The sequence below is a fragment of the Sphaeramia orbicularis genome, chromosome 1 (genome assembly GCF_902148855.1).
Source record: "Sphaeramia orbicularis chromosome 1, fSphaOr1.1, whole genome shotgun sequence".
Taxonomy (NCBI): Eukaryota; Metazoa; Chordata; class Actinopteri; order Kurtiformes; family Apogonidae; genus Sphaeramia; species Sphaeramia orbicularis.
The window spans coordinates 53,160,705-53,271,670 of record NC_043957.1 but is presented as its reverse complement, the minus strand read 5'-3'; the positions used below and the strand labels follow the sequence as shown (position 1 = coordinate 53,271,670).

The following is a 110,966-nucleotide window of genomic DNA, read 5'->3' as shown; positions in this document are numbered from 1 at the left end:
AACAAACAAATCATAACATTTGGTTGATTATTTACTGCTAAATGGATGGTGCTTGTTCAGCGATTGTGTATAGGTGCCTCTATGAAACTGGATTCATTTTGGTACCTGGCACTTTGCCAGCTTTTTAGACCCAATAATAAAAGAGAAATGCAGACAAATCTCCCCCCAGGATCTACCTAATGTTGACCTCAGATAAAAGCAAAAAAAATTATACTCTTGCTCTGAGCCATCCCAAAATTAATGAATTTTTAATAAAATATTGGGGCCAAAAATAGGACCAAAATTTGGACATGAAAAGCGACCTAGGTGTCAGTGCATTTGATCTGAAAACATGTCTGTAAATGGTCTTATAAACCACTATGAATAAAGACACTGTGTTATATTTGTCGATCCTAGTGGTTTTTCTAATCCAGACATGTGGGTTTTTCATGAATCTCAGTCTCATTTCAGGTTTTGTGTGTAACCCGTCGTGTCTACTGGTGTTACATGCGGAACCTGCCCGTTTAAACACATATAAATTATGAGTGATTTTGCAACAACAATCATTTTTTTGAAACACTCTGCCTTCAATTTCCAAAATGTACCTGTAAGAGAATAAAAAGATATTAAAATTAGAAAAGCACTCGGAGAGCGCAGACCTCCACCAAGGCAGATCAGTGCCTCCCCCATCACCAAAATTTAATCATTTGTTCCTTGTGCCAGTATCAACATTTCCTGAAATTTTCATCCAAATCCATTCATAACTTTTTGACTTATCTTGCACATGGACAGACAGACAGACAAACAGATAGACAAACCAACGCCGACGAAAACATAACCTCCTTGGTGGAGGTAAAAAATATTAGTGTGTAATTTTTGAGTCCTTTTTACCATGTTACATGTGGATTTTTGTATAGAAATAATATAAAAATGTGTTTTATCTGAAAAATAGTTTCTCTTTTATCTCAGTAATTATTTATTTTTAAAATAGACCCAAAGTGCTTCCAAACTTGCTTCATAACATTAGTCTACATCTGGTTTGAATTTTTAGCTGCTCTGTCCTGTTTTTAGGACCAGTTTCATAGAAGCACCCATATCACACTTGAAATCATAGTGTACTGAATATCAGCACTGCAGGGAATATCCATGCTGACATTCAATATACAGCACTTCCTCACATGTGATATTGCTTAAATATCACACTCTGAACCTTTAAGTGGAGTTTGGAACCATAGTAATGAAAGAACAGGGGTAACTAATGCATACATTAATGATAATCCCATAATGTTAAGTCAGAATGCAGTCATCATTTTAACCCTTTCATGCATAGTGGTCACTACAGTGGACAGTTATTCTGCAGCTGTTCTCTTGTATATTCACAGGTTTTGTTGTTTTATTTGCATATCAGCCAACACAGTGGACGCCTATGCATCATCCCATACACTGACATCCATATCATTACTGTAACTTTGCTGTTCTTGATAAACCTGATCTGCACTAACATGTTTGAGTGAAAATCAATTGCTTGTTATTGTTATTATACTGTAATTAACTGTTTTTCTTGAACAAAATAGTTTGTTTTTGTTTTTTGCTTTTTTGCATATTATCTCCATAAAATGAGTAATAACTAATATTAGAGTATGCTAAAATGTAACAAAACATCAGATTAGCAGCATTTAAAAAATATATTTTATAGTTTTCACTCAGCATATCAGTAAATACATGTTTCTTTGCTTCAAAAATTAAATGCTTGATGTCCAGCTGAGAGGATATTTTTGCAACTCCATGAAAAATAGGTTCATAAAAAATTCTTCAATTGCATTGTTTTTTTTTTTTTCATGCCTAAAGAGGAATAAAAACACTCAGGAAAAATATCTTGATTAGGGTCAAAAAGGTTCAAAATCTCTCTGACGGGATATTTTAGAGACAATTTGACCCACATTTTTACTTTTAAATTCATTTTTGCTTTAGTTGAACCATAAGGGATTATCCAAAACAAGGAGCTACTTTATAGTGAAATAAATGTTGGAATGGCAATCAATTAAAATTCGCTCTCTGACGAGACATTACTGTGTTTTGACCCATTAAGGTTCTTATAATTCATGCATGAAAGGGTTAATTTGTTACTCGTGCTTTTTCTTCTGTGGTAGCCAATGTAAGATTGTTGCAAAAAAAAAAAAGAATACATTTGATTTTATGTAATAATTAAGGAAAGAAAGTCAACATGTTGTGTTTCTGTGAGTCTTGGGATTGGTTTTAAACATTTCCCAGAATGACAGATGGGCTTGAATTTAATCAATCTACTCTGTTGTACTGCACAAACCCAATCCACCCCTTGTGTGAAAAGAATCTAGTTAACTTTCAGGCCCTTGTGGGAAAAACTCCAAAGAAAGAGAAGTACAAACACTTATACTCATAGAGTCTCTCTCCTTTATTGACCTAAGTTTTTTTTCTAAGAATATCTGTTCCAAAATGCCAGATTCATGCCAAAGATATTTACTAATACTGCTACAGTTTACGGTTCATTCATATAAGTCCCTTTTAAAATTACAGACTCATAACAAGAGGGAAACACGGAACTATTGTTGTTTAAAGTTATCCTGCATCAGCTCAAGTGGTAGAGATGAAGACAGCTAATGACTTAAGGAAAGGATTATAGACCAGTTTCACAGCAGCCAATTGGACTTGTTAAGACAGTAAATACACAGGCTTAATAGTTGTCATTAAAATGGCTGCATCCCATTTAGCCGGATCAATTTGTGGCCTTTGAATCGTGCTAGTTTGTTGACTTGAATAGTCTCCTGGATGGCAAACATGTGCACCTGTATTTCACCTGCTTTAAAGGAGTGATATTCTGCTTTGTTTTAAATGGAATTATACATTTTAAAACATTTCCCTGTGGTCTACATAAACTGTAAATGCTATGCTTGGGTCTGAATTCTTCATTAATTCAACTCCACAGGTCCATTTTCAACCCGATTTCTGACTAATGACACCAGAAAGGTCGTTTTGAGCGCTGGCCCTTTAAATGCACATGAGCCACTTCAGGCCCCACCCCCTCCAGGTTGTTAGCTGTGCTGCTCTGTCCCGCTCAACCAACAACTGAACATTTAAGGCAATCAGCTCGAAGTGTGGACATATTTTCAGTTTTTACTACAACCATTGCTGCTGACAAACAATTATGGCGTACTCTGAGAAATGTTCATCGGAAGTCTGGACCTTATATGTGCAAATGTTGTGACGTAACTAGTTATAGACGCAACAAATTAAAACGGGTTGTAGAAATCCACTTGATTTTTGCCAAAATTAGTGTGAAGATAGCTTTGCAGCACCTGGAGGGTTCAAATTCAAACTTTAAGAACTATTAGGGTCCAAATACACAAATAAATGAACCAAAGACTAATAAAAGTGGGTTTAGCAAAATATGACCCCTTTAAGGTTTAACCCTTTGAACCCTAAGCCTAAAATGCTCCACCTGGACTTTGTTTTATTTTATTTTGACTAACTAAAGGGTGAAAAAATATGCTGTGACTGAGTCCGTTTGCCCATTTTTTCAGAGCACTTTTTTTTTCCCAGATCTTTCAAAAATCATTTACAATTTACTGCATGCTATAATACTGCTAAAACAGCTTCTTCTCCAGCTTGTAGTACAGGTGTGAGTGAAATTACTGTAATGACCCAATAAAACGTAGAAAGCGCAACGTCTCAGGTTTCAGAAACCGCTGGAATTTTTCCAATTGCACAAACAGCGAAAGAGTTATTGCCATCCAAACTGCATATGCACAGGGTGTGTCAGCGATGATACGGCAGGTTTTAAAGAGTTAACATTATTATTGTTTGCATACAGTATGTTCTACACTGTGTAGCCATTGTCATAGCAGATAGTATAAAAAATGTCCAAATGTGTTTATCAACAGTGTTTGCAAAATACAGGGTGTATCCAAAAAAAAAAAAAATTATATATATATATATATATATATATATATATATATATATATATATATATATATATATATATATATATATATATATATATATATATATAGAAAAATTACCCCCAGTTCTGCATTTGATAGTTTTTGGAATTTTCTTTTACGGACGTCAATAGGTAGGGGATTGGTGGATATTTGTCCAAATTTACAGACCAAGGTTTTCATGCATGAGTGAGCAGGGGCAAATTCCGCAACCCTAACCCTAACTTGGCCTGTCCTCAGTGACATTTTCAGGCCTAAACAAGTTGAATTAACTTTGAAAGGCAGGAATAGCTGCCATGGGTAAAGAAATGAAATTGACATGGTGGCCAAAGTGTTACTGCTGTAACCTGGCAGTTTTGTGGAAAACAAGATGGATGCCCATTGTCCCCTCCCATGACCTTTGATTGGATTTAAATCCCACCGCTACTTTGCGCAAACCAGTTTTAACTTTGCACAATTTGCCCCTGCTCACTCATGCATGAAAACCTGGGTCTGTAAATTTGGACAAATATCCACCAATCCCCTACCTACTGACGTCCATAAAAGAAAATTCCAAAAATTATCAAATGCGGAACTGGGGGTAATTTTTCAAAATGTATAGGTTTTGTTTTTTTTATACACCCTATATAAGTAAACAGTCTTTGTAACACTAATTACACTTTATAAGCATGCAACAAAATAACTTTCCAAAGACTAAATTTATTATTTTGTCCTATTGCATATCAATAAGTTTTTATTATTATTATTTTTTCAAAACTTGTTTACATCTTCGAGCAGCATCTTGATTTCTTCTGCATCACACTGTTCAGTAATATTTTCAGTAATGTTCCTGTGATGGTTTTATGCTTGTGTGCAAACTGCCTTTGTTGAATCTAGTTAATACTGTCAGTTGTTCTCCAGTGTGAACGAGCCACATTCCAAGCCCATCTTAGCATGAGTATGTAATGTGAAACTGTAACGCACACTTGGATTAATATCTTCTTAGTAGCTGCCCTCTGAGGACAGTCTGGGAAGCAGCTGCACAGTTGTTGACATCAGGCCCTTAGTCTCAACTCAAGATGTAGAAAATATCTGACCTGCTGCAGAGATAGTTAATGTGTCCTGAATCAGACAATCTGTGAGTCAGCTTCACGTCAGCCTCCTCAGACAAAGGTTGCTTTCAGTTTACTGCGGTCCATCTGCCCCTTGCCCTCACTCTGCTCCAGCTGCCTCTTGGCTTTGACCATGGAAGGCAGTTCAGATGTCTGATACACTGCCGACCTCATCCTGCTTCCACGGCAACGCAGCTCCAAGGCCACACCCTCCCACTTCCTATCCAGCTCTGAATCCTGGGAGATTCGGGATCCCCTGCGGGTTTGTCCATTGTCTTCCGGGTCAGAGCTGGCACCGATTTTGTCCAGATCCAAAGCTCGTTTGGGCGTGATGGTGTGATGGGTGGAACGGGATGAAGGCGACTTGGATTTGCGGCGTGAGCGATGAGGAGGCCGAGGTGGAGGAGCAGGGGGAGGAGAAGGAGTGGGAGGGATGTATTTGGTAGATGTTGTTTTCCTGCCGGGCATTTTGAAACCCCCGACACCTCTTTCACACCCTCTCCACCTGTTTCTGTCTTTACCTGAGGAAAAACAGGCTGCTTTAAAAGAGAGGTGACAAAAGAAGTGGACGAATAAGGAGGGAAAAAGTACTCCCAGCACTCAGTGTCACTGCAAACACAGAAAACACAAAATAGGGATCTGCACTCATCAAGGATAAAGCATAAAAAACAAAAACTCAGAAGCTACAAGATATCTTGGCTGTATATTTGTGTGAAAAGGATGGTGAGAAATGAAGGTAATTCACATTCTGTCAGTTATCACACTGTGACAGCCAGCTGCTGGATACACTAACACACACTAACACACACAACACACACACGAAACACACACTCACAGCTGGATGGCAGCAGTAACCTAAATGGACGTGACAGATGTTTTTTTGCTTGCTCTTTGCTATGGCATCATAGGAAAGCGGGTTAGAAGATGCTCTGTACAGTGTTTGGATGCTTGTCTCTGTCTGTTAGAGTAGAGACAGTAGCGTGTCCTGTCTCAGTACAGACTGCTGCCATCTACTGGCTGACAGAAAGACAGCTGCACACTCCCCTCTCACTTCTGTTTGTCCACAAATCATTGCGTGGCACTAAAATGTAAAACAAATGTATTCTGTTGGTTCCTCTAGCAATATATGTTTGATACACTGATCTCAATTTTATGCACCTATATTATTTATTTATTTATTTTACCTTTATTTAACCAGGAAGTCCCATTGACATTATGAATGTTTTTTGCAAAGGGAGACCTGGCCAAGGTAGCAGCCATATACAAAGATCAAATAACATAAAACACATACATGATACGCAATTAACAATAAAACACAATAACAACTATTTAACCACAATGGCATCAAGAAAAATAGGACCAATGGCCCTGTAGCTTACTGGCCAAATTAAAAACTTTGGGAAATGTATCCAGATGCCATTTATTATCCCCCAGTTCTGTGTATTTATTCTATTACAGAAATAGCCCATGTTTTGGTCATATTCCAATCAGATCTGTAAAAAATTCAAATTCCAACTTGATATCATTGATACTGATTTATTGGATCAATCCACTTCCTATCTGTTATAACAGGAAAATTTGTCAAAGTCGCACCAAATCCAGAATCAGATCCGAATCGAAATAATTTCAATACCTTGTGTTGACATCATCATACAGAAGCTGTATACCAAGTTTGAAGTCAATCAGAACTGGAGTTTGGGAGAAAAAGACGATTGAAATTTTTTCCCCGTAAGAGCCCATGTTAAATTTTCCGTAAGTTCCCGGCTCCAGAAGAAGATCCTGATCAGCATGTGGACATTATTTTTTGGTCAGCTCCCCATCAGGGCTGGACTGTAGAAATTTACACTGGATATCATTTATATTTACTGAGTTATTGCATCGATCCACATTCTATCTCTTATAATGGGGACATTTTTCAAAGTCGCACCAAATCCAGAATGAGATCCGGATCCAAATAATTTCACTAACTTTTGTCAACATCATCATAAAGAAGCTGTATACCAAGTTTGAAGTCAATCAGAATTGTAGTTTCGGAGAAGAAGACGATTGAAATTTTTGTAACGGACGACAGACGACGACGATGCATGACGACAATATCTTACGGCCTGTCATCCGGGAAGCTAAAAACAGTGACATTCCTCCTTCACTGCATTCTCCATGATACTTTTAAAATCCTTAACAGAAATGAATGTACACTACAAACCAAAAGTTAAGGATATTCTTTTTATTTTTGGTCATTTTTTGGTCATTTTTTCCATTTCTAAATAAAACTATGTCTGGTCATTAAAGAAAAATGTGTTTCAATTCAATTCACACACAAAAAAGTAAAAAGCGCTGCACAAGAATCCCAAGTGAAAAAAATAGCCCAAAAATTTAAAATATCCTGAACTTTTTCTTTGTAGTGTATTTAGTTTCACAGCTTTTTGAAGATTATTCCACAACCATGGTACATGAAAGGAAAATACTGTTTTACCAAAGTCTGTCAGAACTCGGACAACAGTCAAAAGCAACCACATGGAGGAACGTAGATGGAAACTAACCAGAGCTAACAGAAAGAAGAGTACTGAGGTGTTTTGGAAGTTTACCCAGCAGAGCTTTATAGATGAACATAAACCAGTGTTTTTTGTCTACGGATGGTGAATGATGTCCAGTCCGTATCTGCATGTCTGTACAACAGATCACCATAATCAATGACAGGCAGAAAAGGTAGCTTCCACAAGTTTTTTCTTTGTGGAAAATGTGAAACAGGATTCATTTCTAAAATAAAAGCCAATCTTTTTATATGTTTGTAAAGACCTCTTATGTAAGATTTACAGGGATATAGAGGGATCTTGTTACAGAAAAGGAATATAAGAGTCACAATTAACCCATAAAGACCCAGTGCTACTTTTGTGGTAAATTTTTCTCTCTATTTAACCTTTCTTATGTGATTTATCACCATTTACTGCAATATTATAACCTGTATTTTGCATTTTTCAGTGTAAATCATGTATTTTCCTATATTTAATTCACTGATCATGTAGATGTTCATTAAAGCTTAGAGCAAATTCAAAGGTTATTATATCAGAAACAGAAAACTGAAGAAAACATGTTTTTTTTTTTTTTCTGCAAAATCTATCATTAACTGAACATAAAAACAAGTGTGTCTATTCACTGTTTCACTGGTGAACTGATGTTGTAGAAGATGACGGTGTTTCCACGCTCACTACAGAGCCTCTGAACGTCCAAATGGGTCATATCTGATGACCATGAGAAGACGACAAACTGCATTTTACACCAGTTATTTACATGTATTGATAGGATTAGTGGATCAACAGGTATTAAACATTTTAGATCAGTAGATGCGTTGGTTGCCAGGGGCTGTTTGGGTCTTTATGGGTTAAGTTATCGCATAAAAATATTATTACTAAGGTGTTTTCATCACCACAGAATGAGCAGTTTATCTACAGGAATGATTCACTGTTCACATCCTCTCTGACAAAACTACTGGTCGGATTCATTTCCAATTCCAATGTCTACAAACTTTTTTCGCATTTTTGAAAAATTAAAATTTTTGACGAATCTTTGAAATATAAAAAAATGTGCCTTGAATGGAAATAGAGATATCAGTATAGTTACTACTGAGCACTGATAGGAAGTGATATATGGACTTTCATTTAATTTGTTGAGTTATCCTCAAGTTAAAGTACCACGTTATTGATTCTTCATAGAACATGCTTGTGAGCTACAGGGCCATTGGTCCTATTTTTCTGTTTTTATAGGAGGTAGCCTCCAGCCTCCAGATGCTTTACTGTCTCTTGCTATATTTGAATGTGGTTCAGAGTTAATATCCCCTTAACTATAAGGCCCAGAGAGGATAGCCCCTCTGTAGGACAAGGCTGAGCTGAGGGTGGAATGGTGCAATAAGCAACTTCACCACTAGATGTCACTAAAGCTTACACACTGAAACCTTAATGCTTTCAGAGGCAGTCAGACTATGTGTTTTTTGGTGGTGAAATTGACAGCCCGGTGCAATGAATATCCTACTATAATGAACGTTCTGTGTCCGACGCGTGTCCAGATGTTTGTCCCGATGTTGCAGCACGGGAGGGCGTACGGGTGCAAGGCCACTGTTGCACCATGGGAGGGCGCTATAGTACAATGGCACCATGGGTACAATGCCGTTAGTAAACATAATTACTGAATTTTATCTTTTATATATGTTTTTTATTTGTTTCATCTGTAGTAACAAAAACATCACTATACAAAGGACTATTACAGCCAGACAGATGAATAAAAACTAAAATGATCTAATTTTAAGGATAAAGTCCTAATTTTATGAGAATAAAGTTAGAATTTTATCCACATGAAAATATTGTTAGTTATTTATCATAGAAATTTAGAAATCATGTAATGTCTGCGAACATTTTACAGCACTGCTTGACTGGTGAATGTAATTTGGTAATATTAGATTTTTTTCTTTGAGTTTTTACGGGAAGGTTGTTTTTTAAAAAAGGGGGGGGGGGTCATCTTATGCAACTTGTTCAGACTGCATACTACATGCTTTATTACATCTCATGTTGCACATGATATTTTTTATTTCATTTTACCACACTAAATTTATGTCTACAAAGACTTGCTGCTACTTTTTTATTTTTATATTTATTTTATTTTAAATAAAAGTGGCTGCTGTAACAGAATAATTATACATCAAGGATCAGTCGAGTACCCAATCTAATGTGTACACACTATAAATATCACAATGTTGTACAATTATGACTCAAAGGAATTTGTACTGAAATGCTCTTCTGTCGAGTTCAGAATGATAAAAAGAAATAACATCAGGTGACATCACTCTACGGAAAAATGTCCTCTTCACTCTGTTATTTTTGTTGTCCTTGAGAGAGTCTTGTAGTAAACACGTGAAAAATCCTAATCATACAATGCCTAAATATAGGGAATGAATCACTATTTTGCAAATAAAACAACATCAAATAAAAATAAAAACCTGTTCAGCTTTCAGGACTCTAGTGGGCTTCATCAAATAAAAAATAAGTAGCAATATAAATTTGGATGACTCAATACCTGAAGATTGAATACTAACCATAGAGCAATTCATCATTTCACGTGGAACTGAATATGAAACTAATGGAGAAAAAGAAATGCAGGAAATTCTGAATTCAATATTTATTTTAGGGCTATTATTTTTGTTCATTATATTAGTCCTTGGTCTCTGCTGTTTGTAAAGCACTGTTCTATCTCTAGCATAAATCTAATGCATGATGTAGTTCATGAACTATTGCAAGTTTATCATAAATTCCTGACTTTTTTCCCTTGAAATATTTTAGTTGTATTCCTGTAACATATTTACTTAACAATATTACAGCTTTATTTTCAGGATATTACAACTTTTTCCTTGGAATATAATCTGGAGGTAACTGTTTTTTAATTCAGTTTAGCTGCAGTACTTGTACCATGTGTATAATATATCACAGAACTACTATTATTATCCACAGTACATCAAGAAAGTGTCCCACCATCATATCTGCAATTCCCACCAGCTACAGAAACACAGCTTTCATTAATTTAAGGGAGCTGATGTGTGCTTTCCATGCTTCTACAAGTCTGCTGAGACTATAAACAAAGACCGTAACAAACAGATACTGATATTCTCATTCCTCTATCACCATTCCCTTTTTACTATTAAGGATGTATATACAGAACTACCAGAGTTGTCTAATACAGTATGTTTTAATAACCAGTTTAAGCTTCAACTTTTCATTAAACCGGTGGTTCCCATCCTTTTTTGGCTCATGACCCCATTTTAAGATCACAAATTTCTGGCGTCCCTGGACATTCAAAACAGAGACTTTTTTTTTTTTTTTGCTCAAATTAATTTATTTTTGATCATGTAATAGTTTGCTATACTTTGTTGCACATAAACATTAATTTTAGACGACATTTAGTCTATATAATGTATATTATTCTGGACGGAGGCAGAAAAGACAGGTTGAGATTACTGCACAAAGTGAGATTTTATTTTCCTTGGTCAGGATATGTACAGTCAGTCCACTGCATTAAATCAATAGGTGATATAATTTAATGTGCATAGTGCATTAATATTTGTTCATTCCTCTCACAGAATACTGAAATATTTTAAGTGTCATCAGAATGGCTAAATAATGCTCTAAAGTGCCTCCATTTGTGTAAAAAAAATGAGTAAGTTTCTACTCAGAGAAACAGTATAATAAAGTGCAGACCTAAAAAGATGATGACTTCCTTTCTGTCCTCTTTCTGTTCATATGCTTCCTCTTTAATTTTTCACCAGCAGATGGTGCCATTTGAAATGTAGGGATAAATTGCTCTGATGTACAAAAGGCAATTATTTAGTTGGCCAGAGTAGATGGGCACTGGTCCCACCAGGAGCAATTGAATTGAGTCAAAAGTGTATTCATGTAAGAGCTCTGGTGACGAGGCTTCCCCACGCATTTATAGCAACAAAAGAAAACTCAGTGTCCTGGCCTACGGAAATAGAATGACACTCAAAGATTAGTTTACTCTGAGGAAATCTTAGCATATTTCCTCATTCAGATGACACATTTGGACTTTTTCCCCTGTGATGTGATGGACCAAATAGTATTTTTTTTCTATGTGGTTAAAGCCCCATATTAAAAAACCTCTCCATTTTAGAGACTCAAATGAATTTTTATTGAAATGCTCTTCTGTCAAGTTCAGAACGATTAAAAGAAACAACCTCGAGGTGACGTCACTCCACAGAAAAATGCCCTCTTCAATTCCATTATTTTTGTTGTCCCTGAGAGAGACTTGTAGTAAACACTTGAAAAATCCCAGGCTCATGCATAACACTCACAGAGGAGAAAAATGAATGCTGGCAAAGACTTTCTTTTATCTGTTCCTGCACAAATCTGCTTTGCTTAATGCTTAATGCTGCAGACTGGCTCAGTACAATCAGTTACTGCTGTTGTCACATTCCAGTCACAAAATAAGATGCAATGCGTACAGATGAAGATGATCTGTGTTTACACGCAAGCACAAGCAGATACAGATTAAGTATGAAGTGGAACTGTGTATATTACTGCGTTTGTTAGAATGTATGTGTGCAAGGATGAGGAAGAAACAGGACCCAGTTTTGTTTGTGGGCTACCAAAAAGGCCTGGCAATCACAAAGCTTGTCTAACAAGGCGTTGAGCAGAGGGGAACCCATGCATAACTAATAGCCCAGTCCCCCCAAAAGCCTTTGTACACTGAAACAAAAGCACTGTCCTGCAGACAAACACACAGACACACAAAAGGATATATGTATAAAAGACAGAAGAAGCAAAAGACAGGGGAGAGGAATATCAAGTAAGAGGAGTGTTTGACAGAATGAGTACAATAACTTGAGATTATCATAAAATAAGCATTAAATAAGTAGTTACTCTAATCTGATTACTCCCATGATTATTATCTGTGCTTGACATTTCCATTGAGGGTATAAAGACACGTATAAATACTTCATTCTTTCATACCTCTGTGTGGAAAACAGCTGAGGGTCGATTGGGAGACATGTACACACATGACAAAGTGAGGAGAATAGAACAAATTGGATATTGTAAGAAAAGAAAGGAGGCCGCTCACATGAGGTTCCATAGAGAGAGTTCAACCTCTAAAACAATTTATTTGATCTATTTACAGACAGTACAGTCAACCAAACAGAACAGAGCAGAACTGAATTCTACCGAGACACAACTGAAAGCAATTCAACAATGACTACAGCAATATGGCGATTTCACAAAGTTGACTATGTACAAATTAATACTTTTGTTTGAGAGAGAGTAAAAATGAAAATGACGTGCATGGGATAAATTAATGTCTTCTTGAGAATATAGTACAGGATAGAGTTAGAGTGAAATCTTTACAAAGTTCTGACTCCAGCTGAGACACTGCACCTCCAAACACTGTTGAATTGCTAAAGTGTGGAAAAAAAGATCCTATTGTGTAATGTAGTGCAAAGAATACTAACAGAGATGAAAAACACAAACTATTCTTGTCTCCTTGGTGCAGAAAGCTTTGATAATGGTGTCAGAGTGGGCTAGTGTGTGTGAACACCCATTACAGTTTGTTTTCATGAGTGACACGAGAAATGCCTGAGGTGAAAACAGTGGTGGAGACACAGGACGTACTGTGCTCAAGTCGAAAAAGTTATGTTCATGGCTGTTGTATATGTCAGTATTTGTGGGGTCAGGCCTGCAGTGTCAGCAAGCAATGTGTTAAATGGAAAATAAGACATGTTTCAGTTGGAAGTGCATTGATGTAGCTTCCATACGACTCTGAATATGGAGCAGCTAGTTACTATTAACTGATACCATGAGCTGTTTTCCAAACCTGTGGTGGCACAACCACTTGTAGCATGAAATAGACATCCTCCATGTTTAAATATAAAAATAAGATGGACTAAAGATGTGTAAAGTCTTGTTTGTCACTGGCTAAAGTGCATTGTGAGATCTGTGCACTGGGGAGATGGTGGTGGTGGTGGTGGCATTGGGGGGGGGGTTGGCACCAATTCATACTGAGCTCGACCTTGAGCTCACACATCCAGAGAAAAAAAAAATCCACAGCAATTCTGCTCAAAGGCCCACACAGATACACACCACACAGGAAAGTTCCGGGAAATTCTGTCTGCTTACACAGACGAAGCCTAATGCATCCATTCTTCGCCTCTTCATGTGCCTGACCTATTTTATTTTAAGTCTCATGTCTGCATACAATAGATACAGATAATCCAAGCATCTACAATGTATGCACTGTGAGGTTGTGCACTCTCATTTCTGTTGCATGTGGTGAAGGTCTCACCTCCATACTTCCAGTAGACACTCTATTCTCCTTCAGTACTTCAGAAAGTAATTTAGAAAAATAGATGGTCTATTACTCATTCAAAGAAGGAAAGGAGAAGATCTGGATGCATTGTGGGCCGTTCAGCCTCAGACCTCTTCAAGGTCTGAACCTGAAAATGAAGCTTGTAACTGACTTCAGTGGGTCCCACTCAGTCAGGTGAAGAGAGAGGTGAAACTCGAACACTTGGAAAAAAGTTCACACGGGGGAAGTACCTGAGCTAGGCCTACCGTCCTGTGCTTGATGTTGGGGTCGAGAGTTGGCTTTGCACGGTAAGGCTGAGGGAGTGACGTAGTTGAGGCTGGGGCTGTTAATGTCCCCCTCTCCTACTAGAGTCAGATCAGACAGGGTGTCCTCCTCCAGCATCTGCACCGATTCCCCCCTGTTAGAGTCCTGAAGAAGACCTCGCTGGGTGCCCTGTGATGGCTGAATTGGAGAGAGGGTACCAGGAAATGGAGGGGGTGGTCTGGCTCTCCTCCCCCCTCCGCTCTCACTGCCCAGTGCAGAGTCCAAGCTCTGGGACTGATGGCTCACGTTGAGCAAGTGGGTTCCACCTCCTCCCTTGTCATTGCTGTTCGCCTTATTGCCCCGGCGACCGCTGCTAGGGAAGCTGCCGTTGTTGGGGTTACGGGAATTAGGGGTTGAGCAACTGGGCTCCGGGTTGTAGGAAGGAGGCACAGCCTGGTTGGTTGCCATTGGCGACAGGCGCAGAAATTCTGGGAGCTGCAGGTCGCTTTTGTTTAGCAGGCCTCGCTGGTCGTCTGCTCGGTTGCTCTGAGCTTTGGATATGAGGTCGAAGAACTCTGCAGGCACACACATACAACACGAAGAAAAACAAAACAGAGTGCACACATACACACACTCACGTGAACAAATGTTTGACACAACTTCTACACAAACAATAAAACACTGTGTTTCAAAAAAACTTGCAATATGGGACATGTATTAATTAGTTAGACAAGTCAAAGCTACATTCAGTGTGAGCTGAGGTGACTGTGCTACATGTAGCTAGCTAGCTCTGAAAGCATTTGGTGCTGCTTCTGCAATACTGCAGACAGGCAAAGGGTTAGTTAGCAACAGCTACAGGAAAAGCGATCACAAAAAAGAGAGAGGTTGTTCAGTCTTTACCTTCAGCTTCGTCTATATTAATCTTTTTCTGCTTTCTTTTCTCCGGAGCCTTATGGACAGAGACAGAGTGGTTGGGGAAAGGCTGGGTGCTTGTGTCAGGGCTGGGTCCAGCCTTGCCATTTTCCCCATGGGGATGGGCTGAACCGGCTTTCCCTGATGACCTGTCCTCCCCCTGGGGGCCACAAGGAGAGCGGAGCGGGGCATTAGAGCCCTGATGAGTCACGATGGTGGAAGGACGGGCACAAATAATGACAGAATGTGGGAGCTGATGCCACCGGTGGTAAGGAGGGTGACAAATGATCAAATGAGAACATCTTGATGTGACACATCTTTCTTTCAGTGATGGGGGCAGAAATGGTATTTAAACAGATGACGTCACCAATAATCAATGACATTGTTTGATCAAGTCTATGTATTGGAAGGCAGGATGTTCCATTAAGACAACCGAATGTCCAACACTGTGCAATCACCAACACACACTGCAACATGACCAACTATCGACTACTCTAGAAAACACTGACACTGAATCAACTAAGAGAGAAATACTACAGGTGGGTCATTCCATAAATTCCTTGAAAAAACAGAAAACTTATTTTCAGTTCATGGGGCCTTGGACTCTAAATTCTATTTTAGTTTATAGATTTTTGTCCCTCAGAGCTAAATGTCAACATTATTATGTGTATTATGAGCTGGAATGGCTTATTCTTCACAGGATTGGATTGAAATGTATTCTTGGCACACAGAAACCTGAAGAATAACTTGAAATTTGTATGATTTTAGATAGTTATTGCAGAGCAAAAAATAAAAAATGATCAGTTATGAAAATATTACATTTGGGTAACAAATGACTTTGTTATCCAAATGTAATATTTTCAAAACTAATCTTCACTAGTTGTCACTTACTTGTAGCAAAAATTGTGTGTGCAATTTTTTTGTTTTTGTTTTTAGCTCACATTATTTACAGCTCCATATTTAAACCAGGTCCTTGATGAAGGGCACTGCCAGGAGGATGAGTCTAGACTAGTAGACATCTTTTTGATGGAAAGAGAAGGTGGAGCACCTGTAGGAAACCCACAACACATGGGAAGAACATGCAAATATCCAACCTGGAACACTGTACCTGTGAGGCAATGGTTAGATTTTTCATATCTATAAATGTCTTGTTTCTGTGTAAAAAAACTGACTACCATAGATTTTGCTGGATATTTGACAGTGTGTGTGTGTGTGTGTGTGTGTGTGTGTGTGTGTGTGTGTTGTTTTTTTGTTTTGTTTTGTTTTTTTTTAGCTCTGTCATTATATATTTTTCTAAGAGGAATTATTTTAAATTCTCTTGACAGTTTTTTATTGTAAAGTGTTAATACTCATTTTGAGATGCCCCCCCAAAAAAAGTTAATTTTCTTTATACTTTTTACTTGATGCAATGTTTGCCTTTTATTCCATAGGCAGGCATCTGGACTATGTTCACTTTAAGGTTTACTATTTCTGTGTGTGATAGTTAGGAGTCCTGTTTTTCACTGGGTTCACATATTACATGATACTCTCTTGTTCTCTTGATTTAGACTGTGTGTGTGTGTGCATATATATAACTTTTTTTTTTTTCCACAAGTCATTGGCATGACATAGCAGGGCTAAAGTTTAGTTGGCATGGAATGACCCAGGTGGCTTTCCACATCAGGTAAAAGCCAAATACTAACAAGCAAACCCAAACAACAGTCTATAAGCTACCAACACCAGCGAGGTCCGCTCCTATCGAGGTGCAGGATTTAGAGGCTCTGAAACCCAGAAACCACTAGAGAACATTTTTTATGAAAGAGAGAGATCCAGCAAACCAGAGAGAGAGAGAACTGATGATGCATTCGGCCAAAGGTGAAACAGCAGAAACCTTTGAGAAGGGTGACAAGGCTTGTGGCTTCATAGCAATAGTGCACATGAATACATTTACACAACCTGAATACTGCCAGACATACAGATCACATTTTAAACTCAGTGCAAACAGACACGGGTGATTGAAGACAGGGAGAAAGACACTTAGTAGCGTGACATCATCAACCAGAAGACATTCGGTGGGTTATGGAACATTCCAGAGCAAGACAAAACAACAGGAAACAGGATATTGGAAGAGTTCTTACTGTTGTTGATTGGTTTCTGCTTGTAGATGCTGGGACATGGCTTTTTGAGAGACCTATTTTCTGTTTGTCTGCAGAGTGGAGGTTGCAAATGTAGAGATACTCAGGTCAAAAAGTGGTGCACAGTGTCCACAAAAACATCTATCATTTATACATGCCTATAAAAAATTGGAGACTACAGAAAATGAATAAGAGACCACTTTTGTTAGATTAAAATACCAAGATTTGTGATTCTTGATCTGAGTCTATTTGTTTAGTTGTCAAGGAAAATCCAGAGCTTACTGACCATTTTAAAATGTGTATTTTTTTGTCAAAAACAAACATACTATCTACAGAAACAAGCTACATAAAAATAATAAGCTCTGCAACTTGAAAAAATGTGGTGACTTTCACCTTGAGTGTATGTCACAGTACCACTCTGCTTAGTGCCACAATCCAGCACAACACGAAACACACACTGAACATTTAAATTTACGACTTTTACAATTATGTATTTGCACAGGCTGATGTTGTGATAAGATTATTTGAACAGCTCTAAAATGACATAGAAAACATTGACAACATTTCTTCTAAATTTCAAATAAACATATTGTCATTTAGGACATATTTTATCTGAGCTGTCTGGAAATTTGGAGTGGTCTCCTAAAATTTTTTAGAGCTATTGACAGAAACTCCATCTACAGTCACGGAAAAAATTATTAGACTAACCCTTGTTTTCAATTTCTTGTTCATTTTAATGGCTGATACAACTAAAGGTACATTTGTTTGGACAAATATAATGACAACAACAAAAATAGCTCAAAAGAGTTTAATTTAAGAGCTGATATCTTGCCATTTTCAATGGTTTTCTTGATAATAACAAAAATGACTGAAGTACTTACATCAATAGCTATGGCATTGTACTGCCAAAAACAGTGCTTTTAGGCATTCCATGTGTTCTATTCTGTTTTAGTCATATGATACACACAGGAGTTAGTACTTGCTTAGATGACCATTGTTTTTGATGACTTTTGATGGTCTAATAATTTTTTCCGTGACTGTATGTGTGTTGTGTTTATTTATTTATTTTTTTTACCTTTTCCAGGAGTGTGCTCAGCTACATCTAATACCACCCGCAGACCGTCCAGATTGGATATAGGAAGCCCTAAATCTAAAGGCTCGGACTCCCCACTCTGCATCACAAAGACACATGAAATGAGAATGACTTCAGTCCCAACGCTGCCTTTCCATTAATGTCATGTCTACAGTCATTCAGACTTACAATACGAGCCACTAAATCAGAGAGGTGCAGGCCATATTTTGCCACCACAGGTCTGAGGACCTCCGTCACTGGCTTGGTGGGTTTCGCTTTTAGCCCCACTGAACGGTTTATAGGGACCAAATCAAGCCTTGAAAATTAAAAGAACAGAATTATTCTTCACTGTGGCAAATAATACATCAATAGCATTGACGCTTAGTTTTTCTACTCTGACAGTTTGAAAGTTTTAAAAACTTGCACTGGAAGCACAAATTACCTGAAAAGAGTGCGTTTTTCTAGCCGGAGATCCCGAGAGCACAATGTCATACAGTCCTGGTCCAAAACAAGTGGCTGTGACAGAAACAGAGGAGTAGAGAAAGCCATTATGAGCAGTGAGTAACTGTCTGTTATCTATTCTCTGTTGCACAAGTTTATCACCATATGGTCCTGGTGACACGGAGCACGTATCCATCCAATACACGTGGCAATGTATAGCTCTTTAATAACAATAATAAGAATAATAATAGATAAGATTCAAATAGCACTTTTCAAAATACTCAAAGGAGAAAAATACAAAAAAAACAACATAGCCACTTTATGAAAAATGCAGCAAATTGCAGTTAATACAATCGGAAAAATTCAATATTTCAAGATCTTCCCAAAAGTTATCAGAAAGTACTTCCCCCAAGGACTTTTGAAGGATAAAATAAGGTCCTTATTACTAAATACAAAAGCGGGTCCCTGAAGTGTAAATGCAAATATTCCCTGATCCTGGGTAAAGTTGTGCAGTGGAAATGCAGCTACACCGTTGTATAAAACAGGACAGGAAATGAACGAATTTAAACTAAATAATAGAATAAATTACACTCTTAATATTAGTGTTTGTTTCTAAGAACTTCTAATTAATGCTTTTTATCATTCATTTTATATCTATTTGTAATATGATTAGTCACTTACAATATGTGCTTTGTTGTGTTTTGTAATATTTGCAGAAAAACGGGTGATGCATCCACTCGTGCTGTTTACCTTCTCCCCTCCAACCAGAAAGAGGTCTATAGCTGCCAGGTTGATGCAAAGCTTCTCACAGAGCCCCAGCAGCAGGTCTCTGATGGACACTCCAGCTCTCAGGGGTACAGAGCAACATGAGCCATCTGGTAAGCTAATGTTACACTGCCTCAAGGGGGCGCTGCCCCCTCCGCGCTCTGCTGACACTGACCCTGCACCACGGGAAACATCACCCTGAAAACAGACATGGACCAAGAAGGAGCAGGACAGATAAGACAAGGAGAAGAGGGTTGAAACATTAAGAGAGACAGTGAACAACAAATCAACTTTTCAGTAGGATTCGATCACATATTTGTGCCTGTTATTACAGTGATTATCCGGTCATTTCTATTTCCAAACTGACCTCATTTCTCCCCGACCCAGACGTCCCCAGCTCCAGACTGGCTCCTGAAGACAGGGAACCCTGGGATTCACGGCGCCCATTACTGCCAGAAAAATCTGACAAATAATAGTGTTATTATTAGTGTCTATGAGAAAGACGTACAGTAAAAAACATATACACTACAAACAAAAAGTTAGGGATATTTTTAATTTTTGGGCTATTTTTGTCAGTTGGGATTCTTGCACAGCGCTTTTTCCTTTTTTGTGTGTGAATTGAAACACATTTTTTTAATGACCAGACATAGTTTTATTTACAAATGGCAAAAATGACCAAAAAAATGACAAAAAAAAGAAATATCCTTAACTTTTTGTTTGTAGTGTAGGTTATAGGGCAAATTATACAGCAGTGCTGTGGCACCTGTTGGCATTTTGATGAATACACCACAACTAAATCACTATGGAGTACATATATTTTTCTTTAAGGACAGTTCTCTCCTATGTTAATAAATTCTGTCAATAATAGAACCGTACCTGGTACCATTATACCTCATTCAAACTCATTGATTTAGTCAAGATTGTATAATGTATAATTTGAAAAAAATGATAGTCCACTATAACTCTATCTTACTTGTTTTTTCTCTATCAATGTATGTATGCACCAAACCACTGAAGCAAATTCCTAGTAATGTAAAACCTGTTTACTTACATGGCAATAAACATGATTCTGATTCTGTATGTCAACAGAAGAAGCCAAAGCTCGTAAAATTAACAAATCTACTCACTGTAGTTGAAATCGGCCAGCTCTCGCTTCTTTGGGCCTTTGCCAAAGCTCCTGTTGCGGGACCAGGAGAAGAACATGCCCTTCTTTCTGTCTCCTGAATCATCCCGACTCTCTTCATATAAAGATCGGCCTGACTTGCTCTTTTTGTCCTCCTTTAAGACATAGGCAGACTGAATTCAGAAAGGCAGAAGCTGTGATGCAACTATATATGCACATACAGATATAAATCATGTTTGTATCACTGCTAATGTCCCAACAGGCAGATAACCATTCAAATGATCACAGTTTTCTTCCTTTAATCTTGAACCTGGACATAAACCACAGCCAAGGGGGAACACTTTGACTGTGTTGTTACCTTCTTCGGCGTAGAGATGTTGGAACGATCGGAGCCTGTGGTGCTGTGTTTGGATGTGGGGCTGCTAGGGATGTGGTAAGGGTCTGGTAAGGGCCTGCCCTCCACCTCTGCCAGCATACACTCTTGGTACAGCAGGGACTTGAGGAACCGTGTGTAGCTGTCAAACTTCATTAAATTAAAGATCTAAAAGGGAAAAGGGATGACAGAAGGAAAGAATGGGAATGAGAACAGAGAGACAGGAGTAAGTGAATTAAAAAAAAAAAAAAAAAAAAAGAACTTAACACAAATAATTAATGAAGGAATGAGACCTGATAAAGAAGACGTTTTCAGATACACATATGGGAAAGGTCAAAGTCAATTGTAGGAGGACAGTGTGTGTGGACAAATGTTCCGATGCACATGCATGTGTAAGCCTGACCTAAAATCCCGAATCAATGGCGCCACAAGATCTAGACAACCTCAGGGATATTTTAGATGTGTGTGTCTGTGTGTGTATGAAGAATATGTGTGCAATTTTGATGTGTAAAAATACAGAGGGCAATGGCAAGAATATCCATCTTGCCTTGTGACTCTTATCAGAGTTTAAATATCTAAAACCAGCTGCTGAAATCAATAGAGCTTTTCAGCAACATTTTCCCTTCCATGACAGAAGAAACCATTCACATCCATGGTGCTCAACAGCAGACACAGACGAATCGTAGACCTTATGTTGCATGAGTGCACATTGCATCCTCAATATCAGTCTGTTTTGATTTACTTTCATTAGAGATAATAAGAATAATCAGACTTCCAGGAAAAGCCTATTTTTACTTCTCCCTCATAAGGAAGGTCAGAGGTCAGTGTCAGCCCTGCACAGCAGCCTCTGGAGTATACACTTCACTTCTTGTTCATTTAAGGTTGCTTATATGAAACATGTGGTTCAGTCTGTATTTGGAATATGTGTGTGTGTTACCTGCAGTTGCTGCTCTTTGAACATGTCAGGCCGGGGTGCATTGAGGATGTCGTCAGCAAGCTGGGCTTGACTATCAATGTTGACTGGTGTTGTGGCTTTACTGGACAGGAAGCTGTTGTAGATCTCTCTGGCACGCTGAGACAGCTGGAGAAGGTGGGAGGTAGAGAAAAAAAAACACAGACACATTTAATAAGTTCCTGCAGCTTAGCTAGAGGGCTGTAAATGGATATGTATAAGTGATTAGATTTTGTGCTTCCATGTGTATTACCTGTTTCTTGTCATTCTCAGGGACGTGACTGAAGTACTCGCAAGCCTGCCAGAACAGGATATTCTCCTCACTAAACTCCTTCTTCAGGAACTCCTGTGGTCCAAACAGTTGCAGATGTTGCAATAGAAAAGTCAGAGTATACACATGTAGACACGTGAATCCTCACAAACTCACCTCAGTAAAAGAGTGAAAACTGTTATACTTTAATGTAACAGGTTGGTTCAGAGTCTTAGTGGTATACAGAGGTATTTCTAATAGATTTGATTTCTTGGTTGAAAGTCCATCGGATAAAAACATGTCTGACTTAGCTTTCATCACTGCAACATTAGGAAGGTTTAATTAAACAATTCTAAAGTCTCTTTCATAGCTGGAAATGGAGCCTATATGTCATGTGCATGCCAACACCAGTCATGTGCTGTTGCAGTACCGAGAAGTAGCGCACTCCCACGGGGTCCTGTAATAGTCTCTCGAAGCAGACGGCCCAGCTGGCCACTCTCCTCTCAGTGTGGCGCCGGTGGCTCTGTACACTGGGCAGGCTGGCATTACTGTTCAGACTGTTGTCACTGCTGCAGCCCTGCAGCTCCACACTGTTCAGTTCTAAACACACACACACAGAATTCATACATTTAAGACCTGATGCATTCTACTGTTTGTTGCTTTTACAACAAATACTTTTACGAATACAACTCCATTATTATTTAATTCAGTTGTAATGGCTCCTCTGCATTTCTGTTGGCGGCTTTTTTTCCCATCTGAGGGGCTTTGCCTGAAGGCAGCGCAGTCAGCATCAATGGAATTGAATTAATCCAATGAATCAAGCTTTTGCTATGTAAAAATTGTAAAACATGCCTAAATCATAGAATCAAGATTAGTGCTTCCTCTGGAAACCTTCCTGACTACAAAATTCTAAATGAAACCTGTTTGTTGTAACATATTTATTTTATTTATTTATTTATTTTTCAAATATATTTCTCCAGTCTTTACCCATCAGTGGTCCTTTACTTAAAACTATTCTATGAAACAATGCATGTGTCTCTATTTGCTGTGTTTTGGTTGTTTTTTTTTGCACATTTATACTTTAGAGCTTTAGTAACAAAAACAAAATCAGAGTTATGCTTTGGTCTTGATTTAAAGGACACAAAGAACCTTAAAACTATTAAAATTATGAATTATCCACAATCATGAAAAAAATGTGATTGAATTTTGTGGCCATGTTGTTCAACTCTACTGTGTACATATCTAGACTAGCAACTAATCTGAGACCTCTTCACCTCACATGCAATGCAGTTCTGTTTGTCTTTTCTGTACAAGACATCATCCCTGCAGCTGGCTTTTACTGCATTCTACACCGTTAACATCATATCTGACTGACCCATTTGCTTGAACATTTCTTAGATATATGATATGCTATGAATATGTGAACTTTACTCAGCGTTATAGACCAAGTAGAGCCGTTCAGAGTTACTACAGTAGACACACACATCTACCCATCTCTGCACAGTAAACAAAAAACTAAAATACGGAATTTTATATAATGTTGTGTGATCATGTTACCATGAAACCATTCTACAATGAGAAGCTAATAAATATTAAACATTTATTGTGCAGTCCTAATATCAATGAGGTAAGACTACTAAAATGTCCTTTTGCTTAGAGCAGACCTGAGCCATTGTCTGGATAAAAGTTATTATGATAGTGAATCACAATTTATTGTCTGAGTAGCTCAACCATGGACAAGTCTCAACAAGTTTTCTTATTAAGTAGTATTTCAATGATACATTTATGATGTGTCATGCATTTGCTTAAGTCAACCATTATCCATCTCTGCATCAATGTTTTTCCCCACCTACGGATCACAGTGTGTCAGCGATCTTAACAGATGAGCAGACTCACACAGCAACAAGATGAGGACACAGAAAGACAGAGGAACAGAGCTGATGCTGAAAATAACCCAAATTATGAGTCTTCAGGCAAGACTAACTGAAAGTGGGCTGCTCAGTTGAGATAAAATAAAATACAAGGACAGCCAGAGGGAATGCATCACCGATCAGGTGCCTGAGACAAAGCACATCCTGTAAATAAACTGAAAGAGCTGAAACTTGCCCTCAGCTAAAATCCTGTGTGATTTAACCTTTAACCCGTGGCCATTAACAGAACATTTCAGTGTCACTTCCGCTACTTCACATAAATTTTTTATCACTGACAGTTCTCAGAAGATCGTTTTGCAAAAAAAATGCTCAACCTGTTCCGTTTCAAACAGCATGGAAAGCAACTACAAACACTTTTAATGAAGTTGTTTTTAGCAATAGTTCCATCACACACTTTAATCGGGCTGTTCAACGGAATCACACCCCACCTCTACAAGCAAAGGAGAAAAGGGGTCATGTTTTTCCAAATGAAAGCGCATACGAGTAAAAGACTTTCTGAGCTGAGAGCAGGGTTGTCTAGCTGTGTTTTGTTACTCTAAATTAAACATTCTCTTCCCCAAAAACATTTAATTAACATCAAATAAGCCAGACTTTGCCTACTTATCTTAATAAACTAACAATCCAAACACAACAAATGTTTATGGCAAGTGCAATGCAGGGAGACTATGAAAATAACAATAAATGCATCATCATTCCTGCCTCATGCATTACTGAAAGATGAAAATGTTATAAATATAATGCTACATAAATACTGCATGCAAAACTACTGATTAAGATCATTTTAAATGATTTCCGAAGCCACACGTAAAAGTAAATAGTCTGATTGAAGAAAGCTCACGAAGGAAAGTTACACAGCCACAATAAAGGGGAATATAATGAAATGGAAAATAATTGCTTTCTTTTTTTAGAAGGTCTATCCAGAGACCACATTACTGCCTCGCTCCTGACTCACTTCACTGATAAGATATTATGGAGTTGACAAACAGCAGAGCGAAGGTACAGGCCTCTGGAAAATGCAAACCACAACACTTTATTATAATCATAAATGAATGTAAAAGGTGCTCGATCACATTTATATTAGTTCATCTGTTCCACACTGTTCCATGACGCAGGAATTACAAAACCGCATCTACACCTTGTGACATATTGAGTCCTCTGTGGCTATAATCTGCGTTTCTTTAGTTGCTGCAGAAGCACCAGTTGTCTTCTCACCTGGATAGAGCTGGTAGGAGCCTGTGTGATGCCAACGGGGCAGGTAACGAATCCTGAGGGGTAACCAAGCCCCTCCATCCATACTCACCCTAACAGGGCCCCCTCATCAACTCTAATGCACTAAGCAGAATACACACACACACACACACATATATATAGAGAGAGATATACAAAACACACACAGGTGTCAGCATCAGAGGGAGAGAGGGGGAAAAGTGGAAGGAAAAGGAGAGAGAGACTGATGGAGCGTCAGTAGAGAGAAACCTGGCTGACAACCGGAGAGTACAGAGAGTCAGGTCGCAACATGCACACGCACCTGCATGTACGTACTATCACACACACACACACACACACACACACACACGAATCTCCAGGAAGGTAAGCGATACAAGCTCACACAGGCTGCGAGATGATGAATTATTCAGAGTTGAAGGAGGAGGGAACTAGAAACGACAGAGCACACACAGATGCACGTGTACACACAAACACACACAAACTGCAGTATTGATGAGGAGCTTGTTAAAAGGTAGGCCAAAACTGACACTAATGAGGCCTGCAGCCCCCCCATCTAGTACACAGACACACAGATAAATGTGTGTGTTTCGTACTCTTATCTTGACTTCCCCGACAGATCAAAATGTGAATTTGGTAGTTAGGTATTTAGTACGGCACAACGCTAAAGATGAAGGAGCCGGGAAAAAGGGCTAGAATTAGAAAACAGATTCATGTGCAATGGTTGGACGTTTTACCAACTTCTGACACAAATTTATAAAGCTATCATTTCTGAGATCAAACATTTTAGGATTTTTTCAGGTAACAATATACTTGATTTCACTTTAGTCAACGTATCAAGATAGAGTTCACTTGAAATTTTGCTCTGATGTTTTTAATGTTTCCCACTTGTCTGCACGCAGCAATGATTCTGGATCGACCAATCTGGGAAATGCATGATTTTAAATCACATTTAGCATCACTTTGGCTTCCTGACCCTCACTGATTATGACATAGTATGTGATAATACCTGCTGGTCTCTGACATCATGCAGAGGAGGCACCAATATCAGTGTTTTCTAAATTGGAAATACTGATGCTGAGTGAAAAAAAATTCATGACATAAAACATTCGTTCCCAGCTTTGTTTGACATCCAGTTCCACCTGCCTAGTTTCTATCATGGTGAAAGATAGTTAATTTGATTTGATAATATCTTTTCAGTGTCAAAATAGGCAGGGACAATAGGCAGTGACATCTAATCCACAGTACAATACAATACAATACGAGAGACAAAATACAAAAATAGATGACTTCATAGTGTTTTATGTCACTATGGAAAAGTGATGCTAAAATATCATGGTTATGATGAGCCCCAGAGTACAGCGTTAGGGCCACATCTGACAAAATCTGAACAGTAAACAAATGTATCAGTCACACATGTAACCCTCCTACAGGTCTGAAAACTGTAGATTTTGTCTACCTTGTAAGCAAAGTCAAGAGAAGGTGCATAAATATATTCTCTGCTCAGTCCAATAAAATTACTATATGCTGAAAAGTAAATGAAAACTGCATTTCCCAAACTTAAGGTCAGGACCCACAATGGATGGCTTACTGGTTTTTATTGGGTCACCATTTAGGAGAGGGAAATACAGTATATAGTAATACTATGACAGGTAAGGTCATGTTCCTAATATAATAGAAGAAAAGTGTTCTCTGGATGACTTTATAAACATTAACCTCAGCAAAGGCATACAAAACAAAGAAGAGAGGCATCACACATCAAGAAAAACTGATGCAACAATACAAAAAGAAAAAAGTCAAAGAACTAATGAGACAAACATGATCAAGAAGACTGAAAAGATTGATATGACCTAAAAGACATAAGACAAAAGGGGTGGAAAAAAAATGTAAGAAGATAAAAATGTAAAAGACATATGATAAAAAATGCAACAAATAAGATGAGAATGGCATAAAAGCTGTAACAGGATAAAAATGATGCCACAATAAATACAAATAATACAAGTCAAACAACAAAAGGGATTAACAAAAACAAGGTAAAAGACTGACAAATCACATAAGGACACTTTTTGACACTGACACACAGTGGAAAAGTCAGTACAAAATTAAATGTATGGGAATTCATGGGTGCTCAAGAAACTCTGCGAGGAGGTATACAGATGTAGATCATCACACTTACATAAGGTAACCATTTTACCAAGTTCACAAAGTTATTATTCACAATATCTCTACACTGAATAAATTAAGTAAATTAAACAGATAATTTGCAGTGTGACATTGACAATATAAAGGGAACAAGTGTAACAAAGCTTATATTTATGATGCCAGTCAGTTTAATGCATTCAATTTAATACAAGCTTACTGAAAGGCAGTTCTGAAACATTGCAGAGGGGGGAATGGGCTTTAAATTTAGGTTCAGCAGTGCCCAGCTGACAGGAGTAAGGTCCTATCTTATGCAGAATCTGACTTGGAAGCACATGACAATACTAAACGGCTTTTGCCAGCACCCCATTATCAGTACCATCTCTTAATGTGTACTTCCAGACTATGAGTTGTGGACAACAGTGGAAAAACTACAGAAACAAACCATTAACATTTGCATAACGAAATTAGATTTACATTCCATGTTATCTCAGAGTGATAGGAGAAATAAACAAAGCAGCTTTACAATTTCTGCCAAAGTAATGCTGATGCAAAGATGCTACCACCATCTGCAAAAAATAAGTTGCTTACTGTGTGTACTGCCATGTACACACAGTAAGCAACTTGAACCCCTACATGACAAGGAAGCAATAAATGAACAAATTCAGTGGCATGCTGTCACACTTCCTTTAACGCATAAACTTAAAGGTGCGAAAGGAGCAAACTGTCCACTGCAATCCTATCCAATAAATACTCTCTCCCAGAGACACGTGGTGTGAAAAAGTATCTATGAACACTTCAGAGCTGAGTGAAAACAGGTTGTTTGTATACTCCTTTTGTCCTGTTTGTCACCTCCTCTTCCACTTTTTACCTTCCATCTGCTGTAAAATGCTCCTGGAGGTGTTAAGAGTATCACTGGGAGCTTTGTTTTTGTCGGCATGTGCTAAAAGACGCATCAATTAACTTCAAAATAAGGCTGATTTCAACACAGCATAAGCTGAATAAAAACACTGCCCAAACAGTTTGCAACAATAAGTCCACCAAACTGACATCTTGTGTATTCAATTGAAGTTAAATCTACGTTTCTCCAAATGCCAGCATTTAAAAACAGGCTATTGTTGTAACATACTGCATCTGATTAGGCTTGGAGTAGCTAAAACACTGTGTATGTTTCATCTCTTTATCAGCAGCTTTTTGAAAATGTAAGTCTTAAACGCCACTCAACTGTAACCAAAGCTCTTTGCCACAATCCCACTAATCACTTAATTATTAAAGTAAATGCAAAAACACAGCCTTGTCAGACTAATAGATCAATGGCCTGCCTCTGTAATTCCCAAATCTACACCTAAAACTGTTTTCACATTTGGGTCTTAATCAGGTTACAGCCTGCTAGCTGCACAGCAGTCAGAGGCGGGACAGATTTTGAGCAGGTCAAACCAGACTGTCTGTGTGACTGTATGAAAATAGTCAGATGTTAACAGGGTGTCAGCCATGAGCCGACACAGTGGGAAAACAACAAATGGCTCAACACAAGAAGTGATGTATCACCTATCCTTACTTTTTACATCCTGCTTCATAAATCATGACAAGTGAGAATTTAGTAGACAACAGTTAAAGAGACATTAAAAAAAAAAAAAAAAAAAAAAAAGACAGGTAAAATGGTAGGAAAGAAATGCAGATGAAGACTATGAAAAAATGGTGGTGTTGGTAAAGTGAGATACTGAAATCAACTCACCTCCATCAGAGACTGCAGCAGACTGTAAAAAAGCACAGAGAGACATGGGTTAGGTCCTTCGCTCATCACTCAGATGACACAGTACATGTGGGCCAACAGGCAGCTGCCTGGTCATGCACTTATGGAGCCGTATGGAGACACACTCCAATACACACTAATGTTTCCCATAAGATGTGGCAATTATCACACACTTTCACATCAGGCCACAGTCGAGTTAGCACCCACACTCATTGTCTTGTGCGTGTGGGAGGAATCATTTGTGAACTGGCTGTGCTGGCTTGACAAGAAACCTCCTCAGAGGGGTGTGGCTTGTGTGTGGAGATGGGAACTTTAGGTTCAGCTTAACAAGTGTGATGTTTGTCCGTATATACAACATTCTTGTAACAATACACAAAGCTTGTCACACCCCATTAACATAACCATATACTTCAGTTACTTTAACTGGCTCGTTAGCTGTATTTTTCACTCATAAATGAATATGCACCACATATTCAAACCAAATCTTTCTGTCCTAACACATACAGAAAACACACACCAAGCACAAAGCACTGGGAGTTTTATTCCAGACATGCTGAGGAGGGATGAGATCATTCAACACAGACGGTAGTAATGTAGCAAACTCTGGAACATCCATGAAATGCTCAGTGACTCAGAAAGAAAAAGGAGAGGAGTAGACAAAAGGGAGAAACGGGAAAGAGAGAAGAAAAGAGAGATGGAGACCAGAGTGGGGTGAGAGAAGAAGGGGGATCAGAAATTAAAGACAGAATGGTTTGCTAGAAAGAATGAGAGAAGAGAAAGAAAGATGAGTAACATTGGGTCTATGCTTCTTCAGCTAAAAATTGTGACTTTTAAGAAGCTGTGTATGGAAGAAGATTTAAGATAAATATGTAAAAAAAAAAAAAAAAAAACTTAACACAGTGATAAAGGTCTCTTGGATGACTTGCTTTTTGTATTATAACCAGAGCAGATATGAATGCTTCAACACTTCTCAAAGATCGATTATGTTACCCGTAGCTTTTCACATTGAAAAACACTGAATACAGTCACCAATACTGTGATGTTTATGTTTATCTGAAACTGAACATGAGCTTAAATAAACCAGTTTACTGACAGCTTCCAACAGTAATGTGACGTCTTATAAATATATATATAATATATAAAGAAGCATATCTTCTGAAATAAGCCGGTAAAGACTATGGAATGGAATACTTTATGGGTTGATTATTGCTACAGAAATATGATTTCTTGGTCATGCATTCAATGTGGGGCCAGGATTTGTGAGAATGCACATGCATTAACGCAGGCAGAACGTATTTCTGTGACAAGGGTCCAGAGAATCAAAAGAAAAACTCAAAAGAAGCTTTTAGAGCTAGAAATCATAACAGATCAACACCAGACTGTAAAATTTAAATGGATTCACATGTTGGGGGAAGTGTTCATTCTCTGGTTTGTCATTCAAAAATCTTCAATGAGCAGTACTCCGAAGTACTAATACACCAAAATCTACCTCACCTTAGGTTCAACAACATTCTGTTTTAACAGCAGCCCAGTCACCTCAGTGTATGTCAAACTGTTCTCAGATTTCCAACTATAGCCTCATTTCTTGCTGTAACCTCATTTGGGATATGGATGTAAACAAAGCTGCTCTAAGCCAGTGATGACGTGAACAGCTTGATGTAAAAACTTTTCATTATAAAAGCAGAGCAAAACAAAACAACACATATACATCCTGAAAAATGCAGACTTGGATCTAGTTTCATAATATTCTTTGAGACTATGTAACTGTACTTGATACACCACATATGCTAGTTAAATTCATGTGAGTCTTAGTTGTGTAGTCCTGGCCTAATGGCACAAGTTAAACACAGGGATGAACTATTTCAGACCGTCCCCTTTGAAGAGTCCAGTTTGACACCAGAATGTGAAATGAGATTTGATATGACTTTATAGCAGCTGATTGCGGTCGAACTGCTGCAGAGGACAAGACATAATGATAGAGGCACAAACCTCACCAGTGGAAAGTGGTTATCTGATCCTCAGGCTGATTAGAACAGTACACATTTCACATTTCATACTTCACACGTTTCCACAGCATGTGCTCTGTCTGTCTCTGATGTGTGTATTTCATATAGTCTCAGCCTATCTGTGCATATGGTCCACATCTGTTAGAGATGTCTTTTGTATGGTCGGTGCATTCTTCTGCATTTGTGAATGTGTGTGTGTGAGTGAACCCCCCCCCCACATCCCCATTAAGCCCCAGTGTGATCGTTTCCAGACGTACTTTGTGGTGTTGTGGTTTGGCCCCTACTCTGGGCCCCAAGTCCCCTCTCCTGTTTCCTCCCCTCTAACCTATTTCCATCCTTTTGTTAGTCCGTTAACCCCCTTTCTGATCATACTACTCTTTCTTCTTCTATCCCTGATCACCAAACCTCTTCCTTCAAACATTCTTTCCTCTGCTTCCCTCCCTCATTCAAACCCTTTCCCAGTGATTTCCAGCAGTGTTCCCTCCTCCTCTCCTGGCAGATCCTGGTCATTCCTAACAGCCCACAGGGAATGACTGGGGTTTTCCAGACTTTCCCGCTACAAACCTCTCCTCCAAAAGAAAGATCAGTACAGATGCACGCAACTGAAAAACTGATAATAGAGATTTGTGATACACAATATATATGAACTTTACCCAAAAATCCTGCCATATCAGAGTACTCTCTGCTCAAAGCCTGAATTACTCTCAAACCTTACATTTCTGTGCCACTGAAGGTAGGAATTTATTGCTTTGTCGTACCCCGATATCGTCTGCAGTTATTGTGTTGCTGATTCCTTCAGATACAAATAGCACTTTAATGCTTTTATGCATAATGAGTAAGTGCACAAACAAACAGATAAAAAGACACAGCAGCACATGACTGATGGTCATGATCATGTTTTTTTTTTCTACAAGGGGAAAAGTTCCAAACCTCAGAATGTGAACAGTTATGAATGGTGTGAATTCAAACTGATGGGTTCTTCTTATATCCACAGATTACTCACTACCATTTCAAACAGAGCTGAGCGGGCGTTGCTAGTAACTTTACTATATTCCTGTGTACACACCCTGTGAATTAAACTTTAGGGATGACACAAACTGCATCTTCATAATACCTTCCACTACAAAAAAGAATATTACAGCATGTTACTGGTGTTCAAACAGAGAGAGAGAGTTGACAGTTTGAAGATTTTTATAACACTTCACATCAATAACAACAAATAATATTGAAAGCCCACATCTTGATGACATATTTAAATGGCAAATCTTGACCAATCAACAATCCGAAACCCAAAGATATTTACTTTATATTATATAACACTGTAAAACCATCACATTTGCTAGAAACCACCAATAAAGACTAATTGTGCATCAAACCCCAGCCACAGCCAAGTGTTTTGCTGCATATTATCTCCCATTTTTTCCCTGCCTTTCTTGATACTCTACTCTATCTCTGTAAAAAAGCCTGACAAAGTCCAAAAATTATATTAAAAAGTTAAGAAGTTATGGTTTTTGAAAATGGTGGATACACACCACTCAAGACTGTACAGTCTCTCTTGTTCTGAGTCCTAAGAGGATGTGAATCAGCAGTCACACTGTGACTTACAGGATGATGGTTAAAACTCTAGCAGTTTAGCATTTAGCAAAACAAAACATATGTAGTCAAAGAAGAACATAACCAGTGCATTGGTTGGTTTTTCTGAGGATTACTGTTTTCTGAACACTGATAAAAGGAAAGTCTTGTGGGGAGTTGCACAACGAACACACATCACTGTTGCACAAAACAAGTCTTCTATCACATCCTCTTTGCTAAAATATAAGATGAATCATAGAAACCCTCATTGGTTACTCACTCATCTGAATGAACATGACTTACAATTTGCCCTTTCTTGGATTTGTAATAATCACCTGCTATTGGACTCATTGGAAACTGTGTGTTGTTTTGCTGTATTGTTGTAATGATCAAATAACTAAAACCAACATGTTTGCTTACCTCCTACTTCTGGCTCTCTCAATATAAATTATAACCAGGCACATGCTGTACCTGTTTATGTTAGGTCATGTATATGTGCCAGCAGGGAGGGGCATGTCACACTGTGTGGGGAGGTCTCAAGTGCTTTATTAGCTGTGACTAGAGGGAACAGGCTGGCTTACATCATTTGTTATGAAGCCTGGATGCCAGCTTCAAAATATGGCTAAACACAAGTACAAGTTACAGTCATATGTTCTCCTGGTTATCATAATATTAAGAGTTTAAAAGTCATAAACGTCTCCTTGAACCATCTGAACTTTCCACGCGTGTATGACACCTAAGATGGACTGGATGTTGATTCTTGGAAAAAGACATTCTGTTTTAAAGGATGAGACACAGAGCAGCCAGTAACACTCAACAGGGCAAATAAAAAATGTCTATCTGTGGGAAAAAACTGTCAGGGATAGGGCACACACTTACAGACAAAGACAACACTGTTTGTACCACAGGAACCTATTCCTGGCTCCATCATCGGAGCTGTAACTGCCACCTTTGGTAAGGAATGAGATTCTCCTTTTATGTATGCGTGGATGCGTGAAAGAAGGCTGAACATGCTGAAACACAGAGGAACAGTGAACACATGTCTATGTACCTGTCTGTAAACCTTTTCATTACTACAGGAGACCACGCCCAAAACTGAACGACTGGCACAAACACGCTGTCCTTAAAAGGTGACTAAGAATTCACAACACAGATTTACCAACTGCAAACACACACACACACACACTTCCAGCTGAGGAGGAAGCCAAGCAGCTCAGTGTATGTGTGCCTGTATGTTTACTTTTGAATATGAGGTGAATAGTGGCTGCCATTGAGGAGACCAGAGTTCCCCTGCCAAGACCTGCTGTAGCTTTAGCAAAGCTCAACAGTGAGAGGGTAGGATGAGGCGAACAAGCTGATTAGATTCTAAAAATCCAAAAGTGAGTCAAATGAGGCCATGCAGGTATAAACAAAAGTAAGGCCGGTTTCTAAGGAGAGGCTGCACAAATCCTAAATTTGATCAAAACTGATTTTCACCTATATTGAAGAACACCTACCGTTACCTAGATGCTTTGTTGATACATGCATATAGCATCTATTTATTAATTTGTCTAAATGCCTTACTTAGCATGAATATTTTCCACATTTTTCCCTCTGTATTCTCCAAATGACTACTTTTAGTAAGTAAGGAAGATGTTATACATGCCTTGAGAGCTTAATATGCTTTGCACAGTATGGACCAAAAGTGTATTTACTATAGAATGTATGTAGAACACATCTAAAGTCACTTATTAGGAGGTTACTTAAGGAAGACTCTTAACTACCTAGCAGTTCTATAATGCAGACACAGAGGTACAAGCATTAATACGGGCTATAAGATGACTAATAAAGAGCAAATATTTCACTAAAGTGTATATTAATAAAACATAAGTTAAAGGTATATGCTTAATACAAACTGTTACAGATTTTATAGGACGTAATTGACTAAATCGATAAATAACATACGACAGTTGGAGCCATCTCAACAGCTACCACACAAAAATGTCAAAAACCTAATTACTTATTCCAAAGCCACATTACTGTGTGAGCATCTCTGGAACTCAAGGATAATGTCTAAATCCCTGCGATGCATTCGGAAATCAATATCCACTCTCTACGCAGCAAAGGAATGCAGATAATGTTTGTTTCCCTACAATGGAGCCACACAGGAGATGTGACTCAGAGGCTGTGCTGCTGATAAATGTCTGTTTTACTTGGCTCCTCGCCCTAAATGCATCACCATCGCACAGACTGAAGAGGGAACAGACACAAACACAATACAATCTGATTGAATAGGTCTGTCTGAACACTCATGCAGCTGCCAGTCAACACGCTAAATTAAGAGAATTTCACAAGAACAGAGAGAGTCAGGTCTAGTTGTCTTTCTGTTGTGAAACTACAGTGTCCTCCTCACTTTCCTTTAAGAATACTGACTCTGTCTCAGTCTCTGGCCCCGTGTCTTCCTCTCTCACTCTGTCTCCAGCTCTAACCCAAAACATATTTCATAAAAGAGGAAATACCCTGGAGATGTCAATTCTTCTGAGATGTGTGTCTAAAGGAGACACCTTTAGACACACATCTCATTCATATCACCAAACAATCCCTCACTGATAAAAACACTTTTGCCTCTTCCCCCATGGCACCACTTCATTATGTCTTTGATTTCATCCTTCTGTCTACACCACCTCTACACCCTTGTGTTTTCCCACTTGTAGGAAGTAAAAGGTTATGAATTCCTCTGTCTCTAAGTGTAATTTTCTTTCTTCCATCTGTCCTTGTCTCCTTTGACTTATAGTGACCAGAATAATAGCCATATGTCCAGAGGGCAGCACTAAATGCCATTCTCTTTCCCCTTTTCTCGTTCCCTTCCCTCTCAGAGTAAGCTCAAGCTTGAGGACAGCATTAAAAGCTTGCCAATGAGAAAAAAGTGCTGCTGAATTTTTGTAATGGATGCTAGACTTTTCCATTTGTAGTTGCCTAACACCCAGACATTGCTTTATTTGCTTTACCCTCTTTTGTCTTATAAATGAGTGGATGTTTGAATGTCTAAATTCATCAACGGTTCACTTGACTTCTCTGTATATAAATAACTGAGTAGATGAAAAAGTGATAAAACAGCCAAATCTTCCCTTTCATACACATCCTGACACTCAAAGTACATTTCTCTATGTGATAAAGCAATGGCAATGGGTGTGATTACTACTCACTGTATTGAAGTTCCAGACCCGCTTGAAGGAGAGCCTCTTCCTCAGGCTCATCCTGCTCTCCTCTCACAGAGGAGGAAACCTACTGATTCTTCACTCTACATATCCAAGACACACAGCACATAAGCATTCACACAATCACACACAAACACATGCCGACACTGACACAGCTTCTTTATAAGCTACAAGTGCGGCAGACTCATGGAGACAACTGACTTGGATAGATCCATGTCTCAGCACATCTGTCACACACACACACACACATACCTGCCTTCAACTGAGCTTCAGCTCTCTGCTTAAGCTGGACGAACTACTGCTAACATGTTATTTACCTCCTGCTACATTCTATACTGCTCTCGTTTGTCTTTCTCTCTTACACACACATACACTCTCTCCTCCACACGCAGGTCTGACAGACTGACGGCAAAGTTCCATTCTCCTGAAGACACATACACACAGCTCCGTTTCCATAGTGACACGCCCCCATCAGGCAGAAGTACTACCGAGAAGGGGAGGGAACAAAGCCAGTCAGCCTGCCAATCAAAACGCAGCATGACCCTTACCTCTTGCAGCCCTCCTAACTTCTCCCTGTTCAAATCACACACAGCCAGGTTTAATCCAATTCCACTGATCTGAGTTTGTGACTTTAAAGTCATTTGAGCAATAAACTGTTTCTTGTTTTGTGTACAATGAGAACAGATGGATAAAAGTGGCAGGGATAAAGAAGAGTTTCATGTTCCGTGTCCACTTCTCTCTGTGCAGGTTTTCTCAAAGTTGAAGTGAAAACAAAGGCCACTTTACTGGACACAATAACCTACTTTTAACTCTCTCCCTCACACTCACAGGCATACAAAGACTGCAATTTAATTTGTGCACATGGCCTTGAGCCTACACCTAGCTCCCCCTAATTTCCTGTTTCAGCAAAAAAAGAGACTTTCTCTTCCACCTTCTTTCACACACATCAACTGCGTCTTTGATGCCACTGTCTTTGACTGTGATGACTTAATAATTCAGTGGTAGCAGAGCATGTACAGTAAATGAGTGTAAAATCTGTGTGTATTTGTTTAAGTTTGAGTGGGGCTGGGCTGGTAGTGGGAGTGTAAGTGTGACTGCATTGTGTTTGTATGACCTTAAAGGCTAAAGGTTAAAAAGTTAACTGGCTTTTTGTTGTCCCTGTTGGGAAATTCAGTTTCTTTGGTCATTTTACCGAGTCTAAAACACTTATTACCTTGCATTAGCAATTAGCACACAGTAGGAGCAATGAGCTGCCATTGAAGGTGCTCAAGAACCAAGTCCAGATCTTCATCAGCTCTTTGGTCAATGGAACTGAGGAGAATGAACCTGTATGTTAACCTGTTTTTAATGGTGGGGAACACATGAGGACCTGGACGAAACCTGGGTGGTGTAGAGAGAACAGATAGTCAGCTGAGAAAGACTCCAGTCCATACTGAACACAGAACCTTCTTGCTGTGAGGCGGCAGAGCTAATCAGTACATCATTGCACTGCCAGCAAATAGTCAAATTGAAGCTGAAAAAGTAAAGCTGCACAAATGAATTGAATCACAATGGTGAGATCAGTCTGTTTACATATCTTGTGTAAAACATTCAAAAATTAAGGTCACTGCATTGTTTTGTACTGCTTTGAAGTTTTAGTGTATTTTATGTCTGAGTTGCCAAAATACACATTTCAAAATGATCAAGAACTTGAAAACTACAACGTCAACAACAACTGAAATATGACTTTTTAATCAAATCATGCAGAACATATCATAATTCAGTTGATCTAAGAAAAAAATAGAATAGAATAGAATAGAATAGAATAGAATAGAATAGAATAGAATAGAATAGAATAGAATAGAATAGAATAGAATAGAATAGAATAGAATGTCACAGTACAATGGCTATACAACGAAACTGGGTAGAGCTTACCCTCTTCAGCGCCAAAAAATAAAAGGACAAATAGCAATAAATAAGTCATCCAATAAGATCAAACAAACAAAATCAAATGAGACTTTTCTTGACTATGTTTTCAGGCTGTAAAACATTCTGGAGGTTTTGATGCTCAGATGTGATTGCAGACAACTAGAAAGTTAAATATGCACTTTATTTATTTATTTATTTATTTATTTAATCACTGTGGAGATTTTGCCAGACATGATTTCTACTGCTCTACTCTGTGGCTCAACAAAGACGCATCATGACAGCTCCCATAACTGTAGAACTTTGGCTTTACTTTTCTGTAATGTCATGAAACATAAATGTGGTACCTACTTCTGTCTAGAGAGAGAGAGCTGCAGAGTGAGGGTGTGTATTTTAAGATTTCTATGATTTTTCTGCTGATTTCTGCCTCCCGTAGTTTTACAAGGTCTAGTATATAAGATATAAGATTTAGATCCAATTGCAGAAATTGAGTATTACATCCATAATTCCCTCTTCATTATATCTACAGATGAAGTTAATATTCCTATAACTACAAAACCCAGAATAGTGAAAACAAACAGAGAGGCTTGATATCAATTTTATGTGTGTATTGCTTTCCTTTCACACCACAGTCATTTCTTGTGTTTAGGTAAAAAAAAACTATTTGTTAGACCGCAGAATGTGGCACTCAAAGACATCAAAGAGCTTAGCTACACCCAATAAAATCTGGAAACAGGTAAATGCTAAGAGTGAAGTGAGGCTGTTACTATAGGGCATGTGTTCAGTAGAATTTTTCTCTATTTATTTCAAATTTTTAAAAAAAATCTCCCTTTGAAGACTGGTAGACCCAAACAAAACACATTCACTGCCCTCTTTTCAGCACCACAAGCACCATTTTAAGGCTGTGGAGCTCAAAATGCTGTGCCATATTGTTGTTAAAGTTAATGTTAACCTTCCATGTCCCTGTATCATAGCAACATCAGGGAAGGCTCCAGCACTCAGTCTCCAACCACCACCACCATCCCCCCCCCCACTCACAAAACACCAAGACTGCCAGCACACTAATTACTAGTGCTTCTGGTGCTACAGAGGCTGTCCATTGGAGCCCTAATTTTCAAAATGTCCCAGTTTGCTTGGTTCAACTAATTATATCAAATGCACCTCAGACACCATTAAAGCCACACTGTGCAATTCTCGGGGACTCTATTTCAAAGCATCTCACTGTGTTCCTTCACACATTTCACAGGCCAGGAAGAACTTGAAGTGGTTTATGAGTAACTTCTGCTCAGATCCACAACATATATATATCACTGGAGTGCCAGAGCTGCACACAGGATGAGTGGGATTAGAAAAGGTTTACCTTGGCTAACTCCACATCCTGATGAAAGAAGGAGGAGAAGAAGGGAGAAGAAAACAAAAGAGTAAAGAGGAGAAAAGATTTCTCATGTCTCAATCCTTGTCTAACCTAATTCCTGTGGTCTGGCTGAGTAGCTCGGTTTCCTTTGTGTGTGTGTGTGTGTGTGTGTGTGTGTGTGTGTGTGTGTGTGTGTGTGTGTACACGGCCTTTTCATGGCCTTTTCTGGGGCAGTTCAACATAAAAGGGAAAAATTCTCTTCAACAGATATCAGATGACAGGAACACTACAGAGACTGACATTCAGTACATTTATGTGCTAGCATTGTTTTAAGTGTTTACTATACAAACAGACACAGCTTGAATTATCATATGCACTTTACATAATAGCCTTATGTGCAATATCAAGACATAAATGTTGTTTTGGCTGCACCAGTTAACTCGCTACTGAAAATTGGGGTATTGCTTCACATTGAATCACAAATGTAACAAATCTAGACACACAGATATTGATATCTGATACTGACCACACAACCAGAAAAAAGCAGCTGTCAAGCAGGACATAGGTAAAAGTTCCAAAATATCAATTCCTAACTTTAATATTAAACATGACTCCTGCATGAGAACTTTTCTGGTCCTGCACGTCTAAATGAAAATCAAAGACTTGTATTAAGATACTTCTAAACAATCTCATAAAAAATGCATGCAGAGTTCTGCTGTCAACAAAAATGATCTTCTCTTTTTTTCTTTTCTTCTGCCTTTCTCATCTACATCTATATCCCAAATGAAAAAAAACCTCAATACTGCCCTCTACTGCTGTCACAAAGATTAGGCACTCCAGCATCAACAGGTAGACAGGCGACTAGCTTAAACAAGCCTCAGTAGTGGCAAAACACACATAGTTGCTCTGTATTTGCTGTGCAAGATGACCATTAGATTTTGTGCTTCTTGCAGTGTTGTAATGATTACAGTTACTTCATCTGCTTTTTAAGTTGCTTTGCTTTTCATTAAAATCTATGAACTATTTGAAACTCAATTTATAGATCTCCATTAAAAGCATGACATATGTAGAGTAGCTGGTTGCTTAAAAGCTGGCACATCACTCACAGCTACAAAAATTCATTGACAGTCTTGATGACTCTTGCTAAACCACGGGAAAATTGCACAAGCAAACAGTCACGGCTGTCTGATGTGTCAGGATATTTGCTTTGATTAAAGCTAAAAAGTGATAAGCGGTTTCTTAATTTTTATTGTCTAGACTCGTTGCATTTGAGAGCGAATCTGTGACTGACTTATCACATGACACGGTTCAACTGTGCTGATGTGGTAAACTGTACCATCTGGCTCTCGAAAATAAAAAGAGGCACTTGTGTTTATTTGAAATCTGAGCTTCATATGAAGTGACTCCTGGCCTCCTGTGTACAGGAGCGGCGTTGATCCTACCTCATCATCTGATTTTCCTTTCCTGACACTCTCTGCTCTCAGGGGATATCACGAGGAAAACACACACACTCGCACACGCATTTTCACAAGATGAAATGTCTGGGCAGTTTGTTATCTTTGGGCATCTGCATGTATATTTATTTACTTTAATGATGTGAATGAGTTTTATTACTCTGGTTATGTGCGTGTGCTGGGTCAGAGGGCTTTCAGGCTGTTCTTTTCTCACTGCTGTGCTGAGCAAAATAATGTCCTGGGCTGCTTTTCACTAGAGTGTCAAGACCGCTTTGCAAAAATTGTCCACACAACCACACACAAACACATTACAACCTCACTGCACATTTTTGATCATGGACTGATTCATGATTGCAAAATATATTCATTATTTTTATCAGTATATTTAGAAATGCAAATTAGCATGGTGACATTTTAACATGTCGGGAAATCAAAACACACAGGCTCACCCCTTATTTTCTTTATCAAAAGCAGTGAACAAAGCGACAGCCAAAATATGTCAACAGGTTTCCCATTTAACTCAACGGAGCCAGAGGAAGTGCAGTGATTGGCCATTTACCAGTCACATGACCTGTCATTCCAGCAACAGGCCCTGCCACTAAAGTTTCAAGGCATTCTACTGACTTTACCAAATTAAATGCCCGATAGATGATAGGAATTATTTCAAACGGACCACAACAGCATTAAAAAGCAGAGATATGTCTAGTTTCTCTGATTCCTACTTGGTATTTAGTAACAACATTATGTCTGTAGCAACAGTTTGGTGCCTCTTTGAATGCGAGCTGACAAAAAAATCCACTTGCAGTCAGGATGAAACCTACAGAATCTAATCGAGCAACACTCATGTAAAACATTCACGACTGTGTAACATATCCAGCATGCTATAAATGTAAGAGAGTATTAAATGGGATGAGGATGTATCAAATACAAGGAGTACAAGCACACACACGCACAAGTGCACAGAGCTGATTACTCACTGGTTCAGTGGCTGTTTCAGAATCCACGCTCAAAGTTTGCTGCTCCATGAATGAAGAAAGACAAGTAATCCTCAACACTGTTCATAAAAGCTCTGCTCAGTACACATTTTCATCAGCTGTTTAATGTGTGTGTGTCGGCGTGTCAGAGGAAAAATGTAGCCGCAAAGAACTTGCTGGCTTTCAAATGTCCAAATCGCTACAGAATGTCACTGTCGCTAGATTCCCCTTCTCTCTATTACTCTCTCTCGCTCTCATCCCCCCTTCCTCCTTCTCCTCCTCCCTCTGTATCATCTCCCTCGCCCTGCCTCTCTCTCTCTCTCTCTCTCTCTCTCTCTCTCTCTCTCTCTCTCTCTCTCTCTCTCTCTCTCTCTCTCTCTCTCTCTCTCTCTCTCTCTCTCTCTCTCTCTCTCTCTCTCTCTCTCTCTCTCTCTCTCTCTCTCTCTCTCTCTCTCTCTCTCTCTCTCTCTCTCTCTCTCTCTCTCTCTCTCTCTCTCTCTCTCTCTCTCTCTCTCTCCCCCCTGCCGCTCCTCTTTCTCTGCTTTTCCACCCACCCTTGTATAATTTCTATTCCACCCACACTGCCGTGGTCTGAGGGACGCGGCAGGCATACACACACTCAGACGAATGCGGAGGCACGGCTGCAGAGGGAGACCCAAGCAATCAGAGAACACACACACCCACATGTAAAATCAGCGCTGGGAGCTCTTCTGTCATCTGCTTAGTATGCCCCACGCATGTCAGGGGTACACAGAGTAAACTGACATTCAAGATGGGTCAGAAAGGGGGGCAAAAAAAGGAGCCAAACAGGGGTGTTGAGCCATGATCTGCTGAGGAGGACTGACAGTAGTGAAAGGAAGACAGGCAGACGCATAAGAACAGGAAGATCCTTCACTTGACGGTGTGGACAGATATCTGCAGTAATGAAAGCTGTGTACAGAAAAAGCTGACTTCCTCAACATGTCTTGACATACAGTGGAGTCAGTCACCTCAACACCCTTCCACCTACACACAACACCCCTCCAGCACATGATCTATTTGGCTCAGGGGTGAGGGCACCGGGTGAAGCACCGCCTTAGTCAAGAACTCAGACAGCAAAACACAGGAGTCACTTCAACCATAACAAGACGATGACATTTATCAGAATGAAAGCACCATGTAGAAGTAACCACTGAACTTTGAAAGAGAAGTAATCTGAAGTAATCTTAAGTAATCTTGTTTTGCTTGAGGTGAGCTGACCTCGGAGAACAGTCAAAGATGTTAAGCACGTGATCATGTGCATTTGTCTAATGCTATCACAAATATAGAATTTTAGTTGAGTCTTAAAGCTAAAGGAAGTGGAAATTTGGAGGGGGATGAAAAGCCAGTAGGGCTGCATGATTAATGGATTTTAAATCAAAATCAGATTTTTTAATTAGGATGATTTTTAAAAAAGGTAAAACATCAAATCGATTTCATCTCTCTCATGCCTCCAGGCTGCAGGGCTACCATAGGTTCCTCCTCCTAACTGTGAGGGCGGTCTTTCACAGAAGTCTGTGTAATGACCACGGACCTTCGATCTGTGATGGGTACGTAGTAGTGATACCAATGTAAGCCATGGTTCCACACACGGAGCCCTCAATTCAAATATAACTGCTTGGGGATCACTCTTCTTATGTGGTCAACACACACATGACTGACGCCTGTCACTGATTTACATTGGTGTCACTTCTGTGGGCCCATCACGTGATATCATCACAGATTTGAGGTAGGGAGCGGTGCCTTGCATTGCGGGCTGCTCACAAAAACGACATGCTGACTTCTGTTGTCTTTTGTACTTTTACCCAAAAATCAAAATCAAAATCGAAAATTGAGTTTTTAGAGGAAACAAAAAAATGGGGATTTTATTTTTGGCCAAAATCGTGCAGCCCTAAAAGACAGAATTTCAAAATGCACACATTCTTTCTGCAGTTCTCTCCTTTAGGTCCAAATCAAATGACTGATTACAAAGATAGGTGATCTGATACCGTTTCATTCTACTATGAAAAAGTGAAGCCAAAGTATTATTGTGTGTGTGGTTGTGGGAGCAGTGCCATTAAGTAGAGCAGTGGAATTATTTCTGATGGAAAGTTAACAGCAATCCAAAATTAAAGCTGTCAATCACAAATTGAACCCAACTACCTCACTGAAAAGACCTGGAATTAGCCAACAATGCTGAAAAGGTACTCTGTGGTCTTCTGGTATAGTGTAGACTGTCTACCTCCTGTGAATTGAGTTAAGAGAAGGTGAAGAAGTCAAATGCTTTTCATTCATTTATGGTATTTTCCCCATGGGACATAAATCTCAGAAGTCTATCTGGAACAATGGTAGGTATATATTTGTACCAAAGTAACCATTTATTTAAAAAAAAAAACACACACAAAAAAGCTTTGCACTGCTTCAGTTTCACTTACAGATTAATCTGTTCTACTGGTTTCATCGTATATCTCAATCATTCAAAACTGCAAAACACATTATCATATTCAGGTACTAATACATGTTGTGTCTACAATAAGAGAATTTAGATTTTCTCTTATTTTCCTTTGTTTAAATACATCAATCACTGCAGAGTAAGACACCTCTGATACTCTTTCTTCCAATTACATAATAAAATGATAAATAGTGGTACTGATAAAAACCAATACTGATCAATATGATGAAAACTACATCACCCACACCCACAAACAGTTATGATTAATGTCTTTGTCTTTTGTCTTTTAATTGGCTTTTCAGTTTTGGCATGTTGTGTTTGTGATTTTATGCTGTTAATATTGTACAAATCTAATTCTGTATTTACACAGTAAAGCTGATGAAAAAAAGTGGCATTTGTAATTATCTCATAGGCTTTGTGATAAAAAACTTCACAGGGAAGATTTGATTTTGATAAATACACAAACACCTGTGCTGACACTTAGTAAGAAATAGCTGATGATATCCAGCCGTTTTCAAACAGCTGGATGATAACTCCATCTGAAAACAGCTGGATACAGAGGATCATGATAATGGAAAATAGTTCCACTTAGCTCAAATAACAGCAACGAGCTGATTATGTATTAACTGTGACAGGCCTGCATTGTCTGAGATCATTGTGGAGTTCCCACCTGTCCCTTTAGTGCAGGGGTGTCAAAGTCATTTCTTCCAGGGGCCGCATTCAGCCCAATTGGATCTCAGGTGGGCCAAACCACTAAAGTAATAGCATTATAACCTATAAATAATGACAACTTTTTGTTTTAGTGCAATAAAAAACATTAAATTATGAAAATATTCACATTTACAAGCTATCTTTTAACAAAAAACATAGTGAATAACCTGAAAAAAATGAAATTTGTAAGAAAAATAAGAGCAGTTTTAACAATATTATGCCTCAGCTTATTATTTATACACGTGCATTACGCACAATGTTACACAAACATGTGGTAACAGGCAAAATAAAATAATTCAATTCAATTCCTAAAATAATTAAATTCAATTTCTTATTTGCCCAAGTCATTGTTCTTCTTGGTAAATGGTCTGAACTTACATAGTACATTTTCTATACCTTCATAGTACCCAAAGTGCTTTACAATTTCTCACATTCACCCATCCACACCAGCGGGCGGCTGCTGCCATGCACGGCAATTCAGGGTTCAGTGTCTTCGATATATGGACAGTCAGAGCCAGGATTTGAACCGCTGACCCTTTGGTCACTGGATGACCCGCTCTACCAACTAAGCCACAGCCTGCCCGTCTTGGTAGTTCTTTGAGGTTCAACTGGACTAGTTTAGCTTCAAAAGAGCAAAATTAGTCCAGTTGAACCTAGAACCTATAAAAATGGAGTTGTCACTATTTACAGATTATTGTTACTATAATTTTACCATAGATCATATTGGTCTGTATGTGGAACCTGAACTAAAATGAGTTTGACACCCTTGATTGTTAATATCTTCAGTGTAATTTTCTTCGCAAATTCATCCTGCGGGTCAGCTTGGACCTTTTGGCGGGCCGGTTTTGGCCCCCGGGCCGCATGTTTAAGACCCCTGCTTCAGACCAGGGGTGCCCAGTCCGGGTCGTTGAGAGCCACTATCCTGCATGTTTTAGATGTATCCTTCTTCCAACACACCTGATTCAAATGATAAGTCTATCATCAAGCTCTGCAGAAACCTGATAATGACCGTCAGGTGTACTGGAAGAGGGAAACATCTAAAACATGCAGGACAGGGCACCCCTGCTTTAGACCAATACACTGCAGTTCTCTTACATTAAGGCTTTAAATTCAATAACTTTTGAAAATGCCACACACACACAAGTAAAATCCCAGGCCAAATCTATACCATCCCAAATGATGATTAATCACTGTATGTAGTCATTGCATGGCTTTAGAAATCTTACGTAGTGGTTATGTCATTCTCATTCTAAAACAAAATGTGTTGAATATCAATCAAAAAGAGGCTGCCAACAGGTCACATAAGTGGTGCAGAAAGGATGCCGCCTCTTCGTCTTGAATAATTCACTTGGTCTTGATAGTTCAGTACTCATGGAATCAAGGTGTATTACTTTTCACAAAATATACAGAGGACTCTGTACTTGTCAGTCTTTTTTTCCCCTTCTATTGAGATTTCCTTTTGGACTCCCACCAAACACTTGAGCTCCACTGAAAAGAAATTATATCTTCCTCTACTTATCATGTCATGTTGCAGCTCACGAAGGAGCAGCAGCAATCAACCTAGCAATCAGCTCATTGTGTCCACTGTTTGGCACTTATATTTGTGCATTGGACCTCTACATGATTATTTGTGCCTGTTCTCCATTGTGAGTCTTACTGTGGAGTAAATGGCTGGCGTAGGTGGGACTGATTCCACCTACAATCACCTTTCTTTGTAGGGCCACTTGAGAATTAGTTGTGTGCGTGTGTGTGTGTGTGCGAGTGCATGCGTGCGTGCATGCGTGTGTGTGTGTTGGGCCCTTTTCACACAGTTCAGTCAGTTATTTGCATTTGCCAGTTGAATACAGCAAGCAATTTAAGGCGTTCATTAAAAACACAGCTGGAGGAGAGTAAATATGTGCAGCATGACTTTCTTATCCTTAATACTGTCATATTTTTATTTCTGTGTGTGAGACGTCTAACAGAACAAACCAAAAACTGGAGCTTCTAACATGAAGAGGCATAAATATAGACAGCCTTGTACATACTTTTTGAACACATTACCATTCAACCATGACAGTGTTTAGCCTCAAAGCTGCTTGTATAGGTTAAATGGTATAGCTTAAAGACAAATATGTGCAATTAGTAGTTAAAGTGTAACTTCCAGGTTACATTTTTGGAAACAGTTGCTACTTTTTTTCTGAATATTGTTCCTTATGACATTCTATCTTCAGAGGAACTCAGTATTTTACTGGAAGGACAACTGCCTCTCCTCTGTTACGTTTAAGTACACACAGTACACATCTATTGCAACCACCCCACACTGTAACACTTCACTGTTTCAGTCACATTTTACCCCACTCCTTTTCAAATCTCAACAAATAATCTGCTTTTTGACATCGTACTTTCAAAAAGTCATACAAAAAGAGATAATACTGCTATTATATCTTCATATTTCAGTGTCTGTCCTACAGGCTGCTGTAGCTGAGGAGTCAGTTAGCCGACGTGGTTGTGCCAGCACTGATTTAAAACCTGTTTGGCCAACTTTGCACACTTTTGGAAGCAGAACTGAGATTCTGGTGAAATACAGTGCCTTCGATTTTCATAGTAATTCAGGTTTCTGTCAGTTTTGAACTGTTTGAGATCCCTCCCTGTTCTCCCTCTCTGTCAAAGCCCTGCCAAACAGTGCAGTAAACTCAGTGAAAAGTTTGACTATATAATTTGTTGGTTCTATAAATGTAAAAGAAGCATGTGTTCATGTGTATGTACTTCTAAGAGAGATGATGTTGAACAGTGAAGTTAATTAATTCATCATGTGTGACTGGAATTCATAATGTTTTTGCATGTACTGTAACTGAGGCAATTCGACTGAATTATAACTCCACACTGACAGTGAATATGTTCATGCCAGCAGGTTATTTCTCCTTATCTGTTGAGTCCCTTTGATACAGCAGGCTCAAAATAACAACAACAACAACAACAATAATAATAATAATAATAATAATAATAATAATAATAATAATAATAATAATAATAATAATAATAATAATAATAATAATAATTTTGTAATTGTAACTGTATGAATTCATACCTTCATGATTCCCTATTTTTATACTTGGGTACTTCTATGAAACTGGTTCCTAAAAACAGGACAGAGGGGCAAAAATTCAAACCAGATGTAGACTAATGTTATGAAAGTTTGGAAGCACTTTGGGCCTATTTTAAAAACTAGAAAAGCACTTGGACAGTGCAGACCTCCACCAAGGCAGATCAGTCCCACCCCCTGATCACCACCAAAATTTAATCATTTGTTCCTTGTTCCAGTATCAACATTTCCTGAAAATTTCCTCAAACTCTGTCCATAACTTTTTGAGTCATCTTGCTAACAGACAGACAAACAAACAGATAAACCCCAATGAAAACATAACCTCCTTGGTGGAGGTAATAAATGTTTACTGAGATAAAAGATCAACTATTCTTCAGATAAAACACATTTTTATATTATTTTGCATTATTTTTAATACAAAAATCCTCATGTGACAGGGTCAAAAGCACAGAAAAACTACGCCCTATCTTTTTTTATATCTTTTTATTCTCTTACATATTTTGGGAATTGAACTAATTATGCAAGACAGAGTTTTTTTTTTAAAAAAGACCGCTGTTGCAAAATAATTTGCGATTCATATGCGCTTAACTGGGCAGGTTCTGCATGTAACACCAGTGGACATGATGGGTTACACATGAAACTTGGAATGAGACTGCCAACTCATGAAAAACCCTCATGTCTGCATTAGAAAAAAAAACTAGGATCATCAAATTTAACATACTGTCTTTGTTTATAGCAGTATATAAGACCATTTCAAGCCATGTGGTCCAGATCAAATACAGTGACACCTAGGTAGCTTTTCCTGTCCCAATTTTGGCCCCAATATTTTACTAAAAATTCATTAATTTTGGGATGGCTCAGAGCAAGAGTATACTTTTTTTTACATTTATCTGAGGTCATCATTAGGTACATCCTGGGGGGAAATATGTTTAAATTTCTCCAAAATGTACCCAGTTTCATAGACGCGCCTACTTCTATTCCTTATTTTCTTTGAACATGATCGAGTTTGATTGGTCTTTTTTATGGTCATGGAACATTCTCTATTTTCAAAGCAAACTGATAAACACATCTCCAAATACAGTTACACTTTATCATAATATGTTTAGTAACATGATGTACTTGTGTATTATTATCTTTGGCTCACTATTTATTGATGCGTATGTGCATCCTCTTCTTTTTCATGTGTGTAGTGATAGGTGTGTATTTGCTGTGTGTGTGCGAGTTTATCTACTGTATGTGCTTTGTGTTGAGGCCTCATTAATGAAGGGAATGTCTGCTTGTTGCTCATCAGAGCTCATTAGAAGTGCAGCTAACACTTCAAACCCCATTACCCCCCACCACCATCACCACATGAATACACATACACACACACAGACACACACACACCAACCTCCAATTCCTCTCCTAATACAAAGCTCTCTCTGTTTGTGAACATTAGCGCGTGTGCAGCAAGAGAAAAAGGCCTAACGACCACAAGAAAAAGGTGGAATAGATGGGGAAGGAGAGTAGGGGTCTTAAGTGGAGAAGAGGACAGAGTTCCCTGCTATAGGATGGTGACCGATAGGACAGCAATTGAGTCATGATTTAAAAAAAAAAAAACAAAAAAAAAAATTAATTAATATGCCATGATGTTTTATCTCACAGTGTGTTGCAATACGTTCTTAATGGAAAGATTTGTTTGGCTTATTTCACATAAAAGCGTCTACTTAAGGTGTACAGGCTATGCCAATTTAGCTAATGATACCACCACCAAAGATTCTGAGAAGTTAAGATATTTCTGTGATTTCTGTGAGATCAAGTCCAGCTAAAAAAATAAATAAATAAAAGAAACAAGAAACAACAGACAAGTGCAAACCTCCTCCAAAATAAAACATGCAACTTCCTCACAACTATCCCTACCAATCCCCTTAGCTTCATAAAGACAATATGATTCAGAAACACTGTCCTGAATTCTGGATGAGAACATGCCAAGGAAATATTAAGATATAGTGGGATACAATGACAGGATTCCCACTCTTTCCCTGAAATTATTTTCCAGGACTTTGCCAGGACATTTTCAGCTGCTACAGAGTCAAGTTATCACATCATACACTAATCCATACTCCTGTCTCCCTCATTCTTTGGAAGTGTTCTTTTCTACAGTTGTAACTTGCATTTACCCAGATTGTTTCTATGTTTATTACTCAGACATTTGATGTGCAGTCTATGGCTATAATTTATCTATGAAAGATAGTTATGACAAATGTATCTTAGAATAGTGCAAACACACCCACAGATTACAGCAGAGCACTTCATTAGCCTGACACACTGGAGTTATAATGTTCAATTGGACAACTCCCAATTCAACTTTCTCTACTCTCTTACTTTCTCTCCTGCACTTCCTCTAAAAATATCTGTATATTTTCAATAAATCACTGACAAACAATTTCCTTTCTCTCTTCTCAGTTTAGGCAAACAAGGTCACAAGGCAGGGGGAGGACAAATAATTTTCCAGGATAATTTAACCATTTCCAGGACATGGGACATTTTTTCTCATTTTCCATATGCTTTCCATGACTGGAAAATTGGTCAATCATTTTTCAGGTTTTCCAGGACGCATGGGAACCCTGAGTGAGATATACACTAAACATGTATGTGATGAATTCGAATAGATTCAAATAAATGTCAGCAGAGACTTTTTTTTTTTTTTTCCCCAACCCTTGCTACAAAAATAGGGATTTGGGGAACTTTTTCTGATCTCGTCCTTTGACCTACAGTACAACAGCCAAAATATAGCAATCTAAAGCCCAAAAGAAGAGCACAATTTGTCTTAAATTGTGGATGCTAGACTGCTTACAGGTGAATGACTAACAAACCAACAAACACCAATAAAAAGAAAGCCACCTCAGATGAGCAATTTTAAGCTGAAGTGAAAAAAATCCTTATTGGATATGCGTGTGAAGGAATTGAAAGCACCACATCATCTACAAATTTACAACTTTCTACGTTTCAAGGTCATTGAATTGTTCAGAATTTGTGTCATAAAAGTTCAACTGCAAATGCCTTCCTGAGGAAGCCACTCTTCTCCATAGTTATGTTTTGTGTCCTTTGTTCCATACTGGACTAACAATATTTACAACTTTAACGGATATGCTTCATACAGAGTTGAAACCTGATCCACTTTAGGTTGTACTTGGAGCCTCTAATCAATTTTCACAACTTAACAAACACCACCGTCAACTTCTATCTTATGCACATATCGAAGGAAAAAAGCTTGTTTTGTTGTTCTGGAAAAAATCAGAGGTTCCTTCAGTTAAATTATAGCTGGAAGAAATGGTTAAACTCTCTCACCTGGAGAGAATCCGGTTCTCATTGTTAAAAAAAACTACACCAGTTTAATCAGATTTGGCATCCCCTTCAACAATATATTGATACCTCAATCTGAATATAATTAGAAATAATGTGGCCTCCCTTGGTGTGATATGTCATAAGTCCTGGGATGGGGGGTGGATGAGGGTTGTTAAATTGTGTGTTTGTTATGTTTGCTTTCCTCTGTTGTACTTTTGGTTTGTTCACTCTGTTTATTTCTCAAAATGTGGACAAATTGTAATAATAGATGTTTTTGTGACTAACTTCTGAATAAAAAGATTCACAACAAAAAGTTCAACAGCAGCTTCAAATGTAATAAAGTAACACACTTTTAACAAAGTGACTTGCGATGTGTCCTAGGTGGCTTCTCTCTCTCTCTCTGTGTGTTTTATGGTTCTCTGCTGTGCTGTTCAATTAAGAAAAAATGCCAAAAATGTATAGGAAAAAAAACATTACTGCTAAAATCAGTTTAAATCTACTTATCTGCTCCCACCGTGCCCTGATACCCATGAAAAAACGGAAATGTTTGGATTTCCTCTGATCTCTATCTTAGGGGAACAGAAGAGGACCAAAGCTACTGTTCTGAATTAGAGATATAAAGGCTGTGCTCTACTCTTCCCAAAATTTGTGTGCGCACACACACACACACACACACACACACACACACTGTGTTTGTAAGATGTAAACAAAACCCAGCATGTTCCAGTTCAGACTTCAATGTACACCATTATCCCATATTCTATTTATTATCATGTAGACTCATGTACAATAACATAGAGAAAGAACAGCTGATGAAAACAGAAGCTGAAGGTAGAAAACTGTCAAATCCAAATAAATTTAAATTTAATATAAAGTTGCTCAAACCTATGTCTTCCTTCAAGGGCATTTACCTCAATATAACAATGACAGCAATCCATTACTTTCCTGCCTGCATACTACAGCAGACTACCGCTTTATAAAATGCTGTAAAGCAGAACTAAATAGTGACATTGTTAGGCAAATCTCATGTCTCTCAAGTGACTGGATCACAGGTCATTTCTTGCAGCAATAACACACATTCTTATAAAAATGTAGCCATACTGTGCCTATTCAGCAGAAAATGATATACTCTGATGGCTAAGTGAAGATGGTGAATACATTAATTGTTAAGTAATTCTTGTGGTGAGACAGCGAAAGTTCACCACTAATAACCAAGCTACTAAATGTCTCTTAGCTGTTTCTATGCTGTAGCTCTACCCATGACTTTGTGTATGTTGCCACGGTGATGTGAGAAAGGGCTTGATATGTCATGTGGATGTATGATACTTGTGACCTGCTATTTTTAGAGATGGGTAGTGCATGTGCGGCTCAAATATGAGGATGCCATGCTGGTTGGAGAGAGCCGGAGCCTTGCTATAACAATCCTTAAATGATGGATATGTGTGTGCTCTGCATACATGTATACAGGTATGGCTCAAAAAATTAGAATATTATGAAAAAGTTCAATATTTTTTGTCACTCATTTCAGAAGGTGAAACCCATATATTATATAGACTCATTAGACATACAGTGAAATATTTCAAGGCTTTATTTCTTGAAATTTTGATGATTATGGCTTACAGATAATGAAAACCCAAAATTCAGTGACTCAGAAAATTAGAATATTACATAAAATCAAATTTTAAAAAATTATATTTTAAACAGAAATGTCAGGCTTCTGAAAAGTATGTTCATTTCTGTGTAGTCAAGACTTGGTTGGGCCTCCTTTTACATGAATTACTGCATCACTGTATTGTGGCATGGAGAAGATCAGCTTGTGGCACTGCTCAGGTGAATGGAAGCCTGGGTTGCTTTGATAGTGTCCTTCAGCTCATCTGCATTGTTGGATCTGGTGTCTCTCATCTTCCTCTTGACAATAACAATACTCCATAGATTCTCTGTGGGGTTCAGGTCAGGCCAGTTTGCTGGTCCATCAAGCACAGTAACACCATGGTCACTGAACCAGCTTTGGTACCTTTGGCAGTGTGGGCAGGTGCCAAGTCCTGCTGGAAAATGAAATCAGCATCTCCATAAAGTTTGTCAGCAGAAGGAAGCATGAAGTGTTCTAAAATGTCCTGGTAGATGGGTGTGTTGACTGTGGACTTCAGAAAACACAGTGGACCAACACCAGCAGATGCCATGGCAGACCAAGTCAGCACTAACTGTGGAAAGTCCAAAGTCCTCTTTTCAAATGAATGTAAATTTTGCACGTAATTTGGAAATCAAGGTCCCAGAGTCTGGAGGAAGAGTGGAGAGGCACAGAATCCAAGTTGCTTGAGGTCTAGTGTGAAGTTTCCACAGTCAGTGATGATTTGAGCTGCCATGGTATCTGCTGGTGTTGGTCCACTGTGTTTTCTGAAGTCCACAGTCAACACCCCCATCTACCAGGACATTTTAGAACACTTCATACTTCCTTCTTCTGACAAACTTTATGGAGATGCTGATTTCATTTTCCAGCAGGACTTGGCACCTGCCCACACTGTCAAAGGTACCAAAATCTGGCTCAGTGACCATGGTGTTGCTGTGAGTGATGGACCCGCAAACTCACCTGACTTGAACCCCATAGAGCAGAGGTGTCAAACTCATTTCGGTTCAGGGGCCATATTTAGCCCAATTTGATCTCAAGCGGGTCAGACCAGTAAAATAATGACTTAATAACCTATAAATAATGACATATCCAAGTTTTTCATTTTGTTTTAGTACAAAAAAAACCCAATTAAATTATGAAAATATTTACATTTCACAAAAAAGACGCGAATAACCTGAAAAAACAGAAATTTCATTTGAAAAATTAGTGCAATTTTTACAATATTATGCCTCGACTTATTATTTATACATGTACATTTACACACAATGTTACATAAACATTTGGTAACAGACAGAATATTGTAAAAATTTTGGAGTTTGGAACTAAAATTTGAACAATTCCTACAATACTCCATCTCTTATTATTAACACAACTACAGATCACAGTGGATCCATATATGCACAAAACATTTACTGACAGGCAGAATATTGTTAAAATTGCACATTTCGGGTTGTTCATCTTTGATTTTATTTATGTATTTATTTGCATTTTATTGAGAAAAAATCATTTTGTACATGTAAATATTTTCACTGTGTAATCTTATTTTTTTTCACTTAAATTTTTCACGAAGAAAATTTGTAGTTGTCATTATTTATGGTTTATTGTGTTGTTATTTTTACTTGAGATCACATTGGTCTGTATGTGGAACCTGAACCAAAATGATTTTGACAACCTTGACTGTTCAGGTTAATTTTTGCACTTTCATCCCGCGGGCCGGATTGGAACCTTTGGTGGGCCAGATTTGGTCCCCTGGGCGCATGTTTGACACCTGTGCCATATAGAATCTAAAACGTATTGTGAAGACGAAGATGAGAGACACCAGATCCAACAATGCAGATGAGCTGAAGGACACTATCTAACCAACCTGGGCTTCCATTCACCTGAGCAGTGCCAGGTGGAATGAAAAGGAAAGGTGGAAAGGAGGCCCAACCAAGTCTTGACTACATAGAAATGAACATACTTTTCAGAGGCCTGACATTTCTGTTTAAAATATCATTTTTTAATTGATATTATGTAATATCCTATTTTTCTGAGACACTGAATTTTGGGTTTTCATTATCTGTAAGCCATAATCATCAAAATTTCAAGAAATAACAGCTTGAAATATTTCACTCTACGTCTAATGAGTCTATATAATATATGGGTTTCACCTTCTGAAATGAGTGACAAAAAATGTTGAACTTTTTTCATGATATTCTAATTTTTTGAGATGTACCTGTATATCAGCGAGTGTCCGTGCACATGTTCTTACCTCCAGATCATCCAGGGATCGGGCCAGGCTGAGACGTTTGGAGCGTCCGAAGGAGCGCCTGGCTGAGGAACGCTGGGGGAGAGGGGGAAAGCCCATGGTCAGACCACGAAATCGACCACCCTGAGGAAAAGACAAACACACATGTTTAATCTAAAACCAAGTCTAATAAAGTACAATGAACTTAGAGAATCAACATGCTGGGGATGAGCCTCCAACTTCTTACACATAAAAGGTGACAAAATCATTCTTTGTATTTAAATGTACTCAGTGGTTGACATCTGAAACACCAGTTGCACTGAAAAAGCTTCAAATATGAAAAAGTGGAGGTGACTGGAATAAACAGCAAATGTCTTCTGTGGTTTTTCTAAAGTCAGTCAGATAAATGCAGTTATGCAGCAGCTTGGTGCATTTTTTTGGCTAACTTGAAGACACCTCTGCTTAGTTTAACCTGCCTGGAGCATTAGTCAGTTACACACACATGCCTATTCAAGTCGTTTTTCTTTTCTCCACTTAAATGTTAAATTCCACATGTTTGACACAGGCATGTACAGTCCTGTGATTTCTTCCTACAGCGCCAGATTTTACATTTAGTCAACACCAAAGCCACAGCCACAGATCAGAGACTCACACGGAAACAAAACAAGGATTAGGCACAATCACAACAACACCTGTAGGCTATAACTGGACCTTTAAAAGTAGCTAACACTGTTCTGCAGTTTCATCTTTTGATTCCATGTGCTACTATGTAATAATAATAATATCAACAGGATTAATATTGCAGCCAGTATTTAGTCATAACTTGTAAGATGTAGTGGAAACTGGATATTAACACATCGTCAATTTTTTATCCTTGTCAGAATTTTGACAGGGATTACACATTATACATGTCTAAAATGAACACCTGAACACAAATGAGTCTCTAAATCAAAGTAAAATACGCCCGATCATGAATATCAAACTCAAAGTAATTAATCAATAAATGTGGACTGTCAAACTAACCATAAAAAATCAAACTGTAGTGCATTTAAAACTGCTTTGCCACTACATGACACCGTTGACTCGTGCCTGAAATGACCACATGATAAAATTAGTCACTGGGTCATCAAGATTTATTGTCCACGACCCATCTGACCATGATGTAACCATGCTGAGTGATACCATAAGGCAAACAGGAAGAGCAGCTCGGTCCTGTCTGAGTGGCTGTCACAAGTCTGCAAACAGCCTTTTTGCAACTGTTAATTTTTTATAGTTACAGAACGGCTGGAATATTTTGCTACTTTCTGGTCAAGATCCATCAGTGGACTTCAGCTAATTAATCAATGCTGCTCTAGAGGACACACCGTGACATATGTTGAATGTGACTGGCTGATTAAGAGACAGTCTTGTCGGAATTTCATCAGGAGGTGACCAGCGGTGTTGCCTGGATACGGACTAATCCTTGTGAATGTGTGGATGTGGTTGCATGTGAGTCTGTGAGTCAGATAACACTGAACGATTGATTATATGTGCGGACATATTTAGTGACGTAATTATAAAAGACAACTCATTCCTACTTGCAATGAGGTTTTTTTTCCCCTTTAAAAATAGCTGAGATTTGAGTGTATCTGAACTCAGTGGTGGGGATTTGTTTTGGGTGTGGCTGCACTGGAGTTTTATGAATATCTCAGAGACAAGACCAAAAATTTAGTGGAAACTTCACAGCGCTTATCTGTGCGTTTGCTCTTGATCCCTCAAATCCAACCAATCCTTTGATATCTCTTTCTCTTTCACACACACACACACACACACACACAAGAAAAAAGCTACCCATCCTTCCTTTTTATGACAACACAGCCAAAAAAATTACAGTTCCAATATGACTGAGACTAACTCAAAGAGACACTGAATACCCTTATAGTTACGGTTTAGTTTACAATAACCAATCAAGAATTTGTCAGATGTAAACACCGTACAATATATGGTGTGTAGGTTGTTCACTGAAACTTGTTTTCCATGAGGAATGAAGGAAGTGAACATTACAGAGGTTCAGATAGTGAAACAGCGCCACCATATGGTACAAACTATGCACACCAGAGCAGTCACTTAATAAAAAACCTCATATCCCTGCAGGTATAACAGACACAGTGAATTCTCCTAAGCTTATAAATACTTCCTGTAACTGTCCCATGAGGTCCTTGGGCCCATGATCACAAAAAGGTTTACAGGGGGAAACCTCAGTCCCTTGAGTATTAAAGGATCTGGGGTCTGTCTGAAGGTAGAGGTAGGCAGAAATGAAAAAGACAGATTACTAAAGCACTTAAGACTAGGTAAATATAAAATTAAAAAATGTCACTCTAATCAGTCACAGAGGCCAAGAAAAGACATTCAATTAAATTGCAGTTCCTATTGAGGTTAAAGCTTAAGGTTTAAGTCCAATCACTGTTGACTCTGAAAACTTCTACAAAGTCAGGAAGAGGCTGAGACAGGAGTGGTGAGGGTCTGAATGTCCAGGTGTAGATGGTTCATCTGCAGGACAGACAACCACAGGCACATATGCACAAACATGGGAGGCTCTAAAAGGGCTCCTTGAAGACCTGAGGCCTACGTACCCATCGAAAACAGCAATTCTGCAGCCTGCGATATTGTGTCACCATGGTGATTTAATGCATTATTTCAGATTAAATCCAACAAACAAATGAACCAGTTAAGGTAGCAGTTTTAGGAGGCAAAATCACTATGTTCTTTGAATCTGGTCGTTCAGAATAAAGCAATGTAACAGTGTAAGTTCCGTGTTAGAAAATGAACAAGGTTTGCCAGATTTTCACAGCTCCGATTAGAGGTTTGGATAAACATTTTTTTTAAAAATACAAAAACTTTAAGACATAGAGTTGTCCAAAATGGCTGGCATTTCGACAGCATCAAGGTCAAAAGGCTTAAGAAGATTTGAAAAAAGAAAATAGCATGTTGTTGAGCTCTTTTCACCTATAAAATGCAGATCTTTATGTATGTGTCACTTTTGCTTTTTATGTGTATTATGACCTGCACTGATATATTTAATCACAATCAAGTCATATTGAAGTGGTTACATCTAAAGGCACTTGTCAATAAAAAGCTTTTACTCAACTTTTTAGGACTTTTAAGCAATATTGCCTAGCCAAACTGAAATGTAAGTGCTAAATATAACAGTACTTGATATAAATAATAAAAAAGTAGTAAAATAACTTAAAAAATAAAATAAAAATAAGTAAAAGTAAAATTAAATTGTAGTAATATAGTAACATTACTTACTACACTATAGCATTTTACATTTCAACAGTAGTCTTTCCGAAACAGATTAATAATCACATACAGGCTCTACTTTTATTTGCACCTTACTCTTAATTTCTTAAAGTTCTATAAAAACAACAACATAAAAAAAGCTCAGTTACAAGAAATGAAGAACTAAATTACACACTGATGAAAAATTAGTTGAAAAGCTGCTCTGCTGGCTGTTTAAGGTGGGAAACAGGTGGTTTTCAGGTGGTGGCAGATGCCTGGCTAGTGCATAATGCATGATCTGATACTGGAGCAGCAGGGATGAATAACTTATCTACTTGTACAAGTCTGAGAGCCAACTGTGGCCCTCTACTTAAACAATATACCATAGGCATGATTAGTGGCATGAACACATTTCACTACAAATTTCAAAACGCCTTTTTACAGAGCTAAACAGTAGGCGGTGAGAAGGAGAGAGGGAGAGGGTGAGAGGGTGCAAATGAAAGTGCTGGGATGAACACACACATGGATTTATAGCTCCAATAAACTGTAGTCTTGGACACACTGTAGTCTGAGTAAATTTCCACAGCAGGGGTGTGTGATGGGGGATGCTATCTTCTACTCGGCCTTCTCATCTCATAGTCACTTTTAACACAACTCTCCCAAAAGTCCACAGCCCACAAAACTGGCACAGTATAACACAGCAAAGAATCCACAGTTACAGAGATGCTGACTATGTTTAAGTTCAAAGATGTGATTATAAGACTCAAAAACGATTGACATAAGGCTAAACAAAAAATGAACAAAAAAAACAGACATAAAAAGAAGACGTCCCTAATGCAAATATTTGGCTTTATGACTTTTCGACCATACTCGTGTGGAACTCACCTTTTTCTCTCCGTCCTTGTTCCCTCGTTTCTTCTCTCTTTCACCTCTCTCTGTAGTAGCCCTGTCCCGGTCACCAGCACCGAACAGTTTTTTAGCCCACTCATCCTTCTGAACAGCCAGTCGATGGGTGTGAGAGTGGGGATGTGAGGGAGGAGGTGGTTGGCTCCCTCCATGTGGCGGCAGGTGGTCTCCTGGGGCAAGCGGAGCCCGGTAACGGTCAGCTGGGATCTTGCTCATGGGTGGGGGGAGGGTGCTGCAGTTAGCTGATGACCACCCGTCGGTGGATTCGGCGTAGGACTCCTGATCGCTGCTCAGGCCCTGGAGGTGACCGTGGTGGTGGTGCTGCTGACGCCAGTCTCTCAGCACATGGACTGGCAGCCACCTCTGAGGCTCCGCCCCTCCTCCCCCTGCTGCTGCTCCTCCTCCACCCCCTCTCTTTTCTCCTCCTCCCACTGTTCCTCCCCGTTTCCCCTGAGTGTAGTGGTGTGGGTGGACCCCTCGAGGGTGCCTGCCAGAGACATCAGGGTGAGATAAGGGGAGAGGGTGAGGGAGGTCAGCCAGGTGTGGTTCATGACGATAGTGACCGTTTCTCAAAGACGGAGGAGGAGGTGGTGGGTGTGAGGCTGCAGCTCCCAGGGTGGGACTCCAGGCCTGCTGGGACGAAGGGGGGCTGTCCCAGTGGCGCAGTCCAGGGACATGGTTGTGGTTGGGAGGACCTCCGAGGTCAACTAAAAGCACTCGGTTGCTCTTCTCCTCAGGTAAAAAGTTGCCAATCCCACTGTCACTGTTGCTGCTGGTGCTGTGGTTCTGTTGAGCGTCGTTGTCTGGATCATGGAAGGCTCGAGCCCTCACCCCCTCAATGTTGTCCCCCATGTCTCGGTAGAGGACAGAGACAAACTGAAGGAGAGGCTGAGAACTGGGAGGAAACTCCAGACATCCTCCTGTGTCTGGGTCTGGGGTACATTCAAAGCCAAACCTCCGGGCAACACCTAAATGGACCTGTCAAAAAAAAAAAAAAGGGAGTGAAAGTTAGGGTGTAGACAATGCAAACATATACTGTAGGCTTATTTTTCTTCATGACAAACACTCATAGCCTTTTACTTCAACTGTGGCAGAATTAATATAATCTACATGGTTTGTACACAATTTTATAGACAAAATTTCTAAAGATTACCATGATGTTTCAAGGTCCCATAATGTAAATTCATGATCACTCACAACTTTCAAGTACATATGGACATGAGTTTATAATGGGCATGAAATTATATAGCAACGCTTTTCACTCTCTGTTAGTTAATTTTATATTCACTTGATATAGTAAGAAAAACTATTAAGTGAATAAAACATTTTCTAAGGATTACAAATGTATAATTATTACTTAACCAAACCTTATAGGGGGGCCGTGTGAAGAAAATTGCTACATCATGAGCTTTAATTGCAGTTTTCCAAAGTGGCTTTGCATGGGGATAAAGAAAAGCCCATTGGAGAAGTAATGGAATTATACTACTTCAGAAGTAATTGAATTTAATATTTCACTTTAATGTTTGACTCTGAATTTTGCTTAAGATATTCTGTTTCCTATATATTGTTTATTATTATATTGGCAAATATTTTGAGCTTTAGCCTTACTTTTAATATATGCAATTTATTTCTACGTCTTCGCTTTACCTTGTACCTACCTATGTGGTTATAATATATGTTGACAGTTCATCTTAACTGTCCTGTTGAGTAGAATGTCACTGGTGACCTATTTTAAACTCACAGTAGCTAATTTCAGCAAAAACAAAGTTGTGTACATCCCTGAAATTTAATTTTCATGAATTTTTCCAATCTATCCAATCAATGAGTCTTCTTAATTTTGTGACTTTTCCACGTTTATCATGACTGTAGGAACCCCAAGTTAACACAACGGAAGACTAGGAAGACTAGACATGAAAAACATTTATTGATTTATTTACTGTATTTATTTATTCATTTTTACCAAGGTTTATTTATTCATTTATTTTAGCAAGTTTTAACAACAAACAACATAACAACAAACTTGTCCCCGCCCCACTACAGCTTCACAAATATTTATATTAAAACAAAACAAAGAGGCTTTGCAAAATATGAGAATGTTGTTAAACAATAGTTCATTATTCAACTCCTATTGTACAAAACAAACTTAAAGACTAAATAAATGAAAAAAATTAACCAAAATTTCAAAATTATAATACACAGTACATAATGCTAAAAATAGCTTAGTGATACTGTACTTGTTATTATAGCTCTGTATTATCGGAATAATAGAGCTGAAATAAGATCATTTTTTGTTTTCTATAAAACAATCAAGATGTACTAAGAACTGTCAAGTGGATATTCAATATATGTCTATGTATATCAGATTCTATGTTACTCATTGACTAGATATTTAACAGTATAAAGAATCATGTAAATATAAATAAAATTTTCTGCCCAAGTTACAAAAGTTTTAATTACATCTATTATATGTTTTTCCACAAGTGTCTTTTTGATGTATAACATTTGTGTCACTTTTCGTACCTGGTGGTGAGACAGGTCTGGATCCACTATGAAAACATGGCAGGAAGTTCTCAAACTACTCTCTTCATCTCGTCCGTGGCTGAAACGACGCTCGTCATGGTCATCTGTGGCCTGCATCGTGACCAGTCCAAAGAATCGTCTGTCATCTGGACAACAGGCACTGAAGGCTAGTTTTTCTGCTGGATAGGTGGCCAAGACCTGCCCTCTGTCACTGCACAGATGCACACTGTCATGCATGACCTACAAGAAATAAGTTAATGTTACAACTGCATAAAAAAAGATATCACAGTGGCTTTGATGGAAAATTTCTTTTACATTAAACCACTGTGGGTGTTTATTAAATTGACCACATAGTCCACATGTTACAATTCTCATTAAAACAAACCTTCATAAGGACCAGTGAATGGATCTTTTGTTCTGCTCGGAGGCGCCTCATGCTTCCTCTGATGGCTTGCAAGCTGTCATTTTCTAGGCTTGCCCCTGTAGATGCCAGTTCAATGGAGCCCAGATAGCCAACAATCATCCCCACATTGAGGATGCCTTCGCCGGGCTCTAGGCCCAAGTCGGCTCCATCTCCTACGTCCCCCTCGTGTTCATCATGGTGGTGAAGATGAAGATGTCGGAAGTCTGAGTCAAGAAAAACTGAATCATCATTTAGAACTTGAGCCATCTCCTCCTCAGACAGTAAGTTGGGGTTGCTCTGGGAATGGGAGGGGTTCCGATAAGGGGGAAATTCTGGATCAGAAAGCGGACGTGGCTTGGATGTGGATGTGACCACAGGCCTGTCCTTGTCGGAGCTGCTAGAGGAGTGGCTGGAGTTCTCAAAAATCATGTTAAAAATTCCTCCAGACTGCAGCTCAGCCACAACCTTCTCGGCTCTGTTTATGCCCAGCTGCTTAGAATCCAGTTTGGGTTTGTACCACCCTCCACGAGCTCCTGACCTACTGTTATTATTGTTATTAACACTGTTATCGTAAAAAACATCCAGCTCATCATCACTAGAGCACGAGTCCAGAAAAGATGCTGCCATGGTGTTGCTGCTATGGTGCCGACTGCTGGCGTTGCGCTGGTGATGATGGTGTCTTCTGTGGCGCTCTCCCTCTGCGATGACCAGTTTCAAAACGCCAGAACAACGTCCAATTAATTTAACTACATCTTCATGTGAAGCCTTGGAGACATTGATGTCATTGACAGACAGGATGTAGTCACCTGAACGTAACCCCATATAGTCAGCAGGACTCCCTTTCAGAATGCAGCTAAGGATACATGGACTTTGACCTGACAAAGTAAAGCCATACCCTGTTCTCCCTCTTGCCACCTCCACTGCTCGGATACGGCCTTGCTGGGTGGAAGAGGAAGGAGGCTGATGGGGAAGGTTAAGCCCACTTCCAACATAGGGCCGTCTTTTGGATGACGCATCCATTTGCTTAAACATTGTGCCAGGTAAGTTTCTTTTGTCCACCGATTCAGATTCAATGAGTCATTATTCGTCCTATGGCTGAGCAGAAACACGGGTCATTTCCAAACGCTGCTCTCTGTGTCGAACAGCTCTGGTGTCAGGCTGCTATGAAAAAAGGAGGAGCAGTTCAAAATGCAGCAGAGGGATGAAAGTTTGGCCTCAGTTCTTGCACAGCCATGCTAGCACTCCCATCCTGGTGTCACTCTCTCCAAGTTGATAAGGCGAATTACCTGCAACACAGCACAACAAAACAGACAGTAATGAGAGTTCTTCCCTCTTTAACTGTCGATACAGAAACTAATTACACAGATTTCATTGACATTAGGGTTTACAGTTTAGCAACACTGTTATTATTCTGCCACATTGCACAGAAAACTACACTTGTATAAAATAAAGTTGGATGACCATGATGAGAAAGGAGAAAAATAAGAAGGCGTGTTGAGGGGAGGAGCCTACACGTGCGGCCACACCTGCTCAGGTGTGTCCTTCTGGGGGAAGCTTTCAAACCCACCGGCGCTATTTTTTTGTCATTCAGGTTAACTTAAACGAACCCAACCTATAATAATCACGTTACGGGATGATAGGCTGTTTTCTGACGAGTTCTACCTTTGCTGTTAATGTTCGTTCGCTCGGAAAACCCGTTTTCAAGTCAGGCCATCACACTTACACATAAAGATGAGTAAAGTTAGCTAAGTCTAGCTGTTGTAAATACATCTAGTGGCTACCGTTAGCAACTTAGCTGTAAACGGTAAAGAAAGTTACCAGTGGTTTGATACTGGTCGTTCTGAATCTGCCATGCATTTGTCACCTCAAAATGAATAGTACGCTACTTATTTGCTTACTTCTTGAGAGTTTTAGAAGTTTTTTTCTTGTCATGGATTGCTGTCGAAAAGTGCAACCACACTTGCTAGGTCTTTAGTTCCGCCCCCTGATTTCCAGCTCTTTGCAGTGCGGTCTGTCACCACGGCAACTAAAGTGTACACAAACTTTTTACCTCCTGTCATTGGTGTACCGAGTTGTCAGTCAGAGTGTGAACAGTTATGTGGATAAATTGGCAAAAGTTAGCTTGAGAAATCACAAATAAAAAGTATGATCAGTCGCGTATTCCACAGGTGTCAAAACTCTGCATCGCAACAGTGACCGTGTGCAGTTAGCATTTTTAATACAAATAGCAGTATAAGTGAGAGCAAATCGCACGTAACAAAAAGTCTTTTAACAGCACGTAACGGGAAGAAAAGACGGACAGTCAGAAAGAACAGCTGGCAAGAATGCGCCTGGGTTGTAAAGCAGGGATTGCTAAGTAAAAGGTGGATGCAGGTCTTTTTTTTTCCATGTTCCGACCAAGATGTTTAGTCTAGCGGGAATATCCGGCGACATTTTAAAGTGACTTACTTGTCAGCATCCGGCGGTGATGTCGCTCGGGCGGTTTCCATAGTTTTGTTTCTAAGGTTAGTAAGGTAAACTCAGAGGCAATGGGTAAACAAAAGAAAAGGCTGCACCATCTGGCGAAGTAGCCTTAAGAGGAGGCCGACTGGAGGAGAGAGAGGGAGGGAGGTGTGTTTAGAGAGGGCAGCAGAGGGGGGGGGGGTGCCAAGGGGAGGGGTGGGGGGGGCTCGAAATGAACGGAGAATGCAAGAAAACACATGCTGACGTTCACTGAATAAAGACAAAGTTCTGTCTAATAAGTGTCTGAGGGACGCACATGTAGTCTGAAGCTACCGACTGAACTGAGATCAGCCCCAAATGTGAACAGTTTTAAATCCAAGTTAAAAACCTTCCTCTTTTCATGTGTTTATGAGTAAACTCTTTCAATCTTGTCTTTTAAATGCACTGTTTTTGTTTGTTTTTTTGTTTTGTTTTGTTTTTAACCCTTTCGTGCATTAATTATGAAAACCTTAATCAAGATGTTTTTTTTTTCCTGAGTGTTTTTATTCCTCTTTAGGCATGAAAAAAAAAAAAAAAAAAAATGCGATTGAATTTTCTTTATGAACCTTACCCTTATGAACCTTAGTTACAGAACTGTCCACTCAGCCGGACATCATATGTTTAACCCTTTCATGCATGACTTTTGAGAAACTTAATCAAGATTTATTTTTCTGAGTGTTTTCATTCCTCTTTAGGCATGAAAAAAAAAACACAGTGATTGAATTTTTTTATGAACCTATTTTTCATGGAATTGCAAAAATATCCACTCAGCTAGACACCATGAGTTTGATTTTTGAAGCGAAGAAACATGTATTTACTGATATACTGTGTGAAAACTATGAAATACATTTTTTCTTATTGCTGCAAATCTGATGTTTTGTCACATTTTAACATAATTTAATATTAGTTATTACTCACTTTATGGAGATAATATGCAAAAAAAAAAAACAAAAAAAAACAACTTGTTTAAAAAAAACCCTGTTAATTACAGTCTCATAACAATAACAAGGAATTGATTTACACTCAAACATGTTACTGCGGATCAAGTTTATCAAGAACAACAAAGTTACAGCAATGGTCTGAATGCCATTGTATTATTATGGGATGATGCAGAATTGCACACTGTGTTGGTTGATATGGAACTAAAACAATAAAATCCATGAATAAACAAGAGAACAGCTGTAGAATAACTGTCCACTGTAGTGACCACTATGCATGAAAGGGTTAATCTTAGAAGCAAAGAAACATGTATTTACTGATATACTGTGTGAAAACTATGAAATAAAAACATTTTTAATGCTGCTAATCTGATGTTTCGTCACATTTTAACACACTGTAATACTAGTTGTTACTCACTTCATGGAGATAATATGCAAAAAAAGACAACTTTTTGTTTAAAAGAAAAAAAAAAAAAAACCTGTTAATTACAATCTAATAACAACTAGCATTTTCTTTACACTCAAACATGTTACTGCAGATCAGGTTTATCAATAACAGCAAACAGCAATGGTATGAATTGCATTGTATGGGATGATCATAAGTGTCCACTGTGTTGGTTGATACGGAACTAAAACAATAAAACCCTTGAATATACAAAAGAACACCTTTAAACAGCTGTCCACTGTAGTGACCACTATGCATGAAAGGGTTAATGTCTTGCTTTACTCTATTTTAATTTTAATGTCAATTTTAATATACTTCATGTCTTTCTTTTATTCTGTGAATGCATTTTAACCCTTTCATGCACAGTGGTCACTCCAGTGGACAGCTATTCTACAGCTGTTCTCTTGTATATTAATGGATTTTGTTTTTTGTTTGTCTTTTTTTTTTTTTACACATATCTTTATTAAAGTTTTAATCTTTTCTGGCATGAATTGGTAACATTATGTAGATCTCTCCTGAGCATAAACCCCCAGAATCACTAGCCCTCCCCATAGTTTTCACACAATTTATCAGTAAATACATGTTTCTGTGCGTCAAAAATTAAACGTGTGGTGTCCAGCTGAGTGGACATTTTTGCAACTTCATGAAAAATACGCTCATAAGAATTTTTTTTTCATTATTATTTTTTATGGGTTTTTTTTGTTTGTTTGTTTGTTTTTTAATTATTTTTATTTTATTTTTTTATTTATTTTTCAGAAGAAAATTTTCAATCGCATTGTTTTTTTTTCCATGCCTAAAGAGGAATAAAAACACTCAGGAAAAAAATTTGATTAAGGTTCTCATAATTTGTGCATGAAAGGGTTAAAATCCTGTTTTGTCTAATACCTTTTTTTGATTTTAATGTAATTTCAATGTCTTGCTTTTTTATGCCTATGTAAAGCACTTTGAATTACCCTGTGTATGAATAGTGCTATATAAATAAACTTGCCTTGCCAAAAGAGAAACACTGCTGTCACATCTAATTTTGTCACTTTTAAAATCTCTCAAGTGTCTCTAAGTGTGTAAGATTTATGAGTAACTAATTGCAGAAATGGAATATAATGAACTGAATGAATGTATTTTTTTGTTTTTTGTTTTTGTCTTAGAATCAGCTGTTCATCCACAGTGGGAATGAACCACCATTCATGTTTCTACATGAGCTGAGACCTGATTTTTTTAATAGTGGCATGCTTCATTAAATCAAATTACCAGCCCATCATCTACTATTAATCTAAAAACCCAGGATGAACAAAACACTTGCTCTAAGAAGGTCTAAACATATTTTCCAAGAGCAGGTGGGGTGGGGGTATTCAGTTGTTTACCACCTGCAGCTTCACCATTAGATGCCACTGCATATTACACACCAGAACATTAGCAGCAGATTCAGTTATAATTGCTCATTTTAATATGTTTGCATGTCTAAATATCCTTGCAGTGTGCATGTTCATATTAGAGCAACCCGAACTGCTGTTTCCAAACTGAGGGAATAAATCACGTACACAAACTGATTTACTTTTGATTTAGTGTCTGCTGTAGACAGTAGCTTCTTACCTGTGGCAGCATGATTTTAGTCCTGAACCATATGGCATCTGCTTAGTAATCCTGTTAATGCCTTTTAATCATGAAGTACCCATCCTAATGGGTGCTAAAACCTGGAGTTTTGTGTAGCTGATAAAAGGGAATTACAGCCTAGTTGAGAAAAGGGAATTGCACAAAATCAGAATGTCTTCATGCCAAAACACACGTACACTGTGATGTGATGCCAAGCAGCCCTGTACACCAACATCCTCTTGTAGCTATTTACTGATATGAATATGCTCATGGAATTTAATCACAAAGTATTACACAAAATAACATCTTTAAATAATTTATTCATCTCTACAACAGACCATATGCAGTGATTTATCTCTGCAAAATCTTACATTTAAATGAAATACACTCTTTCATTCATATTCTTTTACACGCAACTGTAACAAAAAGATGTCAAGGAGGCTTCAGGGTACTATTGGGGACAGAGATGAAAAAAGAGAATTTAGACGACCAAATTACTCTCTTGCTGTGCTTCTTTTACAGCCTCCAGACAAACAGGATCACTGGATAGCTCAAAATTGCGGCACATAGACACCAAACTGCTGATTTTCCTATAAAGGGCAAAAACAGGATCTTTTTTAAGCATTTTTCATGCTAATTGCAAAGACAGCTGGTATTAGGGGACATGTAAAGAACCTGGAAGGAAAATAATTTTTCAAATCTTTTCAATAGACCAAAAACTGTAACTAAACAGCATACTACTGCATCTCAACTCCATTCAATGGAGGTAAAAGAAATCCTTAAAGCATGATAAATCAAACCTGAAACCATTGTCCATGACCTCTAAGCTACCTTCCAAAACCACAAAAGATTGTAGTAATCTTATTACTCCCCCACAGGGGTCCCCAGTCTTTCTGCGCCTGTCTGAAAACAATATATAGTATAAAAAGCATTTGCTTTATCATGTTTTGGAACCAAAAGTAAATGTTCTGTCATTCATTTCTCTTCAGAGGCTGTAGATCCTCCAACTGAGAAATACAGGACTCGTTGAGGCTCATTTAATCTGCTTCAGAGTTGACTCTGTGGAATATTAATAACCGCTGCAGCCTGCCAAGCAGCTGCCAATGTGTTGTGTGGATTCATTATTTTAACACAATCGAAACCTTTTGTCTTTAAGGTTGGTAACATTTTAGCATACAAATAGCCCGTCGTGTTTTTATGCCAGACATTGCATATTAAGAAAGCATCTAACACCAACATGAGAAGAACTTCAAGTGCTAGGTGTGTTTAATATTCTGCACACAGACAATGAACAATGGAGTATTCACTAATATTTAACCAAGTCAAAATATTTAAAGCTCAACATGAACAGAAGACTCCTGCTGTGACGTGGCATCCCTACACTACACTTCCTCATCTGTTGATTTGTCAAAGCTGCTGTTGGTCGCTAAGGTTACAAGGCTCCCTTGGATTGTGTTGCATCACAGTCATGGCAACCGTACCCATGGAAATACAGTATTAAGGACTATGCAAAAAGAATAGCAATAATGCTAAGCATGCTTTCAAGCTTTCAGTGTACAGGACATACATATATTCAGTCTTTATCTAAGGCAAGTGTATGTACAGAGTGACCAGGCCCGGCTCAGTCCCAGACCGCTGAAGTCTTCAACAAAACACTAACATTGTTGCTCTCTGTATTCTGTGGTCTTCTGATTTGCTGATGTTTCAATTTGTTACAAAAAAGAAAAAAATGCATTATTTTACCATCTATTGAAGATTTCTCATCTTTACACCATCTTTACATCATCATCATCATCATGCACCATGGCTTTCATATTTTTCTTTACAATTATATTACACTATACTCAATTTAGAGATGACTAAATTACCTCAGACAATCCACATTTTACATCCTGAGAATAAAAAAAAAACCCAACAGTAAATACAGGAATCACTGAGGTTTGATGAGAGCAGAGAAGATCTGAAAATGAAAAAAAAAAAAAAAAAAAAAAAAAAGATGAAAACAAAATAGAATCAAGAGGAAACACAGCTTTCCCTGCTACTGATTTAAAAACATCACTGCAGTTTGGGTGTTTTTCTATTTCAGTGTTGTTATAGGGGGTCCAAAACTGTTAAATGAGCAGAATTTTAGAAACAGGAGATGTTTGGGAGGTTTTTTCTCCCAACATGCCGGTCTACATCCAAAACAGGGATTGCAATGGGTTCCAACAAGTCACCTCAATCTATGTCCCACTGCTTTTCATGGGGGGAAAAAAAAAAAAAAAAAAAGACTATGGCTATTAGTGATCATTCTTGCACATATAATATTTAACTATCCTTCTTGTGTGTCAGAGAATGGCCACAAGTAACATAAATATAAAAAAGGTCTTCAAAGATTAATTACTGCCAACATTATGCAGGCGTTTCTGACTCTATATCTTCTGTGTCAGATTCCTAACCACTTTAAATCACTCAACAAAAACGCACTGAAAAATAGATGCATTGAAACTTTAAATATAGTTAATACTTTTGCATTTGCTATTTTTTTCTATTTTACTTTACTGACATCACAATACTCAAGCAAGTCCGCACAGGAAAATAAACAAATCCAATTTTGTGTTTGATTAAGGTTCTTTATGTGTTTCATCAAGGTGCTGGGTAGGAGAAGTGTTCAAGGTGCTGTTGCTCGTCTCGTGGAATGGTCTGTGGAGGGGGGGGAGGGGGGGGGGGGGGGGGGGGGGGGGTCAGTGTCTTTCTATGCAGGGATAGTCCTTTTACATTTAACATTGACCCTGAAACCATCTGACTGAAATCTCCCTCTGTTTTAAAGTCTATTACACCAACTCATTTGACACTTCAGTAGTTTTACTCATTTCAGATCAGTGAAAAGGAGTGAAAGAGACAAGGCTACAGTAGATTAAATACACATTCTGTTCTTCCCTCCATCTCAGTTTAAGAGTCAAGTGAATGTGGAAGTCTCATTTCCCACCCTGCCACATTTCACACTCTAATCCACTTTTTATTTAGCCATTTTTCACCCCCTCCCCTCTCAGCCTCCCTCTGGGCCTCTGTGTCCCTCCCTTGTCCTCAGAGTGATGTGTCTTGGTGGATTGACTGCAGACAGCCCAGCAGCTGGTAATAGGGGCTGCCCGGAGAAGCCACGGTCTCGAAGACTGACTGGAAAGCCCTGCGGTCCAGCTCCTCGTCAATCTGGTGTCGGTAGAAGTCCATAGCCACCAGGCAGAACAGGTTGACATCTACCACCTCACTGGAGCCCATTCGACTGATTACATGGGGCAGTCTGGGAAAGAGCGGGGCGGTTAAGGAGAACAGAGATAACTTTTTAAGTAATACCAAATCAGTAACATTTACTGTATCACAGTGACTCTTTTACAGCCTCAATATTTCACATGTAAGGATACAGAGCTGAGATCCACTGAGAGGTGGATGCAGAGACGAAGAAACAGGAAAGGCTCCACATGGCCATGGCCACTGGTGTCCTCTGGGTGAAGTTGGACAAGGACAGCAGGACCCAGTCCCGCACCATGGACGACTGCCCTGTTGCATGGAGTGTCTGAAAAACCTATGAGCAAATCAGAAGGAAGGACTTGAATCAAACGTAAAAACTGATTAGATATTGTGGTTTGAAGTCAAGGCTGTTGTCATCTCACAATGCAAATTTTAGACCATAGGTCCAAGTAATTCAGAGAACGACATGAACAGATTACAATGAAAGCACTAAAATTAGGATTGTTTTGTTTTAAAGATAGAAAATAAACCAATCACTGAGCTCTGCTTCCATTGCACAACTTTCCCAGGAACTAGGAATATTCAGAGGAATTCAGGGGTCTAACTTTAGTTTTGGGGAATCTATTGCAGTGTTGCCACTACATGGAACCAGCTCGACTCAACTCTGCTTTTTTGCATTTCCATTACAAAAAAGGACCTAGAATCTGATATCTGGTACTAGTTTTTTGGTATCACCTCTGCCAAGGTTCCAAGACTGGGGAACAGATACTAAAACGTGACATGTAAACACTGAAGACCACCGATTGGTCAGAGTTGTCTCTGTGACCCGCCGTTTTACAAAAAACAGATGCGGAAGTTTACAGTAAATATAGCGGTAGGTTAATCCACATGATGACAGCCCTGACAACTACACCATGGTTGGTCCAGGAGGTTCAGTCTTTGGTGGCCAACGTAAAAATTCAGCATGAGCTTGACGGGACAACATGCAACGAGCGAGTTTATTAGCAACTCTCTGAGCAGATCTCATGGAGGTAACCCGCCGCATCACTATGACATCCAGGTACTGTAAAGTCTGTTGTATCCTGTAATGGAAACGGTCTACAGGAATAGTACCTGGTACCTGAGTCGAGCCAGTTCCACGTAGTGGAAACGTGGCACATTTTGCCCACGATAAATTCCTCTGCATGAGGGGCTATTACTTTGACTTAAAGGAGTGATATTTTGCTTTTTCAAATGGAATTATGCATTTTAAAACATTTCCCTGTGGCCTACATAAACTGTAAATGCTATATTTGAGTCTGAATTCTTCATTAATTCAACTCCACAGGACCATCTTCAACCCTATTTCTGAGTAATGACACCAGAAAGGTGGTTTTGAGTGCTGTCCCTTTAAATACAAATGAGCCGCTTGACACCCCATCCCCTCCAGGTTGTTGACCGTGCTTTCTGTCCCATTCAGCCACTTGTGTTCGTTAATACAACCAACAACTGAACATTTTAGGTAATCAGCTCAAAGTTTGGACATATTTTCGGTTTCTACTACAACCACTGCTGAAAGGGGTACTCGGAGAAATGTTCGTCAGAAGTCTTGACCTTGTATGTGCAAATGTCGTGACGTAAATGTAACAAATTAAGAAGGAATTAAAACGGGTTGTAAAAATCCACTCGATTTTTGCCAGAATGAATATAAAGATAGCTTTGCAGCACCTGGAGGGTTCAAATTCAAACTTTATGAACTATTAGGGTCCAAATACACAAAAAAATGTACCAAAGACTAATAAAAGTGGGTTTTGCAAAATATGACCCCTTTAAACAAATGATTTATTGACTGTACTAAAGGTTTCCAGGTCTTTGAAAGGGCTTGTGCTTCTCTGGTCATCCACACAGGTAAGAACCACTATTTTAAAGGTTCATTGTATGATATTTAGTAACATTCAACAGTTCAGTTATAGATTACAATCAACAGTCAATTAGAAAACTGTCTACACAGCACTTCTATTGTTAAGCCAAAGAACAGAGCCACGAATAACCTTACAAAAGGCTGAATTTACTCTAATTTTCTTTGTTCCAGAGCAAAACTGGACAGTGACAACATAACCAATTAGTTTAGTATAAAATAAACCTTTAAAATGGATGAAAAGGAGCTTTGTTTGATATATATATACTGTTTTCTGGTTGCTGACCTTGTAGACGACAGTGGCCATGAATTGTGGGTAGGGCTGCTGATTGGACAGGAACTCTCCGATGACCTTGTTCATGACATCCTGCGGTGGGAAGAAGTCATCCAGAAACTGGGGCAGAATCCTGGACACCACCCGCGCCTCACTGGGTAAACCCTTCCGGATTCTGCAAACAGGAAACCCCGAAAGAGAAAACAGTGAGGTGGAAATGTCATAAGTGGAATTACTGTCAAAAAAGGTCACATCAGTTTACTTCTGGACACTACAAACCTACAGAGGTCAATGGGTGCATCTCTGTAAAATAAGACCATTGTGTACATTTGTGTTAAAAAAATACTGTGAGTAATCATTTTACAGTGTGGAGTGTGTTTGTGAATGTACCTGTCAAAGAGCACAGAGACCCTCTCCATGGCAACAATGATCGACTCGCTGTCCGGGGCCTGAGGGTCAGAGTGGGCGGGGCGACTGGCAGGACTGGCTTTCTCCTTGCCTGAGGAGAAACCAACATGACCCGCCGTGACGCCCACCGCCTCCGCTACGGCAGAGCCAGAGTCAACCTGACCTCTAACCCCTGTCACTTCTGAACCCGACGCAAGCACCGCTGAGAGGACGAGAGGGGGGGTGGCACCGGTCGAACCAGGGGGAGGAGAGATTAGAGTGGGAGTAGCGAACTGATGTATCACAAGATTTAGACGAGAATCGCCCTTAACAGAAAGCTGGTGGGGTCTGGGAGCTACTTGTAGTCTAGTGACTTTGTAATGTGCTTTTTCTGAAAATAACTGGGACTTAAAGCATTACAAAGATTTCAAACACCATTATTTCCTGGGTACATTACAAACTAGATTAGCCTCTCCTGACCTAAATGTGCCTCAGTTTGCACTGCTGTAAAGACGTATGTAGAATAGTCTGAATCTGCAAGAGCTGGGCTTTATGCAAACAGTTTGCCGGCTCGCTCTTGGCAACAAAGGGGTGTTATTGAGCTCGTTAGTGTAAGTACAACAACATGCTAAGAGCTGCTAGAGTTAGTTGGGTCTGACGCAGGGGTTAGAGGTAGGGTAGTTCAGGTATGTATATACAACATGTATCACATGCAGCAAGCAAGCAGGCATTCAGCGCCATTGGAGGGATAATGAAAGGGATGTTGTGCTGAGGCTCATGCACACAAAAAACTACCAAATAATGACCAAGCTTCTAACTCAAATGAAGGGTGGTGTGCACAAAACAGGTATGAAATAGTACTGAAGGGTATCACTTTCAACAGAAACGCAGGCAGCTAATCAGAACACATCTGAATGTATAGGGTGTCATTTTCGACACTTTAATTAGCACCACACAGCACTTCTGAAGCATATAATTATGTATAGTTATTGTTGAGTATACAATACCACATGTCTCTGTGCTGTGGTGTCATCAGTAGCAGTAAAGTTTATAAAACTGATGCTACTCTTTAGGGTTATACTGGCTTTTGTGGATAGTTTTGTAGACCAAGCAACATTTAGTGATGAAATACTTTGTGTAACATGTTTTTCTATTTGGTTAAGTGATTAGTAACCTCTTTTTCGTCATCTCTACAGGGTGAGTGCTGTAGATAAAAAAGGTAAGAAAAAGTTTGCACTACTCTACTCTCAGTTTACATCCAACAGGTGATCAATATTCAATTTGCACATCACTTTACTTCTCCTGGTCATGGACACCCCATGTACCCAGAGATTAATTTTGAGGCTTAAACTTTCAATCTTTTTAAAAACTTTTTAAAAATTTGTAGGAAAAAAAAAAATAAAAATTGAGAGAAAAGCCCATGTTAAAAGAATGTGTGTGTGAAATTTGAAAAGAATCAGGTGATTAGTGTACAAGAAATCGGTTGGACAAAAATCTCGGACCGATGGAATTCCTGGTATACTTCGTTATACCCCTTATGCCCTCTGGGGTAGGTGGTAGTATAAATAATATTAGCCATGATACGCTTCACACATAGTAGTTGTTACTGAACGTTGAAATGTAGATTATACACAAGAATCTGAGTATCATGAAAGATTTTCTTCTCTACAATTAAACATTTAAAGCACAGATTTAGTTATTTTATTCTAGCCATTTAGAACCTTTACATTCCCCCTGTAGCAATATTTGTGGGCTAATAATACTTTACGTACTGTCGTTACATCTCTGGCTGTAGTGTAGATTTCAACACATTGACCTTAGCAAGTTCATCTGATCTTTATGTACGTCTACCACATGCACAGCGGTAAACACATTAAGGCATTTGGCTTCACAGCAAGATTAGCGGGAGCAACACATTCCACCAACAGATATTCTTACGTTTGTCCTCATTTTTTCTCTGATTAAGTCCTTCCCTAGTTTTAGAGTCTGACTTTGAAGGTTGTCCACACAACCAAAGTAGTGACAAATCTGGACTCATACACATCAGGTCAAAAATTAAAACTACAACCTGTGACCAACAATGAAGCTGTGAAATAATTAGCTTGTCTACTGTTACAGAGCACATCACATCCTCTTTTTTTATAGCAATTCCTGCACCTATGCTTGTGATATGTTCAAATGTCAAGGCAAAACCTCTATGGGGAGAGGTGGATAACCATTACATTTTACATCAGAGTTTTTGCAGGTTTAAGTTACATATTAAAAGGACATTGTTCCTGGCTATTCTCCCGAAGTTAATACAGAGCAATACTGAATGATGGCAGGAGAGTGACTGAATTCACAAAGCCAGCATAAAAATCACACTTTAAATATTGTTGTATTAAAGAAATTTAAGGCCCAAAATGATTGAATTTTAGACTTTAAGGACCTGCAGATACCCTGTGTTCCATGCAGGTAGGATGTAAGGGTCTAAGGGGATGCAGGGGAAAGAAATGAGGCAGAGCATTCCTGAGTATCATTATTCAATGGCTGAACCCTCAGGTTTGCATGCTGAATTAATGTCAATGATGCATTAGCTTCAGTAGAGTGAACTGGTGATCGACTAGCCATGCCAGCCTCTTTCTTTAATGTCTTAATGAGTATGCAGTGAAATGTGGCTTTATTAATGGTAGCTCCACTTCTAATGTGACAACAGCTGGTGATATAGCCAGCATGCAGAACCCACTACAATGTGATGCATATTTAGTCAGGTTAGCGCCTCGCTTACCAGTGTACATGCAGGTGAGCATGAGTCCCAGGGCGGCCATTGCTCTGTGTGGGGAGGGCATGTTCACTCGATCCACGCTGAGCTTGACCAAAGCTTCGCCATCTACGCGAGACAACTGCTCTGACAGCAGCAGGCGCTCCAGGCCACGCAGAACACAATGATAGATCACAGAGGGAGTGCAATCCTCACTGGCTGAGACCATCACACCACACAGCTGGAAAACAAGCAGACGGGTGGCAGGAAGACAGGGTTTACAAGTAGGTGACATTAAGATAATTGTAAAACAGTTAGGCCTTTTTAAGATGAGTGCATTTCAAGACCAATTTCACATCTACAACGCCCCAAATAAGGGTACGAACAAAAATCTGAGTTTAATTTTGTTGAGATATGTAAAATTAGGTGGTGCTGGGAATTTCCCGGTGATGTTCATGGGAGATTTATATTTTACCAAATGAGCCACCTCTTGAGCAACTTACACTAATTCATATTATGTGTACCAGCACTGAGAACTTTAACTTGTTCTAGAAGTTGATAAGGAGCCTACACTCCGTGTTTCAATACTAATTATTTTGGACTGGGCTCAAAATCACAAAAAACATATTTTAAAAAACATCTCAAGACACTCTGGTTAAAGCAGGCATTTTAATTTCCTAACTGCATCAGGGCTGCTAGAAACTGACTGCACTTTATGTATTTAGCATATTTTAATTGTATTTTAATTGTACTTTATTGTATTGTTAAATGATATTTGAATTGTATTTTAATTATATGTTGCACTGTAAAGCACTTTGTGACTCTGTGAAAAGTGCTCCATGAATAACATTTACTTACTTAAAATTCAAATGTCTGGATGTTAAAACGCTTTTTTAAAAGGGGGTAAAACACACAGGCAGAATCCTCTTTTCACCTGTATAACTCCAGCCATAAACTCAGCTCCTACATCCAGGGGGTAGTTCTCCATCATGTAGAAGGCTACTGCACACATCACCAACACATGCTGCTGGTTGTGCAGGTTCACACAGCTGCAGGATACACATAACAGACATGTAGAGTGTTATAACTCAGATACAGAGGGTATGAAAAGAAAAAGGACACCTGGTAAAAGTGAAGGGCAGCACCTAGTGGCAGTAAGTTGTAATGCACTGTTCCAATCAACTAATTAAGGTGGATAAATGTAATTAAATTCAAGATCCACTTACAGAACAGGGGGTTCCATGCTGACATTAACCATATTGGATCCCTCGGGCTCTGTCACCATTACTTAAGCCCATTAGATGACCAAATGAGGTCAGCGGTGTCTGTGTGGGCCTTTGAGACACAATGACACCAATACTTACTGAGCAATAGCCCTGAGGTTGGACAGCAGGTACTCTGAGACTGTGGGGATGAGCTGTTTGGCTGTATCATCCAGCAGGTCACATTCTAACACGTACAAAACTCCATGCAGAGCTCCCATTCGGCTGGGCAGGTGGGTGCTGCGTAGGGTCGTCTCCAGCAGGCGACACACAGGCTCAGCTATCGCCTTATCCTGCAAATGTACAGTTGGAGCTCTAATTAACAGCAGTGATGGGATGTAACCAAGTATTCCAACACAACTACTATATTTGATATGCATGTTACTTTACATTTCATGCTTCTTTATCCTTGCAATCGAATATGTACAATATTAGGGGCAAATACTGTACATTTTTCTCCACTACATGATATTTTTAGTTACTTTACACATTAGATACTTTTTCATCCTCTTTATCCAAAGTGAAAACTACTACAAAATGTTTACAACAGACTGAACTGAGTTGTCCTTTATGTGTTGAGAACATTCTAAATTCATCAAATCAATACTTAAAAACCCCTGTGGCTGATCTAGAAAAAGGACTGTTTCCTGGAGTTTATGAAATTTTAATTTGGTAGAGATATGTGGTATTCCACCAGACAGTGATGCTAAACAAATATAATAATCTTTTAATATGATGTATTGCTGCAGATGAATCTCTGCAACAGTATGTTAAGTAGTTTAAATGTGCTTCATCTTAAACATCTATAGTGTTAAAATCCATTACACAATGTACGTAATATTAAGTGAGAACCAGCATAAAATAATAGTAAAACACTGACAGGGACTATTCTACTACACAATGACTGCTACACTCACACTTAAGGCTTTGCATTTAAATTGTTCAAGTGTGTCAGTATTACCAGCAAATACTTTCACACTTTCCACAGCATAGTATTAACACAATCTGAATAATTTTTCTATTGCTGATACACAATAACATTTTCCAGATCACGCTATCATTTCCACTCAGGTTCTGCAACTATACATGGCCATACACACCATGCCCAACACAGCTGCAGCCTTGCAGATTGCAGGAACCAGGTACTGGTTGAGAATCTCATCTTCTGGTGGGTGGAGCTTCTGCAGTTCCATCAGGGTGGAGAACATCATGTCAAACTGATTTCTCTCTGTGAAGAGGTCTGACACTGCCAGCAGCTACAGAAAACAGGAGGAAATACAAGGTGAGAAGAATTTTTTTTTTCTTTTCAAGCATGAGAAAGTGAGCATTAAGTAGACAGAATACGCTATGAAAATGAGGAGGTGCAGAACAGCTCACCGATCGAACCACTTCACTGATCAGTATGGTTGGAGTCCTCCTGTTGCTTGGGGAACCAGGGATCAGCCACTGGCTGTAGAGCTCCAGAAGAAACTGGGAACATGAATGAATGTCCACACCTGCACGATGCTTCCTGAAAGCAAACATACAACAGTGATTGGAGTGTACTTGTTTTAGTATATGCGTGCCAAGACTGAAAACAAGTGAAAAAAATAAGCTTAAAAATACCCCCTGGTCATACAACACTCTGCCCCTCCTGCTCACTGATACCCTACATACCCAGGGATTAATTTTGAGTCTCAACTTTCAATATTTTCAAAATGTGTATAAATAAATAAATAAATAAATAAAAGAAAAAAGAAAAAGTTGAGAGAAAGGTACATGTAAAGAACATGTGTCACATTGGAAAAGAGTCAGATGAAGAATGTCTAAGAAATCAGTTGGACAAATCTGATTTCTTTCTACACTGAAATGTTCAAAAAACATTAAAAAATTTTAATTCAGTCATCAAACTGTGCACTGCACCTCTCCTAGTAATAAAGAACATGTCATATTTGAAAAGAATCGGATGACAAATCTTCAAGAAATGGGTAGGACAAAATTCCTGGTATACCTATACATAAAACTATGGATGCAGCTGTATCGTTTGCCTGACCTTGAGTTGATAGGAGATAAAGGTGGGGATGTAGGTGCGGGTGTGTCTGCTTCATCTTCTTCATCTTCACCCCATTCTTCCTCTCTCAAAGGAGTGATGTTGTTACCTAGCCACACTGAATGGATTGAGACCTGAAGAGAGAGGCATCAAGTAAACATGCTGTTGTGCTGTTGAAAATCAGTTTTCATAAATAAGAATTATTCCTCATGCTTGGTTTCGTCTCTCAATTTTCTGTCAAAATGTGTCCCTTACCTGTCCTAGTTTGTAGTCCATATTGCCCATCTCCCTCTCTGTGTTGATCTGAAGTAGCAGTTTCTCATGGCTGATCAGTGTGCCTGCTGAAGCAAAATTCAAGCAGAATTTAGAATGAGGTCTAAACAGCAGCTGTAGGAGGAATTTGCGGAAACGTGTTTTATGTTACCAGCAGAGGCTGCTGAGAGCGAGGGCACAGGGTCCCAAGCGTGGTAGGGGTGGTGTGTGTGAACATTGTCTCTCTTCGACACAAGAGCCTGAATCTCTCTCTCCACCTCACCCCTGATCACTGCAAGTTTTCTTCCAAACCTGTAGAAAAATGTAAACACTAAATATCTTCCAGTTTAATAACGACAAAAGGCTGCGTTTAAAATTTTTTAGAAAGTACAATGTGAAATTTTGAGCACAGGGGTAATGTGTAAACATGCTAAAGAAAAGTAAATTTTTTAAAATAATATATTTAATACTGGTTCAAATTTGAGTTATAATTAAAAAAAAAAAAAAAACCACGGTGCATTTTCTGTGACAATCAAGACAGCAGACTCTAAATACAAGTCGTAAGATTGCCCACAATGACGGTGGCATAAATTTTATCCATATCATGTAGCCCTCCTACAGTGTTTATAGAAAATATCTGCTATGCTTGTTACCTGGTTTCTAGTGCCTTGAGGCTCTTGTTGCGAGGTTGCTGTTCCAGACAGCTGACTGCAGGGTTTCCAGCAGTGGGCAGGGTCATGGCACTCAGCACCAGGCTGGTGATGGCCTGTACTGCTAATACGTTCAACTGGGTACGCTCCAGGTCCTCCTTCATACAAGAAACAAGAGAATGAAAAAAACTACAAAACTGAGTGGTGATAATATGGTAGGCATGAAACAGAATCTTATTGCTCAAGCCTTGCTCAATTAATCTTACATTTAATAATAGGGGTGATGAGTTCAATAGCTGCAATCTGTACTATCAAATAACATATTTTATGATATAATAATAATAGATTGGATTTATGCAGCACTTTTCTTTTCTAGTCACTCATTTGAACTGTGAACCTCTGGTTATTGAACAACCTGGTGTGCCACCTGATATGCCCCTATATGTTGTGTCTATACCTCTTGCTGTGTCTCTTCCTCCTGATCCATAGTTATGGGTTGGGTGACCAGCACCCCAAGTAGAGTGGCCCAGGTCTCTTCAAACTGAGTCCTGCTGCTCCAGCCTAAGCAAAGTAACAGATCCACACAGAAAGACAATATTTAGATGTGAAGAGATATTCCAAGAGAAAACTATTAGATAAAGGAATTAGAGTGAATATTGAAGTGGTATCACTGATTTGATGGGATAAAGTCATATAATATGGATGACTGAGCAATTCTGGTTTTGTACCCAATGTGTTGATACGGTAGAGAAACTCTCGGAAGACATCCTTTTCCTGCAAGAAGTCCACTGGAATCTCTGGTAGTGTCGTGCCAAACTCGCCTCCTGGCTGTGGGGACCAGCCCAGTTTCCAAACCTAAAATTGGAAGTCAGATCATCAGATAAGGACTGCTTCATCATCTTTGTTACACAAACTAACAGCGATTTTCTCCCCCACATACTAACCAGTGGAGGTACTCGGGTGTAGCTGTTGACGAGAGGCAGTCGGGACAGGCTGATGACAATGTTACGCAGAGTTGGTGTAAGAAAAGCAGGGATTGCACTGTTTCTATGGTGACCCAGGGCAAGGATGTTCTGCAGACCTTCCACCAGCTCCGCCATAATCTCACAAGCTTGCCATTCGCACATGTCTATAGAACAGAGAATTTTTCATCATACATCGCCCAAAACTGGAATCTATACCACAGAACCAAAGTGGCAGCCCTTAAAGTAAAAGACTGAGTACAGTGATGTGGTAAAGCCCTGAAATACTAAAAGCAGGACAATCCAGCAGTTCTCAGGAATATTGATACTCACGGTCAGCATGTGGTGAATCCACTTCATCTCCATCACTCTCTCTATCTGCCCTTGTCCGCTTCTTCTCTGGATAAAGAAGCTGGTCACCAGGTCTCACGGCCACTGAAACGCCAATATGAGTGCCATCAGCATTGACTGAAGGGTTCACTCATACGAACATTAAGTGCTGCAATAAATCGTAGGGAATGCAAAATGTGTTCTTTGGCATTTACCTGCAACAATGATGAGGCGGAGGCAATAGATGAGGGAGCAAGTGTGTGTGGCATACTGGGCAGTAGACAGCTTGTTCCAGACGCAGGGCTGCTGCAGGGCTAGACACAGGCAGGACAGAGCCCACTGAAGGTCCACACTCAGAGGCAACTGGTCCTGGAGCAGACGCCAAACAATCACCTAGGAAACAAACGGATACACACACATAAGACAAACGCCCACAAATAGAAAATAGAATAAATTGCTAAATAAACAAAGATGAAATGCAGGACTATATGTGTATGAATCAACTACAACTGTATGATTTAGTTATACTGTGCATGTAAAAGCCCAATTAGTGATGGCTGTAAGCCGGTGTGCAGTATACAAGTCAAATCTGATCAACTGGAACCACTTAATACATCAACCATATGAAGTACAATGAAATTCAAAAGGTATCTGAATTAAATGAGATGGGGCAATGCACTACTGTGCCACAACAAGTATGACATTTTTCAAATCATTTACATTCTGCAAAAGTGAAAACAGTCCTCTAAGTTCAGAAGAGTGTGGATATCCAACACAAGCAACGCCAAAATATCCACCGATTTAAACTGTTCTATAAACAGATGGTCTGGTCCCAGTACAAAGATAGAGGCTCTTAATACTTTTGTTACATTAATATTCTGTCTTGTCTGATTTTGTTTGCTCCTTGTTTTTTGTGTGTTTGTTGATTATGTCTTGTTTGATTGCTGTTGTTGTTTACTTGGTCTTATTGTTTACTTTATCATGTGTTTATCATTTATCATATGTGTTGCCTTCACGGATTTATGTATGCATCTACGTACTTATTTATTTACTTTTCTGGTATGTCAATATGGGTGTGGATGTATGTGTATGTGAGGATGATAAGTGAGGTTAATTACTTACAAAAGATCTAAAGGACTTGACTTTTCATATATTATGATGATGTATAAGTTTTGTTTTTTTGTTTTCTTCCATGACTTCTTACTACCCGTTTTATTTCTAAGGACTAAGTAAGATTATTTTGTCTTGTTGCATATTCAAAATAAAATAAACTAAAAAAATTTGATTTATGGCATTTTACCTCAGTGGCAGTGCAGGTGAAAGCAGTGATGAGGTGCTCCTTTTCAGAGGGGATATGTAGTGAGGCAGGCAGCTGATTCACACTCAGCAGATACTGTGACAAAGCTCTGCAAAGTGACAGAACTCCAGGGAAGAAACTTGGCTCATCTGAAAAGTGAGACACAAATTTAAAAATAGGACCAATGGCCCAGTAGCTCAACAGCATGACCTATCAAGAATCATTAACAACTTGAATTTGCAAGGTTGTCAGGTTCTGCCCTCATGTTAGAGTCCTGCGGTCTCGATGCAGGAGATCGATCTCCCAGTAGAAGTGGGTGGTACTTTCACTGGAGGATATTATTATTAACAACAATAAGAAGAATTATAAGGGAGTGATGATGATGATGATGACGACATGATGTACATTAACGAGCCTCAAACACTGATTAAAAAAATAGTAAGCCTTTTAACTGTATTTAAGATTTAGAATATCACATCCGTAGTGCTATGGTTGACTGGGGTGATTTTTAGTTTAGGCAGAATGCATTTGTTCATAAAGAAATAAGTCCAGAAAGACAGTCGGACACAGTTAGTTGTACAGTGTGTATTCAGCGAGGAAGATAATTGAATTCTAGACACTGGTGACCTTGAGTTTGACCCCACAAGGTCACAGGTCATAGTACCAAATGAAAGTCCATATGCGACTTCCTATCAGTGCTCAATAGTAACTATATTGATATTTCTAACCATTTCCATGTAATAAGCCATTAAAATATGGCCCATTATAAGTAAAGGCAAATTGTCAATATTTTGGAACTCCAAATTTCTCACAACTGTGAACAAACTTTGTAAACATTGTCCCCAGGAAGCTGCATATAAAATTTGAAATGAATCCAACCAGTCATTTTGTCGGAGAGGATGTTTAAACAAATTGCTAACGAAGACAACAAAGACAAAGATGACAACGACAGACACAGTGCCTTCACAGTACCTCATGACCTATCGACCGGTGAGCTAAAAAGCAGTCATCAAAACTGTTTTAAGCCTAAGAAATGACAGGAGTCATCAGTGTTTATTATATAATATGATAAAGTGCCTCACCATAAACATCGGCTAGTTTTTCCCAGTAGGGCTGTGGCTGGGAAGGTGGCAGGAAGGACTGGTGTGGCGCAGGAAGAGACTGGGTGACCCCTGCAAGTTGCTCTATGGTCACCTGCAAGGCTGTCTCCAACAAAAGAGAGCCCTGACCCCGTGCTAAGCGCTGCACTCCCATACTCAGACATGGACACAACAAGCTGAGGTTGAACTCCTGGAGGAAAAAAGACAGTGACAGAAGTTAAGGTTTGAGTTGATATTGGAAATGAAAGTAAATGAAGATTCAACAGTAAATAGGAGACTTAATGAGGGCATAGACAAGCATATAGATAACTATGAGTGAAAAAGAAATCAATGTTGGTCTTGAAATTTCTGCCTCTCCATTTAACTCTTTAAGTGCCAGACAGTTAAGGGGCTAATAAGCCTTAAAAGTGCCACAGAATTTGGCCGTTTTTCAGTATTTCGCGTCGTTTTTATAATATTTGAAGAATCCTGCAGGAAACCGCTCGGTAACATCCGACCGATTGCTGATTTGATCCAAAACGCACCGGACGCAGCCGATTCATTATTGATTGTAATTTGCATAATTTATAATAATAATAATAATAATCTTTATTTATATAGCACTTTTCATACATTAAAAACTGTAGCACAAAGTGCTTTACATATCAGTTTAAAAATCAGTACCGCCCCCCACCCACACCCACCCACTCACCCGCACACACACACATATACATGCAAACCCACATATACATGCAAACCCACAAGCTCACACATACTTAAGAAGACTGACTGAGCACGGGTAGACCAGAACAAAAATGTACAAGTAAAAGTAAAACATCAATTTAGGAGGCGCTGTCTCAGGGAGCCATCCGCACCAGGAGGCAGCCGCCGACCCCGGCGACCAGGCACCAGCAACACAGCCCCACATCCCAACTAGTGGGAGAGGTCCAACTGGGACCCCCACCCACCAGAAAGGAGCGTACCCCAGTGAGAGAAGGCGCCGCCACAGCCCCCGGAGTCCACAGCCGCCCCCCGGCATGGAGGGCTCCCTCTGATGAAACACCGGAGAATAAGAAACATTAAAAAGATATAAAAATATTATTCGGTCACGTGACCTCAAATTCCCGTCTGCTTGGTCTCAAAAGGGGGACACAGAAAGAACGTCATCGAAATGTGAGAAAGAAATGGGGGTGGATAGTTTGTTTGTACACAAATGTGGCGTGTTCTCCAAAGCCGATCTGATCGGCCCGTGGCACTTTACAGGTTGTTTTCGTAAAGCCGATTTAATCGGCCCATGGCACTGAAAGTGTTAAGGAATTGCATCACTGACTTAGTATGCATCCTAAAGGTGTGTGACTAGGATACCTTGCAGCTCATGATGCTGAAAAGATCAGCTGGAGGTAGTTTGGTAAGAAGTTCTGTTGTCTCCAAGAGAGAAACATCTCCACGAAGACAGCACTGGGACTTCACCAGAGCAACATACCACTCCTAGAACAACACAAAAATTATGCACAAAAATGCTAGCGAGTGTCCATTTCTAAATGTTTTCTTTAGAATTTGCTGAATTTCACTGTGTGTGTTCTTTTCTCAAACAGAACGCAGTCATCCCTGCCATTCCCACAACAGTTATCTATAATCACTGACCTTATCTGGAATGACCAGCTCAGGGGCAGGGGATGGGTCTCCATCCAAAGGATGGGATGTCACAGGTGGAGTGGGGCTGCTCGTGCCAGCAACAGTGGCTCGGAACCTGTCCAGCAGGGAGTAGAACCGCTGATGCCTGAGACAAGAAAGAACACAGGGTAGAACACTGGACATTAAGGTATTTTACAATTATACAAAATAGACTTAAAATTACATTATAGTGATCACAGCTAAGACTGGTGTAGAAAACCTGAAATGGTGCAGATGAGTTACCTCTGAGCCAGGCCACTTCTCTGGAGGTATTCCTGAATCCTGTCTAGTTCCTCCACAGGCAGCTGGGCTATACTATTCTGGAGGGTGTAGGGGACAGACCATGCATTTACTGATAAACTCAGGGGGAAAAAACTACACAAAAGTAAAAATGAAAACTTATTTTTGTTAAATGAGATATGAATATTGGGATGATTAGAGATCATGGAGAAATTGAAACAGATTTGTATCTAAAATATCTTCCATTTTGTCAAATTATAATGTATCATGTACAGTGGAAACCACTGAATAGTCATGTCTGCCAAGGGTCAAATCTACTACAAGAAGACTACCAAATCTGTGTCAGCCATCAGAAAGTCTACTTTTATTGATGATAATGACGCTTTGTCGTAGTCATGGAGAGAAAATTACTCACAGCTGCACACTGCAGCAGCTTCAGGAATTAAATTATACAAAATGACACTAAACAAATTACCGCAAGCTATTTTATTAAACACCATTTATATATGCAGTGATTGTATCTAATCATTTTCCTTACTATAAACAGTTTCCACTGTATTATAATTAAATTTCCTGACACTAAAATGCAGTCTACACAGTCAACTCTCAAGAAAATATCTGATAATTCAACATACACCCAAACTATACCTGTAGTGTTTCAGCAAGCAGCATCTCTACCCTGCGGCAAGCTAGTGTGTCCACCATGCGAGCCAGAACCCGGAATGGGGTACTGAGCAGCTTGTCCACATACAGCATCAACAGGGAGCCAGACTGACTCAAGTGGATGCCTTCCAAACACTGCAGAGTCTTCTTCAACATGGTAGGCTGCAAAGAAAATGAAGACAAGCAGGTGGGACAGTGAAAAAGGAGAAGGCAGGAAAGGAGTATAAATAATGTTACATCAATAATGAGAAACAGATGGCAATATATTTTGATACGCAGAATATATTACCATCTTGCCAGGCTTGTAACAAAGAAAATATTGGCATTTTTAACTGATGAGCAGATATTGGGACCATAAACATATATTGAAAATGAGCTTTTTAACTTCAGTACAATAAATCATCCAAAAGACAAATGTAAGTCAGTATGATCTCACAGTGGTGAGGTTGTCACATCGGGACTGGATGGCCTGGATAAAAAGGCCACTGGCAGCTGAGTTGCGGTGCACAGCACTGATAAAATCCTGTACTGGAGGCTCATGGGAAAGGCTGATGAGGTCCCGTACATGATTGACAATCAGCCACGTTAAATGCTCCGAGTCGTGGAGATTCTGACACTGAAGAGATGATAAAAGAAAAGCAAAACAATATGTATTTTTTAATATACATTTTGACACTGCAGTATATATAACTAGGGATAATAAACAGTATACATTGCTTGCGTTTCATTTATACCCATTCATTTAAAAAAATATGTGTAGTAAGCATTCTCACCACATAGTCACAGAAGAGGATTAGTGCTCCCCTGCGTACAATCTCTCTGTTGACCATAGCTAATCGAGACTCCGGCTTGTCCTCTTCACCTTCCCCTGAGGAGTGAGGACTCAGCAGCTTTGTGCAGGAGAGGCTGTGTCGTCTGTGGAAACAAAGAGAAGGACAAAAAAATGGCAGACCAACAGAGGATCATAAAATGATCAAATTCATAACAGATTGATAATTGATTTTCCAAAATTTTACTGCTGTCCATGTGTCATTCACAGTGTCCTGTCATACCTGGGTGTCTGGTGCACCTCAGCCCACCAGGAGTAGTTGGTGTAGTTGATGATGAGCAAGACCTGGCACCAAAGCAGTACTAAAGAGGGGTGAGTAGTGGTCAGGCACTGCACCATACTGTTCAGACCCTCCAGAGGGTAAAACTGGCTGGCTTCAGGGCCAGTCTGTCCACCCTCCCCCTTTAGGAGGCGGCTGGCTGCAGCTGTGATCCTGCGGAACATTCCTACAAGAACAATTTTTTAAAAAGATCATCAACATATAGTGTATATCAAAACATTTCAAGAAACAATGAATACAGAAAAGGGTATGTGCTCACCACTTTTGAAGACATGTATGAGACACATGAGCAGTGTCCCCAGCTGTTGGCAGTAGAAAGTGTGTTGCTGCTCTGTGATGTCCACTTTAACCTGCCTCGAGGAAATGTCATCCAGCAACACTCCTACTAGCTGAAGCAAGAACCTGGAAACATGTGATGGGTAGGACAACATTTACTTAAAAGGTTCGCCCATTTTTCTTTTTGAATTTTAAGTTAAACCTCATTAGCATGTGTATTGCAGCTCAATGTGAATGCCCATGTTTCATTGCATTGTGTTGAATTTATACTGAACATCCAAGATGGATCATTTGTAACATGTACTGTAATAAATTACAAAGTGGCAACTGACACAGTACTGTGGCACAAAATACTGGTTCGTCTATTACCACAGGGCCAATCAGCGCCCTTGGTATATCATGTCTAGACTGGTAACTTGTTACATCCCAAAAAGTACCAAGACAATCAGATAGCAAATAGGTCGGACATAGAGTCAGCGGAGATTTAGCTCTGAAGGTGACATTTCGGACTGCAACACAGAAGCCTCAGGTTTGATTCCCAGGCAAGTTCATGGAACAGTATCCATGATTGGCTCTAGGACAAATGCTAACATTTGATTGGCTCAATAGACAAACTGATATTTTGTGCCACAGTACTGTGGCAGCAGCCATTGCCAATAAATTAATGTTCTGTTACACAATATTTACAAAAATGTCAGGCCAATCCAGCAAAAAGGCTTGAAATACACAGAGTAATGATGAAATTTATCTCTGAGGACCACACTATTTTGAAGTAGTTGAAGTAGTATGCAGTTCTGCTGAAGAAGTATTTGAAATAGAGCTTCATGATTTTGCAAGGCCCCATGTAGTTTTCATGAGATATTCGTCCAATAAAAATCCATGACACAAAGCAGAATAGCTCGGCAAGTTAGTACAAAATGATCGAAAAGGCAAAACAGGAGTTGAAATATGACTCTGTTGTTAAATTCTTGAGTGAATGCACAAACTAACCTGGCGAAGGTTTCCTCAGGTGGGGCTTTCTGGGCCTCACCATTAGACTCCTGACTACCAAGTGTCTCGGCAAGTGTGTCATTAGGAGAAGAGCTCTGTTGATGCAGCCGACTGATAGTTTGGCAAGATAAGAGATGTGGGGAAAGTGAGAGCTCATGGATCCGTGATAGGACGATGTCTTCAGTGGACTGAGACACAAGTACCCTGAGGATCGCCAGGATACCAGACACCCACAGCTGGACAGTAGCTACTGATGCCTGGAGGAGCAGAGGAAAGTTGCAGGACAACTTCAAAACTTAATATTTTGGAATCATATACATTTCAGAATCAGACAATGGTTCTGTTCAGGGTGGGCCCAGGCATCCTGAGTGATCTGATCATAGCTCTAACAATAGATGTAAACACTAGGATGCACATTTTTGTAGCAGCGTAAGCAGAAATTGATGGAATGTAGGTCTCCTTCCTCAGCTGATGTATTCTATGTTAGTGAAAGTCAGTGCACTGACAACATATTATACTGTTTTATAGGCACCTGAAAATTTTGAAAAGCCAACAAATATATACTATGTGTGGTTCATGTGTATAGTTCCGCCTCAGAATATGATGTCCCAACCCTTTTCTCCTCAAGAAGAACCACAGTTCGCAGATTTAATCTTAGAAGGTGTATAGTATGTCACGTATGATAACCAATAAAACGAATGATTAAAGATGTCATACAGACATTTCATTTTGTATTAACAGATTCATAGCATCAACTCATACAATGAAGGATAGGGAGGAAAACAATCCACCTTACTGTTAATTCAGTGGTTCCCAACCTTTTTTCGCTCATGACCCCATTTTAACATCACAAATTTCTGGCGACCCCAGACATTCAAAACAGAAACTTTTTTTTTTTTTTTTTTGCTAAAATTAATTTGTTTTTGATCATGTAATACTTTTCTGTACTATGTTGCAAATAAACGTTAATTTTAGACGACATTTAGTCTATATAATGTATATCATTATGGACGGAGGCAGAAAAGCCAAGTGTAGATTACTGCACAAAGTGAGAATTTTATTTTCCCTGGTCAGTCCATCTTGGATTTACAGGGCTGACAATTAATACTGAACAAGCAATAACTCAAACTATGAATTATGAAAGAGCTGCAACATCTTAAACCGACCACAATGAACATTTGAAAGATAAACAGTACCACAGTGCTTCAGTTTCAGCTTCACAGTTTGTCATGTCTTTTATGGATTGGGATTGTCTCTGTCAACTCACCATATAATTTTTATTAGTAAGTTTTTATTTTTATCAATTACTACAAATTTCAGGTGACCCCATTTGAATTCCAGGCGACTCCATGTGGGGTCCCAACCCCAAGGTTGAAAAACACCAAGTTAATTAAATCTGAAAAGAAACATTACATGTCAAACCTGATTTACTTCCAATGAAACTTACACCATGGTTTAGGCTAAAATGACCTTGTTTGTTTACATAGAGCAGGAAAGTGAGATTTGATCACAAGAAATCCCTTATGACACATGTGGGACACATTCTAATGCCAGGTGTGAACACACATGCTTATGGCTGCCCACTTGTGATAGGATCACTCAATATGCATGCCAATGCCAGGTCTGAAAAGGGCCTTTGTGTAAAGCAAGCAGCTTAAAAAAAGTTTGTCTCACCATGGTGGCAGGAGTGGTGAACATACTCTTGAGCAGCATGTCTACAGGCCTCAGAGAGGAGGGTGCTACCGTCTCAAAGAGAGTATTCAATACCCCCAATGCCTCAGGAGAGTCCAAATGCATCTATGGGGACATGAATCATACACAAGTTGGCATAAGACACACATAAGTGCTTTATCCAAGGGTGTTAATAGCACTGGGTGTAATGTCAGTGACTCACACACTCCTACCTGCTGCTTTGCAATCATAGGAAGAATGACATCAGCAATCTGTCTGGACAATCTCTTCCACTTGTCCTCATTCTCCTTGTGACACTGCTGTAGCACAAGTATAAACATCTCCAACACCTACAATACATACATAAAGATGCATGTTAGGGAAGGTCCAGACTGGCTAATATGTATGGACGTGTGTTTGTATTGTTGTACCTGGTGATACTGTATGAGCCTCAACAGCATGGACACCACCACTTCTTTTTGTGTGTCCAGCTCTTTGCCTGCATCTGCTTTGTTGGAGCCCCTCAACACAAAAAGGTCATGGACTATTGGTTGTAAAGCAGGGATGGCTGTGGAGAACAGATATTAAAATGTATACAACACGTTAGGGAGAACAGATGCAGTCTAAATTTCAATTTAATACACAGAAGATGTTTTGTATGCTATGTGCTTTGCACCCCCTCCCCTCTCCTCACCATGGGTCACAGCTTTTCTACCACTAGCCATGATGCCATCACACAACTGGATGATCTTGGGGATGCTGATTATTTGTTTGGAGTGGTACCGCTCATAAGAAAGCAGCACAAGGAAGAAAAAGATGTTGGGAATGATGGCCTCTGAATCCCTGCAAGGAAACAACACTTTATATTTGCTCACGGAGGCCATTAATATGGTAATTAGTCACAGCCTAGTGGAAGCAGTGCAGGCGATGTAAACTTACCTGAACTGTCCTACTTCAATGTACTCAAACTGCTTCAGAACAAAGCCAATGAACACCTGAAACACAAAATGACTTGTTGAGTGAGCTAGATTCTAGATCTTGAAGGACAATACTTGCAAGATATGCGTGTCTGTGTGTTTAACCTGATCTGAATCCAACAGGCAGTAGTTAACTCTAAGCTGCACAAGCTGGGCTAGCAGGTCAAGAACTTGTCTCTGCAGGCCTACAGAGGTGCTCGTGGTGTACTGCTTCAAAGCTTTTATCACCAGTGGCTCAAACAGCCGAATGTGGTTGTGGATGGCATTCTGGAAGTAATAGATAACAATAACATTTCAATAACGTAAATAACCACCTGTGAAATTAAATAATTCAAAAATACATTTGGTGTCTTGATTAGTGATTTAAATTTTGTTTTATATTAACAAAGACCATCAAGTTGAAGAAATACTAGACAAACCTTGTCTCCTCTGTGGCGCGTTGCATTTGCAATGTTGGACCTCAGCTGGTTTGAAGCCTTTTGCATCACATCAAACCACCTGGTATCGCAGATAAAAGGAACATGGCATTAGTTAATATAGATTTTCTCAGTGTATTTAAGTGGATGCCCATTAAGTCATATATATGCATGACCGTGTTTCTCACCCAGATGTGTCCTGCTCTTGCTCAGCTTGCACCATGTTACGGAGACTTGCATCAGCCAGAGCTTGTGTGAAGTGCGTGTATGGCGCCATAAAGCAGTAATGGTAAAGGCCCGGGCGAAGGCTGGAGGAACCCAGTCTGAGTGCCTTGCCTTGGGAACGGCTGGGTCCACTCAGGACACCCTCATACTGGGAGGCCAAGTTGGTCCCAAATAGGGTCTTCAAGAGCTGAAGAAAATTAAAATATAAAGAACAAACATATATCACATGTGAACAAACTGAAGCTTGAAATAAGATCTAAACAAAATCTACCAAGTTGGATTTGTTGCAGTTCATTAAGGTCTTTTTAATTTGATGCATTTGATTTGTGGGTTTTGTAAAAGCTCATGTTTTTATTTAAGTAGTAGTAACTTCATGAAGTATTGTAATCAAATAAATAGATTATATTAGGCAGGCTGGATAGTCAAAACCTTTCTTTTTAGTGATGTGCTTTATAGAAATTGTAGAGGTCGAGATACTATAATAGATTTTTACAAACTAAATGATATTCATTATTCTGTAATACAGAAAAATTCAGTATTCATGTATCATAATCTATACCATCGGGTTTATCCACAGTCCATGAATGGAGTATGTAATAACAAACAACTACGTGTGTGTTTGCATGTACAAAAGATGTATGGAACCATCGCACAGGGAGACCAATATCTTTACAGGCCCTGTCGGCAGGAACCAGCCTCACTCTGTGTGGAGTCATACTAGTTGCAGCACACTGCTCAGTGCTGGAACCACAAAGAACCGCCACACAAAAAGCAGAGTTATGGTAAGAGACATGTGCACAAATGCAATTACTGACCTGCTGTACACATACAGTAGCCATGGTTGGTTCTCTGGAGAAGCAGGACTTCAGATAGCCCAAAATTTCCTCTACACACTGACAGAAAATATAAACATTAGTGTTTTTTATATATATATATATATATATATATATATATATATATATATATATATATATGCACACACACATATATACACACACACTAATAAACACAAATTACTGCACATTTACCATTTGCTTCCATCATGGTAATTATTCTATAAACACCCCACTGTCTGATTTCTAATCCTTACCTTGCCAATGTCATGCAATGTAGCCAGCTCCAGCAGCTGTGACAGAACATCTAGAGTGGCACGAAGAAAACAGCCAAACTTCTCCTGGCTACTGTGAAGGTCCAAAGTCACCTAAGAAACAGAGAAAATCAACAGCCATTAAAACCAAAACAAAAATTCCCATTTTTAAAACAAAAAAAGACATCCTTCTGCTTTATTGCAAGTCAAGCAAAATCAAATGTATTGCCTGACCTTGTAGTTTGCATGTGTGGCTTTTAGGACATCATAGAGCTTGAGGTAGGGTGGCAGGTGGTAGAAGCTACCAAGTGTTGTGGATTTGTTGACGGCTGTTGATCCTGAGCTGTCTGCAGGTCTGCCTGCTCAAAAACAAACATCAAACTTCACTCCATCATCTTCGGAAATGATTTGTGTCTGCGTTAGTACATGGTCAGGTATGTACCTGTGTTGATCTCATTACTTTTCTTGGGACTCATCGGTACAGCACTAGGCTCTGAAGCCTCCTTCTCCTTCCCTTTCCGGCGGATGGGACTGAGGGAGGGTGTGTTGGACAGTGAAGGGAGGGTCGCCTGAAGAGGAAGTAGAATGCATTCAATTAATCATTGGAAGGCGGATACGATTTATAGCACTAACCATTAATTGCACAAGATTAGCATTACCTGGGGAGTTACAAATGAGGGTTATAATTCTTGGTAAAATTAGTTCCACATGAATCAACATTTCAGTGATTTCAGTGAGGTGCAATGTTTTTTGTCTTCTCCATGCTCACTCTCATTCAAGAATTGCAGAGACTGTACTGGTAATTATAAATGAACGTTCTGGCTCCATTTCAGGGACATACCCAGTAGGTTCATAGTGCTACACAGCATGGATACCATTTTCGTATCGACTAGATAGATGGAGATGGATGGTAGAATGTTTTTCTATCTTTCAACAAGCTCAGTAGTTTTGTGACAGTTTATAGATAGCAAGCCATAATGTCAGATTCAGGAGAAACTTGGTTAAAACACACTTTAATGGGGAGGGGGGGGGGGGGGGGGCAGTTTCTAAATCACATGAGCTCTTAAAGTACAGTCTTGTGCAAATGGGACTTTAAAGTGGAATCATGAGGATTCATTGTTTCTTTAACAAAATACCTCTATCAAAGAATTACCTTTACTGCTGGTCCAGGTGGAGTGTCATCTAACACATGTGCACATATGTTGAGTATTTTCAACAGATGAGAAAACAGCTGTTCCACCATAGCCACAAGGGATCGCTCTGACAACGCTGCCCAGGGTTCCTCCAACTTGCTTGGCCCTGCACTGGCATTTGTACTCCCACTACTGCTCTCCTCCTCTCCAGCCCATGGGTTGCGCATACATTTAGGAGCTACAGCTAGGAGTGAGTTGATAAAAAGGGGTTGGCATTTTATTTAAAGCTGTGTTTGAGTTAAGGTTGAACTTTATACAAGTAAGTCCAAACCACATTATAAATGATATGTTCGTTTATACCCTTGTAACAAAAGGGTCATGTAAACAACTGCATGCAGTACCTACCAGCAAGCAAGTTACCACTGAGCAACAGTGCATCCTGGTGTGAAGAGAGATCCAGTGGGAACCAGGCAGAGGAAAGTAAGGAGAGAACCATGTTGGCCATTCCCACAGTCAGAGTTCTGCGTTCAGAGTCTGGTGCAGATGTGGTGTTGGATGAAGAGGCAGGAGTATTGCTAGGTTGTGACAGGCTGTTCAACAGAAGAGCAGGCAGAGAACAGTTGGATAGTGATACACATGATGAAATGCTAAAATACCAGCCAAGTTTTGTGCTGCCAGGTGAGAAAATGTGTCAGATTATGGAACTATAATGGCAACGTTTGTTCTTGTTCTTCTGCAGTATAAGAGATTTTGTCTATGTATTTTTAGAAAGGCTGCACAAACCTGAGGGCCCTGCCCCTGGTGCGGTTGAGGCTCGACCGAGAAGCAAAACTACTACCAGAGCTAACGTAGCCACAGTGCCAACCTGTGCTCCAAGTGCACACAGGAAAGTTGAAAGCCAGGAGGCACAATGCTTCACAGCAGCCAAACTGCAAGTGGACAGATATTATTCATTTTATCTAACAAAAAGTGATAAAAATAATGATACACCAGGCAACGAGACAAAGTAAGGGTACTGAAAGCTCACCGTTAAGGCTCTGGAGGTAGAGGAGGTAAAAGCATGCGAGACGGCAGTTATGACTCTGGACAAGTTGTTCTCCAGTGTGACATCAGAAACAACACTGGACAAGTTGTAGCCTCTGTATGTCCTGACCGGGAAAAGATGCGACATGACTTTCTGAATGATTATTTTCAGTGTTGTTATCATGTATAATCTAAATAAATAAATTAAAGCTGAGGTTCTGATTGTGAATATTGAAAAGAAACAGAGCCACATGCCAAATAGCCTATTCAATGAGTGTCATTACAGCATTAGAATTATGTGTTAAATGCTACTAAATGTGTGTGTCCATCTACATTACTTCTCCGATGACTGTGTGTAAATACCTTGTGATTGTGCTGACAGTGAACTGAGAGGGAGGCTGTGTCTCATGCATTAGCAGCTGCAGGTACACTGAACTCTGGTCCCGAGCAACAGCGACCACTGGGTCAACCTGACCCTGATCACAGTCATAGAACAACTTGGGAACCAGCCTGAGACAGGGTATGTACAGAGGGAAATAGGGCAACGAAAAGAGAATTAGAAAGAGCTTCTCTATTTTCATTAGTACAGTGAAAAACAATGGAGATGATGGGAGCGTATCTTCACTCCACCAAAACTATAACGTCATTATTCCAACATTAGATATTTATATGATATTTGACACTGAAATCAAATATAAAATCATTTGGGAGGTATGAGTGAAGTGATGGTATACCTGCTGATAGCAGACGCTGCCACATGTCGGACTCGTGGGTCATCATCTCCCAAAAGGCAGATGACCACATTATGTAGGACCCTCTCTTGCAGCTGTAATTGCTGTATGGAGAAGAAAGGAATAAACAGATTACAGAAAAGATAAACCAAGCTTGCATTACTCTTTAACAGTGAGGCAAACAGGAGAATTTACCCCAGTGTAGTGATGACTTCCTTTGTGTAAAGCTTCAGTTTTCCTCTCCAGGAAATGAATTAACCTGAGAAAAAGCAAAGAGTAAATCTAAAATGAAAACTGCCAAATGTAAGTGAGTTTTCCCACAAAGATCAATATACAGCTGGTTAGAAAAAAAAATAGGAGAAAAATGTTACCGGAAGTCCATCTCAGCCATGGTCTCTAATAGCTCAGTGCGAACAAGCCAATAGGAAGAGTCCCTGAGCGCTAGCAGGTCTATCACCAACTGCAGTCCAAGTTCACTCAGAGTGCTGCTGCACACAGTCATGATGCAGTGCTGAAACACACAGATCAGATTCACAAACACACTTTAAATACACACTTATGCCTACCTTACATTAGAAGACTTTAAAAAGACCGTGACCTGCTTTCACATTTGAAGAGAATGTCATAAGTTTTTCATCAAACGCTAGAAAATTTTACAGAGAAAGGGAATCTTGCAAAGTAATTAATCACAATACTGCAAGTACACTCCTTATAACAGACATAGATTTCACATAACAGTAAGAATCTAGTTGAATGAAGATTTTTTCCATAGTCATTTGACATTTGGGCTCATGTATTTTAATGACCAACAGTTGTGTCTGTAGGTGGCAGTAAAATGACTGTAAAGTCTTGAGGGAGATCACAATACAGAAAAACCTGTCATAGCTATGCCCATGACTAAGCGATGACGATATAAATTATAATTTTATAGTTTAACCAGTCTCATCGTCACTTCTCTTGTTTGAGAGAGCACACTTTATGGTTGCTGTAAATGTTCATTTGGCCATGTGTGATCCAAGGATGGATGGATGGATGGCTGGCTGAATAAATAAATAAAAATACACAGGTTTATTTTTTGCCAGTGAAAATTTGTCTTTGATGATTCAATCACTTGAAAAGTCTTCAGCAGTTCAGCCAACTTTAGCCTCAAATACAGATTCTTACCCTTACTGCAGAGCAAGCCATTTTACAGGTGACAGAGGATTCATCCTTCAGACTCTTCTGGAGCAAAGGCACCAAGTCCATCAAGGACAGAGGGTTACCTGAGAGGAACAGAACAGACAGGTGAGGGGAATCCACCGCAACACATGGACAACTTTGAAATATCAACAAAAATGAAACCAGCTTTCACACCAACCTGTTGCACTCTGCACAGTGGCCAGCCAGCTGTGTATGTTGTAACGGGTTTTGGTGAGTGCAGCATGTATGATGGCTCCACAAAGGATAGCTGTGGCCCCACGGATCTGGGGGTCCCCATGATCAATGAGGCCAAGCACATCACTGATATACTGCTGCTCTGTAAAGAGAGAGAAGAAGAGGGGTCAAAGACGACACTAAAACATAAATACAGAATTCAACGAATGCTTTTTGTTATCACTTGCTACAAAACAATTAACTGTTTTGGCAAAATCTCACAAATGCTCAGGCTTTAAAATAAGAGAGGCTGCATTTTGTAACTACAGGTAAATTATATAACTGTATTGTTTCTGTGCAATATGTTCATGTAATAATACATTTGTTTTACACCTCATCACGACACAGTTCTCTTGTCCAACAGACTCACACAACTCGAGCGGTGACGTAGCAGGGGTTGAAGAACAGCATTACAAGAAGATCTTTATTAATACCCTCTCCACATGACTGCACATATTCTTCTAAATGTTTTTTGTTTGTTTTTTTTAAATCTGTTCACATGACTTTTATTTTATAAAAATCTTTCTGTAGGCATTGCAATGCACAAACAAGTTTTAAATGCATATTCTTTTATAATTAATATATAATTTTAACCACAACACTGATAAATGTGTTTGTGCAGTAACTGACTAATGCCATGTAAACACATAGCCGGGTGTCTGAAATAACACATTTTCCTAAGCATTTTTGCCTTTCATTCACAGGAAAACTCCAGTTTAGGTGACTGGAAATTATTATTTCTGAAAACTCCAGCCAAAATAGAGATTTTGGAGTCTGATAGAATGTGATATGACCATTCAGCCTGAAGTCGCAGTAGTTTAGTGGGGTTTTTTGTTTAAAATTGATATATATCATGAGATTAAAAAACTGATTTTGTATGTATTCCAAATAATCCATAATAAGATTCTGAAAGCCTCTCCTGACTCTCTCCACAATGATGCTAGGTACAGAATATGCTGCCATCTGTTGATGTAAAACTGGAACAGCTAAAAATTTTGATCTCTCTTATCTATCATGTTTTATTACAGCTTTATATCTAGTTCTAGTTATTTACCAATTTTGTAAAAGACAATAACCTTGGAGGAAGGGGAAACCTTTTAGCACCCATCATACCATGATTTGCTCCAGCTAACCAATTACAATGGATGAGAGGAAATGTAAAAATGCTACCACATACTGCAGATACTGATATGATTATTGTAAGCTTCATTTGGTCCACAGAGGACAGCCTCGATTTAGATTGCATTTCCTTTACATAAATCAGTGGTTCTTAACCTGGGTTCGATCGAACCCTAGGGGTTCGGTGAGTCAGTCTCAGGGGTTCGGCAGAGGTCAAGACACACACTCGACTCATTAGTCGGGTGTGTGTGTGTCGGGCTAGGTCCGTGTATGTAAACAAACGGCTTCGGAGACTCTTTCTCTGATTGACATCCAATATACGCGGTGTATTGTTTTTGCTTATAGCACTACAACACATCCGGAAGTGTTTATAATCTCTTCCACTCGTCTGACGATGAATTATTTGAGTATTTTCCACATCGTTGTTATGACTTTTGCTACTTCCTGCTAACCACGGAGGCAGCCATGTGTAGCGTTTGTTTACATTTTTCGGTCACCGCACTGGTCAGTTACAATCATGTGACAACAGACGCACTGTCGCGGATGGAGAAATCGTATTACGCTAAAGCCGAGCTAGTGCCGTAATAAAACAACGATCACAAAAATACTGAAGGAGTAACGAGAACTTTTTTTTTTGATACACTACATGCAATTATATTTTTTTATGTAAAAATTGCGTGGTTCGGAAAGTTCGGAGCGAGATGAAATGAAAACCGGGTTGACCTGACGGCCTACACATACACATACACAACAGCAGAAGTCACACTGATTTGCAGTAAATATTCATTATTATTGTAGCCTGATGGAAATTAGGTGATGGGTGTGTGTTAAAATGTTAAAAATGATAAATAGCATAAATACAATAAGTTCATTATTGGAATACATAAGGTTAAAAATTAAAACCATTTCAGTGTGGTAGTATTAAAAAAGGTCATGTCTTTGTGAAAAGGTATGGAATTTGTTGTGAGTTCATGCACTGTATTGGTTTTGTTCTTTGAGCACAGTGATGTTAATGCACGGTTCATTTTGTGCACCAGTAAAACATATACCTGTGTCTTGAATTTGAAAAAAATCATATCGTATTTCTTAATAAAGAAGGGTTCGGTGAATGCGCATATGAAACTGGTGGGGTTCAGTACCTCCAACAAGGTTAAGAACCACTGACATAAATTTATGTTAATGGGATTGTTGAGGCCTACCTCCTACTGGGATGCCGTCCAGCGGCTCCAGGTAGAGGGGATTAAAGAAGGCTTCAGGATGCAGGGCTGCTGCTGCCCCAACACAGCTGACTGCCAGGGCCTTTACACTCACTCGAACCTCCTTATCAGGGATAAGACCTGGTAATACACAGCACACACAGCTCAGTACAAAAGCCACCTGCTGACATCCTAAACATTTCAACCCCCTGTTAACATGTTATGAGCAACACTAATAATTACCATTCTTTTGTCCACTGAGCAGGAAGGAAGCAGCAAGTAGGCGTACACAGTGCACTAAAGGCTCAACCCCCTGGTCTGTATAGTGTCCTATTGGACCCTTTATACGTGATGGCTAAGAAGCAAACAGATAAGTTAGACAATCAGATGATTAATAAATATGTCTCTAATTCTTAATTGCTTTATCTTTATCTTTCTACCCAGTATGAAACGCTGATGTTTGATTACCTTGTTGTCAGGCTCAGGTTCAGTAGGTTCTTCCTTTGGTATGAAACGGTCCACACTGCTGTCTGAACCTTGCCGGTTGTGCCCTCGGCCTTCAAAAAGGTGAGGTTTGCTTAGAGCTATCCACAAACAAAAATAAGAAAAAAGCATCACTAATACATTATTTTATTGCACAAATATTAATCCTGTTGCCATATAGTTGTTAGGCAAATTTTTGAAGTGTGGCACGGAAGAAAAGACATTACAATAATTTGTTTCAAACCCTGTTTCCCAACTGGGTTGGAACAAGTAATTTGATTACTTGGTGTCTTCATCAATCAACCAGTACTTCTAACAACAACCAGCTACTACTTGCTATGTCAGAACCAATTAGAGAAAGGTGGTTAGATCTATCATCAAGTGCTTTTTTTTTTTGAAAAAGGAAAAATGTACTTCAAGCAAGCATTATGAACATTCTAATACTGCAAAAATATTTCAAAAGGCACACAAAAATATGCTGCAGGATATAAAGCTACCATTATTAGCGTAAAGCTGTGTGGGTATTGCACACATCAACATACCCAGGGCAGACTGCAGAAATGGTTCTGGGTGGTCTTCGTGGGAGGCAGGTGCTGCTCCTTCATCTTCCTCATCCTGTAGAGTTCCAATCTGCATCCCAGAGTACTGGCTCTCACTGCCATCCAGCACCTTGTGCACAGACAAACACAGAGCAAACACCTCAGCAAGAGAACTGAAATGACATGACCAACACAGATATCCGTGACCCACTCTGATGTGCAACCACATGCAAAATTGATTTCTTTCATCTCATTCATTAACAAGTTAGGTTTACTGAGCTGGGGGCAATGACACAGCATCACAAAGAACAGCTAAACAACAAGTCAAACAAATGGTCCCTTACTACAACTCAACCACGTCATGCTTGGGTCAACACAAGTCATCTACACATAGACAGAAGCAAAGGCTTGAGACCTCTACAACTGCACTCCAGATTCTTCAAAGCCAGAGGAAGAGCAAGCTTTTGATCCCAACTCTTTCACCTTCTATTTTAGTGACAACTTTGGGTTTTTATCTGGACAGATGAAGCTGCAAAGCAAATTTTTTTCTTCATGTCTGGCGTCAGCTGGAACAAAAGCCTGTCACAGCCTCTTGAAAGGGTAAAGAAAACCAAATCTGAGGGACAACAATTAAAGGAGCAGGTAGCCTTCATGCTTCTACTTCAAACTCTTGGCTGCAAACAATAACATGAGATGTCTGGGTTGCTTGTTTTGATAACCGGCTTGCAGAAGCATCTCATTTTTTGTTAGGGAAGCACTTAAACACTGAACTGAGGAGAAAAAAGGGCATGAAGTCACCAATGACAACAAGAAGAGAAAGAGTAGCAATTTGGAAGGCAGGTCAGTAAGCAGGGTAAATATCTGTGCGTGTGTTTTGACGAACAAGCGAACGAAAGGAGTTAAGAATGAAGAAAGGCAAAGGTTCACAGACAAGCAAGCCCCTTCCCACTCTGTCCAAAGTGTCCAACTGCAGCTGACCTTGTCACTAGTGTTAGAGGAGGAAGTGGCATAGAAGGAAGAAGAGGAGGAGGAAAAAGAGAAAGAAGATGACGAAGAGGAAGTGGTGTAGACAGAAGAGTCGCTGTCTGTGGCATCAGGACCCTCGGTGGAAGTTGGCGAGGGTGGGGACGGCTCAGTCGCCCGAGGAAATGGAGTGCGTGACTGTGACGAAGCGGGGAGAAGGATAAAGGAGAAGGAAGGGGTCAAGACCATAGAGGTAGAATTGTTAGAATGGACAACCTCACATCAGAAAGTCTCTGGAGGGCAACAGATTAGCAGGTCCAGCCTCCAAAACACCAAAGTGATCAACACCAGTATTGTAAACATGTATTTATCACTATCAGTGTGTAGAAACCTTTTTTTGTTCCACAGAAGTCCCCAAAGTGTGTGTGAAATAACTGCAAAATGACATCTTTACACAGTTTGTAAAAAAAACAAAAAAACAACAAAAACACTACAGTAAAATGTAATAATCAGCATTCATGTCTATCATTAGTGCTTAAAAAAGTGTTTACTAAATTAATATCAGCAAATACATGCATAGCAAGTGGCTCTGCAAAATAAGTTCAAATGAATACATGCTTGGCAGTTATTTTAATGTTAGAAGCTGCAATCATTAGTCAAACAATTTATGATTGAAGAAAATAACTGCAACTATTTTTATTTAAAAATTCAATATGAAAGACTTCTGTGCTTAAGTGACATTTGTGTTGGAATCTGAACTGTACTGGAACCATTTGAATGGATCATTTAGCTGACAGCATTCCAAGCGAACACTATCTAGGGTCACTCCAGAAGAAAATGAGAAAGTAGGAATTTTGAAAGCAAAAGCGTATTCTACAGACAAGTCACCGTGTTGTGGCTGTTCATCACATTCTCATTAGCTTAATAATGAGATACTCAGTTTCAAATAACCACTTCCCAGCACAGAGTTCAACACAATCTGTACACATGTACATCTTCTATATTGAATGAAAGTAGTTTTTCATACTAAAATGCAAACATTTCTGAAGCTGCAGAGGATTAAACCCATGTAATCTATATGTTTTGAACTGTTGGACCCTGGGCTGTGGGAAATTCATGCCAACATTTTTGCTATTAAGGAACCTTTAGGAATTCAAATGACTGTCATATTGTAAAAATTATTACGCACTACAGCCAATTTGTAGGTACAATAAGTTATTTAAACTGTGAAAAACCCTGCATAGGCCTGTGGCAAAGCTCCATTTAAGAAAATAAATGTGTCCATTCTACAAATCCTAATTCTATGAAGTGTTGCATCATTCATAAATGGGGATAGAGTCCATAAGGTTCATATAGAGGTAATGATTGGATTACATAACAACCTATTCTTTCTGCCTCTAGTGAGAAACATCTGTATTCTACAGACACATAATATGAGGAAACACAACACAGTATCACACATGAACAGTCAGACTGACCAGCTCTGCTACATCTGAAGGGGTGACGGCTGAGTCTGGTCCCTCTGTGGTGGTCTGGGACGAGTCACTGGGTGGAAGGGAGCGATCATTAGTTCCTAGCAGTGTCCCTGCTCCTTCCCCAAGGGGCCCCCCACCCTCTGGTGTTGCATTCTCTGGTGTGGTGTAGTCTGCCGTTTCTGGAGTAATGTTGGCTCCACCGCTGGAGCTCTGACTCAGCATTTCCTCTTCATTTTCATTGGGTGATTCAGGAGTGTCTGAGGCACATGTCCCTCCACCGCTGCCCTGCTCTGAAGAGGCACTGAGGTCCACAGAGTCACCAGGCTGCAAGGTGTGCTGGGAGGAACGTGGCTGCTCAGTGATGATGTCTACTTGGCCTGAAGAGGAGCCGTCTGCACCAACAACTGATGCTGAAGGAGAGCAAATGAGAGATTTAACTTCAGCATCATTTAATTTGATCCTTTGCACAAAAGCTCACTATGAATACTCCAAATGACATTGAATCCATAATTTTAAGTGAAGCTGAGCTGTCACAATTCGCCAGTAAAAAGGGAAATATATCGACATTAGATTACTAAAAAAAACAAACAAACAAAAAAAAAAAACCCCTTAACATGCTGGGCATGTCTCACCTGTAAAGGCACCGGTAGTGACCTCAGTCCTCTCAGCTTCATCTTCCAACCCATCCTCCTCTCCAGAGAGCATTTTCCCTGCAAACAGAATCAATGTCAACATAGCAACACAACAGCATTGCTCGCTGACGAGAGTTCAACAGTCTAGGATGGTGAGGGGTGGAAATTTACTTCAACTGAGTGCAATTAAAATAAAAACCTGCAGAAACCTCACATTTTACTGGGAATATTAAAGTTTTAAATTCAAAAACATGATTTCAGAATTCAAAAAATGAACATGTAAGTGACTCAGTCAGAGGTAAATTTGCCCAAGGTGACTGGAACATCAGTATTAGGGAAGAGGTGAGCAGAGGAGATAAATAGACAAGTCACCTCTCTGTTTCCTGAGAAGGAGTGGACTGCAGGAAGACCCTCCCCCTGCTGAAAATGTCAGGAAATGGAAGCAGAAACAGGAAGTGAAGTGAGGAAGAGAAAAGCCGCAAAAGCTCCAAAAGACCCGTAAGAAACAGGACTGGTTAATTACGCACAAACAGGGAAAGAGTAAGCAAGCAAAGAAAAAACGCACAAATAGACCAAAAACAGAAACTGAAAACACTTAAGTAGTCAATGGATGTGATACTTTTTAGTGACCATAGTGTTTATTAGTAAACAAGGAGGAGACAAGCAGTGTTTGGAACAAATATGTTCGTGGTAAAAATGAAAACTTTCATGTTATCTGATCTTATCAGTTTTTACTGATTTTCCATAACTTGATTTTTTTTTAAATAAAAGAATATGAAAAAAGATGGGAATTGATAGTTGACTGTGCAAATAAGTGCTTGACCACTAAAGAGCCTCAAGACAAACTAAGTACTTGGTCAATATAGATTATCAGGTGCAATGTGTTTATGTAAAACACAAAGAGACACACTAAACCATACAAAGGTGATAACAGGCCATACACAAACACACACAGTAACTGAGGTGTTTACCAATGAGTTCAAGGATGCTGCCAGATCGCGCACGGCTCTCAGCGTCCTGGCGAAACACGGTTGCGTGTGAAATGCTGCCTGCAGTGATGAGCATGTGCAGAAGCTCTGGAGGCGGAGTCCTGAAAACCTGCTGTAGGAGCTCCAGAGCAGCTGTGACCACATTGTGATCCCAGTGCTGTGTGTAGTGTAGTGTCAGCTCGTATACCTTCAGAAACACACAAAGAAAATGTCAAATCAGTGGTGAAGTGCATATCAGACTAATCTGAATTCAGCTGTACATTTTGACCCACACATGCCCTCTACCTGTAGCAGCTGTTCAGGTGTTGGCTGTACATCAGCCTCTTTCCTCATGACTCCAAAGCTTCCTTTCAGGCTGGTTGTATTGACTTGCTGCTGCAGCAGAGGCATCAGGTAGCGAAGGGTTAATAGCACCCCCAGAATAAGGTGGCTGGGGTGCTCTTCATCAACTGGAACCAACAGTCCTGAAAACAGGTAGACATCACATCAATATGAGGCAACTTCTTACATGCTTGAATGTCTGAATACATGTTACAGCAGTCTGTAGGTGTGTGTGTGCATGTGACCAACCAAGCAGCACATTAAGTAGCCAGGTGTAGAAGTAGCTGGTGCGTCTAGAGTGTTGGCATACAGTGACTGCTGAGCTGGCTGCTGTCCGCCTGATGGTGGGGGAGCTGGACTTCAAGTTGGCCACAAATGACTTCAGCACCACCTAGAACAATATATTTGGACAAAATAAAAATCAGTTTTCAGCCTTTACAAACACACATGCCATCTCATGATAGTTATGTCAAGTTAAAATTTTGAAACTTTGTTGATGTCAACCACACCCCCAGTCCTTAGTGAAACAATGAGAACAGGACAGATTGTCAGTGGACTCCTAAACCTGCACCACCACGTTAAATGTGTCTCAATTCAATCCCTTCAAGTGATACCTTGATTTCACTATCATTAGCGAAATGACCCAAGGCCACCATAATCTTGGGCATTGCTGCAGCCAGCGTCTCTTGAACTGTTTCCTCTTGCCGCTTGGTGATTCTGGTGAGGCATGGCAGCAGGTTGACCAGATATGGTCTGTAACAGAAGGTGGAGGGATTAGAGGAGTAATATGCTCAAAATGAGGCATCAAAGAACTTGAAGAATGATGATAACATTATAAACTAATACACTTCAAGGAAAACATCCTTTGAAGTTTAAAACATAGTTATTGGTAGTCATCCCATGGATATTTTTTTCATCAATATGAGGTCTTTCAAGCATTGCAATTTCGGTTGGGGATAAAAATGTATGAATAAAGTTAAAAGCTGCTTCTTTAGCACTGTTGAATATACCTGCATTTCTGTGGCCTGATGAGGTGAGCTAGCTCAGCAAACCGCCACAAAGCTGCCCTCAAGCTCCGAGAGGCACCATTCTACAATCACACACAAAGCTCAACATCAGAAATACTATTACTCCTGCCTATGCATTCATGCACAGGCATGCACACAAATATACATCAAGCAATATGAAATGAAATAAATGTCACAATAAATGTACAAGAAAATTATTCTTGTACAACAAAAACACTGCACAACGTAGTCACATATAGGATTACCTTTTTAATTTCTTTATAAAGCTCCAGCTGCAGTCTAGGCAGGTTGGAATCCATCAGCGCCTGAAGATGAAATAAATTCAGATTTATCAGGAGCCTATTTGTATACCAAGCTTCACCACAACACAAAGCCTCATTAAAGTGTACTTGTACTGGTCATGCTTGCAACATTAATTGTGCTTTGTGTATTACTTCTAAACATTACAGGCGCAAATTCGGTTAAACCCCCCCCTCCCAAAAAAAAAAAAATAAATAAATAAACACCATAAAAATCACCACACTGGACCTTTTTAATTGCGTGAATTACAGGCAGGGGCAGAACCTATGGGTAGCAGCCATTAGCAGACGGAAGTGATGTACTCGCATTGATTCTTGGTGATGGAGTGCGAGTAACAAGCAGCAGTCTGTTAGCAAGACTGAGTGGAAAGCATGAGCTTATGCTTCTTGTTTGTGCGGCTGTAAGCTTTGCACTCTGCCACTGTCCTAGAGAGTGACCCAGCAATGGCCAATAATGTGTCATCTTAGACTGGTGTCTGCTGCACGGGGTCAGTGACCAGTCCATTGCAGCCCAGGAGGGCAATGCTCCATGAAGGAGGCAACATGTCACTGACCATGACTGACTGACAGAGCAGTGGCATAATACTCACATTTACTTGACAACGGGCTATGACATAAATTACCTGATGGAATCCCTAGTATTATACGCAATCTTTTGAAATAGCTAGCCATGAAAATTCATTACAGGTACCCTTTAAGCTGAGCTGTACAGCCCAAATGTTGGTTTGGAAAAAAAACAAAAACTGTCAGCTTAAAATGACAAATTCATGCATTGATAATTATGCTAATCAATTAATTCGAAAGAATTTCACCATTATGCATCTGACCACATCACACAACTGCTATAAAGCCTCCTAATGTAAAAAGCCATCGTCAGTACATTATCAATGGATAATGACTAAATTCTGAAAAAGGATAATTCAGGGTAGGGGAATATAATAAATCTTAAAAGTTCTTGCTTACTTTGATGATTTTGTTTAGGCACTCATCAGCAACCATCCGCACGTCTGATTCACTGTCATCGCTGCAGAGCAGGAACATCTCCATGGCGATGCCCAGCAGTTTCTGAAACTCTGGAGATGTTCTGTTCCCAGAACCATACAGGATTAAGTATTATATATATATATATATATATATATATATATACACACACACACACACACACACACACACATATACACACACACACACACACATACTGAACTTACATTTTTATACAATTATTTACATGAAAAATATTACAATGAGTTCTTACGCAAAAATCATGTTCTATATTCAGATTTTAGCATGCCTGACTCTCTGGCTCCTTTTCAATAAGTACCATCTTACAGGCAAACATCCACATTAGTCCTGAATCAGGGACCAGTAGACAGTTTTTCATATTATGTCTGAAACTTAGAATTATTTTTATGTTAAATTATTAATGGTTATACTATAGATAGTTCTGAACTGCCAGGTGATGAGCCTCCCTGCTGTCAATGAAATTGCATGGAGAAGCCACTAGAGCTGGTCAAGCTGTCACCATTTACAGCCTCCATATGAGAGCTCACTGTATTTTACAGAAATTGACACAAATTTAAGTCGTCTCAGGCTAGTAGTCATCCAGCTAAGTACTATTAATAAAATAGTATTAATATACACAGTACACTCAGTGATTTTTGGTGATGTTGGTCTTAAAATTCATGTAGATGTATATTAATGCAATTATTTTCTTCCTAATGAGTCGATAAATTAGTGAAATTAAGGAGCCCTAGGCATAATGTACCAAATGAAGCTGATAATGCAGAGAAGAATGTATTATTTCTACTGACAAGATTAATGCAGGTCACATCATCTGTTTAAAAGTTACAAGTGTGCCATCCCTCACACACACACACACACACACACACACACACACACACACGTTTAACTGTCTAAAAGTACATGCATATCTGATGAGATGCCCCACTATGTCAAAAAACAAGTGTACAAGAAAACATTAGTTTCAAGATGTGATTAAAGCTTTCAGTTTAATTATCATTACCTACCTCAAAGAATGAGCCACAATGTTTTCACATATTGTCAGGCAGTGGGTCACCCTGTCCTTCTTTGTGGTAGCCTGTTCCTTCTTTCTATAAAAAGGTAAAAAAAAAAAAAAAACAGAGTCTGAGAACATGGAAATGAAAATAAGATGGAACAATAACTGTGGAGAGCCTCATTGAGTCCAAAGACAGAGACAGATTTTTGTGCAATTCACACTAATGGAAGTCTTCCCATTTCTCAATAGGACTTAATTAAACCTCTTGCCTAAGGTCCAAAAGTAAAAACAGAGGACATACAAAAAAATACTTCATAAAACAATATCCAATTTCTCTCAAATTCACTAAAACTAGTTTGTTACATAGACCCTGACAAGGGTATAGGAGAAGGGGAGAAATGTCCATTTCAAATACAGTTACGCAGAAACACAAGACTATTACTGTAGACTCATTAATTGAGGATCTAATGATTTAACAGCAAACTGACAGCAGTAGTGCAAACTATGTCAAGATAATGGAGCAAAATATCTGGGGCAGTATTCTGACATAATTTTATGCATTTGTATTCCCACATTGTGCTATGACAAAAACTATCAACAGTTTGACATTGTGCTGTGTCGCAGAGCTACCCTTCATAACTCCTTATTCGACAGGCAGCATACAAATGCAGTTCAAGTTGCTGTCAGCTTAATGGGGATTAGTAAAGTCTGCATTGCACTGACCACCTGACAAAGCACACCAAAACAAATCCTGTCAAGATTCGTTTAAAAACATTAAAACAATAGCACTGCCCTTACCCAAACAGTAGTGTGTGTGTGTGTGTGAGTGTGAAAGTGTACACCTTGAACAAGACAGACAAGCAAAACAAGCTTTGCATTGCAAGTAGCTATAGCACCTCTTGCTTGCTCTTTCTCCATGAACCAGGATGTGATGTTGTACAACGAACAAAAACACATCAGTCCAAAACACAGTCAAAGCATCTCCCCCCAGTAAGAAATTAAGCGTTTATTTTGTGGACTATACCACTACACTTCCAACTGCAGCTGACTGAGCAGGTACCCTTTCATTTGGCCCATGGCTCCTTTGGCAGGTGCGCAGGCACAAATTGACGGATGTTTAATATGTTAGTAGCTTCCCAAACCTAGTCTGATTATAAAATATGCCTTGCTGGCACTCAGAATATTAGAGGACGCCTCGGTAAAGACGGAAATGTCTGTCAACACCTGGAACAAAATTAGAAGAAAAGTAGATAACAGCCTGGACTCTGGCTGTTGCTAGCTTGCATACTACCGTAACTAGCTTGGAGCTACAGCCGCTAAACCTATACATTTCCAGACCCCAGAGGCACACGCGCTAGCTAACCAGCTAAGCTACACGAAACGGCATTAAGACAAATGTCTACTTACTGGCGCTGAACAAGCTCTTCGGCGGTCGGTGGTCCCTGTTGTTGCTGGAATGACTTAAGAGACTCAAAGGCCTTCATCAGTTTTTCCATGGTAGCCATTTTATCAATCAAGAGTAGGCAAGCTAGCTCGGCTAGCTAATATTTACAATGTGAGCTAGCTAGCACAGTGGAGGTAAGTTAGCATATGGAGAGAGCAAACGGTGCGTAGTGCGACGAGAGTGCGAACACTGCTCGCACCACCACCGGCTCTCCGCTGTCTCTTCGTGCAATATATATTAATCTTTCACAATATTACTGCCACATGAACTAGGTCTTGGATGATAAAAGCCATCTTTGATGCAGCGCTGCGTTTACCCGACAGAACACACCAGGAAGTGGAATGTGTGACAGCTTGACAGAGAGAGGGGTGCAGCGTCGGTAGCCAATCAGACTGCGGCTTTATTCTGACTGACATTTAAAACACCCAATGACTGACCTCGACTTTTTTTGCCTTTGTTGTTATTGTTGCAATCACGGGACCGCCGATATCCAGATAGTTTAAAACAGATTAGTGGAGCTCTGTTAATAACTGTAGCTTTCAACACTGCACCAAAGATGAGTGGGGTGTATGCACTGGCAGACTATAAGAGCTTTCTGTTCGTCTGCATAAGAAAACGTAGACACAGAAATGTGTCTTATCCATCTGTTACATTCCACTGTAGCTACCCTTTGCTATCCATCCCTGATTCCTCAAGGAGAGTGAATGACGAAAGACAGAAAAAAATCTTACTGGAACAAGAGCTAAAGTTGTGCTAAAAGCCACAATAAAGCACCACCTGCAGCATCTCATGATACCTGTGCTGCTGTACTGGGGTTAAGAC

General features: G+C 39.4%; 2 protein-coding genes and 1 non-coding gene across 15 annotated transcripts; all 3 read right to left on the bottom strand.

The window, feature by feature from the left end:
* Positions 1–12,662: 12,662 nt before the first annotated feature.
* rgs12b (regulator of G protein signaling 12b) lies at positions 12,663–64,752 on the bottom strand. Of its 3 annotated transcripts, none has more exons than XM_030143709.1 (19): positions 64,619–64,748; positions 62,153–63,456; positions 61,768–62,007; positions 59,227–60,225; positions 55,105–55,224; positions 29,175–29,196; positions 22,576–22,745; positions 22,149–22,241; positions 21,881–22,024; positions 20,929–21,111; positions 20,575–20,725; positions 19,815–19,909; positions 19,433–19,645; positions 18,684–18,757; positions 18,431–18,557; positions 18,245–18,341; positions 17,173–17,240; positions 15,044–15,215; positions 12,663–14,718 (listed from the first exon to the last, which is right to left on the bottom strand). In XM_030143709.1, exons 2-19 carry the CDS (start codon positions 63,200–63,202, stop codon positions 14,114–14,116), a joined length of 4,623 nt encoding a protein of 1,540 aa, XP_029999569.1. In that variant the 5' UTR covers positions 63,203–63,456; positions 64,619–64,748; the 3' UTR covers positions 12,663–14,113. The 3 variants fall into 3 exon arrangements, with proteins under 3 accessions (XP_029999569.1, XP_029999578.1, XP_029999588.1); XM_030143718.1 differs by lacking the exon at positions 64,619–64,748 and adding an exon at positions 64,069–64,096; XM_030143728.1 differs by lacking the exon at positions 15,044–15,215 and having other exon boundaries at positions 14,520–14,718; positions 64,619–64,752.
* A 3,172-nt stretch (positions 64,753–67,924) lies between these two features.
* Positions 67,925–110,471, bottom strand: htt (huntingtin). 11 transcript variants are annotated; one of them, XM_030141602.1, is made up of 68 exons: positions 110,108–110,471; positions 108,711–108,794; positions 107,647–107,767; positions 106,630–106,689; positions 106,367–106,446; positions 105,971–106,109; positions 105,606–105,747; positions 105,321–105,499; positions 105,018–105,222; positions 104,419–104,466; positions 104,047–104,124; positions 103,418–103,824; positions 101,955–102,137; positions 100,980–101,106; positions 100,423–100,538; positions 100,198–100,309; positions 99,958–100,095; positions 97,584–97,742; positions 97,391–97,488; positions 96,598–96,737; positions 96,422–96,485; positions 96,230–96,330; positions 95,859–96,005; positions 95,500–95,620; positions 95,256–95,401; positions 94,878–95,062; positions 94,493–94,716; positions 93,782–93,908; positions 93,574–93,698; positions 93,343–93,453; positions 93,068–93,145; positions 92,216–92,439; positions 92,031–92,109; positions 91,717–91,878; positions 91,574–91,629; positions 91,329–91,477; positions 91,066–91,202; positions 90,868–90,984; positions 90,638–90,760; positions 88,964–89,220; positions 87,957–88,099; positions 87,641–87,863; positions 87,362–87,503; positions 87,025–87,204; positions 86,574–86,750; positions 85,929–86,005; positions 85,656–85,791; positions 85,377–85,499; positions 84,015–84,222; positions 82,936–83,081; positions 81,851–82,028; positions 81,639–81,740; positions 81,288–81,472; positions 81,072–81,198; positions 80,801–80,904; positions 80,347–80,501; positions 79,866–80,005; positions 79,697–79,782; positions 79,445–79,575; positions 78,790–78,922; positions 78,513–78,668; positions 77,515–77,705; positions 77,085–77,199; positions 76,178–76,391; positions 73,414–73,633; positions 73,036–73,198; positions 71,026–71,186; positions 67,925–70,904 (listed from the first exon to the last, which is right to left on the bottom strand). In XM_030141602.1, exons 1-68 carry the CDS (start codon positions 110,203–110,205, stop codon positions 70,691–70,693), a joined length of 9,777 nt encoding a protein of 3,258 aa, XP_029997462.1. In that variant the 5' UTR covers positions 110,206–110,471; the 3' UTR covers positions 67,925–70,690. The 11 variants fall into 11 exon arrangements, with proteins under 11 accessions (XP_029997462.1, XP_029997505.1, XP_029997541.1 ...); XM_030141645.1 differs by having other exon boundaries at positions 73,414–73,522; XM_030141620.1 differs by having other exon boundaries at positions 70,691–70,904; positions 79,697–79,779.
* On the bottom strand, positions 92,886–93,016 carry LOC115430194 (small Cajal body-specific RNA 14). Its single transcript, XR_003936899.1, has one exon.
* Positions 110,472–110,966: the final 495 nt, after the last annotated feature.

Bases quoted from the DNA above. Each gene is read 5' to 3' on its own strand.
- rgs12b (XM_030143709.1), bottom strand. From the start codon at position 63,202: ATGTTTAAGCAAATGGATGCGTCATCCAAAAGACGGCCCTATGTTGGA. The intron at 55,225-59,226 runs GTGAGTTCCACA...TCTTTTCCTCAG, and splicing joins ACAAGGACGGAGAGAAAAAG to GGTGGTCGATTTCGTGGTCT. The intron at 17,241-18,244 runs GTAAAAAAAATA...TCCACTCTGCAG, and splicing joins TGAGCACACTCCTGGAAAAG to ACAAACAGAAAATAGGTCTC.
- htt (XM_030141602.1), bottom strand. From the start codon at position 110,205: ATGGCTACCATGGAAAAACTGATGAAGGCCTTTGAGTCTCTTAAGTCA. The intron at 93,454-93,573 runs GTCAGGCAATAC...TCTGTTTCTTAG, and splicing joins CCACACATGCAAACTACAAG to GTGACTTTGGACCTTCACAG. The intron at 81,473-81,638 runs GTGAGTATCAAT...TCTGTTCTATAG, and splicing joins GGATTCACCACATGCTGACC to ACATGTGCGAATGGCAAGCT.